The following is a 131736-nucleotide window of genomic DNA, read 5'->3' as shown; positions in this document are numbered from 1 at the left end:
AACTGTTTGGCCATAATGACCATCGTTATGTTTGGAGGAAAAGGTGTGATGCTTGCAAGCTGAAGAACACCATCCCAACCATGAAGCACGGGGGGTGGCAACATCATGTTGTGAGGGTGCTTTGCTGCAGGAGGGACTGGTGCACTTCACGAAATAGATGACATCATTTATGTGTCATTGTCATTTATGTGTTAAAATTATGTGGATATATTGAAGCAACATCTCAAGACATCAGTCAGGAAGTTAAAGCTTGGTCGCAAATGGGTCTTGCAAATGGACAATGACCCCAAGCATACTTCCAAAGTTGTGGCAAAATGGCTTAAGGACAACAAAGTCAAGGTATTGGAGTGGCCATCACAAAGCCCTGACCTCAATTCTATAGAAAATGTGTGGGCAGAACAGAAAAAGTATGTGTGAGCAAGGAGGCCTACAAACGTGACTCAGTTACACCAGCTCTGTCAGGAGGAATGGGCCAAACTTCACCCAATTTATTGTGGGAAGCTTGTGGAAGGCTACCCAACACGTTTGACCCAAGTTAAACAATCTAAAGGCAATACTACAAAATAATAATTGAGTGTACGTAAACTTCTGACCCACTGGAAATGTGACGAAAGAAATAAAAGCTGAATTAAATCATTCTCTCTACTATTATTCTGACATTTCACATTCTTCAAATAAAGTGGTGATCCTAACTGACCTAAGAGGGAACTTTTACTAGGATGAAATGTCAGGAATTGTGAAAAACTTTAAATGTATCTGGCTAAGGTATATGTAAACTTCCGACTTCAACTGTATATGTTTTGACCATGACAGTTTACAATCTAATGTAACTTCAAGTAATTTAGTCTCCTCAACTTGTTCAACCGCCACACCATTCATTACCAGATTCAGCTGAGGTCTAGCACTTAAGGAATGATTTGTACCAAATCCAATGCTCTTAGTTTTAGAGATGTTCAGGACCAGTTTATTACTGGCCACCCATTCCAAAACAGACTGTAACTCTTTGTTAAGGGTTTCAATGACTTCATTAGCTGTGGTTGCTGATGAGTATATGGTTGAATCATCAGCATACATTGACACACATGCTTTGTTTAATGTACAGCACCAAGGCATCTTGGGTATGACGCTACAAGTTTGGCACACCTGTATTTAAATCAAATCCAATTTTATTGGTCACATACACATTGTTAGCAGACATTTATGCGAGTGTAACGAATTTGGGGAGATTCTCCCATTCTTCTCTGCAGATCCTCCCAAGCTCTGTCAGTTTGGATGGGGAGCATTGCTGCACAACTATTTTCAGATGTCTCCAGAGATGTTCGATCTGTCTGGACCACTCAAGGACATTCAGAGACTTGTCCCGAAGCCACTCCTGTGTTGTCTTAGCTGTGTGCTTAGGGTCGTTGTCCTGTTGGAAGGTGAACCTTCGCCCCAGTTTGAGGTCCTGAGCACTCTGGAGCAGGTTTTCATCAAGGATCGCTCCGTACTTTGCTCAATTCATCTTTGAGATGGTTGTCCTACTAGAAGTTTCTCAGATCTCCACAGAGGAAATCTAGAGCTCTGTCAGAGTGACCATCGGGTTCTTGGTCACCTCCCTGACCAAGGCCCTTTTCCCCTGATTGCCCAGATTGGCCAGGCGGCCAACTCTAGAAAGAGTCTTGGTGGTTCCAAACTTATTCCATATAAGAATGATGGAGGCCACTGTGTTCTTGGGGACCTTCAGTGCTGCAGAAATGTTTTGGTTGAATTTACCACAGGTGGACTCCAATCAGGTTTCAGGTTGTAGAAACATCTCAAGGATGATCAATGGAAACATTGATGCACCTGAGCTCAATTTTGAGTCTCATAGCAAAGGGTCTGAATACTTATGTAAATAAGGTATTTCGGTTTAAAACTGTTTTTGCTTTGTCATTATGGGGTATTGTGTGTAGATTGATAAGGATTTTAAAAAAACATTTTTAAAATAAATACATGAACACTTTTCTAAAATGTGAAAAAATATGAATATTTTCCAAAGGCATTGTATGTGTGAGTCCTTAATTACCAGGCATATGTGATCTCGTGACTGATGCTCCCATCGCTCAGTCTCTCTACATCTCTTGCCGGGCCCATTCCCATGGTCATTAACAGTACTTCTGCTAGATCTCAAGAGGGGAAGAGATTAGAGCAGGTGATGAAGGGAGGAACACAAACTATCTGAGAGCGAGAGAGAATGGGGGAAGAGAGGAAGGGAAAGAGAGCAGCGGGCTACAGAGTGAGAGGGAAAGGGGGGCGGAAGGGTGAGAAAGCGAACAGGGAGAGAGAAAAAGAAAGACAGAGAGAGAAGAGAGTGCGAGAGGGCAGGGAGAGCAGACCAGAGAGAGAGAGAGAGAAAAGAGAGAGAGCTAGGGAGAGAGTGGTAGACAGAGAGTCATGTGATGTCTCACTGCAGACTATATTTGATTGTTAGACACAGCTTTCATTATTCCACGTTCTTCAAGAGTAATTACGTTAACCCTAGAAGCTAATCTTAGGTCAGTTTTGCTCACCCCCACCCTAATGGTTAGGAATTGGGGATTGTAAAATGATCCTAGATCTGTGCCAGCTGCCTAAGGGCTTTACCTAACCTCTGGAAAGTCCTCCACTGAGTGTCAGGCAGGGCAGCACGGCCAATAACATGTCTCGGCAATTACTTTTTAGTTACCAAAGTAATTACAGAGTAATTACAGTACCAGTAAAAGGTTTTGAAACACCTACTCATTTCAGGGTTTTTATTTATTTGTACTATTTTTTTACATTGTACAATAATAGTGAAGACATCAAAACTATGAAATAACACAAATGGAATCATGCAGTAAAATATTTGAGATTCTTCAAAGTATCAACCCTCTGCCTTGATGACAGCTTTGCACACTCTTGGCATTCTCTCAACCAGCTTCATGAAGCTGTCATCTAGAATGCATTTCAATTAACAAACAGATCATCAACCATTTCGAATCCCCCCTCTCCTTCTAGACTCACATTAAGCATCTCCAATCCAAAATTAAATCTAGAATCGTCTTCCTATTTTGCAACAAGCGTCTTTGCCTCATGCTGCCAAACATACCCTCGTAAAGCTGACTATCCTACCGATCCTTGACCTCGGCGATGTCATTTAGAAAATAACCTCCAAACACTATATTCAGCAAACTGGATGTAGTCTATCACAGTGCCATCCGTTTTGTCACCAAAGCCCCATATACTACCTACCACTGTGACCTGTATGCTCACATTGGCTGGCCCTCGCTACATATTCGTCTCCAAACCCACTGGCTCCAGGTCATCTATACGTCTTTGCTAGGTAAAGCCCCGCCTTATCTCAGCTCACTGGTCACCAGAACAACACCCACCCGTAGTACGCGCTCCAGCAGGTATTTTTCACTGGTCATCCCCAAAGCCAACACCTCTTTTGGCCGCCTTTCCTTCCAGTTCTCTGCTGCCAATGACTGGAACGAATTGCAAAAATCACTGAAGCTGGAGACCTATATCTCCCTTACTAACTTTAAGCATCAGTTGTCAGAGCAGCTTACCGATAACTGTACTTGTACACAGCCCATCTGTAAATAGCACACCGAACTACCTCATCCCCATATTGTTATTTGTGTTGTTGTTGCTCTTTTGCACCCCAGTACCTTTACTTGCACATCATCATCTGCACATCTATCACTCCCGTGTTTAATTGCTAAATTGTAATTACTTCGCCACTATGGCGTATTTATTGCCTTACCTCCCTAACCTTACTATATTTGCACACACTTTACATAGATGTTTCTATTGTGTTATTGACTGTACGTTTGTTTTATCTCATGTGTAACTCTGTGTTGTTGTTTTTGTCGCATTGCTTTGCTTTATCTTGGCCAGGTCGCAGTTGTAAAAACTGTCCTACCTGGTTAAATAAAGGTGAAATAAAAAAAAGAATGAACTTATCTTCTGCAGCAGAGGTAACTCTGGGTCTTCCTTTACTGTGGCGGTCCTCATGAGAGCCAGTTTCAGCACAGCACTTGATGTTTTTTACGACTGACAAAGATCTTGAAATTTACCGGATTGATTGACCTTCATGTCTCAAAGTAATGATGGACTGTCGTTTCTCTTTGCTTATTTGAGCTGTTGTTGCCATAATATGTACTTGGTATTTTACCAAACAGGGCTATCTTCTGTATACCAACCCTACCTTGTCACAACAAACCTGATTGGCTCAAACGCATTAAGAAAGAAAGAAATTCCACAAATAACTTTTAACAAGGGACACATGTTTAACTTGGCTTTCAAAGACTTTAGAAAGGCAGGGAAGGATGGATATAGGTCTATAACAGTTTGGGTCTAGAGTGTCTCCCCCTTTGAAGAAGGGGATGACCGTGGCAGCTTTCCAATCTTTAGGGATCTCAGACGATAAGAAGGAGAGGTTTAACAGGCTAGTCATAGGGGTTGCAACAATTTTGGCGGATCATTTTAGAAAGAGAGGGTACAGCGCAGCTGATTTGTAGGGATCCAGATTTTGCATCTCTGTCAGAACATCAGCTATCTGGATTTGGGTGAAGGAGAAGCGGGGGGTTGCTGCGGAGGGTGTAGAGCTGTTGGCCGGGGTAGAGGTAGCCAGGTGGAAAGCATGGCCAGTCGTAGAAAAATGCTTACTGAAATTCTCGATTATCGTAGAGTTATCGGTGGTGACAGTATTTCCTAGCCTCAGTGCAGTGGGCAGCTGGGAGGAGGAGCTCTTATTCCCCATGGACTTTACGGTGTCCCAAAACATTTTGGAATTAATGCGACAGGATGTACATTTCTGTTTGAAAAAGCTAGCCTTAGCTTTCCTAAATGACTGTGCATATTCCGGATTTCCCTGAAAATTTGCATATCGCGGGGGGCTATTCGATGCTAATGCAGTATGCCACAGGATGTTTTTGTGCTGGTCAAGGGCAGTCAAGTCTGGGGTGAACCAAGTGCTATATCTGTTCTACGTTTTTTGAATGGGGCATGCTTATTTAAGATGGTGAGGTAAGCAGTTTTAAATTCCAACCAGGCATCCTTTACTGATGGGATGAGGTCAATATCCTTCCAGGATACAATTAGAAAGGCATGCTCGCTGAAATGTTTTAGAGAGTGTTTGACAGTGATGAGGGGTGGTTGTTTGACCGCGGGCCCATTATGGACGCAGGGAATGAGGCAGTGATCACTGAGATCCTGGTTGAAGACAGCAGAGGTGTATTTAGAGGGCAAGTTGGTCAGGATGATATCTATGAGGGTGCCCATGTTAAGGGATTTAGGGTTGTATCTGGTAGGTTCCTTGATCATTTGTGTGAGATTGTGGGCATCTACCTTAGATTGTAGGACGGCTGGGGTACTGAACGTAACCCAGTTTAGGTCACCTAACAGTACGAACTCTGAAGATAGATGGGGGGCAATCAATTCACATATGGTGTCCAGGGCACAGCTGGGGGCTGAGGGGGGTCTATAACAAATGGCAACAGTGAGAGACTTATTTCTGGAAAGATGGATTTTTAAAGGTAGAAGCTTGAACTGTTTGGGCACAGACCTGGATAGTATGACAGAACTTTGCAGGCTATCTCTGCAGTAGATTGCAACTCCACCCTCTTTGGCAGTTCTATCTTGACGGAAAATGTTGTAGTTGGAGATATACATTTCAGAATTTTTGGTGGCCTTCCTAAGCCACGATTCAGACACGGCTAGGACATCAGGGTTGGCGGAGTGTGCTAAAGCAGTGAATATAACACATTTATGGAGGAGGCTTCTGATGTTAACATGCATGAAACCAAGGCTTTTACAGTTACAGAAGTCAACAAATGAGAGCGCCTGGCGAATAGGTGTGATCCTGGGGGATACAGGGCCTGGGTTGACCTCTACATCACCAGAGGAACAGAGGAGGAGTAGGATAAGGGTAGGGCTAAAGGATATAAGAACTGGTTGTCTAGTGCGTTGGGAACAGAGAATAAAAGGGGCAGATTTCTGGGCGTGGTAGAATAGATAGTTACCAACCTCAGAAATTGCAGTCCAAATAAATGCTTCACAGAGTTCAAGTAACAGACACATCTCAATATCAACTGTTCAGAGGAGACTGCGTGGATCAGGCCTTCATGGTAAACTTGCTGTAAAGAAAACACTACTAAAGGACACCAATAAGAAGAAGAGACTTGCTTTGGCCAAGAAACATGAGCAATGGACATTAGACTGATGGGAATCTGTCCTTTGGTCTGATGAGTCCAAAGTTGAGATTTTTGGTTCCAACCGCCGTGTCTTTCTGAGATGCAGAGTAGGTGAACGGGTGATCTCCGCATGTGTGGTTCCCACCGTGAAGCATGGAGCAGGAGGAGGAGGAGGTGTGATGTTGTGGTGGTGCTTTGCTGGTGACACTGTCAGTAATTTATTTAGAATTCAAGGCACACTTAACCAGCATGGCCACCACAGCATTCTGCAGCGATACACCATTCCATTTGGTTTGCGCTTAGTGGGACTATCATTTGTTTTTCAACAGGACAATGACCCAACAGACCTCCAGGCTGTGTAAGGGATATTTGACCAAGAAGGAGAGTGATGGAGTGCTGCATCAGATGACCTGGCCTCCACAATCACCCGACTTCAACCCAATTGAGATGGTTTGGGATAAGTTGGACCGCAGAGTGAAGGAAAAGCAGCCAATAAGTGCTCAGCATATGTGGGAACTCCTTCAAGACTGTTGGAAAAGCATTCCAGGTGAAGGTGGTTGAGAAGAGTGTGCAAAGTTTTCCTCAAGGCAAAGGTTGGTTACTTTGAAGAATCTCAAATATAAAATATATTTAGATTTGTTTAACACTTTTTTGGTTACAACATGATTCCATAGGTGTTATTTCATAGTTATTATTCTACAATGTAGAAAATAGTAAAAATAAAGAAAAACCCTTGAATGAGTAGGGGTGTCCAAACTTTTGTCTGGAACTGAACATGTGAGGGAAACTTGGTGTTAAGTGCTGCCTAAATCCCTTTGTCTTTGAGTCGAGACAACCGCATTAAAAACTGCCAGATCACCATTATTTTAGATTCGTGAATGAGGATGTGAAGGGGTTACAGGTCAGGGTTCAACCCATGGCTGGCTGATCTGGCTGATCCCTATGGTGGAAGGGAGACCTGTTGATGTTAATTACCTTCAGCTCCACATAGCTCAGGTCTCAGGATCAAAAGACAGAGACCAGTGTGTTTGGCAGACCTGGGTTCAAATTATGTTTGTTCTTTTTCAAATACAGTAGCTGAGTTTGATTGAGATTGCGTGATGCAATGGAGCCAATGAAATAGTCTCAAAAGTGCAAACCCACCCATATAGCATCTCGCACTCCAGGCATACTCAATCCAACGCTCAAAAGAGTACTTGACGGAAAACCAATACTGTTGGAACCCAGGTAGGTCTGGTGGATGGTGGCTAATCTGGTATAGAAAGTGTTAAACCCCGTCCGTCAGAGTATAAAGCTACGCTTTAAGACAAATCCTCAACTAATGAGTCAGGCATAAGCTCGTAACATAGCCAGCTTTTTTATCTTTTAATCCCTCCATACTGACACGTCACTACTGTTTATATCTCAATAACATCTTATAACAGGGTGGGAAGAGAATGGGATCTTTCTAGTGTTAGGTTCTAGTTTTCAGAGTACAAACTCAACAGACACTATGCAAGCTTTAAACCAAGTTTATTCTGCCCAGAGGGTCAATACAGCTGCATTAGACAAAGACATGGTTTCACCCGTGGTAGTATACACATACCCCACCTTGGCCGGAGTCTCCTCCTCACCCGTGGTAGTATTTACATACCCCACCTTGGACGGAGTCTCCTCCTCACCCGTGGTAGTATTTACATACCCCACCTTGGACGGAGTCTCCTCCTCACCCGTGGTAGTGTACACATACCCCACCTTGGGCGGAGTCTCCTCCTCACCCGTGGTAGTGTACACATACCCCACCTTGGGCGGAGTCTCCTCCTCACCCGTGGTACTGTATACATACCCCACTTTGGGCGGAGTCTCCTCCTCACCCGTGGTAGTGTGTACATACCCCACCTTGGGCGGAGTCTCCTCCTCACCCGTGGTAGTGTACACATACCCCACCTTGGGCGGAGTCTCCTCCTCACCCGTGGTAGTGTATACATACTCCACCTTGGGCGGAGTCTCCTCCTCACCCGTGGTAGTGTACACATACCCCACCTTGGGCGAAGTCTCCTCCTCACCCGTGGTAGTGTATACATACCCCACCTTGGGCGGAGTCTCCTCCTCACCCGTGGTAGTGTACACATACCCCACCTTGGGCGGAGTCTCCTCCTCACCCGTGGTAGTGTACACATACCCCACCTTGAGCGAAGTCTCCTCCTCACCCGTGGTAGTGTATACATACCCCACCTTGGGCGGAGTCTCCTCCTCACCCGTGGTAGTGTACACATACCCCACCTTGGGCGGAGTCTCCTCCTCACCCGTGGTAGTGTATACATACTCCACCTTGGGCGGAGTCTCCTCCTCACCCGTGGTAGTGTACACCTACCCCACCTTGGGCGGAGTCTCCTTCTCATCCCTACACATTGCATCCTTATTGCTAGGCAGGGAGCTAAGAGATATGGGCCTTAAACGGTTCCTCCCTTTATCAATACTGCCACGTGTGACCGTTTTCCCTGCACTCAGCCCCTCCCAAACTTCATTACGGCACCCCTCATGTCTCTTTTAGAACTAATGATTCATAATAGTTAAAGCTCAAAAACCAAAACTATCCCTAGTATGCTATGATGTTGCCAAAAATTAATTAATTTAACTAGGCAAGTCAGTTAAGAACAAATTCTTATTTACAATGATGACCTAACGGGGAACAGTGGGTTAACTGCCTTGTTCAGAGGCGGAACGATTAAAAAAAACTTCTCAGCTCGGGGATTCGATCCAGCAATCTTTCAGTTACTGGCCCAACACTCTAACAACTAGGCCACCTGCCACCCCTAATCAACTATGACTGTTAGCTTACCGGGAAGGCATAAATCAAATGAAATATTGAATGTAGCAGTAACCTTGAGGACGTACCTGAGAAGTTGAAAGGCATTTACATACTTCATGTTGACATAGTTATATGAAATAGATAATGATGAAGAAAATAAATGTAAGTCGAGGCAAAGAGACCACACATACAATTACCACAGCATTTAACGCATGTTATTCAGTATTCACATTACAACATCCACATTGTTCAGCTAGTGACAATTTCTAAGAATCTCAATATACTGTATATTTACTTTGTAATACATTATACCAAGAGGCACTTTCAGTAATTCTGGCCAAAAAGGAGCTACAGTATTGTGTCTAAATTACAAAAACAGTAAAAATAAATAAAGTTTATCTAAAAGACTTTGTTTGTTGTTGTTTTAATTTGTTATATCTGTACAGCATATATTTTGTACAAAGTGGAACAATAAACCAGTAATAAAACGAAATACTTCACAAATACTGGTGAATCACACGCCTGTTTTCCCCGTCCTATAGGTATTGCTACATGTGTTAAGTGCAAGATACAAGAGAGAAGAAACAGTAATAATTATTCCGTTTGTGAAGTGCCGCTAAAGATAAACACAGAAAACAAGTCTCATATGTCTCGTTCAAGAAGGTGTAAAGCTAGTTTGGTTTCTCGTTGTGGCTCATATGTGAGCCGATGACGATTGTGGTAAATCAGACATATGCCCACAAAGAGAGAGACATTTTGTTTATTCCCAATGGCACCCTATTCGCTATACTGTATAGTGCACTACTTTTGACCAAAGCCATACGGGCCCTGGTCAATAGGGAGCCGTTTAGGAGCAGACAGAATCTGGCAATAGCCTGAAAAAAAAAACATCACACGGGACATAGTTAAAACATGAAGCAAAGGCAAAGTCTGAGGAAGGATGTTGGGCTTCAAACCGTGCCTGCTGTTGTTTAAACCACGGGGGCTCAATGCTTTCAATGCCCAATTGCCCATGTTTGGTGCCTATTGTACAGTTGCTGCTGCCCACTGATAGGGTGGAATTATGGTAATAGTAGTACTCTGAAAGAAATGTCAACACGAGCATGTGACCACTATCACGTCCTTGTCAATTACTAAATGCCAAGATGTTATTCTTAATCCAAGGTTCTGTTCTGAATAGGATGTATTATGACACACTTTGGAATTAAATGCAAGTGAGCTTCCACTAGACAATTGCACATGACTTTGTAATTGCACGAGGCAGTCTACAGTTGGTGTGTGTGTGCTCATGTGTGTGTATGTGTGTATGAGCCCCCCCCCCCCCCCAGCTCAGACAGATGGAATCGGAGCAAACAGAGCTAACCTCTCATCTGATAGTTGGTTACATGAATAGCCGTGTTCTCACACACGTATAACCGCGACACATACTGTAAAATCTCCATCACATACCAGTTATATAGCTGACTTTTGCAAATTGGGAATAAACACAGCCCTTCGATTATACCGCAAAACAAAAAAATCCCCACACAACTAACCTTTACAGAAATGTGAAATCTGATCAAAACAACACAATGGAAACACAAGTTTAAAATGTAAATCCTGGGTGTGTTTTGAACAACATGCATGTAGAAATAGAGGGATAAAAAAAGAAGAGAGAGATGAAGAAGGAAGAGATGCTCTGGAGGACAAATATTTGGAGGGTTTTTGTCTTTAGGCGCTCAGAGGACTGTCAGACCGTGCTGTCTAGCTGGCAAACACACAAACATTTTGAGGGTTTTTGTCTTTAGGCGCTCAGAGGACTGTCAGACCGTGCTGTCTAGCTGGCAAACACACACACACATTTTGAGGGTTTTTGTCTTTAGGCGCTCAGAGGACTGTCAGACCGTGCTGTCTAGCTGGCAAACACACACACATTTGAAGGGTTTTTGTCTTTAGGCGCTCAGAGGACTGTCAGACCGTGCTGTCTAGCTGGCAAACACACAAACACATTTTGAGGGTTTTTGTCTTTAGGCGCTCAGAGGACTGTCAGACCGTGCTGTCTAGCTGGCAAACACACAAACATTTGAAGGGTTTTTGTCTTTAGGCGCTCAGAGGACTGTCAGACCGTGCTGTCTAGCTGGCAAACACACAAACATTTTGAGGGTTTTTGTCTTTAGGCGCTCAGAGGACTGTCAGACCGTGCTGTCTAGCTGGCAAACACACAAACATTTTGAGGGTTTTTGTCTTTAGGCGCTCAGAGGACTGTCAGACCGTGCTGTCTAGCTGGCAAACACACAAACATTTTGAGGGTTTTTGTCTTTAGGCGCTCAGAGGACTGTCAGACCGTGCTGTCTAGCTGGCAAACACACACACATAGGGTGCCATTTGAGACACAGCGAGTGTCACTTAAAGACAAACCAATTATCCGCTATGACACACAGCCCTCTCTCATCTCTCTCTCTCTCCTGCTGCTGTCCCTCCCTCCCCTCTCCCGCTGCCTCCCTACACTGTATCCATGTGTCAGGCACGCACAGTGCTGTTGCCAAGTGTCATATCAATCCTGTCCTTACCGAAACAGAGGGAAGCTAGCATGCAACAATAGATGAGAAGGAGGGAGGTGGAGGACAACGTGTAAAGGATGAATCATCGTTCCAAGACCCAGCATCTGAAAGGCCCCAACCCTATTTCCCAACACGTGGACTCCTTTTGTCCACAGCTCAATTAAGGAACAGCGTAGAATTCCCGACTCTTATCTCTCTCCATCTCCCATCCACCTCTGGTCTGCATGGAAACCAAACAGTGGAGGAACGGATGTTTCTAGAAATCCATGTTGAGACACATACCACTCCAAAAGCTATCTGAAATCACAGTTGGTGACGGAACTCATTGGCTAGGTGTTGTCAGACTTGAATAGGTACAGTGGAAGTGTGGTCACATCGAGGAATTAGCGATGGACTAGTCATACATATTAGGAAGAGCAATATATTGCTGTCCTCCCATAGTAGATTATTAACTTTGGCCACCAAATCACATTCACAATACCCCCCCAAATGATCCCGCAGAACAAGCACGCATCCACGCACGCACGCACACACACACACACACACACACACACAGGTCATCATAGGCTGTGAATATTGTTTTTGCATTCACTCCATTGGGTCTGTTACTGTTCAGTTCCCCCTAGGCCACGCTGAAATCGTGAAAGGCCTTATTCAGACGAGGCAGTGACTCAGCAGATGTATAGGTCAGGGGTCGACTAGCAATGTCTGATTCTTCTTCTCTGTATCGGGCCAATATGGGCCAATAACTATTTTAATGATTCCCTCAACCACCTGGCCCCTAGCCTATCACAAGATGTTATGTCAGCTACAACACTAAATGCCACTGTTAAATAATGACCCATAACAGATCACACAACAAAGAGGTTGGTGTTTGAGAGAGAGAGAGAGAGAGAGAGAGAGAGAGAGAGAGAGAGAGAGAGAGAGAGAGAGAGAGAGAGAGAGAGAGAGAGAGAGAGAGAGAGAGAGAGAGAGAGAGAGAGAGAGAGAGAGAGAGAGAGAGAGAGAGAGAGAGAGAGAGCGAGAGAGAGAGTGAGAGCGAGAGAGAGAGTGAGAGTGAGAGCGAGAGAGAGGTCACGGAGTGCAACTCAAATGCTCCAGATACAGATTAAGTGTCAGTATTGCTTTAAACATTGTCACCCCACAAATACTTTTTCCTGATAATATTACTGGCTACAACAATCTGTTAAGGGTAGAATCTTCAAGGAGAACCAGACAGACAGAAAGACGGAGGGACAGACAGACATTTTAATTGGCTCCTCATTCAAAGTGACGTTTTCACAGAGACCATCAGTGAACAGAAAAGAGATATCTGACCAACCTCAGAACCCCCCCCCCCAAACGCTTCTCTTCCGCCCCTCTTCATCTCCCTTTCTCTCTCATCCCCTTCCTTCTCTTATACCATTCTCTCTTATCCACTTCTCTCTCTCATATCCTCTTCACTTCCCTCTCTCCTCTCCTGTTTCCTCTACCTTTCCCTTTCATCCTTCTGTCACCACCAATTTGTCTCTCTCTCTCTCTCTCTAGACATCAAATGGGGCTATGGACAGCCACGGGGAGCCCAGCACTGGTCCATGTGCTGACTGCAGCATGCTGCCTGGCTCAGGCTGGCTGGCTAGTCCACCAGGGCTGTGTCCCAAATTGCACCCTTTTCCCTATATACTGCACTACTTCGACCAGGGCCCATAGGACGATGGTCAAAAGTAGTGCACTATGTAGGTAATAGGGTGCCTTTCCGGACACACACCTGCTTAGGCCTGATCTGCCTGGTCATGTCATGGGAGCTGCCCTGGGCTAGGAGCGGGATGGATAGGGAGAGATGGGATAGCTGCAGGTAGGTGTATCATGTGGTAGCTACAATGGGGTAGCTACAGTTCAACCATGTTAGACCTATGGCTGAAATGTTGAAACTATCAGGAAGTTAATAAATACATAACTTCTTTGTGGGAGTCCGCAAACACACACTAAGCAGACATCTGTCTTTCATGGTATGGATATTTTTACTGCATTCTCTTTCTTCACACTTTTGTTTGCTTTGCATTGAGCCCCATGCGTGATTCACCATGTTCTATGGAGCAGCACAGTCTCTCTGTGGGTTATGTGGAGTATATCTGTAACCATGTTCTCTTGGTTGAACCTCTGGGCTCCTCCACATCTCCTTCAAGGCTTTCCAAGGGCCACTCAGCAATTAGCTTTCTTTGATCACTTGACTAGCCAAAAGATTGTTGGAGCCCAGGGCCTGTTATCATTTCAGCCTGATGGAGAAATAGATGATTCCCCAAGAGTTCAATAATGCCTGGTTACGACTGTAAGCTTGGTTCTCTGAAGGAACTGAGTGAGACTGCTCACTCGATGGGGAAATCGCTGAAGATACTGAAAGAGAATCTGTGTACTTTCGACATTGGCTCTCTCGACTGAACTTCCGGTCAGGGTATTGGGTGGTAGATCCCATTGTGAGAGAGCACAGAAACACAGGCTAGAGGTCAGTGTACCATCAAAAGTGTTTTACGAGAGAGAGAGAGTTCTACAAAAAATGTTTATCAATGAAGACGGCTGTAGAGAACCTTTGAAAAAGGCAAATCTCTTTTTCAGTGTCATGGTCAGATTGACATCCAACAGATGAATCCAAATATGAATGCTTCTTCTCCACCCAGGTGGTACATGACCTCATCTACTGGGTCAAGGCTATGTGAAGAGAGAAAAGAATCTGCACTTATAAAACATCTTACATTGGAATACGTAACGGAGGCTTCCGAAATAAAAGAAAGATCTAACTCTATAAGAAACTGTGTGATTCAGATTCAAAGTGATTCCCTTTGTAGTGTGCAGACAATCAAAATACGAGGTACGTAAAATAAGAGAGGCAACCAAACAAAAAGTCCCCACGCCATGTTTAAAAAAACACAAACGCCACTGAGAGTGAATATCTTACGGCCAATGTTAAAAAAGAAAGAAAAGAAAGTGAAGCCCCAAACCAATAACACAAAGGAAAGAACAATCACTTGTGTTGGTTGAAGCAATAATGACAAAGGGCACAAGGACACTGTGATGAGGGGTCTGCGTCGGCTCCCATTGGGCAGACGTCAATTCAATACCAATTTCACTGTGGTTCAACGTAATTTCATTGAAACGAAGTGGAAACACGATTGATTCAACTAGTGTGTGCCCAGTGGGGTGTGTCAGTGTTCCTGGGTCCTGTGGAACTGCGTAGGAGCGAGAGGGGGGGGAGAGCCTGAATGACCGACACAAAAGTGGAGAGAGTGAAAGAAAGAAAGACAGAAAGAAAGAAAGAAAACATGGTCAAATTGGGAACAAGGAGAGAGATGAAGAATGTGAAGAAACACTGTGCTGTGGATTATTTTCCACGACTGAGTATAAAGCTTTTTTTCAGAGCTACAGGGTTCTATGTTAGACTTCCCATTCCCTCTTCCTGGGGTAGCTAGCAAATCTTCTGATGGGTTTGTGTGTGTGTGTGTGTGTGTGTGTGTGTGTGTGTGTGTGTGTGTGTGTGTGTGTGTGTGTGTGTGTGTGTGTGTGTGTGTGTGTGTGTGTGTGTGTGTGTGTGTGTGTGTGTGTGTGTGTGTGTGTGTGTGTGTGTGTGTGAGCACACTCTGTATCAACACTGGCCCTCCTCTCCCCAGTCCTCAGTCCTCTCCTGAGAACCAACACAGAGCGGACACAGCTTTTTCCCGCACTTTCATCCCATTGTCCTCAGGAGCTAGTGTTTGTACTGTCTATTCAGTACAGTCCACGTTGTACACCCTGGTTCTGTGAGGGCGGTCAGGTGGATGCGGACCACTTGTATGGCCGGCTGTGTCTTGAGGCTGGCAGTGGGGTCAGTGTTCTGTGGGCCCGTTATTGCGTTGCGGGCCCCTCGTCAGGGAGAGGGATTCTGAAATGGAAACCTGATCCAATATAGTAGTAAAACAAGAAATCCCACCTCATCCTCAGCTTCCCCTCCCTCCACCTTGTTTTCTTTAGGCACATGTTACTCCAAACTTCTACAGTGTTGTGTCTAAGTGATTTGCTGGCAACCAAATATCAGGGTCTGCGTCTCAAACAACACCCCAATCCCTGTATAGTGCACTATTTTTGGCCAGCTAGTGCACCAAATGAGGAATAGGGTATAATTTCTGACATGAGTCAGAAAGTCTATTTGGGAGAGGGTATGAGTTTGGATAAACTGATCTTAGGGTCAACTATAATCCTCTCACTCCAACTCCTCCTCCCTTTTCTCTGCAGTCTCCGATTGCTCGACCACTTCCTCTTCCTCTGCAAGCCCCGTCTCTTCCCCTTCTGTCTCCTCTACCTGGCCATCTATTGGCTCCTCCTTACTGGCTGGCTCATCCTCCTCCTCGTGGATGGCTGTGATTGGCTCGGCGGGGTTGCTGAGGCAGGTAGGCGCCTCTCTGTCCGGTGTGTCCCGGGTTTCCGAGGCGATGACTCTTGTCCACATTTCGTGGTTGTCCAGAAGGTGCTGAGTGATGGGACAGAACACTCTCCTCCTGCTCTTCTTAAGCTTCACCACGTGCTTCTCTGTAGGGGGGGGAAAAAATCCCTCAGAACAAAACCTACTACATCTCTATCCCCTTATACTGTACACGCAAACCCTTATCAATACAACCTCTACAGGGGTTACAAAGCAGGGTCTGATAACCTGGGAATACCAAATACACTTAAGGCAGACCAAGTAGCCTTGTGTATTTGAGGCTTCTGCATCTACTGCTAATTATAAACCGGGTCGTTTGGGTCCTGGATGCTTATTGGCTGACTTGGTTTATCTGTTTACTGTTCTATTAATGTTGGTAACCAGCTCACTGCAGTGTTTGTGTAATATGGCCAATATACCTTATTGCTTAAATCCACCACATGCATTATTGATGGGCACTATATCAACAACTCAATACTTGGGCCATTTCAAGCTGAGCTTTGATTTCAACAGGTTTCTGTTAACGGACTTCTTTCAACTCAAAGGAGCCCAAAATGAACGTCAACATGCTCTTACGGGAACTCTCAGAGCTAGTCGACGCATCCTCCTCTGCTGTATCCTCCTCTTCCTCCTCTGTCTCCCGTTCCCCCACCTCCTCTCCCTCCGTCCTCCGTGCGTCGGCGGGGTCGACCCAGTTCCCCGGCATGAGGGCGGCAGAGTCGTAAGAGGAACAGAGCGGCCCCACGATGTGCGTGATGAAGGACTCCTGGAGCTTGGCGAGCTGAGGCGCAGAGCGGTCCATGAAGGGGCTGATGGGAAGGCCTAGACTCGACTCCTCATCGCCCTGAGGAGTGGTGCATTATGGGTAAACGTGGCAGAATGTTAGAAATAAGCGTCTGATAAACCCACCTCTTCACAAAGTATTTTGATCCATCCCACAGCACCCTCCTCTCAACCCCCTCCCACAAAAAAAATGATTATAACCTTCATTTTATTAAACACTTGTACTTGTCTTTTCATACTAGCACAGACTTTTCTGATAGCTACTTTACTGGGAATAAATGTACTTACAATGACTGTGACATCTGGTTGTCTCACCTAGCTATCTCCAGATAAATGCAGTGCACTAAGTCGCTCTGGGTAAGCACTTCTGCCGAATGACTCATGTAAATATAATATGAATGACCTCATTGCGTCACCACTTGGCACTGAGGAAAGTGAGTCAATCAATCAATCAATCAACCAGCCAATGACATGAGGGAAATTAGAGTCAAATGCAGGGAGTCACAGAGAGAGAAAATGACCTTCAGAAATGATGTGAAAACTGCAATTCAACTGCATTCTAACTGATGGTCGAAAACACATCAACATTTGTAACTCTCTCATTTTGTTCACCAGCCCGTCTCAGTCTCTAAACTGGTAAACCAACAGCGCGCGCAGAGCCTGTGGGATTAGCAACTGAATAATCAAAGCTTCAAACTGGGTCAAGATCATATACAGCAAAAGGCACACGTCTATCTAGCTCGGGGAAGCCTACAGGTTCATCTATAGGTCCAGTATTGGCTGGCTGACGAGATCACGTATATATAGCAAAGTAATACATAGCAGGATACATATATATGTGTCTGTTGACGTCAGGGGCTTATACACTCGAAGTGGACCGCAGCAGGCAAGGGCTCCTGTTGCCATAGTAACCAGCGGAGCTTTCGTCAGTCAGTGCAGTGGACTGAAATGAGTGTCTGAAGTGAAGAGGGGGAGAGAGAGAGGGAAAAAGAGAAGGATGCGCTACTCTAGAGGGGCGTATTGAACCATTAAAACGTCTTCTAAAGACAGGTGTCAAGGAGAAGGTAAAGTTACAACTCAACCACGGATACAGGGTCAGATCTTTAAGATGCTTTCACTGTGTTAATGGTCAGCGTCAGGATTGTGGGTATGCTCCTACTGACCATAGTGTGTGTGTGTGTGTGTGTGTGTGTGTGTGTGTGTGTGTGTGTGTGTGTGTGTGTGTGTGTGTGTGTGTGTGTGTGTGTGTGTGTGTGTGTGTGTGTGTGTGTGTGTGTGTGTGTGTGTGTGTGTGTGTGTGTGTGTGTGTGTGTGTGTGTGTGTGTGTGTGTGTGTGATACCTGTGCATGCCTTGACGTATAGTGCAGTCAGTGCAGTTGAGTGCTCTGTGATCTGATGTGTTGCTGCTTCTCCGTCTATGTGAATGAGGGCTGTCACTGATGACACAAGTAGGTCAGCAAAACTGCAGAACAACAACACTTCCTCTCTCTCTCTCTCTCTCTCTCTCTCTCTCCCTATCCCTATCTTTTCCTCTCTCTCTCCCTCCCTATCTTTTCCTCTCTCTCTCTCTCTCCCTATCTTTTCCTCTCTCTCTCCTCCCAGTCTTTCCCCCTCTCCCTTTCACTTCCCTGTCTTTGTGTCTTTTCACCTCCCTCCCCCTTTACCTCTCTCTCTCTCTTCCTCCCTCCCTCTCCAAGGACACAAGCAGATCTGACATTTGAACGAGGGTTTGGGTTTTATCATTGAGTGAGCTCAGGCTTTGAAGAGACAGACAGACTGTGCTGTCAATCACAGTAGCACTGATGAGAACCTTACACCCCTTTGGTGCTCCGATCACTGTAGAGTGACATGTTGTGCATTTTGTTTGTCAACACATCAACAACCTAATTGTCTCTCCATCAATGCCAGGGTACCCATTTTGAATAGATGATGCATTATGCAGTACATTGCCTACATACAAGGACGGTATGTGTTACATCAACGTTAATGATGAAGACACAGAAGAACAAAAGTAGTTCAACATTTCACATTATTCCTCACAGTCAATGAATAAAACCTAATAATAATAATAATATATGCCATTTAGCAGACGCTTTTATCCAAAGCGACTTACAGTCATGTGTGCATACATTCTACGTCTCATTTGAGTTCACCCAACCAGTCCACGTCTTACATGGTCAACTAATCATCAAGCCACTCATTAGTTAAAAGTGTTAGTTCTGAAATATGTCAAATAAGTGGACTGACTTGGGGTACCCAAGGATAGATCTGGGAGACACGGGCATAGAATATTCCAGAACTGGTAGACCCAGTATGGCCACGACTCCACATCAGAGAACATTGATTTGAATGGGAGTATCCATTGGTTCTATCTATTCTGATGGGAATCGTATTAACGCCCATTGTTTACGTTGCCCATGCATCGTCAATGGGCCACGTGGTGCATTCTGGGCAATTCTGGGACAAGAAGAGCACTCCTTCAAGGAGTGGATGGGAGTCAATCGGGCGCTAGTTCAAAAACCCAACATAAGCATGAATTACGTGAACGATAAGTGCAACAATACAAATCTTTCCGAGATGTGAGATCATTTACTTTGTCCCTGCAATATCGTATAGCTTTGGAATCGTGACATTTCGTACTTTTGAGGAAAATAGGCAGGTTTGTCGACTCATACCCTGACCAAGAAGGGGTTGCATGACGATTAGCTTAGCAACCACGCCACACAGCATGACAACGTGAACGCGATTGGTCGACAGTCTGCCGGGTGGGGCGTTATATGCTCCTCCATTCATTGCCCAATACGATTCCTATCTCCTCCTTTCTCTAATATATCAGCCTACACGCTGATCGCTCTCTGACATCTTAGAGTCGCTCTTCCTGATCAGCGGTGTGGTTGCTAGGCACTCGTCCATCTCTGACCAATGAGCAGCATTGCTACTGGAGAGTGGGCTGTTTCCAGGCACCTGTACCTCTTCACACTGAGCAGTACTGTGATGGACTCATGAAGTGGCCTGCCTTCTATTTTATTCCCAAGTGGAACACATTTCAATGTAATTTGATGGAGAAATATAATTGACCCTCTACAACCTCTCAAGTCTGTCATAGCTATTTATGCAGAAGGTAGTGTAATGACCATTTTATGATCAGGCAGTTTCATGGCGGGGGGGTGCACATGGGTGCACAAGAAAGACAGCAACAACAAGGCAGCTGTATACATGTCGTCCCCCGCAAATGATGCAGTGCTCCCCTTGGACCAATCATTGTAATTATGCAAATGTCGGATCTGCATGGCAAGATGCATCATTCACCCAATTTCCCCTCTGGGGCTCAATGACGTTTATTTAATTCAATTCAGGTCACCCTAGCGGTGGCTAATGCTCGCTAGCATGAGGACGAAAAGTGCAGTTTTCCTGGAAAACTAACAGTATCTCAGGCTTCTCGATGGAGCAGTGTTGTGAGAGGTCAAATTTGGAGTACAGTGGCATATCCCATTCCTGCATTTGAGGTATGTTTTCTGATGCACATCTCGCGCCGGCTCCACGGTGTCTTACTGTAACCGTGATTGCATTCTGACCCCAGTGCAGCTCAGTGTAAACAAGCGGAACGGTAGGGTCGGTATCTTCTGGCAAAACCTAGACCTAATAGATGTACCTGTTCATAGAACTCATTGACGATGCCCTCGGTCCACTGTAGATGCAAGTCCTTGTGTTTCAGTGGGCCGTTGATGTCCGCCAGTTTGATGCACATCTGACACACCAGCAACCGGTCGTTCTCATTGGACCAGTCGATGCCCGAGCAGCCATCATCACCCACCTGGAGAGAAGCAAGGGTTAAATGAATCTCAAATGTCTTTCCTCGTGTCCTCACATCCTCTATCCCTACCTCCTTTCCACCTATCAGAGAGAAGCAAGGGTTAAATGAATCTCAAATGTCTTTCCTCGTGTCCTCACATCCTCTATCCCTACCTCCTTTCCACCTATCAGAGAGAAGCCAGGAGAGCGTAAGAGCAAACAAACCCCAGATCTTCTCCTACAGGCTTGTTACTGACATACTGTAAGTTGTCCATCGCCAGAGAAAAATGACACAGCGCCTCAGTCCATTCAGCTGTAGATGCGCTGCACATCAAAGAGATATGTATGGATTAGAAGCTCATGACCATCGGTTCTGTTTACCTTGGCGTTGAACTCTGCCAGGAAGTCAAAATGTTTCTTAAGGTCGGTGGCGAGGATGGCCTCGATGACCAGGAAGCGGAAGCGTTTGAACTCCACATGCTCCAGGTTGCCCAGGAAGTTGTACTCTGGCCGGGACATGAACAGGTTCCAGGCCGACGCAGCGTGGTGGTTCTCTAACACCGAGCGGTCGTTATATAGCACGGCCTACAGGGGGAGACAGAGAGCAACGCGTCACTCATTAGTTATCATTGGTGCATCTCAGTTGTCCCTTTGTCTTCCTCCATTTATCTCTTCAGTGATCTGAGAAGAACACAAGATAAGAAAGTATTATTGGTGGACATCTACCGGGGACTTTGCTTTCACCTTTCCAGTTCCTTTAGTTAGATCCATCCATCCATCCATCCTCTCCCTCTTCTTCCTCCCTCCTTCCCTCTCTCCCTTCCTACCTGAGGAGCGCTAGTCGCCACGAGGAAGGCGTTGGTCCGTCCAGGGTGGTCGTAGTCGTGCATTGCTGCAGCCACATACAGAGCCATGAGCTCCAGGGATGGGATGAGGCCAGACAGACATCCATAACCCTCCTCCATCACCGCAGACATCTTAGAGACCAGGAATCCTGTATGGCCTATATGGCTGGGGGTGAGGAGCCCACTGTCAGAGTCTGGGGACACACACACACACACACACACACACACACACACACACACACACACACACACACACACACACACACACACACACACACACACACACACACACACACACACACACACACACACACACACACACACACACACACACACACACAGGGATAGAAGGGTCAGAGAGATAAATGAGGTGATGGGTGACGGTCATTGTCGTAACAAATCAGAAACCTTAGCACAAAACACTTGGGTCAATGGGTGTTGTGTGTGCGCGTTAGCGTGCTAATGTGTGGGCAGATGTGTATATGACATGAGCATCAGAAAACAACAAGAGTGACAGAGAGACAGCCACCCTGCCCCTCAGCCATCAGAGGAGGCCATCTGCCAGCCCAGTCAGACAGGTTTTGTGAAGAACAAACAGATCAAGATCAGCGTGTTGACATTGGCGTCTGGAAGAGATAGGCTTCTATGGAAACAGCTCTACATAGAGAGCGAGAGGTAAAAGAACTGTCGATGACTATGAACTAACGGTCATCTGATCTCACTGGAAACCTTGTTCTGGGAACTTCCACAGCCTCCGGTCTGCAAACTGTGAGGCTGATTGATGTAATTATGCCATATTCACATAAGCTACTGATGTGGTTGCTGTGTATGAATTAATATACAGCAGCTAATTGAACCCCAGAAGGATGCCATCAGCAACAAGCATACAACAGTAGGCTTATAGACATAGGATATTAGCCTCCGTCAGAACACAAAGGAACGGAGAGTGGAGGAAAGGAGTGTGCGCGCACGCATCGTGTGTGGTTGTGTGTGTCCGTGCATGTGTGTGTGCTTGTATTTGCATATGCGCGTGTGTGTCCTCACCAGAGTCGGAGCTGTGGTCTGTGAGGAGGTTGGGCAAGCCTGGCACGGCCTGGGTGGTGAGGTACCACACGGCATGGAGCACGTCAGTGGCATGGATCCGGTTGTGGTCTGCATGGGGAGGGAGAGGAGATGCCAACTGTAGTACGAACTTAGTCCACTGGATGATAATGATGCCTCACAAACCATACAGAGACAGGTGGAGGTAGAGGGAACAGAACTAGCGCTGAGATTGCATTGAGAAAGCCAACCACTCCCCCTTGTGGATAGAATAGGCAGTGCTACCACCACAGCTGCACAGAGTTTGGATTTACGGTGGCTTCAATCAAATGTTTTTGATATTCTCGAGTACTTGATGTGAACTGTGTGTGTATTTTCAAAGCATATTCACATCGAGGATTGATGGTAACGTTTGCTCACATGGGATGTCCCTGTATCCGTTCTCCAGAGCATGGAAATAGTTCATGAACTCCTTGACAGGAATCTTGAACGTCTCAAACAGTCCCGTGTCCTCAAACAGGCGGTAGGAAACCTGGAACACACATAGAGCAGCCTTATCCCATCCACCTAGTTAGCCTCTTCACACCTGAAGCTGTGATCCTGCTCATGGTTCTTTCCCCCGAAATGAGTCCCCTTTGTGTCCCTTTGATATTTTAAGTAGAAATCGTGCACCAATATTGAATTAAAAGCCCGTTATATTAAATATAGACCAATTGAAACATTCGATACATCTGATTGGTTTATATGGTTTATATGATTAGCGACTTTCTGAAAAATTCTGCATTTTGACATGTCCCTCTGTGTGTAACCGTGTGAGAACTTTGGGTCGACAAGGGAGGGGTGGGTGGAGAAAGTTATATAAGGCCATATAGGTCCACTAATACAGGACTCGTAAAGGCCCAGTGCACAACCCCAGCACCCCTACTCCCTGCGGCTATGCCTATGTGCGCCGTCTGTGACTTCAAGCAAGATTTTAACTCACTTAATCCCAAAATGTTCACCATCATCGTAAAACCGCGGTAACTTTGGCGCGTCGATAAAGTCATTTCTCAAGCGTATTTAAAAACAAAAATGTGATTAAAGGTCAGCCCTGCTAAGTGAACCGAATTCTCGTTTTAATGTGGTGAAACTATTCCTTTTAAATATTTGTTTCAAAAGACAAATGTAACATTTAATAATCAAATCATAGTGTAAAAACAGTGAGCTGGTCCTACTCTTTCTGGCCATTTCTGGTGTTTTGTGGTAGGAAACTGAGTAACACGTCAACTCTGTTACCCACAGATAGACAGACAGGCTAGACGTGTTTTAAAATGACTTTCCAGTGAAATACTCACTTTTAAGTGTATAATCTGTTCCCTCATAACCAATTCATGTTGTCGACTCATCCTATACTCGTATTTGTGGCCAAAGCATAAATTGGAGAAGAAAAACACATCGTCAACCCTGTTACGGTCAACCCTGTTACGGTCAACCCCGTTACTTTATTTGGCACTTAATAGGCACTGTTATTATCTATGCATAGTCACTTAAATAACTCTACCTATTCGGCGCATGTGACAAATAAAATTTGATTTGATGTTATAGTCATTTTTTATGAACTTCTTGAGATGAGAACATGTTTTTTATTAAGTTGAACATGTGCTATTCATGACAGAATGTTACAATTAGGTGAAATAGAAAGTTGTTTTTCACCAAGATACACTTCAGAAATGGAACTCATTTCGTCGAAAGACCCTACTGCCGTCTTGGTGTACAGTACACTGCAAATCCAATTACTTGTAACTCCTGTTTCAACCAGTAGATGGCAGTGTAATCCCACCCATATATCACAGTGCTTTGTTCACAGGCATCCCTCGATGGCCAAATCTGTGAGCAGATTCCTCTGTCTATCAAAGCCCCTAAATTTTGGAATAGCTGTTCCTGTCAGGTAAGAGGGGCAGACACCATTGAGGCTTTTACATCACGTTTAAAACCCCACCTTTCTAGCTTGGCCTATAATCAGTGACTGTTTAAACATCATATGTGTTTTATGCTCTTTTTATTCATACTTTTTACTGCTTCCTGTTTGCTTGAACTATTTTTCATTGCATTGTCGTAATGTATTTTCTTAATTGTGTTGTGATTTTAAATGCATTTTAAATACACTTTGGTTTAAAGTCTGAGCCATTCTCTCTTGATTCACGATAGACTATTCTGACTTGTTTACCTATCCTTACCTGGATGGGTCTGGGTTTTTCTCAATTGGCTCTCCAGTAGCTAACCGTACCTGGCTGAGGATGCAGCCTAATCTCCACCCGGTTAAAAACTATCCTCACCTAGCTAAGTATCACCTGTTCTCACCTGACTAAGGCTGTATCTATCCTTACCTGGCTGAGGATGCAGCCAGACTGTCAGTGTCTTCTCCGCCAGGTTGAAGATGTGCTGTTCTCACCTGTCTGAGGCCTGTTCTCACCTGGCTGAGGCCTGTTCTCACCTGCCTGAGGCCTGTTCTCACCTGCCTGAGGCCTGTTCTCACCTGGCTGAGGCCTGTTCCCACCTGGCTGAGGCCTGTTCTCACCTGCCTGAGGCCTGTTCTCACCTGGCCGAGGCCTGTTCTCACCTGCCTGAGGCCTGTTCTCACCTGCCTGAGGCCTGTTCTCACCTGCCTGAGGCCTGTTCTCACCTGCCTGAGGCCTGTTCTCACCTGGCTGAGGCCTGTTCTCACCTGCCTGAGGCCTGTTCTCACATGGCTGAGGCCTGTTCTCACCTGCTTGAGGCCTGTTCTCACCTGCCTGAGGCCTGTTCTCACCTGGCTGTGAGGCCTGTTCTCACCTGGCTGAGGCCTGTTCTCACCTGGCTGAGGCCTGTTCTCACATGGCTGAGGCCTGTTCTCACCTGCTTGAGGCCTGTTCTCACCTGCCTGAGGCCTGTTCTCACCTGGCTGTGAGGCCTGTTCTCACCTGCCTGAGGCCTGTTCTCACCTGGCTGAGGATGCATCCTGAGCGGCCATGTGTTTTCTCCACCAGGTTGAAGATGGGGAAGTTCCAGCTGTTGAGTTGAGTCATCAGAGGATCCAGCTCTGACATCACCAGAGGCTCTGAGTCCAGGATAGGCTGTGTGTCCTAGAGGTCAGGGGTCAGGATCAAGGGTAATTTCAAGTAGCTTTGGGTAATAGTATGTTACAAGTAGGGTAGTGCACTTTATAGGGAAATAGCATGTTATTTGGTATTTTCTCTTCGAATCAAATAAATAATTTCATAATGTGTTGATTTATTGATATTGCAGCCATGAAATGTTTAGCATATTTGTAGACCCATTTTCATTCCACTCAATGCATTTCTATAGAGGAACCTACCTCTAGAGGTGGCATTAGGGGTTGCAGGACGATGCCCTCAGGCTGGTACGACCTGCATCCGTCCTGGGTGTCCGCGGGCTTCTTGGCCCCCTCCACGTCCTCCTCGTTCTGTGCAAAGTCACTGCTGTCACTGTGGTTGGTCTCGTAGGTGCTCTCACAGTCTGATGACGCCACTGCCGGGTCATCTTATAGGACAGAACAGATCAGGGGTCAGGGGTTAAGTCAGGTGGTTGGCACGCTCACGACGTGGCAAATAGAAATGTAACACTAAGAGAGAAGTCATATATGGAGAAGTAGATAAGTGTCCTTTTACTACTTACCAGGGTGGGGTATTCTGTCCCCTTTGTCCATAGATCCCTCCCCATGGCTCAGCCTGCTGTACGGTCTGCCACAGCTGAGAGAGGGACAAAGGACAGATAAACAAAGGATATTCAAAACATGTAAACAACTACGATATGAAAAAAGGCTCTACATTTATATCTAATGGGAGAGGAGAAAAGAGAACAAGAGGATAAGCGAAGAGTTAACCACATCAGTAGCGTTAGAGGAAACAAGGCCAGATAAAAGGCCAACGAGTCCAGGTCAGTGATCACTTCTCACATCATCAGACCAGCTGTTCTAGCTGAACCAGGATCAACGACATTCTTCCTCTCAACACAGCCAGAGCCAAGGGTGTATATTTGTATTTATTAAGGATCCCCATTTGCTGCTGCCAATGCAGCAGTAGTCCAAGTGTGACAAAACTAGGGCCTGTAGAACCTGCCTCGTTGATAGTATTGTTAAGAAGGCAGAGCGCTTTATTATGGACAGACTTCTCCCTATCTTAGCTACTGTTGCATTAACATGTTTTGTCAATTACAGTTTCCATTCCAGGGTTACTCCAAGCAGTTTAGTCACCTACATTTGCTCAATTTCCACATTTTTCATTACAAGATTTAGTTAAAGTTTAGGGTTTAGTGAATGATTTAATCCAAATACAATGCTTTTAATTTTTGAAATATTTAGGATTTATTTCTTGCCACCATTCTGAAACTGACTGCAGCTCTTTGTTAAGTGTTGTAGTAATTTTTCTCCCCATAGTAGCTGATGTGTATAGTGTTAAGTCATTTGCATACATAGACTTTGCCCAAAGCCAGTGGCATGACATTAGTAAAGATTGAAAAAGGTAAGGGGCCCAGACAGCTGCCCTGGGGAATTCCTGATTCAACCTGGATTATGTTGGAGAGGCTGTCATTAAAGAACACCCTCTGTCTTCTGTTAGACATCTATAACGTCAAAAGCCACTCTGAGGTCTAACAAAACAGCTCCCACAATCTTTTTATCATCAAGTTCTCTGTTTGTTTCCGTTTGGTTCCTAGTGAATACACCGCAGTACTCCCTTCCCATGTCAACAACACAGCCCTGGCCTCCATTACTTACTTTATCGTTTCCTTAATGTCCACCATCTCAACACTTATAACCCTCCCACATTCAGCCATTCATTATTGTCTTTATGTATTTCTTCTGTGGTAGACTTTTCTTCCTTAGATCACTCATCTTAATAACTGAACATCTTGTCGTCGCCATAAAGACAACCTATACTCCTTATCCACGTCCTCTTGTCTTAGAACATTGCAGCGGGACCTTCTCTGTGACTCTCTGGCGTGAGTCCATATGCCTCAGAGTCTCTTTCTATCTATTTCTCTCTCCTTTGACTGTCTCATCTCTCTCTCTGGTGTGAGTCCATGTACCTCGCTCCCCCCTCGCTCTCTCTCTTTGACTCTCTCTCTTTCTTTCTTTGACTGTCTCATCTCTCTCTCTGGCGTGAGTCCATGTGCCTCATAGGAAGTCTCTTCATCTCTCTCTTTGACTCTCTCCTCTCTCTCTCTCTCTCTCTCTCTCTCTCTCTCTCTCTCTCTCTCTCTCTCTCTCTCTCTCCCCTCCCTCTCTCTCCCCTTGACCCTCTCTTTCTTTGACACTCACCCCCCTCTCTCTCTCCCCTCCCTCTCTCTCCCCTTGACCCTCTCTTTCTTTGACACTCACCCCTCTCTCTCTCTCTCTCTCTCTCTCTCTCTCTCTCTCTCTCTCTCTCTCTCTCTCTCTCTCTCTCTCTCTCTCTCTCTCTCTCTCTCTCTCTCTCTCTCTCTCTCTCTCTCTCTCTCTCTCCCCTTCCCTCGCTCTGACTCTCTCCCCCTCCCTCGCTCTCTCTCTTTGACTGTCTCACTCATCTCTCTCTGGCGTGAGTCCATGTGCCTCAGAGGATCTCTCTCTCGAGACATGACTGGTGACTCATGTCTCACCCTTTGTAATACACATGCACACGGAACAGAAACACACACAGGGCGATGAAGCAGCATGAAGCCGTTAAACAACGTCTCTTCTCCGATTCAGCGAGGCTGAGCTTAAAGCTACATGCACGACTTCCTCAGTCTCTGCTTCAGTGTCTTCTAGACAGCGCTGCCAATGATCAGTGAAGTAAAGGGCAAGAATGCGACATTCAAGCTTTTCTCTGTGTGTATGTTCTGTACCTCTTTGTGACAGCAGAAAGGGCAGTATCTGTTTTGTGTATATCTGTAACTATGTGTATGCTACCTGATGCAGAGGGATGGTGGCCCCCAGTGCGGTGTGGTGGAGCTAGGTGCACTGATGCTGTGTGTTAATGCTCTGTGTGGGGCCTGGGGGTCCACAGGCCTCTCTCCCTGGCTGTCCACAGGGTCCGGTAGGTCCACAGAGCAGGACTTGGTGGTGGGGCTGGAGACAGGGGTCCCCTGGACCGGAGGGGAGTGGCAGGGAGAGGCCAGAGGAGATATATTGGAGGGGGGGTAACCTGGAGAAAGAACAGGGTTATTAGGAGGGAAGACGCGTTCAACGAAATGTAACAAATCAGATCACGATTTAAACAAAGACAAAATAGAAATTGCACATACTGCCCACACACATGCACCGACACAGGCACACACTGAATGGACAGAGAATGGGTTGACCCGTCTCTTACATGGCCCCATAACATTAGAATCATTCTAAATGACCCGTTCTCTTCTGATGGACTAACAATATCACTCTCTGTTTGTCACGCAGAGTGTCTACACACACACACTCACACACACCTGGTCTGGTCATGCGTCTGTTGTAGAGGTGGTTGGAGGTGGCTGAAGCGGAGTAGGAGGCGGACATGGAGCGACTCTTCGAGATGGTGAGCATTACAGAGCTGTTCCACGACTCACTGTTCCCCATGCTGGAAAACACACGGGATATCAACACCTCAGTAAGTCACAATCCTCTTAACACACAGGATGCCACAACCACAGTCTGTCTGCACTGTCTGTTGAATGCTGTTATGGCGAACCGGGTTGCTTTTTCGCAATTAAACAGAGCATCTATTCAACGTCCATTGTCCCTGAAGAGTGGCAGATCAGACACGACCATAACACCATCACCTCCACAACATGCACCCTCCACTCTTAGAAAAGAAAGTTGCTATCTAGGGTTCTTGCATTGTCCCCATAGGAGAACCATTTCCACAGAGGGTTCTACATTGAACCCAAACGGGTTCTACCTGGAACCAAGAAGGGTTCTCCTATGGGGACAGCCGAAGAACCCTTTTGGAACCCTTTTCCCTGAGAGTGTACTGGGTGGTGACCCCAGCAGTATTTTAATCCTGCTCTGACATACAGGATAAAAATCTCCCTGGGACATTTATTCTAGAATGTTTTGTCTCCAGGAAGCCGCCAAAGAGCCAGACTGAAGTCTGCAGATACCGATCTGACTTCAGGATTAACTGTTACACTCTGAGCTTCAACCAATATCTCAAAAAGAGGAACAATTTAGATGATAAATAATAGCAGCAAAAGGGATGTTGTTTTGGCCCGAACAACACAGATTGGTCCCCGGAGAGTACAGCCAGTTCTGAGCCTGACACAGAGTGGAAATGGAATGAATCACAAAACTGGTGTGCATTATCATCTGTATGTCTCAAACAATCCTATCATCTCAGGTTAGGTGGTTTATTCTGCATATTTCTTACCCATATCCAAACCTTTAGGATCTACAAAGTGCTATGAGGTAGGGGTTAGAGAGTATAGGGTAGGAGGTAGAGGACTAGGGTCAGTTTAGGATTGGGCGACAGACTACTGGATGAAGGCCAGCTGCCTTGGAGGAGCACTCCACAGGACTGGAGCCACAAACAGTCTCCTTCAAAGACAGGCATACACATAGAACATCCTACGTTCTCCAGTTCAAACTCCCACATGACCCGTCCATCATTCACCACTTAAGAAAATATATCAGTGTTGCACATGCATTATAGGTCTAATATTTCACTATTGTGACGGGCCATAAAGGAGGAGGGTTTACAGCTGGGGAGGGCCTTGTGCTGGCCTCAGGATGACCCCTACGGGAAGTTACTCGAGCAGCAGGAGGCAAGTCGGACGTCTGGATATGGAGAGAAATAAAGATGAACAGAGAGAGAGAGAGAGAGAGAGAGAGAGAGAGAGAGAGAGAGAGAGAGAGAGAGAGAGAGAGAGAGAGAGAGAGAGAGAGAGAGAGAGAGAGAGAGAAAGAGAGAGAAAGAGAGAGGGAGTCTATCGAGGAGGAGAGGGGCTGCTATCTGCATGGCGGTTGACTAAGAGTGAGTTAGGGAGAAAAAGAGGGAAAGACAAAGGAAATGTGTGAGAGAGAGAGGGAGAGAGATGGCGAGAGGGAGAGAGAGAGATGGAGAGAAAAGGGTAGTAGAGGATAGTGCATGATACCTGCATGGTGGACTGTCGTGGAGGGGTTTGATGCTGGCAGAGCGGTCCCTGCGTACAGGTCCTGGTTCTATGGTGGGAAGACCTGTAGCTGAGGTGGTGGTGGTCCATGTAGAGGAGATCCTTCTCAGCAGGCCTGGAGGCAGGCTCCGTCGCAGACGCTACAACACACACAACGTTGTGGGTTCAGTCCAGCTCTCTGAACAGCTAATCAAATCAAATGGTATTGGTCACATACACACATTTAGCAGATGTATTTTGCTACACCCGCAATAACATCTGCTTGTAAACATCTGATTCTCTACTCTGCACCGACAACATCCTGGACGGGAGGTCAGAGGTCAACCACTACAGTACAGACATTATGAAAGGACAAGAACATTTGAGGTAGGCAGATGATGATTTTCCGGTTGATAAGGGAACGTGACAGATGGAAGACCTGGAGGAATGTCCTCAGAATCATTTGGTCGGAAAAGTGTTACTTTTTAACCACCGTAAAAAATGTGGCAAAACAAATCTGTGCCAGGTCAAAACTTCCAATGACTGCATGATTCATTATTATCAGTTCAAATAACATAACACATGCTTGAGAGATTAGTTTGAATGAATTTTATTTTGTGATGATACAAAGCATACGGTATAGTATAGTATTAACTTAATCTTAATGAAACTAATTTTATGGTAGATGTGTTTTAAAGTAGTGGATAAAAGCACCATTGTTCATTGACTAAAGAGAGAGAGAACAGAACCAGAGAAAAGCCTTGCTGACAGGAACATTAATATTTCACTCTTGCCTGGGCTTGTGTGTGTGTGTGTGTGTGTGTGTGTGTGTGTGTGTGTGTGTGTGTGTGTGTGTGTGTGTGTGTGTGTGTGTGTGTGTGTGTGTGTGTGTGTGTCCCAGCATATTAATCCATCTGAAACACACACACACCCTGTGCACACCCTTATTTAGTCTCACCTCTGCACTAAGTGCCTGCATGCATTTTGAAGTGCTGGCCTTGTAAAACATTAAAAGCTTTCTGTAGGAATGTCTGTCAATGTTCACTACATTACAGGGTCTTTCCAGCATGGGGAGGTGAAATGGGGATGTATGTGTGTGGACGAGGTTGAGAGGAGTGTGCGCGTGTGCGTGTGTGCGTGTGTGTGTGTATGTATGCATGCATGTACAGTTGAAGTCATAAGTTTAAATACACTTATGTTGGAGTCATTAAAACTTGTTTTTCAACCACTCCACAAATGTCTTGTTTTTTGGCAAGTCAGTTAGGTAATCTACTTTCTGCATGACACGAGTCATTTTTCCAACAATTGTTTACAGACAGATTATTTCACTTATAATTCACTGTATCACTATTCAAGTTTACATACACTAAGTTGACTGTGCATTTAAACAGCTTGGAAAATTCCAGAAAATGATGGCATGGCTTTAGAAGCATTCTGATAGGCTAATTGACATAATTTGAGTCAATTGGAGGTGTACCTGTGGATGTATTTCAAGGTCTACCTTCAAACTCAGTGCATCTTTGCTTGACATCATTGGAAAAACAAAATAAATCAGCCAAGACTTCAGAAAAAAAATTGTAGACCTCCACAAGTCTGGCTCATCCTTGGGAGCAATTTCCAAATGCCTGAAGGTACCATGTTCATCTGTACAAACAATAGTACGCAAGTATAAACACCATGGGACCACGCAGCCATCATACCGCTCAGGAAGGAGACTCGCTCTGTCTCCTAGAGATTAATGTACTTTGGTGCGAAAAGCGCAAATCAATCCCAGAACAACAGCAAAGGACCTTGTGAAGATGCTGGAGGAAACAGGTACAAAGTATCTATATCCACAGTAAAACCAGTCCTATATCGACATATCCTGAAAGGCCGCTCAGCAAGGAAGAAGCCACTGCTCCAAAACCGCCATAAAAAAAAGCCAGACTATGGTTTGCAACTGTACATGGGGACAAAGATTGTACTTTTTGGAGAAATGTCCTCTGGTCTGATGAAACAAAAATAGAACTGTTAGGCCATAATGATCATTGTTATGTTTGGCGGGAAAAGGGGAGGCTTGCAAGCCGAAGAACACCATCCCAACCATGAAGCACGGGGGTGGCAGCATCATGTTGTGGGGGTGATTTGCTGCAGGAGGGACTGGTGCACTTCACAAAATAGATGGCATCATGAGGAGGAAATTATGTGGATATATTGAAGCAACATCTCAAGACATCAGTCAGGAAGTTAAAGCTTGGTCGCAAATGAGTCTTTCAAATGGACAATGACTCCAAGAATACTTCCAAAGTTGTCGCAAAATGGCTTAAGAACAATGGGGTGGCCATCACAAAGCCCTGACCTCAATCCTATAGAAAATGTGTGGGCAGAACTGAAAACGTGTGTGCGAGCAAGGAGGCCTACAACGTGACTCATTTACACCAGCTCTGTCAGTTAGCGATGGGCCAAAATTCACACAATTTATTGTGGGAAGCTTGTGGAAGGCTACCCGGAACATTTGACCCAAGTTAAACAATTTAAAGGCAATGCTACCAAATACTAATTGAGTGTATGTAAACTTCTGACCCACTGGGAATGTGATGAAAGAAATAAAAGCTGAAATAAATCCTTCTCTCCTATTATTCTGACATTTCACATTCTTAAAATAATGTGGTGATCCTAACTGACCTAAAGGGAATTTTTATTTGGATTAAATGTCAGGAATTGTGAAAAACTGTACAGTTGAAGTCGTAAGTTTACATACACCTTAGCCAAATACATTTAAACTCAGTTTTAAATCAGTTCTTCACGGCTGGGATGGTGTTCTTTGGCTTGCAAGCCTCCCCTTTTTCCTCCAAACATAACAATGGTCACTGGAATTGTGATACAGTGAATTATAAATGATATAATCTGTCTGTCAACAATTGTTGGAAAAAATAATTTGTGTCGTGCACAAAGTAGATGTCCTAACTGACTTGCCAAAACTATAGTTTGTTAACAAGAAATTTGTGGAGTGGTTGAAAAACGAGTTTTAATGACTCCAACCTACGGGTAACTTCCGACTTCAACTGTATGTATGTATGTGTGTGTGTGTGTGTGTGTGTGTGTGTGCCTCCCAGCATATTAATCCATCTGAAACACACACACCCTGTGCCTCCCGGGACAGTCTTGTCACCCTACTCTTTCTAAAGCCTCTGTCTGAGGACCATGAATTAGTATTTCCATTGGTTATAACATGAGTACAGTCATTGTCGTCCGTATGACATTTATATGACCTGATGGTGAGATGGACACAGTGTGATTGGCTCACAGACTCAGAGGCTTGGAGCAGGATTCAAAGGGTTGCAGAGGTCCAGATGTCTGATGCTATTGAGGTGAGCCATGTCTCTTCCAGTTACTCACAAAGACAGTCTGTGTCACAGCCAAGGGGGAGGGGTCAAGTCTCGTCCTATCAGGGTCAGGCCCACTTCCTCATATCAGCCCTGGTTTGTGTCTAATGGGCTCTAAACATTACCTCATTGAATCTATTCTGACATCTATCTGGGTCTAAAAGCATGTCAATACTACTTTGCTATGCATAAGGTTCTAGTAAATTAAACTATATTGAACAAAAATATAAATGCACAGTACAACAGTTTCAACTATTTTACTGAGGTACAGTTCATATTCGGAAATCAGTCAATTGAAATCAATTCATTAGGCCATAATCTATGGATGTCACATAAGTGGGCAGAGGCACAGCCATGGGTGGGCCTGGGAGGGCATAGGCCCATCCCCTTGGAAGCCAGGTCCACCCACTAGGGAGCCAGGCACAGCCAATTAGAATGATTATTCCCCACAAAAGGGCATTATTACAGACAGAACTACTCCTGAGTTTCATCAGCTGCACGAGTGGCTGGTCTCAGATGATCCCGCAGGTGAATCCGGATGTAGAGGTCCTGGGCTGGCATGGTTGTGAGGTCAGTTGGAGATACTGCCAAATTCTCTAAAACAATGTTGGAAGCGGCTTATGGTAGAGAAATTAACATTACACTCTCTGGCAACAGCTCTGGTGGACATTCCTGTAATCAACATGCCAATTGCATACTCCCTCAAAACTTGAGACATCTGTAGCATTGTATTGTGGGACAAAACTGCACATTTTAGAGTGGCCTTTTATTGTCCCCAGCACAAAGTGCAACCAACACTTTATATGTTGCGTTTATATTTTTGTTCAGTATATTTAATACAATTCATCCATTTGAGGCGAAATGTTCCATATTATTTCATTGTGATATACACCTGGGATGCAGTTTTTCACTACAGTCTAATACAAAACATTGGCTTGGCTGCATTTGTCAGAGGAAAAGGTTTTTGGGAGATTTCAAGCTTAAATAACTTCTCTAATCTAAAACCATTATCATCAGAGGTACACAGTGTGAGCAAAGCAGCTTTTCCTCTGGACTGCATTTAGCAAGTCTCTCTCTGTCCCAGGCCCTTAGACTGAGTTAACCCCCCCCTCCAATATTCCGGAGTAGCACATCTCTCCTCTGGAATTTCAGAAAGTGTTTTGTCTAGCAGACCGAGCTTCACGACGTCGAGACGGCTTTTATACAAGAAACAGAGATGGAACTGCACAACCAGACATCCCCTAAAACAAACCAGTTTTCTGATCCGAGGGGAGAAGGAAGGAAGTAAAGGGGCAGTGTGGACTGGGTAGCAGATGTAAGGGCCTCACCTCCTCACTACGACATTCTCTAAATTGTGTTGTGATTACTTTAAACCATCAGAGAGAGTAAGAGAGAGGGGGGGGGGGGGACTTATGTTGGACGGACACTGTTTTATTCAGATAGACTGTGTTGACACAGCTGTGGAGAATCCCAGATAAAACAGCAGCAGCTCAGGAACCAGATGCTCTCAGTGGTGTTTGTCTGTACTCAGACAGAATGTCACCTTTAATTCACAGAGTGAGTGGAGACCAGAAATGTGGTCAACAGTCTAGCTAGGAGCGTAGAGCGCTACAGTATCAGATACCGTAGATGGTGAGATGAGACAGAGGGGTTAAGGGGTAGTGGGGTCTAGACTGCTAAACACAGGTGTGGGTAGCAGTTATAGGGAGTAGGGTAAGGGTTTGGGGACCGATACACGTGATATAACGAGCTATTTGTCTGTAAAGACCTGGCTGTTATGATATAATGACCCCAGAGATGTAATATAATGGGTACACAGTAGAGCGATTAATTAGGGCCGATTTCAAGTTTTCGCAACAATCGATAATCGGCCTTTTTGGACACCGATTATGGCCGATTACATTGCAATCGGCGAGGAAACGGCGTGGCAGGCTGACCACCTGTTACGCGAGTGCAGCATCAAAAGGACCTTGTGGCTGCAAGTAGTCAAGTTAAGTTACTAGCTAGCATTAAACCTATTTCATTAAAAAATCTATCAATCTTCACATAATCACTAGTTAACTACACATGGTCCTGCTTTGCATGTAACCAATGCAGTGCCTGTTAATTTATCATCAAATGATGATTTGACAAAAGCGCATTTGCGAAAATAGTACCATCGTTGCACAAATGTACCTAACCATAAACATCAATTCCTTTCTTAGAATCAATACACAGAAGTATTTTTTGTTTTTTAAATCTCCATATTTAGTTAAAAGACATTCATGTTAGCAGGCATTATTAATTAGGGAAATTCTCTTCTCTTGCGTTCAATGCAAGCAGAGTCCCGGTATATGCAACAGTTTGGACCACCTAATTTGCCAGGATTTTACATAATTCTGACATAACATTGAAGGTTGTGCAATATAACAGAAATATTTAGACTTAGGGTTGCCACCCATTTGATAAAATACGGTTCCGTATTTCACTGAAAGAATAAACATTTAGTTTTTTCAAAATGATAGTTTCCAGATTTGACCATATTAATGACCAAAGGCTTGTATTTCTGTGTTTATTATGTTATTATTAAGTTTATGACATGATGTTTGATAGAGCAGTCTGATTGACCGGTGGTATGTAGCAGCAGGCTCGTAAGCATTCATACAAACAGTACTTTACTGCGTTTGCCAACAGCTCTTAGCAATGCTTCCAGCACAGCGATGTTTATGACTTCAAGCCTATCAACTCCCGAGATTAGGGTGGCAATACTAAAGTACCTATAAGAACATCCAATAGTCAAAAGTATATGAAATACAAATGGTATAGAGTGAAATATTTTACTCGTCATAATTCCTGTAATAACTACAACCTAAAACTTCTTAAAAGGGAATATTGAAGACTCATGTTAAAAGGAACCACCAGCTTTCATATGTTCTCATGTTCTGAGCAAGGAACTTAAACATTTATTTAACTTGGCACATACTGCACTTTTACTTTCTTCTCCAACACTGTGTTTTTGCATTATTTAAACCAAATTGAACATGTTTCATTATTTATTTGAGACTAAAGAGATTTTATTTATGTATTATATTAAGTTAAAATAAGTGTTTCTTCATTGTTCATTCAGTATTGTTGTAATTGTCAGTATTACAAATATATGCATAAATATCGACCGAGTAATCGGTATCTGCTTTTTTTTGGTCCTCCAATAACCGGTATCGGTGTTGAAAATTTCTAAACGGTCCACCTCTAATACACAGCATACACTGGTGCATTATAACGATGTTCATAGTTGACTAGCCACAATGACTAGTGCAATGTTTGGGTGACTATGAGTCATGCCACGAGCCCAATGTTTTTCCCTGACCTGAAAACGTCACCTGACAAGGAAAAACTGGGCCCTAGCTACAGCCTACATAACCCTAACTACATCAGTGGAATCCATAAAGAGTTCAATGAGGCTGTTTAAGCTTCTCTGGGTATCCTGCATAGCATCACACGCTTTATTTAGTCTCACCTCTGCACTAAGTGCCTGCATGCATTTTGAAGTGCTGGCCTTGTAAAACATTAAAAGCTTTCTGTGGGAATGTCTGTCAATGCTCACTACATTATAGGGTCTGTCCAGCATGGGGAGGTGAAATGGGGATGTATGTGTGTGTGAGAGAGAGAGAGAGAGAGAGAGAGAGAGAGAGAGAGAGAAGTGCTAACTAACAGAAAATATTAACATTCAAGGCATTCTCATTGAAAATGTAGTTAATTAAAAATCGGCAGAATAAACAATTTACAGATTTTTCATGCACGCACAAAACCTGTGTATATATGTGTGTATGCGTACATACGTACGCGTGTCTATAAAAGTACAGTAGCCTTTACCTTTGGGATGGCCAGTTTCTCTCTCTCTGGCCAGTCCTCGGAGTCGGAGCAGGTGTGTGTGTCGCTGAGTGCCTGCAGAGGGTTGATTCGCGGCCGGTGCAGCGGCTGCAAACTGATCTGGGTACTGAGCAGGTTACTGACAGCCCGCAGGGAACTGCAGGTGTTGGGGGGCAGAGAGGGGTCTGCCAGCAGGTCTGAGATCAATCCATGGGCTTCCCCCATCACCGCTATGTCCACCACCACACCGGTACCCGACGACTTGAGGAAGAGAGAAGGAGAGAGGGAGAGAGGGGGGTGGGGTGGGGGGGGGGGGAGAGAGAGAGGGGGAAGGAGAAGGGACAAGAAGCAAGGGAGTGTAGGGGAGAGAAAGATGGTGAAAGAGAGTCATTTGGCGCATCTCCTGTTCAGGAAAGCTGACGTGGTGCAAAGGTGACGCTATCACTATGCTAGGCAGACGTCACCGCATGCTGACGCACACCGATTCTGCCTCTGCCCTGATACGTACTGTACCTGTGTGTGTGGGGGGGGTTGCAGAGGAGGAGAGACAGAGAGGGCCAACAATGAGTTTAAGAGAGAGGGGGGGAGGGGAGAAATATGAAAGGGAGTAAGGGGAGAAGGGGGGGACATGATATCCTCCTTTAACTAATTGAATCTCTCAGAGTGTCAGAGAAAACACAACCAGTGGTTAAGGAGGAAGGCTGTCTGAATCTTTGTGATTCATCCTGCCATTCCTTGGAATCCACATTCATCCCATACATATCCCAGGACAGTGTGTGTGTGCGCGTGCGTGCGTCTGTGTCACTCCAGCTCCCATTGAAAACTGGGTATTGGCAAGGTCATGATAGAATAGACAAGACTAGTGGTTGCTGTGGCAACAGACTAGCTTCTGTGGGTCACACACACACACTAAACAAGCTGTTTGTGACAGGGGCCTCTATGTTTCGGCAGCCAGATGCATCCACTCTGATATCTGACATTAAAGCAGACAGGAAGCCATGTCGGGGAGACAGTTTCACAGCAGGACACTGCTCTTCAATGGGATGTCTTTGCGTCTGCAACACGTTATCCATTTTGGAGTCCGTGGAGGTGGGATCTTGCCAGTGTAAAGCCGGAACTAACAAAGACAGCTATAGCTCAATACAAAACTACTGCTCAACACACAGAGACACATATAAAGAAAAGGCATAGAACATTCAGACCAAAAGCCAGGCTACCATTCTAGTGCTAGCACTAGTAAAAAAAAAATATTTAGATACTGTAGATCTCGTATTAAGATGATGGAAGAGCAGCTGACATTGTTTAGTCTCTAAGGAATGGAAGCAGCTAATCTTATCCAAGACAACTCTTAACTCCATACGAATCCATACAGCTGTGTGTTCTGAGTCACACACACACGCACGCGCACACACACACACACACACACACACACACGCACGCACACACACACACACACACACACACACACACACACACACACACACACACACACACACACACACACACACACACACACACACACACACACACACACACACACACACCGTTTTTTTAATCGCTTTGGTGCAAGTTTGTGGTACATTTTCACAACTCTTAGCACAAAACTCAAAACAGATCAACAACCTTTTTTTTCCTTCTAAAAGTACAAAACAAAAAATTATACAGTCATCTTTTCGCCAGACTTAGTGTTTCATCTAGAAATACATGTTCATACAATGCTCACATTACTTTTATGACTCTTCTCTTTTGTTAAAATGCATTTTACTATTACTTATTAAGGGGCTTTCACACCAAATTGGTTTGATGTGTTTTAAACTTTAAACAAATATATATCTTAGTTTTGTTGGTTTGGACTGGTGTGAGAACTATCCACACTCGGGAGCGCACTAAACTACGCACCGTGGTCCACTCCAAAAGGGTTGTCTCGGTCCGATTCAATTCGTACGGTGGTGCGGTTCACTGTAGTTGACAACGCAGTCTGGACCAAACACAGGATAAGAACCAAAGTTCCGCATTATTATTGGTTGTTTGACTGCGAGCATTTGATGAAATACACACATCATAAATTGAGATCTCTGAAACATTCTGCTAATGGCAGGGCATTTGATGAAATACACACATCATAAATTGAGATCTCTGAAACATTCTGCTAATGGCAGGGCATTTGATGAAATACACACATCATAAATTGAGATCTCTGAAACATTCTGCTAATGGCAGGGCATTTGATGAAATACACACATCATAAATTGAGATCTCTGAAACATTCTGCTAATGGCAGGGCATTTGATGAAATACACACATCATAAATTGAGATCTCTGAAACATTCTGCTAATGGCAGGGCATTTGATGAAATACACACATCATAAATTGAGATCTCTGAAACATTCTGCTTATGGCAGGGCATTTGATGAAATACACACATCATAAATTGAGATCTCTGAAACATTCTGCTTATGGCAGGGCATTTGATGAAATACACACATCATAAATTGAGATCTCTGAAACATTCTGCTAATGGCAGGGCATTTGATGAAATACACACATCATAAATTGAGATCTCTGAAACATTCTGCTAATGGCAGGGCATTTGATGAAATACACACATCATAAATTGAGATCTCTGAAACATTCTGCTTATGGCAGGGCATTTGATGAAATACACACATCATAAATTGAGATCTCTGAAACATTCTGCTTATGGCAGGGCATTTGATGAAATACACACATCATAAATTGAGATCTCTGAAACATTCTGCTAATGGCAGGGCATTTGATGAAATACACACATCATAAATTGAGATCTCTGAAACATTCTGCTAATGGCAGGGCATTTGATGAAATACACACATCATAAATTGAGATCTCATTCTGCTAAAGGGCATTCTGATGAAATACTAAATTGAGATCTCTGAAACATTCTGCTAATGGCAGGGCATTTGATGAAATACACACATCATAAATTGAGATCTCTAAAACATTCTGCTAATGGCAGGGCATTTGATGAAATACACACATCATAAATTGAGATCTCTAAAACATTCTGCTAATGGCAGGGCATTTGATGAAATACACACATCATAAATTGAGATCTCTGAAACATTCTGCTTATGGCAGGGCATTTGATGAAATACACACATCATAAATTGAGATCTCTAAAACATTCTGCTTATGGCAGGGCATTTGATGAAATACACACATCATAAATTGAGATCTCTAAAACATTCTGCTTATGGCAGGGCATTTGATGAAATACACACATCATAAATTGAGATCTCTGAAACATTCTGCTTATGGCAGGGCATTTGATGAAATACACACATCATAAATTGAGATCTCTGAAACATTCTGCTTATGGCAGGGCATTTGATGAAATACACACATAAATTGAGATCATAAAGGGCATTTGATGAAATCTCATAAAAGATCTCTGAAACATTCTGCTTATGGCAGGGCATTTGATGAAATACACACATCATAAATTGAGATCTCTAAAACATTCTACTTATGGCAGGGCATTTGATGAAATACACACATCATAAATTGAGATCTCTGAAACATTCTGCTAATGGCAGGGCATTTGATGAAATACACACATCATAAATTGAGATCTCTGAAACATTCTGCTAATGGCAGGGCATTTGATGAAATACACACATCATAAATTGAGATCTCTAAAACATTCTGCTAATGGCAGGGCATTTGATGAAATACACACATCATAAATTGAGATCTCTGAAACATTCTGCTTATGGCAGGGCATTTGATGAAATACACACATCATAAATTGAGATCTCTAAAACATTCTGCTTATGGCAGGGCATTTGATGAAATACACACATCATAAATTGAGATCTCTGAAACATTCTGCTAATGGCAGGGCATTTGATGAAATACACATAAATTGAGATCAAACATCATAAATTGAGATCTCTGAAACATTCTGCTAATGGCAGGGCATTTGATGAAATACACACATCATAAATTGAGATCTCTAAAACATTCTGCTAATGGCAGGGCATTTGATGAAATACACACATCATAAATTGAGATTTGATGAAATACACACATCATAAATTGAGATCTCTGAAACATTCTGCTTATGGCAGGGCATTTGATGAAATACACACATCATAAATTGAGATCTCTGAAACATTCTGCTAATGGCAGGGCATTTGATGAAATACACACATCATAAATTGAGATCTCTGAAACATTCTGCTAATGGCATTTGGCATTTGAGATCTCTGAAATACACACATCATCATAAATTGAGATCTCTGAAACATTCTGCTTATGGCAGGGCATTTGATGAAATACACACATCATAAATTGAGATCTCTGAAACATTCTGCTAATGGCAGGGCATTTGATGAAATACACACATCATAAATTGAGATCTCTGAAACATTCTGCTTATGGCAGGGCATTTGATGAAATACACACATCATAAATTGAGATCTCTAAAACATTCTGCTTATGGCAGGGCATTTGATGAAATACACACATCATAAATTGAGATCTCTAAAACATTCTACTTATGGCAGGGCATTTGATGAAATACACACATCATAAATTGAGATCTCTGAAACATTCTGCTAATACACACATCATAAATTGAGATCTCTGAAACATTCTGCTAATGGCAGGGCATTTGATGAAATACACACATCATAAATTGAGATCTCTGAAACATTCTGCTAATGGCAGGGCATTTGATGAAATACACACATCATAAATTGAGATCTCTGAAACATTCTGCTTATGGCAGGGCATTTGATGAAATACACACATCATAAATTGAGATCTCTGAAACATTCTGCTAATGGCAGGGCATTTGATGAAATACACATATCATAAATTGAGATCTCTGAAACATTCTGCTAATGGCAGGGCATTTGATGAAATACACACATCATAAATTGAGATCTCTGAAACATTCTGCTTATGGCAGGGCATTTGTGAGCGCAGATTCTTACTACAGATTTTGAGAGCTACATAATGAAAATGTATGTTTAGGAGAAACAAGTATGATACATACTCAAATGTACTACTATGATGATGACTAGGATTTGACTTCAAAGTAAATACTAAAAAGATCAGCGATGTGCTGGATGTAACAAATCAAACCACAGTTTATTGGTCACATACACAGACTAGCAGATTGCAGTAGGTGCAGCGAAACGCTCGGTGTTTCCAGCTCCTACAGTGTAGTAATACAACATCAACCACAAGAAAATAGTTTTATCTCCTATACAGTAAACATGTATCCAAAGTATAGCATGCTTTAATAAAATTGCATTGGCTAATGCAGTACTGTAATATATACCATTTACGTAGAGCAGACAGTTCTACCCAAATTGACAACAGTCCACACATTTTGGTATGTGACGCCATTGGGAATCGAACGAACAATTATGGTGTTGTTAGTGAATGAACTGAGCAGGACCACTACCTGCCATCCTCATGAGTGTACCACCCTCCTTTATTTAACTAGGCAAATCAGTTAAGAACAAATTCCTAGTTACAATGATGGCCTATCAGGGAACAATGGGTTAACTGCCTTGTTCAGGGACAGAACGCTCTAACCACTAGGCTACCTGCCGCCCCATGAATGAGGAATGGAATGATATCAATTCAAACCTACAGTATGTCAGGCTTGGATTCGCCATGCCAAAAGGTTTTTGCCCAGGTGCATAAACAATGAGGATATTTACTGTGATTTCCATGAGAACCTATGGCCAAATGCTCAAGACGACTTGTTGCAAACTAACGCCTGCTAAATATGATGTTCCTTTCATCTGATAACATTGCGACATATAATGTCTTCAATGATCACACATGGGATATCCATTTTGGAGATGTGATGTTCAGTCAATAATGGGCAGTGCTAGTGTATTGCCTAATGTGAAAACAGTGTAATGTACTTTCATTTACAGTACTGTAACATACTACATTCAAAGGGTCATTTTTTTGCTATTGGATGAACTGGTTGTTAAAATAACTACATTGAGAAGATATCATTATGCTGTGTTTTGGTGATGAATCCTATGTGCTCGTTCATATTTCACAGAAAACAGAAACAAATATTTTGAATCAATGCTGGTGTGACGAAAGATGTCGACAATCAAAATGAACGCACAATGAGAGGGTTTGAATGTAAGACGGGCTGCGTTACAAGTGCTACCTCTTTGGAGTTTAGAACAATAACCACATATAGTACCAAAGCGATGGAAGAAACGATGATTGCCACGACATAGCACGGCCTCCCGTGTCTTTCCACGTTGACAACAAAACAACTGTAGTCAACGTAGCACTGTATTGTTCTTAAGGGGATAATACACTCCAGCTAGTTGTGATCACAGTAGATTAAAAATAAATCATAATAATGTATTTAACGGCGCAAACCCTTCCCTAACCCAGACTGCATTGGGCCAATTGTGCACCGCCCTATGAGGCTCATGATCACGGCCCAGTTGTGATACAGCCCGGGATCAAACCAGGGTCGGTAGCGATGCCTCTAGCACTGACATGCAGAGTGCCTTAGATGGCTGCGCCACTCAGGAGCCCCGGGAGTAAGAGAGTAGTGGAGTCACTGGAGACTGGACTAAACTGACACATCATAACAGTACACTGTTAAAAGAGTACTGATCATTGCTGTCTGGAACATCTCCCGCTTTGTGACCATGCCTCTGTTGCTGTGTGTGTGTGTGTGTGTGTGTGTGTGTGTGTGTGTGTGTGTGTGTGTGTGTGTGTGTGTGTGTGTGTGTGTGTGTGTGTGTGTGTGTGTGTGTGTGTGTGTGTGTGTGTGTGTGTGTGTGTGTGTGTGTGTGTGTGTGTGTGTGTGTGTGTGTGTGTGTGTGTGTGTGACTGCTCTAACTCCTACAGAGGTGATAATTGTATAAATAACCTAGGGAGTGATGGGAGATGCTGAGAGCAGCCTGGATAGCAGTGACCATCTCAATCACACAGGGACAGTAGAGGGAGTCACAATAACACAACATGACAACTCCACAGCAACCTGTGCACCGCCCAATGAGTGTTGGTGAGACATTCAGTGGAAGAATGGAAGAGCTGGTGTCTTATGTCGAAACCCCCTGTATCCGTCACTTGTGCAATCTGAGGGCCCACGAAGCAACATCTCATGCTTGGACCGAGGGTTGTGGAACTCTGTTCTATATATCACAAATAAGACAAGAGGGACAGATGGAGTTTTTTCTTGTTTCAGACGTTAGACAAATCCTTACAATAAATCCATGTTGAGTTTCCGATCAATAATCAATGGAGCAAAGACCCACATACCACTGTGTGTGTGTGTGTGTGTGTGTCCTCTCTGTGCGTGCCTGAGACCACCCGACAGCAGGTTAAAACAGAAACAACTCAAAGGGTAACAGTTTAGGCCGGGGGTATTCAACTCTTACCCTACGAGGTCCAGAGCCTGCTGGTTTTCTGTTCTACCTGATAATTCATTGCACACACCTGGTATCCCAGGTGGGTCTAAATCAGTCCCTGATTAGAGGGGAACAATAAAAAAAGGTCCAGAGTTGAGTTTGAGGTGTTTAGGCATTCATTCCGATTGGTTAAGGTTAGGGCTATGGTTTGGGGAAGACTTAAAACAAATCATTAAAAACAATGTGCTATTACCAGGAACACACGCACATGCACACAAACACAGTGGTATGTGGGTAGCATCTCTCTGCTCAATTGATTCGGGCTGCCGAGTGGTGCAGCGGTCTAAGGCACTTGCATCTCAGTGCTTGAGGAATTACTACAGACACCCTGGCCGTGATTGGGAGTCGCATTGGGCGGTGCAAAATTGACCCAGCGTCATCTGGGTTTAGCCGGTGTAGGCTGCCATTGTAAATAAGAATTTGTTCTTAACTGACTTACCTAGTCAAATAAAGGAAAAGAAATGTTAAGTATTCTCACGTCTTGCTAGAACATTGTGAACTGCAGTGGCACAGCAAGCTCCAGCATCATAAGTTTGCACCCAGTGCTGGGCAATCGCTTTTAATATTTTCTGTGAGTGTGGAGGAAGGCATATATCGACGTTTTCAAATGTCCGAAATGGAAGTTTATTTCTAGTGATCAGGCTGCTCTCCAATCTTCCTGCCCCCCCTACAGCTCTTTTCCTTTAAAAAAATAGTATTTACTATCTTGTCTCATCACTACAACTCCCGTACGTGCTCGGGAGAGACGAAGGTCGAAAGTCATGTGTCCTCCGATACACAACCCAACCAAGCCGCATTGCTTCTTAACACAGAACGCATCCAACCTGGAATCCAGCCGCACCAATGTGTCGGAGGAACACCGTGCGCCTAGCGACCTGGTCAGCGCGCACTGCGTCCGGCCCGCCACAGGAGTCGCTGGTAGGATATCCCTACCGGCAAAACCCTCCCAAACCCGGACGACGCTAGGCCAATTGTGCGTTGCCCCACGGACCTCCCAGTCGCGGCCGGCTGCGACAGAGCCCAGAGTCTCTGGGGGCACAGCTAGCGCTGCGATGCAGTGCCCTGGACCACTGCTCCACCTGGGAGGCCCTCGCTCTGTTCCTTTTACTTCTCTTTCTTTTCAGTCCCGTTCCTCTCCTCTCTACTCTCTGTTTCCGGTCTGTACCCGTACCGGCAGACGTGTTAAGTGTTAGGGGGGAAACGGTTTAGTTTAGGAAAGGCACGCCCACAGCAATAGGCTAAGCTCTTGGATGTCGATTAAGGCAGCCCCCCCCCCCCACACCTCTCTGATTCAGAGGGGTTGGGTTGAATGCAGACGTCACATTTCAGTTGAATGCATTCAGCTGTACAACTGACTAGGCTATCCCCCTTTCCTTTACTGTACAGAGCAAAGCTGGAATTACTGTAAGCAACATCATTAGAATCAGCTGCAAGCACCAATAATCACTCTCCGCAGACCTGGGCAATAACAGACACAAAAACACAGACACACACATTCACACACACTCCCCCTAACAGCCTTGGTAAATTACACAGTGCTCAAGTCAAGCGTCACAACATTGGTATTTGGTATTTCCATCCCTGAATTACTGCAAAAAACACAAACTGTAGAGTTTCTTTCTGACCACTGATTCTTCTGGAACTTTTTTTCACACCTTTGCAACTGAGAGGAGAGTTTTTTTACCATTCATATTTCATAGTAGAGCCATTTCAACCAGGGAATCTGGGAAAGTACATAGCCACAATAAACTGTGCTTCATAGGGTAAATCTCAATTGTCTAAAGTGGCATCTTTTCCATATCTACGTTCCTTCCTACAGAGGTTGGATTTTAATGTTACCTAATATTGTCACAGCAAAATAAATCCTGCAACAACCGGATTTTAACGTGTCGTCTATAAATGTTGCTTGATTGGTGGATAGGCTATGCCAAAAGTATGAAAAGGCCAATACTGTTAATATAACCGTTGTCACGATCGTCGTAGTGAGCGGACCAAGGCGCAGCGTGAGTATAGTTCCACATATTTTTAATCTCCGTGAAACAAACAAAACATTAAAAGACACAAGGAAACGTGACGTCACGACGTGCACACAGGCAACTAAACACAAACAATATCCTACCAAACACAGGTGGGGAAATGGCTACCTAAATAAGATCCCCAAATCAGAGGCAACGATAAACAGCTGCCTCTAATTGGGAACCATATTAGCACCAACATAGAAATAGACATACTAGAACACCCCCATAGTCACGCCCTGACCTACTACACCATAGGGCGTGACAACCGTGTCTTAGTGTGGGTTTTCATAGAATTTATGTAATTTATGTCTACGTGTGTCTGTGTGTTTCATCACAGGCTTCAGGGTTAGATGTGGCCAAACATAAGAGAGCTGACAGTGACTCTATATTGAGTGATTTATTTTGAGCGTGAGCGAGAGGAGAGAGGGTAAGTGGACGGGAGACCTTGCAACTCCTTTGTGTGGGAGGCTTCCGCTTGCTCCATCTCTCTCCCCTCTCATGTCTCTGTCGGCCTCCAATAATGCTCTCTCTTAGTACTCGGTAAACAGAGCAGCATCATAAACAACCGACCGCAGCAGAGCACAGGACGGACATTTCCCACATTCTCAGGTCAAACTGCTGTGTGATCAGATGAGATACCAGATAAATAAATACACAGACACACATGAACATGCATGGACACAGCCAGGGCAGTACACACACACACACACACACACACACACACACACACACACACACACACACACACACACACACACACACACACACACACACACACACACACACACACACACACACACACACACACACACACACACACACACACACACACACACACACACACACACACACACACACACACACACTCTTTCTCGCTCTCTTTAGCAGTGGCACACACACACACACACACACACTCTTTCTCGCTCTCTTTAGCAGTGGCACACACACAGATTCAGAAACCGCACTTTGGAGATGTGTTATAGCAGTTACAGAGAGTTTAAACAGGAATAGACACCAGTGTCCCACTCCTATACAGAAACTCTTATGTAATCAGTACAAATGATTCATCATGACCATCTTGTTTACTTAAACACCTCGTATTAACTCCTCAAACACTGGAACCCTGATGACTGACTCACCAAACAGATCTAACAGCAATGCAGAAAGAGAGAGCTAATAGATTCCTCAAAGTAGCCTGATGCTCTGATAGATGTGGACCAGCTAGGGTATGGGCCCCAATTGGCACCCTATTCCCACTGTAATGCACTACTTTCGACTAGAGCCTTATAGGCCCTGGTCAAAAGTAGTGCACTACATAGGGAATAGGGTACCATTTGAGACGCAGCCTCTCTCTATTGCTGTGCGAAATCAGCTCAACCTGAACAAAACCCATTAGAGTTCTCTTCACTCAGGTCTTTACGACATCCTGTGGTTGTGACATTCAACCATTACCTGGCAGTAATGGACTCTGTGTGGCTGGCTCATGTCCCTGGGAGAGAGAAGGGGGGGGGAAGATACTGTAGATAACAAGGTAGAGAGTGTGGGCCTGTGTGTATCTTCTTTACGTGAGTACCTGTGTATTTAGGCCAAGCAAGTGATAGTGGGAGCCGTTGTAGCGGAGACAGAGGTCAGGGAGTGGAGAAGTATTGATCTTGATGGGTTTAAAGACCGATCGCAAACAGACCAAGAACACAGAGAGGAGTCATTGAATGTTCGCACACACACACACACACACACACACACACACACACACACACACACACACACACACACACACACACACACACACACACACACACACACACACACACACACACACACACACACACACACACACACACACACACACACACACACACACACACACACACACACACACACACAGGAGAGACCCAAGGGAACAGGGTGTCAATATCTGTCATTGATGGAACAGCTTTAGGGTTGTAGAAGTAGTACTGTAAACCCGGACCCTTATTTCACAGTAACTACATGACCTATGTGATCTTGCATACAGGTTTAAAACTGCATATAGAGAGGGAAAAAAGCTATGCAAACTAGAGGAATCCATTTTCCAGTACACTACAGAGCAGTGTTTGTTCTTTCCATCGAAATGGGACGTGTTCTCTCTCTTCTTATTCTCATCCCTTCTTCTCCTCAGACACCGAAAGGCACATGAGACCAGTACAGGCGTAAGCACGGCTGTGTGTAATGTGTGAGTGGTTGTGTGTGTACATGCATGTATGTGTCTATGTGCACGCGTGCGTGCCTGTATGTGTGTGTGTACAGATGGTGAGTCCACAGGCAGAACTGAGTTAGCCAGGTGGGAAGTGAACAGCCCAACAGTTACAGACTGGCTGACATCCACTGCAGCACTCCACTATTACTACAGTCAACAATACACTAATACGGTATTACCCCAGTACACTACACTATTACTACAGTCAACAATACACTAATACAGTATTACCCCAGTACACTACACTATTACTACAGTCAACAATACACTAATACAGTATTACCCCAGTACACTCCACTATTACTACAGTCAACAATACACTAATACGGTATTACCCCAGTACACTACACTATTACTACAGTCAACAATACACTAATACGGTATTACCCCAGTACACTACACTATTACTACAGTCAACAATACACTAATACAGTATTACCCCAGTACACTACACTATTACTACAGTCAACAATACACTAATACAGTATTACCCCAGTACACTCCACTATTACTACAGTCAACAATACACTAATACGGTATTACCCCAGTACACTACACTATTACTACAGTCAACAATACACTAATACGGTATTACCCCAGTACTCTACTCTATTACTACAGTCAACAATACACTAATACGGTATTACCCCAGTACACTACACTATTACTACAGTCAACAATACACTAATACAGTATTACCCCAGTACTCTACTCTATTACTACAGTCAACAATACACTAATACGGTATTACCCCAGTACACTACACTATTACTACAGTCAACAATACACTAATACAGTATTACCCCAGTACTCTACTCTATTACTACAGTCAACAATACACTAATACAGTATTACCCCAGTACACTACACTATTACTACAGTCAACAATACACTAATACGGTATTACCCCAGTACACTACACTATTACTACAGTCAACAATACACTAATACAGTATTACCCCAGTACTCTACTCTATTACTACAGTCAACAATACACTAATACAGTATTACCCCAGTACACTACACTATTACTACAGTCAACAATACACTAATACGGTATTACCCCAGTACTCTACTCTATTACTACAGTCAACAATACACTAATACGGTATTACCCCAGTACACTACACTATTACTACAGTCAACAATACACTAATACGGTATTACCCCAGTACACTACACTATTACTACAGTCAACAATACACTAATACAGTATTACCCCAGTACACTACACTATTACTACAGTCAACAATACACTAATACGGTATTACCCCAGTACACTACACTATTGCTACAGTCAACAATACACTAATACGGTATTACCCCAGTACACTACACTATTGCTACAGTCAACAATACACTAATACGGTATTACCCCAGTACACTACACTATTACTACAGTCAACAATACACTAATACGGTATTACCCCAGTACACTACACTATTGCTACAGTCAACAATACACTAATACGGTATTACCCCAGTACACTACACTATTGCTACAGTCAACAATACACTAATACGGTATTACCCCAGTACACTACACTATTACTACAGTCAACAATACACTAATACGGTATTACCCCAGTACTCTACTCTATTACTACAGTCAACAATACACTAATACGGTATTACCCCAGTACACTACACTATTACTACAGTCAACAATACACTAATACGGTATTACCCCAGTACTCTACTCTATTGCTACAGTCAACAATACACTAATACGGTATTACCCCAGTACACTACACTATTACTACAGTCAACAATACACTAATACGGTATTACCCCAGTACACTACACTATTGCTACAGTCAACAATACACTAATACGGTATTACCCCAGTACACTACACTATTAGTACAGTCAACAATACACTAATACGGCATTACCCCAGTACACTACACTATTGCTACAGTCAACAATACACTAATACGGTATTACCCCAGTACACTATACTATTAGTACAGTCAACAATACACTAATACGGTATTACCCCAGTACTCTACTCTATTGCTACAGTCAACAATACACTAATACGGTATTACCCCAGTACACTACACTATTGCTACAGTCAACAATACACTAATACGGTATTACCCCAGTACACTACACTATTAGTACAGTCAACAATACACTAATACGGTATTACCCCAGTCCACTACACTATTACTACAGTCAACAATACACTAATACGGTATTACCCCAGTACACTACACTATTACTACAGTCAACAATACACTAATACGGTATTACCCCAGTACACTACACTATTAGTACAGTCAACAATACACTAATACGGTATTACCCCAGTACACTACACTATTACTACAGTCAACAATACACTAATACGGTATTACCCCAGTACATTACACTATTACTACAGTCAACAATACACTAATACGGTATTACCCCAGTACACTACACTATTAGTACAGTCAACAATACACTAATACGGTATTACCCCAGTACACTACACTATTAGTACAGTCAACAATACACTAATACGGTATTACCCCAGTACACTACACTATTAGTACAGTCAACAATACACTAATACGGTATTACCCCAGTACACTACACTATTACTACAGTCAACAATACACTAATACGGTATTACCCCAGTACATTACACTATTACTACAGTCAACAATACACTAATACGGTATTACCCCAGTACACTACACTATTACTACAGTCAACAATACACTAATACGGTATTACCCCAGTACACTACACTATTAGTACAGTCAACAATACACTAATACGGTATTACCCCAGTACACTACACTATTACTACAGTCAACAATACACTAATACGGTATTACCCCAGTACACTACACTATTACTACAGTCAACAATACACTAATACGGTATTACCCCAGTACTCTACCCTATTACTACAGTCAACAATACACTAATACGGTATTACCCCAGTACACTACACTATTACTACAGTCAACAATACACTAATACAGTATTACCCCAGTACTCTACTCTATTACTACAGTTAACAATACACTATTACGGTATTACCCCAGTACTCTACTCTATTACTACAGTTAACAATACATTAATACGGTATTACCCCACTACTCTACTCTATTACTACAGTTAACAATACACTAATACGGTATTACCCCAGTACTCTACTCTATTACTACAGTCAACAATACACTAATACGGTATTACCCCAGTACTCTACTCTATTACTACAGTTAACAATACACTAATACGGTATTACCCCAGTACTCTACTCTATTACTACAGTTAACAATACACTAATATGGTATTACCCCAGTACTCTACACTATTACTACAGTTAACAATACTCTAATACAGTATTACCACAGCACTCAAGTCTACACTATAACTACAGTAAATATTACTCTAATACAGTATTGCTACTGTCAACAATACACTAATACGGTATTACCCCAGTACTCTACACTATTGCTACAATCAACATTACTCTAATGCAGTATTACTACAGTCAACAATACTATAATACAGCATTACTACATTAATCTACCCTATTACTACAGCTAACAATACTCTAATACAGTATTACCACAGCACTCAAGTCTACACTATAGCTACAGTAAATATTACTCTAATACAGTATTACTACAGTCAACAATACTCTAAAACAGTATGATCACAGTACTCTACACCAGGGTTTTCCAACCCTGCTCCTGGAGAACTACCCTCCCTGTAGGTTTTCAATCCAACCCCAGCTGTAACGAACCCGATGCAGTTTATCAACCAGCGAAAACCTACAGGATGGTAAACAACACTCACCGTTACAGTAATACTACGGCACAACACTCACACATTCCGATAGCTACAGAACAATCGGAAGAAATGTGTCAAATAATAGAGCAATGATAAAGCTTTGTAGTAAAGTCATCCTCCGACGAAGGGTGGTTTAGCCTACTTTCAGAGGGAAGCGCATTTTATGGCTGGCGTTTTACAGGCTCCTCACCAATTGTATTATTTTGTGTTTTTTTCCCGCATTGTTTGTAACTTATTATGTACATAATGTTGATGCTACCATCTCTTATGACCGAAAAGGGCTTCTGGATATCAGAACAGCGGTTTTTCACCTCGAACTGGATGAAGATTTTTTTTTCTTTAGTGAGTCTGACGCAAAGGATATAAAGCTGCTCCCAGACAAGGCCCTGTTATTTGCATGAAGAAAAGAAGGAAATACAGGGGGTGGAGATCAGGGTGCCTTGAGAGAATTAGTTGGGGAGTGGGTAACCCGCCACTACCATCCGTTCTATTGGCCAACGTGCAGTCACCGGAGAATAAACTGGATGAGCTCCGTTCGAGACTATACTACCAACGGGACGTTAAAAACTGTAATATCTTATGTTTCACCGAGTCGTGGCTGAACGACGATATGGATAACATACAGTTGGGTTGGGTTTTCCATGCATCGGCAGGACAGAACAGCTACGTCCTGTAAGACGAGGGGTGGGGCTGTGTGTCTATTTGTCAATAACAGCTGGTGTGCGATGTCTAATATTAAGATAGTCTCGAGGTATCGCTCGCCTGAGGTAGATCACCTCATGATAAGCTGTAGACCACACTATCTACAAAGAGAGTTTTCATCTATATTTTTTGTAGCCGTCTATTTACCACCACAAACTGATACTGGCACTAAGACCCCACTCAACGAGCTGTATAAGGCCATAAGCAAACAAGACAATGCTTATCCAGAAGCGGCACTCCTAGTGGCCGGGGACTTAAATGCAGGCAAACTTAAATCTGTTTTAACTCATTTCTACCAGCATGTCACATGTGCAACCAGAGGGAAAAAAACACCAGAACACCTTTACTCCACACACAGAGACGCATACAAAGCTCTCCTTCGCCCTCCATTTTGCAAATCTGATCATAATTTTATCCTCCTGATTCCTGCTTACTAGCAAAAACTAAATCAAATCAAACTTTATTTGTCACATGCGATGAATACAAGTGTAGATTTTACCGTGAAATGCTTACTTACTAGCCCTTAACCAGCAGTGCAGTTCAAGATGAGTTAAGAAAATATTTACCAAATAAACTAAAGTAAAAAATAATAACAAGTAACACAATAAAATAACAATAACAAGGCTTTATACAGGGGGTACCAGTACAGAGTCAATGTGTGGGGGTACAGGTTAGTCCAGGTCATTTGTACATGTAGGTAGGGGTGAAGTGACTATGTATAGATAATAAACAGCAAGTAGCAGCAGTGTAAAAAACAAATGGGGGGGGTTTGTCAATGTAAATAATCTGGTGGCCATTTCATTAATTGTTCAGCAGTCTTATGGCTTAGGGATAGAAGCTATAAAAATATATATATATATTTTATTGAACCTTTATTTAAATAGGCAAGTCAGTTAAGAACAAATTCTTATTTACAATGCCGGCCTACACCGGCCAAACCAGGAAGACGCTGAGCGCCGCTCTATGGTACTCCCAATCACAGCCGGTTATGACACAGCCTGGATTTGAACCAGGGTGTCTGGAGTGATGCCTCTAGCACTGAGACACAGTGCCTTTAGACTGCTACGCCACTTGGAAGCCTTTTAAGGAGCCTCTGGTCTATGACTACGTATAGGAAGAGGAGGGCCGAACGGTCCCCAATTAACATCAACGGGGCTGAAGTGGAGCAGGTCAAGAGTTAAGTTCCTTGGTGTCCACATCACCAACAAACACACCAAGACAGTCGTGAAGAGGGCACGACAACATATTTTCCCCCTCAGGAGATCGAAAAGATTTGGCATGGTCCCCAGATGCTCAAAAGGTTCTACAGCTGCACCATCAAGAGCATCCTGACTGGTTGCATCACCGCCTGGTATGGCAACTGCTCGGCATCTGACCGTAAGGCGCTACAGAGGGTAGTGCGTAAGGCCCAGTACATCAGTACATCACTGCAAATAAGCATTTCAAATAAGCATTTCACACATGTGACAAATTAAATTTGACATTGTTCTATGTTCATTTAAACACTTTCTTTTACCGGAGATTTGAACTCACAATCCATAATCACTTTGATAAATAAAATAGTTTTTCTTGAGTTTACTTTTAACAAAGCTGAAATTCACTTTGAAATATAGAAATACAGGTGAAATCAGTTATTGACACAGACATGGTGGAGTAGCAGTAAGCTTGGAATGTTATGAACCAAGCAGCTGTGTGTTCAAATCCCAGGTGAGGATGTGTTGAATAATCATTTGTCTGTACATTAAAAGGCACAAGGTCGTGTGTCAAATATGTTGAAACCATTCTATGTTAAAAGCACCATTTTAATTGCGTGGGTGTCCATAACCTAAGTCCTCAAGTTGGAGCTAAATTTGGGCAAAACCGAAATGTTATGTTTAGGTAACACTTTGACCGAAAAGTTTAGTAAACTATAAAAGACTGTGGAACCAGTTACTAAATCAGAATTAGTTGAATCAACAACAACAACAAAAATGGTGTACACAGATGAAAACATACATGCTGCCTCACAACATCACACAGTGGTAAAGAGCCCACCTGTTTGGGAGGATGGCTGGTCTCCTGATAGCGTCTCATGGTACACGATGTGCACCCCTTGTTCATCACAGCCACAATGCACACACCCAACGACCAATGCTTAACATCAAACACCCGATACCCGACTCCTATCTCTTCCTCTCAGCCGCAGTCTTCCTATGGTGCCTGTCCTCCCTCTTCAGAAAGTAAACTGTCACTCCTCTCTGCTCTCCCTCTCTCTTTCCCTTCCTCTCTCACACCCTTCTCTCCTCTGCCCCAACTGTACCACATATGCAGTCAGTCCCAATAACCCTCTGGCCCTCGCCTGCTCCTGCCTCAGCCAATCCTGTGAGAGAATGCTCCTAGGTGCTCCTCCACTCGTCGCTCCGCCAAGGTGGACAGACAGACAGGAAGCATTTATATAGAAAATAGCCTGTTGCTAGGAGACGCAGGGGCAAAGAGCAAAGTGAGTCCTACACAATATAGTTGTTTGGGTTAAATTGGATGCAGCAACGCGTCATCCCGTCCTACGCGTTTCCCTTTTATGATTAAGATGTGAAAAGAGGAGAAAGAATAGAAGTGGGTTATTTGCATTAGTACAGTGCTACCCACACGCCACAGTAGACTCAGCAGCCTAAACTGGCTTCATCCTCCCCTCGTGTCCTCTCTCTTTCATCTGCAGTGACACTGAAGACACAGTTGAGAGCAATGGGACGAGGCTTTCACCAGGCATTTGCTTCCACCAGTACAACTCTTTCTTGCGAGTAAAAAATGAATAGGAAGGCGTGATGAAGGACAGGATATGAGCAGAAGAGATGAGGAGAGGAAGCCACGTTAGACTATTGAGAGCATGGCAGTGCATTCATCAATCAAATGTATTTTATAAAGCCCTTTTTCGAGCAGCAGCTGTCACAAAGGTCTATGCAGATAAGACTTCGGTATTCAACTTTTTTTCCAGGTTTAGGAATTCATTCCGAATGGGTACGGTAAGGGTTAAGGTTTGGGATAGGATTTTTTTTTTTTTAAGTAAAAAAAAAAAATAGTGCCTAGTACTGGGATTGAACACACAACCCTCAGAGCCAGAGCTCGTTGGTTATACGCCTATCCACTATCCCCATCCGCAATGCCCTAGCAAGCCGCAAGCCTACTTAAATGGTAATAGTGATTACTGTTGCTCCTAGTGGCCGGTTTTGAAGGCATCTCCCGACGCCCTGGGGATCTGGATGAAGGTCAAATATAGGCTTGGATCTCGAGTGACCTGGCTGGACACCCAACCTAAGACACCAAAGAGCAAGCAATGCAGATGTAGAAGCACAGTGGCTAAGAACAATTCTCTAGAAAGGCAGGAACCGGGCTCCGAGGGGTGGCCAGTCCTCTTCTGGCTGTGCCGGGTGGTGTTTATAAGAGTAGGTCATTTAGGCAAGATCGTTGCTTAAGATGTTCAAATGTTCATAGATGACCAGCAGCGTCAACAGTTTTTTTTACACCTCAGGACTAAATGTCAGTTGGCTTTTCATAGCCGAGCATTCATATCAGGGAATGAAGAGACACTGTGGGATGAGTGATACATTCTCTTCTTCCCCTGAGACCTACTCTTGCTGAACTAAAATAGACACATATACACACTCCCATTCTCAGATGGGACAAGAATGGAATAATGTCAATAACCTAATATTTACCTCTTTACACACGTTTCCATTGATAGGGATACGTTCCAAACAATGAGAGGTGCAGAACCAAGATGTTTCATGCACATGTTCCATGCACACACACACACACACACACACACACACACACACACACACACACACACACACACACACACACACACACACACACACACACACACACACACACACACACACACACACACACACACACACACACACACACACACACACACACTGTTCAGCCAGTGCTAGTGTCATTGTTCCTGCTATCAGTACCAAGCCTCCAGATTCTACAAGGGCTCAATACATTCTCTTCCTGCCAACACAATCTCTCACAGACACGACACATTGTGGAAGGTTGTGATTGACTGGTCGATCAGTGTGTCCATGTCTGACTGTCCGTGTGCGCGTACGTGTGTGTGTGTGTGTGTGTGTGTGTGTGTGTGTGTGTGTGTGTGTGTGTGTGTGTGTGTGTGTGTGTGTGTGTGTGTGTGTGTGTGTGTGTGTGTGTGTGTGTGTGTGTGTGTGTGTGTGTGTGTGTGTGTGTGTGTGTGTGTGTGTGTGTGTGTGTGTGTGTGTGTGTGTGTGTGTGTGTGTGTGTGTGTGTGTAAAGGCTTCACTTCTCCTACAAACTGTCATCAGTCTGAATGCATCATACAGTGCCAGCATGTCTGTACACTATAGAGACTTTAGAAAATTAAAACGTTTTGTGTGTGTGTGTGTGCGCGCACGTGACTGTGTAAGCCACTGTCATAGCAATCTTTCCAGAAATAAGATGATCTACAGTATTTTACCCACAATTCTGATCTGTCCTTTTCACAATCAATTATGGAAATCCCTCGACAATAATCTCCAGTTATTCACCATTTACTGCAGTCTAAAACGTTCCCTAATATCCTAGTGTATACCTATAGCATCACCATCATCTCTAATAATAACAAGGGAAAGGGGAGACCTAGTCAGTTGTACAACTGAATGCATCCAACCGAAATGTGTCTTCCACATTTAACCCAGTCCCCCTGAATCAGTGAGGTGTGTTTGGGCCTGCCTTAATCGACATCATCGGTGCCCAGGGAGCAGTTGTTGGGGGTTAACTGCCTTGCTCAATGGCAGATTTTTCCAATTTGCCAACTCGGGATTTGAACCACCAACTTTTTAGTTACTGAGGACACAAATCTAGAATGAGTTTATCCTCCCCTAACCCTAACCTTAACCACTAGGGGAGAAAACCACCAACCTTAGGTCATTGTTTAGGCATGGAATTTTATATTGCTCCGTAATTGCCTGGGTCTTAAAGGAAAACCAGCCACATAAAAGGAAGGTATTTAAGTATTTCCTATTCAGACAGACAGCAGTAGCCAAATCTGACCAGGGGAGAGGGGGAGGGAGAGAGGGGAAGAGGGGGAAAGCACACAAGCACTGGTCAGTCAGGTGGAGAAGTGAGAAGTAGCATTATTGATTTCTCGCTCCGTCAGTGTTCATTCAGTACGGTTAGAGAAAGAAGTAGCATCCCCCATCCTTTCTCCCCCTCCTCCTGCCCCCTCTCTGTACTGACCTGAAGTGTTCATTCAATAAAGGGTTAGAAAAAGAAGCATGTTCCCCCTTCCTCCCCTTCTCTGTCCTACCTGGGATCCCCGGGCACCCCTCTTGTGGTCCCATTCAGTCTGTGAGATCATCTGGGGACGAGAGGGAGACACCAATTTAGAGGACATTCACCTCCAGTCTACTACAAGTATCTTTAAGCTTTCTTCTCTATCATCCCCCACTATCTCCTCCTCCTCCCCCTCTCTGCCGAGGGATAGAAATACATGCGAGGCGGTGCTGAAGAATGAAAAGAGTGCATCATCTACGCTGGCGGGCTTCGTCTACACATCCCTCTATCCCCCCTCTCATACCATTCCTCCCATCTATTCCTCTATCCAACCCGTTCTATTTTGATCAACAAGGCTAGGCTGCAATGTAGGCTGTAATTTCACAGTGAGGCTGGGGCGTACTGAGCCTTTCAGCACAGCATAATGGCCTCTGCCAGGCTACAACTTTAATCACTCTAATTAGCAAATAAACAACGTACAGTACTAACACGCACGCAGACACACTAACCTCCGTCCCGAAGGCACGCCATGCTAAGTGCAGGCTCGTTTACACTCCCGTCGCCAGACAGGAAGCGACGCAGGATCAACATCAAGGCATTAAAGCATCGTTGCCATTTTGGACTCACATTGCAGAGACTAGTTTACCCTGGCATAATCGTCATGGTAAGGCAGGGGCAGGAGAAGTGGGACACCACAAATTGACTGAAGTGTACAGTAGCTTGAATATTCTCACGGCTTGAACCGATGTACAACAAAGTGAAAGAGTCCCTCTAAAATCAGTTACATTGTCTCTGATTTGAGTTTCTGCTTGCAGGGAGTAAAAAAAAAAAAGAGTGCCCTAGTATTACACAATAAGTGTCCAGTCTTTTACAATCTGATGGGGCGACTTAACTCAGCTGTTGAGAATGAGTCCTACATTGACTGGCTGACACTCTGTGGACGGCTGGCTGTATGTCACATACAGTAACATTACGTAACACTTCTTGGTGGGGTCCTCACCCAGATTCCCATTGAGCCACAAACTCAACCACGATTCTTTTCAACAGAAGCTTTTCAAAGAGGGCAAGAGAGGGAGTCAACGGAAACCCGATCTATCGATAAAAGGATCATTCAGATCCTTCTTCTCTGGGTGTTGTTGTTGCCTCTTCCACTCTCTCGTCCTCTAGCGCAGAGGATGGTACGGTAGTCGTCTCCCTCCCTCAATAACAGTGACCCCAATTTGTGTCTTTGTCCCGAGTCCCCCTTACCCTAACCCCTACAGCTCAACGACAGTCAAGCCCACTACCACCACTCAACATCCTGGTTAACGAGACAGGTGTTGTATCTACTCAATACAGCCGGAAGAAATGAATGTATATTCTGCTTCTAGTCCCCATATGCGTTCTCTCCCTCTGACCTCACTGTAGTTAGCTGCGTAGGTCATTGCAATATATGTACACGTAGGTTTTAATACCACGAAACATACAGAGAGGCTAATGATCAGAGAGAGAACCTCCTGATCTTCTCCATGGTCGGATGGTGAGTCGTGGCCAAGGGCCCATTAAGTTAACCAAGTCCACAATGTAGGCTATGTCCGACAGCTTTGAGCTTCTCTCATCTGTCAAAGACTTCTCTCGATCGTCAACATTGTTTATGGCTATTTTCCTGGGCTTCCATTACAAAAACCTACAGGTCTATATGTTATATTATGGTCTGGCTGGGCTGTTTTCCTAGAAGTACAGCAAGAGCAACTTTCAGTAAAAATAGAGGCCCGGGGCTGTACCTTTCATTTGATTGAGTTCTCTGGCAAAATCATCAGAGAAGTAGCATTTGAAACAGAGCAGTGTTCCTTTCCATGGTTCAGGATTTTATCCAGGGACAGCTTTAATGTATCATATAAATAACAGTCATTTAGGAGACACTTTTATCCAAAGTGACTTGTAGTTGACACATGATACGGTAGCCCACTAAGGAATAAAACCCACTGTACTCCAGTGATAGAGACTGTGTACTAGTCACTACACGCTAATCAACTGAGCCATCAGAACCATCCAGTTCTGAACAAGTTACCAGTAACAGAGTAACTGGGTCCCGTGTGGCTCAGTCGGAGTCCCATAATGGTAGAGCACGGCGCTTGCAAAGCCAGGGTTGTGGGTTCAATTCCCACGGGGGACCAGTATTGAAAATGTATGCATTGACTCGTCACTCTGGAGCGCGTCTGCTAAATGACTCAAATGTTAAAAATAAGTCCCTGGGCAGAAGAACAGGATGAATCGGACCACCACTGAACCAGAGGGGAGTGAGTAAGCGGTGAGTGTACAGCTCATGAAAATCTAATGAGCAAACGGAGAGCCTGATATGTCCTCCTACTAACTAACTAGCTCGCTCAGTGTTTTGTTCATTTAGATAGAAAGAGAAAAAGGATGACAAAGGTTGAAGGGAGCATGATAGAGGATGACAGAGAAGGAGGACAGATGACGGACGATGGGGAGGCAGGGCTGCAAACCAGAACTCTGTTTGTCTGTGTGTTATTAAATGACAGATGAGGAAATCTACCTAATAAGAGGATGATGATGCAGTGTGTTTAATTTACCATGAATGAAACACCGCCACTGGCAATGCCTCTCGCTTCTCTCTCCAGTCTCTCTCTCTCTCTCTCTCTGTGTGTATCTACAGCCTCGATCTCCATCTCTCTCTTTCAGTATCTCTTTCTTTGTTCGGAATCTCTCGGTCTCTCTCGCTGTCTTCAGTGTGTATATATATATATATACGTATATACATCTCTCAGTATATCTCTCTCATCTTGCCTTCTTCTCTCTGTGTCTTCCTTATCTATCTCCGCCCTGCTCATTGGTGTCATATACAATAGTGATGCGGGGTTAGACTCATAAAATATTGGGTCATGAAATATTGTGTGGACGAAGGGTGGGTGGCGGGTTGAATAAAGAGAAAACAATGCATTAAAAATCCATAAGTGTATAATTCTGCGCAATTAGGTTACATTTAGGGCGTAGCCGAAGCCTAATCTTTACGGCCTAACTTTACGCTCAACAAACACACGGCAATTGCTTTTGGGTACCTGGGCAGAAAGAATTTACGTCGATCCACTGAGGGACAAAAAGGACAATGTCGGAGTTGAGTTCAACAAGAGAAAAGCTGTGAAATGGAGAGTTGAAAAGAAATAGATGGAAGGCCAGAACAGTAGCCTAATGTTTGTGTCACGTTCTGACCATAGTTCTGTTATTTTATTCTTTGTTTTAGTATGGTCAGGGTGTGAGTTGGGGTGGGCAGTCTACGTTTGTTTTTCTATGTTGGTTTTTGTGTTCAGCCTAGTATGGTTGACAATCAGAGGCAGGTGTCGTTAGTTGTCTCTGATTGAGAATCATACTTAGGTAGCCTGGGTTTCACTGTTGGTTTGTGGGTGTCTGTTTCCATTATGGACACTTACCACACTGCATCTTGGTCCGATCCTTACTCCTCTTCAGATGAAGAGGAGATCTGCCGTTACAGAAACACCCACCAACCAAGGACCAACAGCGTGGTAACAGGCAGCAGCAGCAGCAGCAGGAGAGGCAGCGATACTTGGAGAAATGGACTTGGGAGGAGATTTTGGACGGCAAAGGACCCTGGAAAAAGCTAGTACGGCAGAGCGGCTGGAAGCCCAAAAGACAGGGGAGAGGGCACACGGGGAGTGTGGCGAAGCCAGGTAGGAGACCTGCGCCAACTTCCCGTGCTTACCGGAGAGCGAGAGAGACCGGGCAGGCACCGTGTTAAGCGGTGGGGCGCACAGTGTCCCCGATGCGTGTGCATAGCCCGGTGCGGTACATTCCAACTCCTCGTATCGGCCGGGCTAGAGTGGGCATAGAGCCAGGTGCCATGAAGCCGGCTCTAAGCATCTGGTCTCCAGTGCGTCTCCTTGGGCCGGCATACATGGCACCAGCCTTACGCATGGTGTCCCCGGTTCGCCAGCACAGCCCAGTGCGGGCTACTTCACCTCGCCGCACTGGCCTGGCTACCGGGAGCATTCAACCAGGTAAGGTTGGGCAGGCTCGGTGCTCAAGAGCTCCAGTGCGCCTTCACGGTCTGGTCTATCCAGTGCCACCTCCACGCAACATCCCTCCGGTGGCAGCCCCCCGCACCAGGCTGTCTCTCCGTCTTCTGCCTACAGGTGCTCCCGCCTGTCCAGCGCTGCCAGAGCCTTCCTCCTGTCTTGAGCCGCGAGAGTCACCCGTCTGTCCTGAGCCGCCAGAGTCTCCCATCTGTCCTGAGCCGCGAGAGTCTCCCGTCTGTCCTGAGCCGCTAGAGTCTCCCGTCTGTCCTGAGCCGCGAGAGTCTCCCGTCTGTCCTGAGCCGCTAGAGTCTCCCGTCTGTCCTGAGCCGCGAGAGTCTCCCGTCTGTCCTGAGCCGCTAGAGTCTCCCGTCTGTCCTGAGCCGCGAGAGTCTCCCGTCTGTCCTGAGCCGCCAGAGTCTCCCGTCTGTCCTGAGCCGCGAGAGTCTCCCGTCTGTCCTGAGCCGCGAGAGTCTCCCGTCTGTCCTGAGCCGCTAGAGTCTCCCGTCTGTCCTGAGCCGCGAGAGTCTCCCGTCTGTCCTGAGCCGCCAGAGTCTCCCGTCTGTCCTGAGCCGCTAGAGTCTCCCGTCTGTCCCGAGCCGCTAGAGTCTCCCGTCTGTCCGGCGCTGCCGGAGTCTCCCGTCCATTCGGGACCCGTGGCGTGGGTCCCCAGTTCAAGATCGGTGGCGAGGGTCGCCGCTCTAAAGAGGCCACGGAGGCGGGCTAAGAGGCACACTAAAACTATGGTGAAGTGGAGTCCACCTCCCGCGCCAGAGCCACCACCACGGACAGACGCCCACCCAGACCCTCCCCTATAGGTTCAGGTTTTGTGGCCGGAGTCCGCAGCTTTGGGGGGAGGTACTGTCACGTTCTGACCATAGTTCTGTTATTTTATTCTTTGTTTTAGTATGGTCAGGGTGTGAGTTGGGGTGGGCAGTCTACGTTTGTTTTTCTATGTTGGTTTTTGTGTTCAGCCTAGTATGGTTGACAATCAGGTGTCGTTAGTTGTCTCTGATTGAGAATCATACTTAGGTAGCCTGGGTTTCACTGTTGGGTTGTGGGTGTTTGTTTCCATGTGTGTGTTTGTCACCACACGGTACTGTTTCGGTTGTTGTAGATTTCACGTTAGCGTTTATTGTTTTTGTTCGAGTGTTCATTTGTCTGTATTAAAACCATTATGGACACTTACCATGCTGCATCTTGGTCCGATCCTTACTCCTCTTCAGACGAAGAAGAGATCTGCCGTTACAGTTTGGGAAAGATTTAATGAAGGGGTAAAAGAGCATTGTAGCAGTGCTGGCTATGTTATGTGTGATGATTATGAGGTGCTATACAAAACTCGACAGTCACAAGACGGGGACTTCACAATGACATGTCAAGGGAACTGTAGGCTACTGTTCAGATGGGTTAAATGGAATAGTAACTGAAATATAGACGCTGACTGTAGGTCTACAACCTCTCACATAGCCAAATATAATATTAACTCCTGCAGAATTAAGCATTTCTTGCAGTAAGATTCTAGACAAAATGTACATTTTGACTCGGGAACAAGAGTGGAGAAATATGATTGACTTATTTCAGCATCTTGAAAGAATACAGGTCTATTATAAAGGTGCTCTCTTCATCAGCATCATAAAAGCTGATAGTACTCTCAAATACATAAAATATGCATACAAGCCGAAATCATATCAGAAACATGTTGGGTAAGTTTTCACAGCGTTTAATGTCTCTAAAACGGGTCAAACTGATGTCATTTGGAAATTTTGAATGAAAAATGGTTACTTTTCTGAGGGTTATTGCATTTTATCCCTGGTCCCTAAACATCTTTGTAGCGTGAGACAAGCAGAGAAGAAAGGGAAACCTTTACCAGTGTCATCTAGATTGAATCATTCATTCTATCGATTTATGACATTATTCTGGTGAGCAAGGACTCATTTAGTATTCTAGGGCAACAAGTAATGACAGAAGAGAAGCGGCAATGCATCTAACTATAGACAAGTTGATTTTTTATAGACATAGTCAGATTTTCACTTGATCACATATAGTTGGGTGTTAGCAGATGGGTTATTAGCAATTGCAGTTGGGTGTGGGTGAACAAACAGCTGACCCACACATCACTAACACACACACACACATCTCCACCTGGTCAAACCTGTATGTGGTCCCTCCACCCACTGCTCCCTCAGATGGCCTTCATTACGGCTCTAATGCACTTCTAATAATGTAAAGACTATGGGAGGGTAGGAAACCACTGGGGCCTAAATGCAGTGCTATGCCAGATTACCATTCACAGCTCTATGATTCAGTCATAACCAGCATAATAGTTGTTTTATGGTGCCCGGGGCCACGGTAATATCATGCTCTATCGATAGCTTTATATCAATGTAGGCTCCTTGACTGTCGAAACTCATGGCGATTACATTTTCACTTCCGACCTAGTGCCAGCAGGGATAACTACCCCTTCGTGACTTTGTCTGCCACCCACTCACTCGCTCGTCTCGCTCTCTCGTCTCCCTCTGCCTCGGCGGTCATTTAAGCTCTGGTTTTCAATCAGTTCCATTCCAGGATTTGGGATGACTTTCTCTCTACTTTTTAAGTTTCTCCTCGTTGGGGGAGATTGCTAACGATGTGGGGTGCTGCTTTACACCTGCAGGTGGAGCTGTTATCCTGACCTGGGCCTGTATTCTAGGATCAGTTTTGCATTTTATGAATAACATTTAATCAGCTTACACTCTGAGATGGTTTATGAATACGTGCCCTGGGATATATTAGTGTAACAGTCAAACGCTCCTCTGACCCAGCTTGAAAACAACTCTTAAAGCAGGGAATTTGCTGCCTCTTTCCAGACTTCTCAGGGCGTTAGACACTGTAAACTACCCCTGTATTGCAGCGAAACTCTTCCCCGGATAGTTGAGCACTCCTCTCCTCTCTCTCTGGACTCTGGAAAAGACCAGTCACGGACTTGAGCCTTGGGCTGCATTTCATTCCAGATAGTTACTCCCTCCCCTTTCACCAAATCAGTCATTTTAGATCAACATAGGGATGTGAACGAGGGCAAAATCTACAATGCAACCCAGAGCTCACAGACTCCCTCCACTACCTGTTATTGTGGAGAAAGGCCAACTGGACACGGAATTGGACGACAGACGCTGCCAGTCAATCCCCAGGACCCTCGTCAGGCCTCCTTGCTCCAGTGAGAATTGGGCCTGAAGCCTGAAACCCTGACACTTTATAGGTGGGAGGAAGAGAAATGGGGTGGGGGGGGGGTCAGACAGCCAGGAGAGGAAAGGCAGGGCTGCTGGTGGTTTGCTTTTAACACTTTTGGATGCTATATCATCAGACTCACATTCAGACACACACAGATGTGCACACACACACACACACACCACACATACACACGTGCACCTGCGTTTGCATGGGCACACGCACAAACACACACACACAATCTGGAGGTGGTTTTAACAGTGTTGGCTACTAAACAGGATCTAGATGCCTTGCTAGTTACCCCCCCTGAGAGTTTCAAGGCCTTCCAAGCCCATTAAGTAATAATAGCACATTCGTGCTGCCCATAGAAAATACTTAGCGTGACAGTAATTGCAACCATGGGGTTGGTGTTTCTGTGATTCACACATATCGGTCTTGTCCAACACCTCCCTGTGTGAAAATGCAACACGTTCAACTGGTGAAGATGATGACAATGTTGCGGGTTCGATTCCTGCATGGGTCACACGTACTGAATATATATCAAGTTAATATGAGTCCCTTTGAATAAAACAGTCTGGTAAATGACAGTTATAATTGTCTCATTAATGACAGGTGAGGTTGATCCCAATATGTCTGCCATGGATGTTTTAGCAGCTCTCATACATGTTATGAATATTGACACATTCCACTGGTGTTTACTACAGTCTGCTTCCCCACACACACACACACACACACACACACACACACACACACACACACACACACACACACACACACACACACACACACACACACACACACACACACACACACACACACACACACACACACACACACACACACACACACACACACACACACACACACACACACACACACACCAGACCTGTGTGTTACATTCCCAGTGTAAATCTGTTACAGCACCAGCAGGTCTGACTGACTGCTAGTATATCCTGTATCGACCAAGACCTTTGAAACCAACCAGTGGTTCCGTACCATATATGTCCATGCAAAAACACTCAATGAAACGCAACTCTGAAAGGGACTCCATGTGTTTTCCTCAATTTCACCATTCAACAAAATCAGTGGCACCACAGCCACATTCACACACCACATGATTACATGTTGGAGCGATGGGTGAACAATGGGAGTCCTGAGGGAAGAGGGACCACATTTTTATTTATTTATTTTTTCACCTTTATTTAACCAGGTAGGCAAGTTGAGAACAAGTTCTCATTTACAATTGCGCCCTGGCCAAGATAAAGCAAAGCTGTTCGACACATACAACGACACACATGGAGTAAAACATACAGTCAATAATACAATAGAAACAAGTCTATATACGATGTGAGCAAATGAGGTGAGATAAGGGAGGTAAAGGCAAAAAAGGCCATGGTGGCAAAGTAAATACAATATAGCAAGTAAAACACTGGAATGGTAGATTTGCAGTGGAAGAATGTGCAAAGTAGAAATAAAAATAATGGGGTGCAAAGGAGCAAAATAAATAAATAAATAAAATAAATACATTAGTGAAAGAGGTAGTTGTTTGGGCTAAATTATAGGTGGGCTATGTACAGGTGCAGTAATCTGTGAGCTGCTCTGACAGCTGGTGCTTCAAAGCTAGTGAGGGAGATAAGTGTTTTCCAGTTTCAGAGATTTTTGTAGTTCGTTCCAGTCATTGGCGGCAGAGAACCGGAAGGAGAGGCGGCCAAAGAAAGAATTGGTTTTGGGGGTGACCAGAGAGATATACCTGCTGAGATATGAGACATACACGGACAGAGCTGTGAAACACTAGGAGACATACATGCTGCAACAGCACAACCCCACCCCTGCTACACCAGCCACTGGACAGGAAATCCCACAGACGACTGAAGAGAACAGATGGACTACAATACTCGGACCGTGGACACATCAATAAAACCTGCTTGCTGGAAGCACCAGAGTCAGAACTGGGGCTGAAGCAGGAGAAATAAACTGGGGTGTATGGGACTGGAGCTAGGGCTGCTGTGTAGGGGATGGGACGAAACAAGGGAACAGGTGTGTGCTTCACCCAAACAAACAAGTCATTGGTATGGAATAAAGGCCTTGGAGAAGAGGGTATATGTTGTGAATGGCCTGCCCCTGTAGGAGTGTCTCTAGACTGCTCCGAAAGGACCCCTGGCTGAATGACATGACGGACAGGCCTGCGTCACACCGCACCCGCACGTCACGACTACACCACTACACTATGGAAGAACGAGAGAGAGAGAGAGAGAGAGAGAGAGAGAGAGAGAGAGAGAGAGAGAGAGAGAGAGAGAGAGAGAGAGAGAGAGTGTGTGTGTGTGTTTGTGAGAGAGGGAGTGAGCGAGCGACAGAGGAAGCAGGAGAGAGAGACATAGACAGATAGAGCCCTTGGCTGAGTGACAGACAGATAGCCCTCGCTCCCTCCCCTCTGCCCTCCCTGCACGTCACGACTGGACCACTCTAGGCCTGAAGAGGGCCCAGGGCTCATCTGCATAACGAGGTGAGACAAAGCCGGCTGGCCAGCAGCTGCTACGAGTGGCCTCAGCTGTAAACCACAGACACAGGGCCAGGGAACATTTACATCATCATGTACATCAGACAGCTAGCTACATCTCACGAGCGCAGTTGTTAACCAAGAAACTATTTGTCTCAACTTCAAATTAACCTGTGTCTGTAATGTCTTTTTTCGTTATGTGTCGGCACCCAGTAAGACTAGGTTTCGCCATTGGCGTAGGCTGACGGGGATCCGAATAAATCTAAACCCGAATAAATATAAAACTTTGATTCACTGCCACATTGACTCTCTACCATTATACACCACAGGCCTCCTCCTTGATTTACCATCTGTCTAGGGCTCCTCCATCCTCGGTCTCCCTGCTCCATTCTTTAGTGCATTGCGTTCTTATCTAATCATGTGTGTGTGTGTGTGTGGTCTGTTGGTTTCATTTCAGGGTCAAGATTTTTCTTGACAGAGACTGAGGGGTCCCAAGAAAACATGGACCACTGGGAGCTTCCTTCCTAGAAGCTGGCATCACCATTGACCTCTTCTTCTGAAGAATACATCGTATATCTCAGCCACCCTTAGAGAGGGTGAGCGTGAACAGGGGACAAGACGGAGAGGGTGGGAGAGAGAAGAAGGGAGAGAGAGAGAGAGTCTGCAGAGAGACAGCACGCGGTGTCCCCGGTGGGATTATATAAAGCATTCTTCTCCCTGGAGGAAACACCTGATCCTGCACATCTGATCTGGGTTCAGTCATCATGCTGGAACACATACTCACTACATCACATCTCCTCTCCTCCCTCCATCTCCCTCTTACTCCCCCTGTCTCCCACACTCTCACTCAATCTATACTCCACTACCTCACTTTCACATAATTTATGTCACTCTCTCTATTCCTCCTCCCTCACTCTGCATCTATTCCTTCTCACCATCACTCTCTCACTCACAGTGGAAGTCATGTTGATGGGTTGAGTTGAAGGGACCCTTTGGACAGGCTGATGACTCACAGAGAGAGACCACTCATCTACGTCCCCATGGGCCATCAGCTGTGCTTACTGATGCTAATTGTGTCCGGCCGCCTGTCCGTCTGTCCGTCGATCAGCACGGAGCCTGTTCTGGGATTGCTTATTGATCACATTATCTTCCTGCGTCACTCAGTACCTCACAGACCTGCTGTGTACTGGGGGAGGGAGGGGAGAGGTGAGGGTGACGGTGACTGAGGGAAGGCGGAGAGGAGACGAAAGAGATGGAAAGGTTGGGGAGGAAGAAGGGGTGAGGGAGAGGGAAAGAGGATGTGAAGGGTGAGGTACAGGGGAGAGGTTGGTACGACGGCGGGAGAAGGAGGAGGAGAGGTTGTGGGAAGGAGGAAGAGTGGGTAGAACACACGTTAAGGAGCATGTGGATCTAGGTACAGCATCTGTTGGGTCAGAAGAGACATTGAACTCAGAGCCTGAGAACATCAGATCGTAGTCATCTGTCTGGGGGTATTTACAGTTTGAAAACTTACCAACCTACAGGCCCATTAAACTTGAATGATTCTCAATCAATGCTCTGAATTAGTGTAACAGGCTGCTAGAGGTGGAACATTGAAAGGCTATTGTACTACAGTATAAATCTAATTTACTCTACAGAATTAAAGAGACGTTTGCATTCAAAGTGCATCTGGTGTGATTCTCCTGGCCTTGCCCGCCAGTTAAAATGATTCAATTTCTTTGTTACATTGTCTCAGAGGTAGTGAACTGCAAAGTACGCAGTAGGCAGAAATTAGAGGGCAGCTTCCAATTGGCTCATTCATCCACCCCCCTCATCTCCCATGTAACTATTCCCCAGGTCAATGCTGTAAATGTGAATGTGTTCTCAGTCAACTTACCTGGTAAAATAAGGGTTAAAAAAAAAAATGAATTCATTTCAAAACATATCCAGGCAAAACGCACCAAAATTTGACAAATGGGCTCGTTCCCACATTAACGTTGTAAAGACGGAGGCCACCCTGAAACAGCATATTTGGGCAAGTGGGCACCTTTTTCCATCTGGGAAATGTTCACTTTTTATGACAGAGGGTATTACTCCACAGATGAATTTAACAGAACCAGACAAATCACTGGCTCTCAGTGCTCCATGAGAACCGTTACGAACCAGAGACAGAGGTCAGATCACTACACACGGACGGACGGACGGACGGACGGACGGACGGACGGACGGACGGACGGACGGACGGACGGACGGACGGACGGACGGACGGACGGACAGACAGACAGACAGACAGACAGACAGACAGACAGACAGACAGACAGACAGACAGACAGACAGACAGACAGACAGACAGACAGACAGACAGACAGACAGACAGACAGACAGACAGAGGCAGGTTAAAAGTCTGCTATTTGGCACTACTCCCATTGATGTCTGAATTGGAACCACCACGTTAGAAAAAGGCCTGGATTGACACGAATGTAGTGTACTCCCATGGACAGACAGGCAGAAACGTACACAGAGAATAGGACAAGCCCATTTTAAGCAAGGAACAACACGCCTAGACAAGACACAGGAACATTTGAAGTATAGTGTGCACTAAAACAGACATGTTAAAGAATCAAAGCTGGGTTGAACCAACGGAAGATGATGCACTGTATGTGCTTCACTCTCTGACACTGGCCTGACTCTCTATCCCCCTCTGGACCATGACTCATGTTGTTGCTTCCTGTGAGTGAGTGAGTGACATCAGTCTCGTGTGTGTGTGTGTGTGTGTGTGTGTGTGTGTGTGTGTGTGTGTGTGTGTGTGTGTGTGTGTGTGTGTGTGTGTGTGTGTGTGTGTGTGTGTGTGTGTGTGTGTGTGTGTGTGTGTGTGTGTGTGTGTGTCTGGAAGCCCTCTGTCCCTGTCCAGTCCCCTGGGGCAGGTACATTCCCTGTGGCAGGGCTACTGAGAGGGGCAGAGAGGGGCTCTGGATGACTGTGATTGGGTTAGGGCAGATCTAATGGTCTGGCTATTGAGGAGCTACATTAACCCTTCTTACCCCTTGCCTGGACACACCACTGATTACATTGTGAGCGGTAATAGGGACGTGTCTGGTGTCCTAAATCACTTCCATCAGGATGAGCAGACACCCAAGCAGCAGGAATCAGTGGTCTACAGGGACAAACACACTGACAAACAGTCATTATCTCAGTTCCAGATACGGATACATCGGGTCTAAACTTAGTCCAAAGATAGACTTTCTGCCCTCTGGTTCAAAAAAAGTGGTTTCTGTTTTCATCAGATTTGATTTGGATTCATTTCCATGACAATGCTGAAAAACACCTAAAGTAGACAGACTCACTCTGGTCCTATATATATATATATATATATATATATATATATCAACTACATATCCCATGGTTCCGCCCTCTCCCAAGCTGCCTGCGTCATCAACACCAGTCCCACTGTGCATCAGATGCAAACAATTACCCTCCCGACCTCAGAAAAACAAAGAAAGAGGTTGGATTGTGTAGTCGGCCCCATCTGCTGCGGTGCACCACATACATACGTCAATGGATCGTTTCTCACTTGTCACAGAACAGTCTGAATCACAGTTTAAGCATCTTTTGCCCCGACCAAATGAAAAACACACAAATCCCACAATGCAGCAAGGTGTTGAGAAACAGACCTGAGCATGAGGAAGGTAGAGAAAAGGCAGGTTATTGTTTTGCGTCATGTTCTGGAGGCAGCTCTGCAGACTGGTCAATAGCTGGCAGCGCCACAAACTCGGATTTTAAAAGTAACCCAGACGTCAACCCTAACCTTAACCATACTGCTAACCCTAATGCCCAACCCTAACATTTTTGTTTTCATGAATATTTAGAATATAGCCAATTGTGACTTTGCAGCTGGGCTATCTATGGGGAAATCGCTTAGTTCTGCCTCCAGGACAAGACTCATGACAGCAAACATAAACCTGCTAGAGAAAGAGCGGGAAATGGAGAGAGAGAAACAGAAAAAACAGACAGAAACAAACTGAGGAGAGAGAGAGAGTGTGAAAGAGAGAGAAAGAATGAGAGACGGAGGGAGAGAGAAAGAGAGAGAGTGAAAGAGAGAGAAAGAATGAGAGACAGAGAGAGAGAGAGAGAGAGAGAGAGAGAGAGAGCGATTGAGAGGCGGGAGAGGAGGGGGGGAGAGAAAGGTCACCTTCAGTAAACTAGGGAAACCTGGTTTGCCGACCATGATGACGTGTGTGTGTGTGGGCCGAGGTCACAGCCTCAGACACAACTCCGTGCGCGCTTACATGGTACATGATTATGTAATCTACCGTGCACCTTAGAGACTTCTGCCCTATGTACATAGTCATTGAACACTGGTCACTTTAATAATGTTAACATACTGTTTTACCCACTTTATATGTATATACTGTATACTAGTCATGGCGCATCCTATATAACTACTGGTGTATACACCTTTTCTACTCATATACTGTCCATACTGTGTCACGTGTGCTCCCTCTCCTGCCTCTAGTTACGCGCATAATGACACTTACCTGGACTCCATCACCTCCTTGATTACCTGCCCTAAATATGTCACTCCCCTTGGTTCCTTCCCCAGGCGTCATTGTTTCTGTTTCTGTGCGGCGTTCGTGTTTTGGATGATGTTTTATTTATTAAAACACAATCCCAGAGTCTCAGCGCACTCGTCGCATACTGTCTATACACCATTCACATACATACAGTACAAATCAAACGTTTGGACACAGCTACTCATTCAAGTGTTGATATTCTACATTGTAGAATAATAGTGAAGACATCAACTATGAAATAATACATTTGGAATCATGTTCTAGGGAGTTTTTCCTAGCCACCGTGCTTCTACACCTGCATTGCTTGCTGTTTGGGGTTTTAGGCTGGGTTTCTGTACAGCACTTTGAGATATCAGCTGATGTACGAAGGGCTTTATAAATAAATTTGATTTGATGTCATAATAAAAAGTGTTAAACAAATTAAAATATGAGATTCTTCAAAGTAGCCACCCTTTGCCTTGATGACAGCTTTGCACACTCTTGGCATTCTCTCAACCAGCTTCATGAGGTAGTCACCTGGAATGCATTTAAATTAATTAACAGGTGTGCCTTGTTAAATTAATTTGTGGAATTTCTTTCCTTAATGAGTTTGAGCCAATCAATTGTGTTGTGACAAGGTAGGGGTGGTATACAGAAGATAGCACTGTTTGCTCAGTTGTGCACCGGGGCCTCTCACTCCTCTTTCTATTCTGGTTAGTGCCAGTTGGTGCTGTTCTGTGAAGGGAGTAGTACACATCGTTGTACGAGATCTTCAGTTTCTTGGCAATTTCTCGATTGGAATAGCCTTCATTTCTCAGAACAAGAATAGATGGATGAGTTTCAGAAGAAAGTTATTTGTTTCTGCCCATTTTGAGCTTGTAATTGAACCGACAAATGCTGATGCTCCAGATACTCAACCAGTCTAAAGAAGGCCAGTTTTATTGCTTCTTTAATCAGAACAACAGTTTTCAGCTGTGCTAACATAATTGCGAAAGGGTTTTCTAATGATAAATTAGCCTTTTAAAATGATCAACTTGGATTAGCTAACACAACGTGCCATTGGAACACAGGAGTGATGGATGCTGATAATGGGCCTCTGTACGCATATTTCAAAAACAAGGACATTTCTAAGTGACTCAAAACTTTTTAACGGTTAGTGTATGTACACTGTGTATCACAGCTGGATGCCTGTATTTGTTATGTTGTGTGTCTCACTGCATGCATTCAATTGTATCTAGCGTGTAAAATGTATGTATGTGTTAGAATTTTGCCGTTTGGAAAAGGCCCTGCTCGTCCATCTAAGAGAAATGAAAGGTCTGTTAAACATTGGCCCTGAATCACTGTTATTTTCATAGAAAACGCCAGACTGGAGATAGAATCATGATGTGTGATTTCCGCAATGTGCACCCCTTCACTTCATTTGCCAAGCCGCATTAAGAGGCAATCCAATGGCTTCATGCATCCACTGGCTTTATGCGCACACACACACACACACACACACACACACACACACACACACACACACACACACACACACACACACACACACACACACACACACACACACACACACACACACACACACACACACACACACACACACACACACACACACACACACACACACACACACACACACAGTTCCTTCCCCTGGTTCCCTCTAAGTGGAGCGTTTCCCATGCTAATGGCAAGCCAGTCTCAGGATACTGGAGTCGCGTAGCTCTTTACTGCCATTACTGCCAGAGAGCATCACATCACGTGCGTCACGGCTCGCGAAAGCGGCATCCTCCTTGACGTTCGATCCCCTTTCACCGCCCAATGATTGATGTGGTATGTGACGTGAACGTTAGTTGAGCAATTGACTTTTCATGTAAAGTGAAGATTGAGACACAGGAACTCCATTTCCTTTATTATCCCTACTGTAGGCCTATGTGGTGCATGCTTCCATCTCTGCGAAGAATGGATTAAAATCTATTCCATAATGTAGGCCCTCATTTCCTTTTGCTGCAAAATATTATAGAATCATATAATATTATGAATGATCAAAATCCATCAGTAGATGAATAAAATATCTCCAAATCCATAGTCCAATATCATCCAGCATATTTACTATTGCAATTATAACGGTTTGTATTTAAGGGTTGTATGGGTGCTTTCTGACTGTACTTTCTGCTGTTTGTTCCTGTTTTCTAAAGAACACAGCGCCACTGAAGTCTGACAGCTGTTTTAGCCGACGTGGAGGGGAGGATATGTCCTTGATTATCTAAATAAACACAGAATGCGCTGTGTTCAGAGGAAGAATGGCTCTTGGACAATTTGTGCAGGATTGGAAGTGTCAACATTTTAACTGGGGGCGTGTGGGTCTCGGTGGAACAGCCAGAGTTTAGCCAGGCATTATACAAACACTCTGCCTCTGTTTTCTTAGATCGCTGGAGGAGAGGGGGAGAGGGATGGAGGGAGGGAGAAACAGAAGGGGAGAGAGAGAGAGAGAGAGAGAGAGAGAGAGAGAGAGAGAGAGAGAGAGAGAGAGAGAGAGAGAAGAGAAGAGAGCTGGAGTGAGAGAGCAAGAGAGAGAGAGAGAGAGAGAGAGAGAGAGAGAGAGAGAGAGAGAGAGAGAGAGAGAGAGAGAGAGAGAGAGAGAGAGAGAGAGAGAGAGAGAAGAGAGCTGGAGGGAGAGAGGGAGAGAGAGGAGGAGGGAGATGGAGAGAAAGAGAGATAATTCACCAAACCCTGAGTGAACTCATTCAGTTTTCTTACAGTCCTGAGAGAAGCTTAATAAGACACAGCTGGAAGCTACACAGACACACACACAAAACTAATATAAACATCATTTCTGCACAATCACTGTGCAGTGTTCATGGTCGTTTTAAAATCGTACTGTACACACATCGCATGCAGTGGCTGCATTGGAAAACTGTATTCAAAAGACAACGACCAACCCATGTTTCATATGATAGATTGACGTGCATACAATCAATCGGTGTCTTTAAACCCCGTTGTTAGAGAGTTGGGCCAATAACCGAAAGGTCGCTGGTTTGAATCCCTGAGCCGACAAGGTAAAAAATCTATGTGCCCTTGAGCAAGGCACTTAACCCTAATTGCTCCAGGGTCGCCGTTGATAATGGCTGACCCTGGCCATGACCCCTCTCCAAGGGTGTCTCAGGAAGAGTTGGGATATGCAAAAAAAAACATATTTCAAATTCCTACGTGAAATAGGACAAATATAATCACCGACCAAATTCTTATCATGATAGCAGCATACTGGTCGGAGAGATGGAGAATAGAATGATACACTAGCTTCGATGATTAGAACATTGTTACATGGATGAAACAACAGGCATATAATCATCTCTGCTAATATGCTTTCACTCAGACAGTGGGTCAAGCAGCCCAAGCCATTCATGGAAAGTGTTAAGGGGTCTTCTCGGATGCAAAAAGTTGGGAAATGTTACGAAATGTTACGAAATGGACCCGGTACTTTCCTCCACGGAACCTACCCAAATAAATACTTTAAAAGAATATGGAAACCCGGTCCAAACGGACCAGAGGACAACCAGACCCGGCCCCGTAAAGACTCCAGTTGGGTCCTATCCGAGTGAGGGAAGCAGCAGAAAAGCATTTTTTTTTGCTACCTTATTAACTGAAGCTGTTAATGCAAAAGCAGAGGGAGAGGGAACCAGAAGTTCTAGCAGAATGCGGGGTAGAGACGGCGTGGTGTGTGTGAGTGGCGCAACATGCAGGCATCAGAGAGGGGGGAGAGCAACAAGCTTTCACAGTCTCACTGCAGAATCAGACGCCCAAACCCTTATGCATAAAAGTCACATTTCGGCACTAATTCCAAATGATTGAGTTAAGGTTTGGGATAGGGTTAAAAAATATATACATATACAATGAGTGCCTAGCACTGGAATTGAACATGCAACCTTCGGCGCTCGCAGCTTTACACCCATCCACCATCCACAACACCTTAGCAAAAGCTCAAGCCTACCTGATGGTAATAGTACTCACTGTTGCCCCTAGTGGCTGGTTTTGATAGCATCTCCTGACCTCCTGCTAGGTTATTTATCATCCAATCTGATTACATAGTACATATATTGGCTGTAACAAACTGAAAAGAGAAAAGAGAGGGAGGCTAATTGAGGCTACATAAGCTGCACTTTCCCCCATCCTACACAATTACATCAACTCCATAGAGTATTATCAGCCTACCTGTTGGCTCTTGGTAGTTGAAACATCCTTCTCATTTAACTTTTAATTCCATCTTCCACTGATCTCCTAACTCGCTTGCCACGACACACACAGAGCCAGAGGATAGTGGCACTTTGATGACTTGTGATTGGCACACACAGAGCCAGAGGATAGTGGCACTTTGATGACTTGTGATTGGCCGACAACAACAAGGCTGTCCTGGACCTCTCCATGTAATAGTGCTCTCTCTCTCTCTCTCTCTCTCTCTCTCTCTCTCTCTCTCTCTCTCTCTCTCTCTCTCTCTCTCTCTCTCTCTCTCTCTCTCTCTCTCTCTCTCTCTCTCTCTCTCTCTCTCTCTCTCTCTCTCTCTCTCTCTCTCTCTCTCTCTCTCTCTCTCTCTTCTCTTCTCTCCATCCCTCTCACTGGGTCTACCCCTGCTATCTATCTGCCCCAACCCAAGAGGCTTTCTCCAGTCAACACAGTCCATCATCACCATCACTCTACTGGACTGTACTTATCTATCTCCCGATAGAGTCTAGACTGTGACTGTGTGTGTGTGTGTGTGTGTGTGTGTGTGTGTGTGTGTGTGTGTGTGTGTGTGTGTGTGTGTGTGTGTGTGTGTGTGTGTGTGTGTGTGTGTGTGTGTGTGTGTGTGTGTGTGTGTGTGTGTGTGTGTGTGTGTGTGTGTGTGTGTGTGTGTGTGTGTGTGTGTGTGTGTGTGTGTGTGACCCCTGCAGGGTTGGATCTAATGGCGCTAATGGGGTTTTGTGTTGTGGTGCTGAGACCATAGACGTTGCATGTCTTTGTCCTCCAGGGGCCTGTTTGTTGAGTGCTACAACTCAGGGTTTCGACTTCAGAGTCAGAGTGTTGTCCTCAGGGGGCACAAGAACAGCACAACCACAAGAGACATGTTGGTGAAAGGATTTGAGCAGACCTGCAAACATAAAACTGGGTAAAAGTGTAACCACATGAGCACATGAGCTCAAGTGGGGAAGAGGTTTCCTTTTCCGGTATCATTTGCATACATGAATGAATGAACATCCAGTTGTCTATTGTTTTCATTCAAATGATGGCTCACACAAAGACAAGTAATATCTACTCAACAAACAAAAGGTCTATGAAAAAGATTACATGACAAGCTGAAGCTTATCGAGAATAGCTGAAATAGGAATATTCTGAAAATCTAAGTTGAACCACGCTTCAAATAAGGTTTTTAGAAAACGTAGAAAATGTAATACAAAAAAAAAATATTCAGACCCTTTACTCAGTACTTTGTTGAAGTACCTTTGACAGTGATTACAGCCTCGAATCTTTTTGCGTTTGACACACCTGTATTTGGGGAGTTCGTCCTATCCTTCTCTGCATATCCTCTTAAGCTCTGTCAGGTTGGATGGGGAGCATCGCTGCACAGTTGTTTTCCGTTTTCTCCAGAGATGTTCGATCGGGTTCAAGTCCTGGCTCTGGCTGGGCCACTCAAGGACATTCAGAGAATCCTGCGTTGTCTTGGCTGTGTGTTTATAGTCGTTGTCCTGTTGGAAGGTGAACCTTCGACACAGTCTGAGGTACTGAGCACTCTAGAGCAGGTTTTCATCAAGGATCTTTCTGTACTTTGCTCCGTTCATCTTTTCCTCGATCTTGACTTGTCTCCCAGTTCCTGCAGCTGACAAACATCCCCAAAGTGTGATGCTACCACCCCCATGCTTCAGGTTTCCTTCAGATGTGACGCTTGGCATTCAGACAAGATAATCTTGTTTCTCATATAGTCTGCGAGTCCATTTGGTGCCTTTTGGCAAACTCCAAGCGGTCTGTCATGTGCCTTTTACTGAAGAGTGGCTTCCATCTGGCCACTCTACCATAAAGGCCTGATTGGTGGAGTGCTGCAGAGAAGGTTGTCCTTCTGGAAGGTTCTCCCATCTCCACAGAGGAACTCTGGAGCTCTGTCAGAGTGATCATCGGGTTCTTGGTCACCTCCCTGACCAAAGCCCTTCTCTCCTGATTGCTCAGTTTGGCTGGGCAGTCAGCTCTAAGAAGAGTCTTGCTGGTTCCAAACCACTGTGTTCTTGGGGACCTTCAATGCTGCAGACATTTTTTGGTACCCTTCCCCAGATTTGTGCCTCGATACAATCATGTCTCGGAGCTCTACGGACAAATATTTCGACCTCATGGCTTGGTTTTTGCTCTGACATGCACTGTCAACTGTGGGACCGTATATAGACAGGTTTGTGTCTTTCCAAATCATGTCCAATCAATTGAATTTACCACAGGTGGACTACAATCAAGTTGTAGAAACATCTCAAGGATGATCAATGGAAACAGGATGCACCTGAGCTTATTTACTTATGTAAATAAGGTATTTCTGTTTAAAAAATATATATGAATGTGCAAACATTTCTACAAACCTATTTTCACTTTGTCATTATGGGGTATTGTGTGTCAATTAATGAGGGGGAAAAAACAATTTAATCAATTCTAGAATAAGGCTGTAACGTATCAAATTGTGGGTAGATCGCTGTAGATCACTTTCCCGGTTCTGATTCTGTTCCTAGAAAAAATTACGTTATATTCCGGTTTTCGGTTCTGTTCCCTGAACCGGTTCCAACCCCTGATAAAAACAGCTTTTCTAGGAAAACTGAACTCCCCTAATCCTTTGCTTCTGAGTAATACCACCACTAGACGCCCCAACGCCCATCACAACAACATAATCCAATATAAGAAGGGCTTCTGCCCTGAATGAGACTGGAGAGAGAGGGGGGGGGGGGGGACAGAAAGAGAGAGGGGGGGATAAACAGAGAGGGGGATAGAGGGAGAGACAGAATAAGAGAGAAGGGAGAAATAAAGAGGGGGGGAGAAAGAGAAGGAGAGAGAGAGAGGAATTAGGAGTGACTGGATGGCTGGAGGAAACAGTGAATGGCTGGTGAATGAATGAGAGAGACATCATGCCTGGAGGACCACACTGACATAAACACAGACAGTAACAGGGCCCACAGTGCCAAACAGCATAGCTAACCACATGATCCTGACGATTGTGTGTGTGTTTGTGTGTGTTTGTGTGTTCTGTGTGTGTGTGAGAGAGGAAAGCGCATGGTGTGTGTGTTCTGTGTGTGTTCCCCTCCTAATGGCCCGTACAGACGTCAGAGCCATGGTCTGTCCCCTGGTCTGTTCCACGGATGAGCACTAACGATGACGCTCCTTGCCTCTCACAATGTCTTCCCACAGCCACAAAAACAGCAAAAGGGAGAAGAGAAGATGGAGAGACAAACGAGAAGACAAAGACGGAGAGAGAGACGGAGAGATGGCGAGAAGAGAGAGGGAGTTCAGTGAGAGGTAACTAAGGATAAAGAAAGTGTGAGAGGTGTCTCCTTTTAAGGGTATGAAAGTGCGAAGTCTGTTGCTTGTTGGACTGGGTGATTGGGTCTTGACGCTCGTCAATGTTCAGTGTTCGCAGAACGTAAACGCACACACCACAGACAACCATAACAACCATGAGTCAACCACAGTGGAACACCAACCCTGTGGGCCCAAGTGATCACTCTAAATATGATCAAACATCTCGGCACACGTCAAGCTAGGATTTGCTCCAGTATGATAGCACACCACAGAGGGCTGCGTTTTGAACCACCTTGTTGTGGTTCCCATAGGGATGCACACACTATGCTTGACATACAGAGTTAAAGGCAGAGGTTAACTACAGCTGGTTATCCAACCTGACATCCCCTGTGACCACTGTTTAACCCACGGAGGCAGGACAAAGCTCCTGGGTGCATATGTTCGATCATGACTCGAGCCATGAACATGAACACACACACACACACACACTGGGTGTGTGTGGCAGGTCTGGTAGGGATTACTGCTCCTGTGTTTATTTGACCAGGCCAGCCCTCCCGTTGGCTGCCCGCCTGTCTTGTTCGCTCTTCTGCACGTCTGTTTGAAATGTCAGATGGGCAGAAAACGAAGGAGGGACGAGAGCGGTGTGTGTGTGTGTGTGTTCTGCCTCGGAGCTGGACATGAAACATAAACCAACAGCTGCAAAGAGCAAATGTCCCTGCTTTTAGATGAAAAGAGCTTTCTCTTTGTTTATGAGAGAACGATGCTCTTTATGGCTCCTTCATTATTTAGATAGTTTGGCAACACCGTTATTACTGAGCAGTGGAGTCTAACAGCAGACCAGACCAGTGAACTTACTCAGCTAACGGACAAAGCTTGCATCAGTCAGACAGACAGACACAATAAGTATTAGAAAACAATTTCAACCAAACCAAATTGAGAGGCATTGAATGTTGTGGCTGAACATCCTACCTGTAGATGGGGCGATGGGGTCAAAGCCAACTCTCCAGTACATGCACTACGATGAGCCCTCCCAGGCCCGGGGACCTACTAAATGATTGGAATAGCCTAATGTTCTGACTAACGAGATGTATTGACAGTATATATTTATATCATCAAATCATCCTTTCTGATAAAATCAGAGCAGTAGTGGTAATAAAATAGACTACAGGATAAACTTTGTAGATAGGATTTATGGATAAATGCTTTTGAACATAGCTAAAGCACAGATGAAGAAGGTAGCTAAAGTGCGTAGCATGAAGCACAGGGCAGGTGGATGGATCTGCCGACTATGTGGGTCTCCTGTGGGGGTGGTAGGGAGGGACCGTGAACAAAGTTACGGGCCCAGGACCCGGGCCCTACATGATGGTCCACTCCAGCCCTACATGATGATCCACCCCAGCCCTACATGATGATCCACTCCAGCCCTACATGATGATCCACTCCAGCCCTACATGATGATCCACCCCAGCCCTACATGATGATCCATCCCAGCCCCACATAATGGTCCACTCCAGCCCTACATGATGATCCACCCCAGCCCTACATGATGATCCACTCCAGCCCTACATGATGGTCCACCCCAGCCCTACATGATGATCCACCCCAGCCCTACATGATGATCCACCCCAGCCCTACATAATGGTCCACCCCAGCCCTACATGATGATCCACCCCAGCCCCACATAATGGTCCACTCCAGCCCTACATGATGATCCACCCCAGCCCTACATGATGGTCCACCCCAGCCCTACATGATGTTCCAACACAGCCCTACATAATGGTCCACCCCAGCCCCACATAATGGTCCAGCCCTACATGATGGTCCACCCCAGCCCCACATGATGGTCCACCACAGCCCTACATGATGGTCCACCCCAGCCCTGCATGATGGTCCACCCCAGACCCACATGATGATCCACCCCAGCCCTACATGATGGTCCACCACAGCCCTACATGATGTTCCACCACAGCCATACATAATGGTCCACCCCAGCCCCACATGATGGTCCACCCCAGCCCCACATGATGGTCCACCCCAGCCCCACATAATGGTCCACCCCAGCCCTATATGGTGGTCCACCCCACCCCTACATGATGGTCCGCCCCAGCCCTATATTGTGGTCCACCCCACCCCTACATGATGGTCCACCACAGCCCTACATAATGGTCCACCCCAGCCCCACATAATGGTCCAGCCCCACATGATGGTCCACCACAGCCCTACATAATGGTCCACCCCAGCCCCACATAATGGTCCAGCCCTACATGATGGTCCACCCGAGCCCCACATGATGGTCCACCACAGCCCTACATGATGGTCCACCACAGACCTACATAATGGTCCATCCCAGCCCTACATGATGGTCCACCCCAGCCCCACATAATGGTCCTCCCCAGCCCCACATAATGGTCCACCCCAGCCCCACATGATGGTCCACCCCAGCCCTACATGATGGTCCACTACAGCCCTACATAATGGTCCATCCCAGCCCTACATAATGGTCCACCCCAGCCCCACATAATGGTCCACCCCAGCCCCACATAATGGTCCACCCCAGCCCCACATGATGGTCCACCCCAGCCCCACATGATGGTCCACCCCAGCCCCACATAATGGTCCACCCCAGCCCTACATGATGGTCCACCCCAGCCCTACATGATGGTCCACCCCAGCCCCACATAATGGTCCACCCCAGCCCCACATAATGGTCCACCACAGCCCCACATGATGGTCCACCCCAGCCCTACATGATGGTCCACCCCAGCCCCACATAATGGTCCACCCCAGCCCTACATGATGGTCCACCCCAGCCCTACATGATGGTCCACCCCAGCCCCACATGATGGTCCACCCCAGCCCTACATGATGGTCCACCCCAGCCCCACATAATGGTACACCAGAGCCCTACATGATGGTCCACCCCAGCCCCACATAATGGTCCACCCCAGCCCTACATGATGTTCCACCCCAGCCCTACATGATGGTCCACCCCAGCCCTACATGATGGTCCACCCCAGCCCTACATGATGGTCCACCCCAGCCCTACATGTTGGTCCACCCCAGCCCTACATGATGGTCCACCCCAGCCCTACATGATGTTCCACCCCAGCCCTACATGATGGTCCACCCCAGCCCTACATGATGGTCCACCCCAGCCCTACATGATGGTCCACCCCAGCCCTACATGATGGTCCACCCCAGCCCTACATGATGTTCCACCCCAGCCCTACATGATGGTCCACCCCAGCCCTACATGATGGTCCACCCCAGCCCTACATGATGGTCCACCCCAGCCCTACATGATGGTCCACTACAGCCCTACATGATGGTCCACTACAGCCCTACATGATGGTCCACCCCAGCCCCACATGATGGTCCACCCCAGCCCTACATGATGGTCCACCCCAGCCCTACATGATGGTCCACCCCAGCCCTACATGATGGTCCACCCCAGCCCTACATGATGGTCCACCCCAGCCCTACATGATGGTCCACCCCAGCCCCACATGATGGTCCACCCCAGCCCTACATGACGGTCCACTCCCGCCCTACATGATGGTCCGCCACAGCCCCACATGATGGTCCACCACAGCCCTACATGATGGTCCACCCCAGCCCCACATGATGGCCCGTTCCATCACAGACACATCGGGAAAATCAGGCCAAAATGAATCAGTGCGAGCACACACACACAGAGAGAGAGAGAGATCTGCCTTACATAACAGTGTGTGATTGCAGCTGAGGACACCACTCCCTCTCTAACTCCATCTTTCAGAGGACGCCACTACTCTGAAAGATAGACAGAGAGAGAGTTAGAGAGAGAGTGAGGTAGAGAATGAGAGAGAGAGTTAGAGAGAGACACAAATATACCGCTAAGCATGCAGGGTGAGATGTAGAGGGACAGGACATTGAGACTTATGTAATGACCAGTGCAGTTTATGTGGGTTGGTACAGGACCTTTCCTACTCTGGTTGAAGGCAAGGGAGAGAGATGGTTGGCTCTTAATTTCATATCAGTCCCAATCTCCCCGTGCCACTAGAGTTAACACTTTACCCTGTGTCATCATGTTGTGTTGTCCCAAGTTTGTGTTAAATTGCATTTATAAGCAAATTCTGCCCAGCGTCATCAGCCCAGCAGCTGTGAGGTAACGAGCCACCAGTCAGCCATCTCTCTCACTCACACACACACACACACACGCAATTGTTATTACAGAGCAATCATCTGGCCTGAGTTTTAAAGTGACTCTCCCTGCTCTGGAACACATTAGGCTTTCTGGAAGTAATTCATGGGGGATGGAGGTTTGTGTTTGTGTGTGCGCGTGTGGCAGCTGGGCCACAACTGAGGATGCAACGCACCCCCCATCCTCCACACCAAAACAACCGACACGATAGCTACTCCGGTTGAAAACCTGGCAAAAAAAAAAGAAATCTGGTTTCTCCCTATGGCCTCATAAAACGCGTCCAGTGTATGAAAAAGCTGAAAAATGCAGTGTGTCGGCAAATAAAAACAAACAAATAAAAAAGGCCAAATGTTCACCAGCCTGATGAGGTCATCTTCAAGCGCCTTCAGTCACTGTATTCAGTCCCTGCATACGTCTGTGCTCAGAATGCCTTGACTTGTGTACGCAAAATTACCACCCAAATACCAGGGAATAACTACTTCTCCAACAACACAGAACAGAGCAGGTCTGGCAGGCTGGCTGAAGGATAGGGTAGAGTGAACAGCCACTGTCTTAGTGCTTTCTCTATGCATTTCAGGCCTTGCATAGAACACATAGAGGGCCTTCAGAAAGTATTCACATCCTTACCTTTTTCCACATTTTGTTGTGTTACAGACTGAATTTAAAATGGATTGAGATTGTGTCACTGGCATACCCCAAAATGTAAAAATGGAATTATGCTTTTAGACATTTTCAAAAATTCATAAAAAATGAAAAGCTGAAATGTCTTGAGTCTATTAAGTATTCAACCCCTTTGTTATGGCAAGCCTAAATAAGTTCAGAAGTAAACATCTGCTTAACAAGTCACGTAAAAAGATGCATGGACTTCCTCTGTGTGCAATAATATGACTATGTCTACCTCATCTCAGTACCCCACACATATAAGTATCTGTTTTTAATTACACTTTGGATGGTGTATCACTACATCAATAAATAAATATGTGGTCCTTCTGTATAAATATGTGGTCCTTCTGTCCTTCTGTAGCTCAGTTGTAGCTCAGTTGGTAGAGCATGGCGCTTGTAACGCCAGGGTAGTGGGTTCGATCCCCGGGACCACCCATACGTAGAATGTATGCACACATGACTGTAAGTCGCTTTGGATAAAAGCGTCTGCTAAATGGCATATATATAAATACAGGCATCCTTCCCAACTCAGTTGCCAGAGAGGAAGGAAACCGCTCAGTGATTTCACCATGAGGCCAATGGTGACTTTTAAACAGTTACAGAGTTTAATGGCTGTGATATGGGGAATGGGTCAACAACATGAGAATTACACCACAATACTAACCTAAATGACAGAGTGAAAAGAAAGAAACCTGTATAGAATAAAAAAGTGGCCTAGTTACAGTTTTGACTTAAATTGTCTTGAAAATCTATGGAAAGACTTCAAAATGGCTGTCTGGCAATGATCAACAACCAACCTGACAGAGGTTGATGAATTTAAAAAATAAATAATGTGCAAATATTGTACAATCCAGGTGTGCAAAGCTCTTAGAGACTTACCCAGAAAGACGCACAGCTGTAATTACTGCCAAAGGTGATTCTAACATGTATTGACTGAGGGGGTGTGAATAATTATGTGAATTCAACATTTCTGTATTTCATTTTTAATACATTTGCTAAAATTTCAAAAAAGATGTTTCACTTTGTCATTATGGGGTATTGAGTGTAGATGGTTGAGAAAAAAAATGTTTTAATAAATGTTGAATTCAGGCTGTAACACGTCAAAGGGTATGAATATGAATACTTTCTGAAGGCACTGTACATGTACAGCGCATTCGGAAAGTATTCAGGCCCCTTCCCTTATTCCATATTTTGTTATGTTACAATTGTATTTTAAAATGGATTTCATTTTTACAAGTTAATTGTCATCCTTGAAATGTTTCTAAAACGTGATTGGAGTCCACCTGTGGTACATTCAATTTATTGGACATGATTTGGAAAAGCACACACCTGTCTAGATAAGGTCCCACAGTTGACCGTACATGTCAGAGCAAAAACCAAGCCATGAGGTAGAAGGAAATGTCCGTAGAGCTCCGAGACAGGATTGTATCGAGGCACAGATCTGGGAAAGGGTACCAAAAACGTTCTGCAGCATTGAAGGTCCCCAAGAACACAGTGGCCTCCATCATGATTAAATGGAAGAAGTTTGGAACCACCAAGACTCTTCCTAGAGCTGGCCGCCTATCCAAACTGAGCAATCAGGGGAGAAGGGCCTTTGTCGGGGAGGTGACCAAAAACCAGATGGTCACTCTGACAGAGTTCCTCTGTGGAGATAAGAGAACCTTCCAGAAGGACAACCATCTGTGGAGCTCTCCACTAATCAGGCCTTTATGGTAGAGTGGCCAGACGGAAGCCACTCCTCAGTAAAAGGCACATGACAGCCCACTTGGACGAAACCAAGATTGAACTCACGTCTGGAGGACATCTGGCACCATCAGTACGGTGAAGCATGGTGGTGGTGGCAGCATCATTCTGTGGGGATGTTTTTCAGAAGCAGGGAGTGGGAGACTAGTCAAGATTGAGGGAAAGATGAACGGAGTAAAGTATAGAGAAATCCTTGATGAAAACCTGCTCCAGAGCGGAGCAGGACCTCAGACTGGGATGAAGGTTCACCTTCTAACAGGACAACGAACCTAAGCGCACAGCCAAGACAACGCAGAAGTGGCTTTGGGACAAGTCTCTGAATGTCCTTGAGTGCGCCAGCCAGAGCCCAGACATGAACCCAGTTGAACATCTCTGGAGAGACCTGAAAATAGCTGTGCAGCTATCCAACCTGACAAAGCTTGAGAGGATCTGTAGAGAAGAATGGGAGAAACTCCCCAAATACAGGTGCCAAGCGTCATACCCAAGAAGACTCGAGGCTGTAATCGCTGCCAAAGGTGCTTCAACATAGTACTAAGTAAAGGGTCTGAATACTTATGTAAATGTGATATCAGTTTTGTATTTTTAATAAATTAGCAAACCTTTCTACAAACCAATTGTTGCTTTGTCATTATGGGGTATTGTGTATAGATTGATGAGGGAAAAATACATTTGAATCAATTTTAGAATAAGGCTGTAACGTAACAAAATATTCAAAAGGTCAAGGGGGTCTGAATATTTTCAGAACACACTGTATATCCTTTTGCGTCCACAGAAATAGTTAGAACCCATAACCTTAAAGATATCCGGGGTCAAAACAGCTTCCGTTAAGAATACAATCACAAAGTTTACCTATATACTATTCACTGTTTTTAAGATGATGCATCTGAGCAATATCCCTTCATCCATATGCTAAGCTACGTAAGCTAACGTATGACTCATTAATAGTTCCAAGACATCTGCATCCAATACTAGTACATTGTTGCCTTGCCAAAACAAGACAACAACTTCTTGGCTTAAGCAGAAACAGGCAAGTCGCCTACTGTCCCTATCTAATCCCAGAACCATTTCTCTGGATAAAGATCCGATCCAAACCTAGTGTAACCCAGCAGCAGGTTCTCTTTGGCTCCAGGAACAGACAGCTTTGTGCAATTCACTGCATTGCGCACGTCTCCATTGTGTTTTGCGTAAAAGCAGCATTACACAAGCAAGGAGAGTAATGGAAGTGGAAAAACACTACCAGCTGCATGTGATGCAATTACGCTGGCAATTACCTGATAGACAACCACAGCACCAGGCACTGTGGAGCCTTGGAGGAGGCAGGGGTCAGGCAGGGCAAACACTGCAGCCCAGCAGACTGATGACAGAGCAGAAGCACTGGGCAACTCAGAGGACTAGCCTGGAACCCTCTTGGTCCACAGAAAGCTCAATTCAGAAGTGTATGAGATTTTATTCTGAAGCATCAACAATCTGCAATGTCAATTTTTCAAACCTTTATTTGGCCAGGTAAGCCAATGAGAACTAATTATATTTTACAATAAAGACCTGGTTATACAGTAGGAACATTTAAAAAACACTCATCGCTCAAACACACACACACCGAACCCAATAACGCTGCATGTTCAACTGGGCCAGAGTAACGTGATCGGTGGACAGGAGCTATGGTTTATGAGGACTCCTCCGTGGTTTATGAGGACTCCTCCGAGGTTTATGAGGACTCCTCCGAGGTTTATGAGGACTCCTCCGAGGTTTATGAGGACTCCTCCGAGGTTTATGAGGACTCCTCCGAGGTTAATGAGGACTCCTCCGAGGTTTATGAGGACTCCTCCATGGTTTATGAGTACTCCTTCATGGTTTATGAGTACTCCTCCGAGGTTTAGGACTCCTCCGTCCGTGGTTTATGAGGACTCCTCCATGGTTTAGGTTTATGAGGACTCCTCCGAGGTTTATGAGGACTCCTCCGAGGTTTATGAGGACTCCTCCACGGTTTATGAGGACTCCTCCGAGGTTAATGAGGACTCCTCCACGGTTTATGAGTACTCCTCCGAGGTTAATGAGGACTCCTCCGAGGTTTATGAGGACTCCTCCACGGTTTATGAGGACTCCTCCGTGGTTTATGAGGACTCCTCCACGGTTTATGAGGACTCCTCCACGGTTTATGAGGACTCCTCCGTGGTTTATGAGGACTCCGCCGAGGTTTATGAGGACTCCTCCGAGGTTTATGAGGACTCCTCCGAGGTTTATGAGGACTCCTCCGAGGTTTATGAGGACTCCTCCGTGGTTTATGAGGACTCCTCCGTGGTTTATGAGGACTCCTCCGTGGTTTATGAGGACTCCTCCCGAGGTTAATGAGGACTCCTCCGAGGTTAATGAGGACTCCTCCGAGGTTTATGAGGACTCCTCCGTGGTTTATGAGGACTCCTCCGTGGTTTATGAGGACTCCTCCGTGGTTTATGAGGACTCCTCCGTGGTTTATGAGGACTCCTCCATGGTTTATGAGGACTCCTCCGAGGTTTATGAGGACTCCTCCGAGGTTTATGAGGACTCCTCCACGGTTTATGAGGACTCCACGGTTTATGAGGACTCCTCCATGGTTTATGAGGACTCCTCCATGGTTTATGAGGACTCCTCCATGGTTTATGAGGACTGTAGTCATCTGGAAGGCTTCTCAAGGACAGTTCTCCAATGCTGCTGATATAGGGGCTTGAGCCATTATAAGAGGACGCTATTATAGACATTTAGAGAAATCTATCATATTTTATCATTACACTTATGATTCATCGGAATTCACACAATTGATCACATTAGCTGTCTGTTCCCTCCAATGAACTGAGAAAAACACCCGTTGCATAATTATTTGAATAAACGCCTCCTCTCAACAACAAAAAATCTGACCACGCATCAGTCCACCTCCTCGTACGCTGACTGAGACTCCTCCATGCCTCTCCTCCTGAACATGGCATTGTGCTGTGCGGTGTTACACAGCAGCAGTTAGCCCACTTCTCTCTCTAATTAAAATAGACTCAGAGAAAACAAACCCTGCACCAAAATCCTTCAACTTTTTTTTTTCTAGCCTCTCCCTCGCTCTCCCTGGCTCTCACTCGTTTTCAGACGGACAAACAGATGTACAGACCTGGTTTCTGTTAAAGGCTGGCTTCCCCCTCCCCATCTGCCGGGCATATTTTCAAACTAAAACACACCATTGAGTGGGTAACAGTACGCTCCTTGTCTGGGGCCAGGGGCTCATATGGCTGGCCAGCAGGGTAGCAACTCTGTATATGGGGAGAGGGGAGCACATTGAGGGGAGAGGGGAGAGAGGAGAGGCTAGCCGGGAGCAGGGTGAGGGGAGTAGGAAGTTGGGAGCAGGGGAGAGAGGAGGAGGGGGTAGGGAGCAAGAAGCTGGGGAGATGGGATCTGGACAGCGGCCAGTCCAGGTTAAATAAACAAGCTGCCTCTCAGCCGTGGGCTTAGCAGCCCTACAGCTAGTCAGCTAGAGTTGGGGCTCGAGCGTTCTCTCTCTCTCGCTGGTACACTCATACACGCACACAGATGCACAGGCACACACATATCCACATGTGGGTACCCAATTATGCATACACATTTTGCACATGGTACACATGGTATGGTACTGACGCAAACATATGTGGACACACACATAAACACGCCATCACAATCATGCAAACATGGAGCATACGCTCGGCTTCCCAGGCAAGCATACAGACACATCCCATCCCTCCTGTTTCACATGTGAGTGATGTTGACGTGAGTCTGATAATGAACTCCTAATGAGGAGGATAAGTCAGGCTGTGACAACCGGAGGCAGAATTTCTCTTTGGGATGACTCTGGTCTCTAACTCCCGACACAAGAGACTATGCAGGCATCTGCTATGTTTCACTAGTGAATGGAAAGCGAAAACAACCCAAATCCTAATGTACCTTCAGGTACTGGATAGAAAAAAACAAGTACATGGAAAAGAAGCATTGTCTGTATGGGAGACACTGCCTTGGCAGCCGTGGCAGAAACTGTAGAAATGTTTAAGTGTTCGGAGTGAGTGTGTGTTAGTATTTGAGTGTGGTGTCTGTTAGTGTTTTAGTGAGCAGAGCGGCACTGTGGTGTGTTTATAGGAACAGTGGTGAGGTTTCACAGGGCAGCTAGGCTGCTGTCCTGTTACGACTGACATCTTTGGTAGACTTGGCAGGAAACTGTTCTCCCTCCTCCCTTTCTCTCCATCTCTCTCACATCTTTCACCACTCTCCATCACCCATACTTCTCTTCCCCACCTTCTCTCTGTCCTCCATTCCTCCCTCCTTCTCCACCAACCTCTGGCCTGAATGAGGGGGTCCATTCCTCCCTCCTTCTCCACCTACCTCTGGGCTGAATGAGGGGTCCATTCCTCCCTCCTTCTCCATCTACCTCTGGCCTGAATGAGGGGGTCCATTCCTCCCTCCTTCTCCACCTACCTCTGGCCTGAATGAGGGGTCCATTCCTCCCTCCTTCTCCACCTACCTCTGGCCTGAATGAGGGGGTCCATTCCTCCCTCCTTCTCCACCTACCTCTGGGCTGAATGAGGGGTCCATTCCTCCCTCCTTCTCCACCTACCTCTGGCCTGAATGAGGGGGTCCATTCCTCCCTCCTTCTCCACCAACCTCTGGCCTGAATGAGGGGGTCCATTCCTCCCTCCTTCTCCACCTACCTCTGGGCTGAATGAGGGGTCCATTCCTCCCTCCTTCTCCACCTACCTCTGGCCTGAATGAGGGGGTCCATTCCTCCCTCCTTCTCCACGTAGCTCTGGCCTGAATGAGGGGTCCATTCATTCTTTTTTTCTCTTCATAAGAGCTACAGCTGCACACCTGGTGACAAAAGGGCACGGCTCTCTCTTCTCTTGCTCGCTGTCTATCTTTCTCTACCTCTCCTATCCCTTACCCCTGCCTCTGTCGGGTATCAATCTAGATCTTCCTTTGTCGCTCCCTCTCTGCATCTCCCCTCTCTCTCGTTGCTTCTCCCTCCCACTCTCTTCTTCTCCTGCATCTCTCTATACCCCCCTACCTCAACCTCTCCGTCTCGCTTCCTCTCCAGGACCGTGTACCGGTGGTGCTGTTCTCTCTGAGACTCGGGTCGCTGTGCAGCGCTGGGTTTTTTAAATGAATGAGGTTTGGCAGCCGGCGGGCCCATCAAACAGCTGAAGCTGCACATTCCTCGGACGCTCTCTCACAGTCGCAGCTAGGCCCCTCTCACAGTCGCAGCTAGGCCCCTCTCACAGTCGCAGCTAGGCCCCTCTCACAGTCGCAGCTAGGCCCCTCTCACAGTCGCAGCTAGGCCCCTCTCACAGTCGCAGCTAGGTCCCTCTCACAGTCGCAGCTAGGCCCCTCTCACAGTCGCAGCTAGGCCCCTCTCACAGTCGCAGCTAGGCCCCTCTCACAGTCGCAGCTAGGCCCCTCTCACAGTCGCAGCTAGGCCCCTCTCACTCACAACCAAAATAAGGTTGGCCGTGCTGAGCTTGTGTGTGTGTGTGTGTGTGTGTGTGTGTGTGTGTGTGTGTGTGTGTGTGTGTGTGTGTGTGTGTGTGTGTGTGTGTGTGTGTGTGTGTGTGTGTGTGTGTGTGTGTGTGTGTGTGTGTGTGTGTGTGTGTGTGTGTGTGTGTGTGTGTGTAAAAGATCCCTCTGTCCATTCACACACAGACAAGCTCAATTAAACAGAGGGCTAGGCAGACTAATAAAGTCAACATTCAGCATGTCTAGTCATCAGGTAGAAAAGACACCCTCTCTGCTTCCGACAAGATGAAAACAGGTGAATGTACACTATGACAACATGTAGAGGAATATGCTCAACACACACACAAGTTCGGCACGGCCAAGCTTATTTTGTTGGTGAGTGAGCGGCCTAGCTGTGACACACACACAAGAAGCCACTACGTTAAGTACAAACCGGTTCTAAGTTGATCTGTTTTTGTACAGATGTAGGATCCTAATTTGAGCCAGTTTGCTACAGCATGAAAATAATCCTGCAGCAACAGGAAATGTGAATAATTATGTGGATTATAATTCATGTACATTTTTGTAGGGGTTGATACATTTTTCTTAAGGGAAAATCAAGTCGAATTTCAAATTGGGATTTACAAATGCCAGAAGCCTTTTTAAACCTCAAATACATTACAAGCTTTACGTTCTCCTGCAACAGGGGCATCAAAATAAGATCCTACATCTGTACACGATCCAGGCCCCTTTGGGGACTATAGTCTAAACCTATGAGGGCAGATAGAATAGTCCAGCCTACTAACCTTGTATCAGTGGCACAGAAATTCAGGAATCTATGGCACAGAGCGTAATGTGGCGGGTCTCTGTGGGAATGAATGTGCGTCATTGAGAGAATAGTGTTTCCCTCAAATAGATTCTAGCTGCACCCTTTTCTCCTTCAAATTTAACCGAATCACACCCTCTCTATCTGTCATTTTCTCTCTCTCTCTCTCTCTCTCTCTCTCTCTCTCTCTCTCTGTCATTCCCTCTCTCTCTCTGTCATTCCCTCTCTCTCTCTCTCTGTCATTCCCTCTCTCTCTCTCTCTGTCATTCCCTCTCTCTCTCTGTCATTCCCTCTCTCTCTCTCTCTCTGTCATTCCCTCTCTGTCTCTGTCATTCTCTGTCATTCTCTGTCATTCTCTCTCTCTCTCTCTCTCTCTCTCTCTCTCTCTCTCTCTCTCTCTCTCTCTCTCTCTCTCTCTCTCTCTCTCTCTCTCTCTCTCTCTCTCTCTCTCTCTCTCTCTCTCTCTCTCTCTCTCTCTCTCTCTCTCTCTCTCTCTCTCTCTCTCTCTCTCTCTCTCTCTGTGGCATAGAAATATTTAGACGTTTGATGATTAGGTAATATACAGTTAGAAAATTGAACAAAATCCAGAACTGTTTGGACTGTTGGAGCACCAACTCTTTTTCAAGCATTCAGCTATTTTAGCAGAAGCATTGTTATAATGTGTGGCATTGTATAATATACAGTCCTCTGTGTGTGTGGATAGGGAACATGAGAAGGAGAACCAAGGCAGAAACTAATCTCATAAAATGGCATTTTTAAAAGTCCTACTTACAACGTCTCTATTACTGAGCCAAAGTTTGGATTGAATCCGCCCGGGAACTTACTAGAAAAGGCTATTTCCTCTAATCATATCCCTCTAGAAGCCTCTGCTAAAACACAAACAACTTTTGCAGCTAGCTAGTCCACTGCAGCGCTACCACACAGCTACTCACACTGTCTCCGCATGCACTCAAGTCTAAAAGGAGATTTATATCATGATATGTCATTAGAAGTGCTCTAGCGTTCTAAGAAATCCCCCAGAATTCATTAGAAAGCTATTTATGAAGCAGTCACCTATCTGAAACGGTTTCATCTGACATTACAATGTCTTCCTCAAACTATACACGCTATATTATACAGATGGTAATGATTTACTAAGAACTGACTGTTCACAAAGCCTACCGTACACATCTATAAACGCATCGTAAGCGTGACATTATGGCAACATTGAGAAAAACAGTCCTTTGAAGTAGCAGTGGAGGACTTCTTGGAGCTGTTTGATGCTGCAATGTAAAGCAAGAACACATCCTGGCAGGCAGTCAGAGGAGGTGGGCTCATAAATACTGCAGGAGGACAGGTTTATGAAAATCTATGCTTCTCTGAGTTGAGCGAGGACTGCACCCAGAGGAGAGCTGCACACACACACACACACACACACACACACACACACACACACACACACACACACACACACACACACACACACACACACACACACACACACACACACACACACACACCTACTCTCTCTCTCACACACACACACCTACTCTCTCTCTCTCTCACACACACACAGCATTAGACAATCACTTGTCATCTGTGATGTACACACTCAAACACACACACACACACACACACACACACACACACACACACACACACACACACACACACACACACACACACACACACACACACACACACACACACACACAAAGATTAGTTTTTTTTAACCCTTGGGAAAAACATAAGGCTGCTTCTCAAATTATACCCTGAATCAATTTCCATTGCACTAAAACACCACTCACTACAGAGAATACAGAATAATATCCTACCATCATCAGTGACATCTGATCATTTCCTATACTGTACAGCACATACAGTGACCCTGGTGACCGGCGACCAGGCCCTGTTTTTCAGACAGACTTGTTTTGATCCAGCCAGTGAGCCTCTCCTGGAGTAGCTAGCCTTCTCTCTCTAGAGGCTTACGCAACTCACTTCAAGGAGACGCCCGTGGAGGACAGGACACGCTGCCTGGGCCTCTCGCTCCGCACAGCACTCACCCTGACCAATCGCAAGGCCTCTTGAGTATCAAAGCTCCCGACAACCAAGTCCTCTGAGAGAGGGGGGCCAATTTGTCAGGCCTCGTGTCGTGGTGTGTTGTTAGTGAGGTTGGTCAGCATCATTGAACACGATTTCGATCGGACGACCCCGTCGCTAACGCACTGTGTACAGTTCAGAAGGGATGTGCCCAAAGTCACTCAACAGTCGACACCAAAACACATGGCCTAAACACGTTGCAATAAACATCCGTATGAAGCTATGGGCCAGCTGGGGCCTCTTACTTAAAAAGAAGTCATTATATTTAAGACTTTGGACAGCGTGCTTATCCTGAGTACAAAGTACAATATCCCTGTGGATTTTATATGTTCAATGTTGTTGGTTTTTACGCTCCTTTGCTGCAAAACCAATTTCCCTCTGGGACGAATAAATGTGAAACCTTTCGGAGACCGTCCGGTATCTGGCCCTTAATGGATACCTTTTTATTTTGGTTTTATTCTAAACTATCACCAGAGGGCGTAACGTCAATGGGAGGCAACACAGCGGTGGCTGCTGAGAAGGTGTGGAGGAGGTAGAGCTGTTGTGAGAGTTTACGCGTGAAGATCAAGGGGCGGCAAATCTAACATCCATGAGACCGGTCGTCGTCGATTCACTTTGTTGTAGAAATGACAGTTGAGATGACGCATTATGAACACCACCCACGGGTCTGGTTGACATACTGGAGTACCTCAGCTTCATATGGATGTGTTCATTCACATCATACATGCTGAGGAGTATAAATAAAAAAAAACGTCGCCAGCCGTTACAGCATGTCTTCTCTGTTGTACAGCTCATACAGGCTGTATACTTGGGGAGCCCCATGCACAAAACGTGTACATCTGCATTTAAAATGTAGCAGCTGTACTAACTTTGGATTGCAATTCGATGACGAGAGAAGATTTCAGGCAGTATTTTTTTTAAAGTCCAGCATCGCACAAAATCTGTTCTTACAGACAGGAAACCCTTCTCAGGATACACAGTGTCCTTAGACATCAAATAAACAAAGCACGAGGTGGAATAAAACAGGCAAGGTCAGTAAATGCACTTGAATAAAAAATAAAAAGATACTCTAGAATGTGTACCTTCACATTTAATATTCATTCCTTGTTTATATAAACCACATTCAAGCCGGTCTGTAGAACGCATTTCCTGGTAACTACCGTATATAAAAAAAACGCATGAATTACAGTAAACCATGCGGAAATGTGTTTGATATCAGTCTCTAACTACTGATAACCTTTTACAATTGGTGTGAGCTGACGTGAAAGCCATTCCTCCGAGCCAGAACCACCCGGCCAGGTCAAACAAAAGGCCGGGTTTGAGGGCTGGTTATCAGCCCTGACTTTGTCTCAGGTGACCCACCCTGGTATGACTTACTACCTGAAGGGCAAAGCAATCCTTCACTAGATGGATGGACTGGACACACCGCGTATAGACTATACGGACCACTGGACAGGGGCATACAGTTGGTTTATCAAAAGCACAAACACATACTTGCCATTTGAACAGTGGCCAACTCTAAAAGAGAACAGAAAAAGGCAGCCAGGGTCGGGAACGTGCATGCAGAGAGTATTTCCCTTTAATAGCGTAGATAAAGTGCTCATGGTAGAATCGGCACAAGTAAACACACGTGTTCTATTTTCAGAGCAGCCTATAGGAATATTTGTCCGAGAAGAAGCTAAGCTTTGAGGCATCCCGCAAAGTAAGTCAAATGACCCTCTAATGTAATAATAATATGCCTAATAATAATAACAATACGAGTCATAATCCTAATAATAATACATTCGGGCACAATGCATAAATTGTGGGCACATTTTTTGCGTCATTCCCTTGCTCTAAACCAAACGGGAAAAAAAGCCAAACATTCAAATTATAGCTAAGTTTTTTACCTGTTCCCGTGGAATGCATGGGAGCGAGGTCCTTCGGTGGGACTTGCTGTTGCTGTGACTGTGCGCCATGTCTGAAGAGACCACTGAACTGGACCTTCGTCGCCTTTTAAACACGGGAATGATATTCTCTTCCTTCCCCGCTGTCACGTAGCTACAACCCGCCCCGAGTGGCACTGAGCCCGTCAGGAGCCGGTCAGCATACCTCGCTAGCAGGACCCCCAGCACTCCTACCAGGTACGCCAGGTAGGGTCTCCAGCTGGCCCGGATCTTGTTGAGGGAGATGAGAGACACAGTTCTGATGATACTGATGAAGACGATGACAGAAACCCCCTGTCCGAGTCTGACCACCATCAGCGCCCCGACGGCTAGACAGGATAGAACCACCACCGTGGCGGTGAAAGACAACAACTGGTCCTCCGCACCGTGCAGGAGAGACTGCGCGGCGGCTTCGCCGAAGTGACACACTGCCAACAGGAACACCGCGGTCCGGATCAGCACCCCGCAGCGGATCAGGTACAAGCCAACCCAAAAGAAGGCACATACGAGAGTGAAGACGGGGGACACGAGGTACCAAATGTTCAACAACAGTTCCACCACACAGGTCGCTACGAAATGAAGTAGAGAACCAGACTCGCCGTTATTCTTGCTGTTACTGCTGCAACTCTGCTGCTCCACGTCCCAGTCCACCAATCTGACCAGCAAAGCAAGAATAACCGAAACAGAGCCCACACACACCGCGGACGAAAGTCTTAGGGAACTCCATATATCTGCGAGTCTCAGCCACGACTGGCAGCCCGCGTCCTGATACAGAGGGGTGACACATGTTTTCACGTAGCCGTTGCGCTCCACCGCCCGCGGGCATTTATCATGAGCGCTCCTTGATATACCTCTGCCGCTGTCAGCTTCCACCTCCATCGTCATCACACAGGGGGGACGAAGGGAGCGGCGTGAACTATATATTCACAATGTGTACATGTGAAAGGTTCAGTGCATTTTCATACACCATGTTTGACAGAGAGAGCCATAACGCGCGGCAGTGTGTGGGACTGTGCGCTACTGCTTGCGCGCCTCGAAATTATTGACCCATTTCTCCCCAAAACACACATAAAGTAGGCCACATAAAAATACAGAACACGAATGAACGAAAACACGTGCTGGAAAAAGTTACGTTTCACTGTGTAGCCTTCAACAAACCACGTAAAACCTCATATTTTCTATAGTCCTCCCTGCGCGAGAACAGCCTCCATCCAGTGAACCAGAAAGAGCAACTCTTGGCGATTCGCACATCTAGGCCACTGCCTGCATCTCCCTCTATCTCGCCCTCCCGCACAACACTCTCCTCTCTCCTTTGTGCCGCTCGGTCTGTTCCTCTCTCTCCGTATTATTTATCCCTCACGTTTCTTCTGCTCATCATAGGCTAGGCTGCTCCTCTCCTCTTGAAGAAACAACAGCGGAATTTGCCGAAGCGTGGCATACTGCTGCCCGGACGTAAACCATGTTTACATAGAGATTTCCTGACGTTTATTTTAAATTTTTTAAAGGAGATGAAATAGAGCCCCGGCTTGGTCCGGTGGCTCGAGAGGCGTCACAAAACAAATCAATGATGATGGTGATGGAATTTATTATAATTATTATAATGAATGCAATAGAGGTAGGCCTATTTTCACAAAAATCAATTATAAAATTTTCTGTAGGCTATGCTGGAAATAAATACCACGATGTCATGATAGTCGAAAATGGCTCTAGAGATTCCCAGTGCCGCTGGCAGAAAAGCTCACGTTTTTTCTATGGAAGGTTGAATGCATATTAAACTCACTTGCATCATGGGCTACGTCATCCAATCCATATCCTGAAAATATGAGCTCATCTTACACCTCTTCTCTCATAGCGTATTTTATGAAAGCAATTGACTTCAGAGGGTAACCATTAGGCTATCTTTCACTTTTTATGATCTTATCAAAGTAATTGATTTTTAGGATATAAGCCAAATAAATATATTGTCATGAAAGAGGAGTCCAGGCAGGTGCAACTGAAGGACAATTCACGTGATGTAAGACTGGATCTGACGGTTTGTGATGTGGGAAGAATGGCACCCTATTCCCTATATAGTGACAAGTAGTGCTTTACATAGGGAATCTGTGGCATTTGGTTCCAAGTTCGATTTTGTATATTAACTCCTCACCTATTTTGGTAGAATAGAACAACTTTGGTAAACAGTGTATTCAGAGAGGAAGGTGTTTCAGATTGTGTTTACAGTATGTCACAGGTAGCAGTCACACATCCAACCACCCTCCCTACCACCTCTGTGTTGTCACATTGTACCTTGTTAATGTTTGACCTTACATGTACTTTTTTATTTAACCCTTATTTTAACAGGTAAATTGACTGAGAATACATTCTCATTTATAGCAACAACCTGGGGAATAGTTACAGGGGAGAGGAAGAGCGATGAATGAGCCGATTGGAAGCTGGGGATGATTAGGTGGCCATGATGGTCTGAGGGCCAGATTGGGAATTTATCCAGGGCACCAGGGTTAACACCCCCTAAGTGCCAGGTCATCTGGTCCAAATACACCAAGACAGTCGTGAAGAGGGCACGACAAAACCTATTCCCCCTCAGGAGACGATTTGGCATGAGTCCCCAGATCCCCAAAAAGTTCTACAGCTGCACCAACGAGAGCATCCTGACAGGTTGCATCACCTGGTATGGCAACTGCTCGGCATCTGACCGTAAGGCACTACAGAGGGTAGAGCGTACGGCCCAGTGCATCACTGGTGCCAAGCTTCCTGCCATCCAGGATGTATATAAATAGGCGGTGTCAGAGGAAAGCCCATAAAATTGTCAGAGACTCCAGTCACCCAAGTCATAGACTGTTTTCTCTGCTACCACACGGCAAGCGGTACTGGAGCGCCAAGTCTAGGACCAAAAGGCTCCTTACATTTACATTACATTTAAGTCATTTAGCAGACGCTCTTATCCAGAGCGACTTACAAATTGGTGCATTCACCTTATGACATCCAGTGGAACAGTCACTTTACAATAGTGCATCTAAATCTTAAAGGGGGGGGGGGGGGGGGGGGAATACTTATCCTATCCTAGTTATTCCTTAAAGAGGTGGGGTTTCAGGTGTCTCCGGAAGGTGGTGATTGACTCCGCTGTCCTGGCGTCGTGAGGGAGTTTGTTCCACCATTGGGGGGGCCAGAGCAGCTTCTACCCCCAAGCCATAAGACTGCTGAACAATCAATCAAATGGCCACCGGACTATTTACATCGACACCCACCCCTTCCCCTCCATTTGTTTTGCACGCTACTGCTTCTCACTGTTTATTATCTTTGCATAGTCACTTCACCCCTACCTACATGTACAAATTACCTCAACTAACCTGTACCTCCGCACACTGATTCGGTACCGGTGCTCCCTGTATATAGCCTTGTTATTGTTATTTTATTGTGTTACTTTTAGTATTTTTTACTTCCGTTTATTTGGTAAATATTTTCTTAACTCATCTTGAACTGCACTGTTGGTTAAGGGCTTGTAAGTAAGCATTTCACAGAAAGGTCTACACTTGTATTCGGCACATGTGACAAATAAAGTTTGATTTGATCTGGAGTGACCACTGAGAGTCGAGTCAACAGTTTAACGCCCCATTCGAAAGACGGCACCCTACACAGGGCAATGTTCCCAATTCTTGCACTGGGTCATTGGAATATCTTTCTAGACCAGAGGAAAGAGTGCCTCTTACTGGTCCTCCAACACCACTTCCAGCAGCATATGGTCTCCCATCCAGGGCCCGACCAGGACCAACCCTGCTTAGCTTCAGAGGCAACATTGTACTTCGGCACTCAGGTGTTATACAAAAACACTAAAATACGAACGGCAAAGCCCTGCTCTCCAACTTAACCATAACATGTTTATTGGACAAAAGAACGTAATAGGCCTAAGCTGATGGATCTCACATGGCAAGGACCCTTTCTCAAAGCAAACAGCTCCGAGCAGTCCAAGATGAAGAGAGTGTGATGTGTCAAACAGAGACCACTGCTAATATACCCAAGCTAAAAATAAACATGTGACTGACTCGAGATCAGAACATACAAAGAGGTGTGCACACACAGACAGACCTCTGTACATTTTGTGATTAACCTGATTGTTTCGGTCGCCTAGTTTTAGGAGTGTTACACCGGAGCCCTACCACAAAGGCTGAAATCATCGGTGTTCTGGACCTGTTAGTTGTTTAGCACCCCCCTAGTGGCAGTTTAAGTTCAGCAGTCTAGAATTGACCTGTTTGTGTCATGTGGCAGGAAGCAGTTTCAGAAGTGAAGCAATGTGTAAGATGTGCAACTGTGACAGAGTAGTTACAATCCTTCAACATCCTTCTTTATAAGCTTTGTATGGCGTAATGTCTGTAAGTACAATTTTTATTAACATAAGAAAAATGTTTATCACATAGAATTTTCATGTTTCTGTAAAACCCATAAGAGAGGAACCTCCACGTGGAGCAACAAGGATTAAAGAGTCAGCGGGCTGTCATCTCGGTGCAGAGCAAGCCATCACGACATCGCCAGTTTAAATCTTCTCCCTATGTGCCACACTTACCTCACATCATCATGGCAGAAAGTAGTAAGGAAAATGCTACGCAGCAAGACGAAAACATTAAAGAGAAACATGGAGCATTTGATGCACAGTCTAAGTTTTCGCTCGTACAAATCAGTCAGTCAGTTCGAGGTCGTCAGCCAGTTCAAGGGCTTGTTTAGTCATCGCCAAAGCAGAAGCAGCCCAAGCCAGAGCAGCTTATGCGAAGAGAGAGATAGACATTAAGTTTGAGAAGGCACTCCATCCCGGCCCAGCTCGATGGAAGTTAAGCTCATCCTCTTCCTCTTCAGAGTATGGCGGGGAGGAAGAAGAACCGGCCAATCAGGAGGTAACATTAAGTGTACGGAGGTATGTGGAGAAGGAATGAGCGCGAGAGCACGCTCCAAGATATGCCTCGTTAATTTGTTCCCCAAAGAACGTTGTGAAAAATCCAAAAGGATGTACACTATACTGGATGAACAAAGCAATCGGTCTCTAGCAAGATCAGAGTACTTCGACATCTTCAAGGTCAAAGGTAGTTCTTCACCATGTATGGTGTGTATGAGTGTGTACACTCAAGACGTGTGCGGGACTCACAGAGACAGCTGGCAGGAGGGCCCGTGGTTACGTTGTGGAGTCAGTCGATGAGAAGATGAGTCTCTGCCTTTCCCACACTCATCGAATGCAACCAAGTCCCTAACAACTGCTCAGAAATTCCCACTCCAACTGCAGCTCACCACCACAGTCACCTGAAACACATCGCAGACAAGATCCCACCTCTGGATCCTGATGCATACATACTTCTCCTCTTAGGCAGAGATGTCTTGAGAGTACATAAAGTCAGGAACCAAATAAACGGTCCAGACAACGCTCCATTCGCCCAGAAGTGAGATCTAGGTTGGGTTGTCGTCGGGGACGTGTGTCTCAGAGGTGCCCACAAACCATCTCAGGTGAACTCGTTCAAGACATCCATCTTGGAAAATGGTCATACAACCTACCTCAGCCCATGCAATAGTCAGGTTAGGGTGAAAGAGAAGCTCAGTTACGGAGCACAGCAGCAGATCCTCGACTAGCCAAACCTGCAAGACAATTCACTGACACTTACCGGAGAGAACTTGGGTCGGTCAATCTTCTGTCGCACCACTAGCGATCACAAACTTGCACCTTCGATCCACCTTCGAAATTCCTTCAGATCATGGACAACGAGGTCTGCCAAGACAGCTCCAACAGCTGGGTCGCACCCTTGCCATTCCAGACACCCAGACGACGGCTTCTTAACAATAGGGAGTACGCTTACAGTCGTCTCACCTCACTCCTTCGTATTATAGCAAAGAGGCCTCAGATGAAGGAGAACTTCCTAGAGTTCATGCAGAAATTGCTCATCAACGATCATGCAGAGGTAGCGCCACCACTTCAGGAAGGTCAAGAATGCTGGTACCTCCCTTCGTTTGGAGTCTATCACCCTAAACAGCCAGACCAGATCCGTGTGGTGTTCAACTCAAGTGCACCATTCGATGGAGGGAGACTCCATCGAATGGTGCACTTGAGTTGAACACCACACCACAACATCAATGATGTACTCCTCACAGGCCCTGATTTCAACAGCAGCCTGCTGGGGGTACTCATGAGGTTCAGGAAAGAACCAGTGACCATCACTGCTGATATCCAGCTGCTTCATGGTGAGAGAGGATCACATAGATTTCCTCCACTTCCTGTGGTATCGCAACAATGACCCCAGCAGGGACATTGTGGACTACAGAATGCGTGTTCATGTCTTCGGCAATAGCCCGTCTCCTGCTGTCGCCATATATGGCCTAAGGAGGGCTGCCAAGGAAGAAGAGGATTACTTTGGCCGCGATGTGAGAAGGTTCCGCGATGTAAGAAGCACTAAAGTCATTCACTACTGAAACAGAGGCCATCAGTGTCCTCAGTCGAGCATTGCTTGTGCTATCCAACCTCAGGCTACACAAAATTGTCTCTAGCAGTCCTGTGGTGATTGATGCGTTTCCCCCTGACGACCAGTTCAAGGACATTAAAGATCTAAACCTCTTCACTGATGATCTCCCCCTACAGCGCAGTCTAAGAGTGTCTTGGAACATTACGGCAGACACATTCACATTCCAAGCCGTAGACGGCAAGAAGCCATTCACACGCAGGGGAGTGCTCTCTATGGTCAATAGCCTATATGATCCACTTGGCTTCCTAGCCCCTGTCACCATACAAGGCAGGCTACTCCTCAGGGAGCTCTCTATGGGAGCGGAAGATTGGGATTCACCCCTTTGTGAAGATTGGGATTCCCACAGACATGGAAGAAAAGTGGAACAAAAGGAAGGAAATTCACTTCAAGACTAACAGGTGCTCCAAATACCTCGCACCTACCCGTTTTCCTCTACCTCTACTGCTCAGCTCAAGAAACTTTGTGTCTTCGCAGATGCATGGGTGAAAGCTATCTTACTCAAAATGGAAAAAGTGAAGTTGGCTTTATTTTTGGAAGAGCCAAGCTGGCTCCCCAGCCAGAATTCACTATCCCCAGACTGGTACTATGCACAGCCGTGCTGGCAGTCGAGATCGCAGAGTTGATAGTTGAGGAGATGGATCTGAAGTTTGACAGCATCACATACTATTCGGACAGCAAAGTGGTGCTTGGGTACATCCACAACCAAACAAGGCGGTTCTACGTCTACATGAGCAACAGAGTTCAGCATATCCAGTAATCCACGTCCCCAGTCCAATGGAGGTATGTGCCCACAGATCTCAACCCGGCTGACCATGGGTCAAGATCCGTAACAGTAGCCCTCCTCAGCAACATGACATGGCTGTTTGGACCAGCCTTTCTTCAGAATCCAGCCCTACACTCCTCCAAATCTCTAGAGTTGTGTGACTCTGTTGTTATCAACTCTGCTTGCAACTGAGATATGGCCACAAGTGACGACTAATATAACTCAAGTCTCCAAGAACCTGCTGAGCTCCAAACACTTTGAGCATTTTTCCAAGTGGAACAGTCTCACAAGGACAGTAGCACGCTTAATCCAGATAGCTCGGACCTTCTCTCAGCCTGCACAAGAGAGGAGCTGCCATGGATGGCACATCTGTCTGAAGAACCCCACTGAAGAAGAGCTGGAAAGAGCCAAAGTCCTTCTGATAAAGAGTCTCCAAGATGAGTGTTATGCAGAGGAATTTAGGAACGTAGTATTCCTACCGACGGCAGTCTACGAAGTCTGCATCCTATCGTTGACAGTGACGGACTGCTCAGAGTTGGAGGCCAAATCGAACAATCTAAATTAGGAACGAATGATGTCAACCCCATCATCATTCCAGGTTGTCACCACCTGGCAAACTTGCTTGTGCGTCACCACCATGAGGCTGTCAATCATCAAGGGAGACATTTCACAGAAGGTGCCATCCGAGCAGATGGACTCTGGTTTGTTGGAGCTAAGAGATGTATCAGCGGTGCGCTCTTCAAATGTGTCACGTGCAAGAAGCTCCGCGGGAAGACAGAACACCAACAGTTGGAAGAACTGCCAGATGACTGGCTACAGGTAGCACCAACTTTCACCTACGTAGGCGCAGACGTTTTTGCGGACGCACCAGAGGAGGGCGCGCCAATAGCAAATGGTGGGCGGTGATGTTCTCGTGCACGTACACACAGAAGTAATTGAATCACTAAGTGCTTCAAGCCTCATTAACTCCCTGAGAAGATTCTTCTCAATCAGAGGCATAGAAAAGTAGATAAGTTCCGATAGTGGTACAAACTTTGTTGGGGCTTGCCGAGACCTGAGGATGGATAGATCAAGCTCCAGTTCAGAGAGCGTGGAGAGGTATCTCCAAGAACAAAAATGTACTTGGGTGTTCAACCCACCTCACTCATCCCATATGGGTGGTGCATGGGAGCGAATGACTGGCATTGCACATCGTATCATCGACTGCATGTTCCTCCAAGGTAGATCTTCACGCCTTACACATGAAGTCCTGACAACACTGATGGCCGAGGTCACTGCTGTGATGAATGCCAGGCCTCTCATCCCCGTATCTTCAGAACCGGAATCAACCTTCATCCTCACTCCAGCTATGCTCTTGACCCAGGAGACTGGTATCCCCCCTCCTCCACCAGGCAAGTTTGGGGAAGTAGAACTCAACAAGCAAGAGTGGAAGCAGGTACAAAGTCTAACGGACAACTTTTGGAACAAGTGGCGGAAGGAGTATCTCTGCACGCTGCAGAGCCGACGCAAGTGGCAGGACAAGAGGCCAGATCTTAAAGAAGGGGATGTTGTCTTAATGAAAGACAGTCAGGCTAAAAGAAATGAATGGCCTATGGCCATCGTTGTGAAGACCCCCAGCCGGGATGGGATGGTTGAGGAAAGTCAATGTGAGAATTGTCAAGGAGGGAACTATGAAGATCTTCTCTCTGCCCATTTCAGAAGTGGTTCTCCTTCTTTCTTCGGAAGACCCCAGTGGTCAGAGTTAGGTTTATGTTGGATCGTTAAAGACCCCAGGCGGGTAGTGTTCTGGACCTGTTAGTTGTTTACCACACCCTAGTGGCAGTTTAAGTTCAGCAGTCTAGAATTGACCTGTTTGTGTCAAGCGGTTTCAGAAGTGAAGCAATGTGTAAGATGTGCAGGTGTGACAGAGTCATCTCAATCCTTCAATATCCTTCATAAGCTTTGTATGATGCAATGTCTGAAAGTACAAGTTGTTTATTAACCCAAGATAAATGTTAATCACATATCATTTTCATGTTTCTGTAAAAGATGAATAATTGAGTCAGCTACTTTGCATTAGCTTCAATGCTATTTCTCCCTAGGGATACCTAGTTGAGTAATATCAAGCATACAGTTGCATTCTAGTGACTTTATTTTATATTTGGCTCTAGATTGAGTACTCTTATTCCTTATTTCATACATTTAGTGCAGTTATTGTGGAAGACAGTCTATGCTCTATACTACTGTAACTGAAAACATGTACTTTTGTGTTTGTTGCAGTTTCACACTGTGATTCAAGTAAACTTCCAAAATGGCACCCTGCTTCCCAGTTATTTGAATGAGTGTTTAGCTAACTGGATAGCTGGATAAGGGCTACTGTATATTTAGCGAGTCCAGTGTAATCTGTTTATGGTTCATAGAGAGTCTTGTTATGTATACCTACACTGTAAACACATAGGTATTACAACGTTACAATAAAGATGGCTGGTTGGAGTGCAGTACCTCTGTGTCTAGCCGTGCTTTGCTCAGTGGTGCAGAGGGCAGAGCCCTTTTTAAAGGGTGCAGCATTCCTGTTAACGAGACACAATAGTTAGCAATCAACACAAATAGGACCAATTCCATTTCACAGTAGGACCAAATCCATTTCAAACCGACCCAAAGAGTTGCCTAGATGGTAACACCACATTACATTATTACAATGTTATTACTACACAAAGTCAATGTATTGCATTGTAGGACCAGTCTCTATAACCTTAGCAGGACGGCCCTGTCTGCCTCTGCTGGACCATGTAACCTGTAAACAGCTGTATGGTGTTTCCTCTGACATATTGGTGCGGCTGACTTCCGGGTTAAGCGAGCAGTATGTCAAAAAGCAGTGAGGCTTGACGGGATCATGTTTCGGAGGACGCATGGCTCTCGACCTTGGCCTCTCGCAAATCCGTACGGGAGTTGCAGCGATGGGACAAGACTAACTGCTGCTTTTCCTTCACTCTGTCCAACTCATCCCAAACCATCTCAACTGGGTTGAGGCCAGGTTATCTGATGCAGCACTCCATCACTCTCCTTCTTGGTCAAATAGTCCGTATACAGCCTGGGAGGTGTGTTGGGTCAATGTCCTGTTGAAATACAAATGATAATCCCACTAAACGCGAACCAGATGGGATGGTGTATTTCTGCAGGATGCTGTGGTAGACATGCTGGTTAAGTGTGCCTTGAATTCTAAATAAATCACCAACAGTGTCACCAGCAAAGCACCATCACACCTGCTCCTCCATGCTTCACGGTGGGAACCAAACATGTGGGGATCATCCATTCAACTACACTGCGTCTCACAAAGGCACAGTGGTTGGAACCAAAAATCTAAATTTTGGACTCATTAGATCAAAGGACAGATTTTCTCCGGTCTAATGTGCATTGCTCGTGTATCTTGGCATGTCTCTTCTTATTGGTGTACTTTAGTAGTGGTTTCTTTGCAGCAATTCGACCATGAAGGTCTGATTCACGCAGTCTCCTTTGAACATTTGAAGTTTCAGATGTCTGTTACTTGAACTCTATGAAGCATTTATTTGGGCTGAAATTTCCGAGTCTTAACTCAAATGAACTTATCCTCTGCAGAAGAGGTAACTGCAGCAGAGGTAACTCTGGGTCTTCCTTTTCCTCATGAGAGACAGTTTCATCATAGTGCTTGATGGTTTTTGAGACTGCATTTGAAGAAACTTTCAAAGTTTTTGACATTTTCCATATTGACTGACCTTCATGTCTTAAAGTAATGGACTGTCATTCCTCTTTGCTTATTTGAGCTGTTCTTGCCATAATATGTGACCCCAATCAGGAAACTAGATGTATGTCACGACTTCACAGGAGAGCTGTTTGAACGTAAAAAATGAAAATGCATTTTTTTGGGCAGAAATGCCTTCTCGAACATGTGAACTTTCATGTGTCTTAATATCAAACTTCAATGCCATCTGAAAATAGGAATAAAATTTGTTAAATTACGAGCCTAGTTGATTTAGCCACAGAAAAAGTGAGCAATCTTCCCGCTAGACATGATTGGCTGAGATAATGAGTGGGCTGGACATGCCGAGAGATGAGTTTGGATTGGTCTACCATATAGCACGCATCAGTCTATTGGAGCGAGTCAGAATGTTTAGGTAATCGCAATGTAAAACTGCATAAACCTAATATCAAGTTAAAGTGTACTGTTAGCTAGCTAACGTTAGCTGGCTGGCTCGCTAGCTAACTTTATGTGTATGTTCTCCACTTTCTGGAGGACCGAGTTTTGAAATCAGTGGAATTCGAGTATGATAGCTAAGGAGATGGAAAAAACACCAGTCTGGATTACATTCATGAAACTAAGGACAACCGTGCATGGCATCAGACAGGAGACAATTTGAAAAAAGCCTAACCAGCTCTGCTAGAGCGGGTAAAATGGTCAGTGGGGTGTTCTCTCATTATGTGTCTGGAAATAGCTAGCAAATGTTAGCCAGTTAGCTTGGGTGTTTGACTGTAGTTGTGAGGTCAGAGCTTTTGGAACAACCCTACTTATCGGCCAGTGTGCGCTCTGAACGCAAAACCACAGGCGAGTAATGTTCAGTGAGCTATTCTCTCTTAGATGTCTGGAAGTAGCTGGCTAGTTAGTACAGAATGGTCAGATCATCCCTTAAAGAGATGGGTGGAGCTAAGGCTTAAGTGGGTGTGAACAATGCTGAATGGGTGTAGACTAAGAATGTCTCTCCAATAGTAGTACTAAATCATTGAAAGATGGTTTTCTCAAAAGTGAGTTTACAAGTTGATCAACTTTCAAAGCAGAATAACTTTCTCATTGTTTCCTCAAATGCAGTGTATAATATACCATTTTGTAGCTCTGGGTCTCTAAAAAACAGATATTCAAATGTTGCTACATAAGACCGAATCCAGGTGGTGAGTCACATATGGACTTGGTCTTTTACCAAAATAGGGCTATCGTCTGTTTACCACCCCTACCTTGTCACAACACAACTGATTGGCTTAAACACATTAAGGCAAGAAATTCCACAAATGAAATTTTAACAAGGTACACCTTTTAATTGAAATGCATTCCAGGTGACTACCTCATGAAGCTGGTTGAGAGAATGCCAAGAGTGTGCAAAGCTGCCATCAAGGCAAAGGATGGCTACTTTGAAGAATCTCAAATATAAAATAGATAGTTTAACACTTTTTTGGTTACTACATGATTCCATATGTGTTACTTCATAGTTCTGATGTCTTCACTATTATCCTACAATGTAGAAAATAGTAAAAATAAAGAAAAACCCTGGAATGAGTAGGTGTGTCCAAACTTTTGACTGGTACTGTATATATATATATATATATATATATATATATATACACGCACCTTTGTCCTGTTTCTCTAAAAAAAATACTATTGGGAGAGGAGAGGAGGATGGAGGGGGCATTGAAGGAGCCCTGTCAGGAAAACAAAGGAGAGGAGAGAGGAGACGATCAGAGGGAAAGAGAAGAACAGGGAGGAGAGAAAGAGAAAGGAGAAGAGAATAAGAAATTAGAAGAGTGGTGGAGAGACATGAAAAGGCAGGGGAGGAGAGATTAGAGGAAAGGGGAGAAGAGGACAAGGGAGGAGAGGAGGGACTGTACAACTGTACTACGAAACCGTATGAGTCATGTGTTATGATGCACATAGTAGCCCACTTTTGAACCTAATTAACCCCTACTAATCAGCCAGAGCTCAAGGTTCAAACTCCTCTCCAACTGGATCAACAAATCAAACATCCCATTTCTGGGAACAGTGTAGCATTTGGAGGGGATACAGATTCCTCCATCCATGCAGCAAAAAGCTACTAAAAACATCCCATATTTTTCCAAACACAGCCGGTGAATTTTTAACCTTCCCAAACGACAGTGATTCATAACCATAACAGGGTTTAATTAAGGGTCAATAATGAGTTCATATCACGGTTGAGTTAGACCGTGGTTCCTGACAGCGAGGCTGACCTGTGTTTGAACCCTGGGAGCAGTCAGGCAGAGAGGCTGCTGAACTGAGGCCTGAGGCGATGTACCTATATCTCCGTGTGGGCTTTGTTGTGTAGAGTTGTGGAGCCTCGATGCCACTTCTTTATCCATGTGTTGGCTTTAGTCACTTGGCTCTCGAGTGGTGCAGCGGTCTAAGGCACTACATCTCAGTGAAAGAGGCGTCACTACAGTCTCTGGTTCGAATCCAGGTTATATCACATCCGGCCGTGATTGGGAGTTCAATAGGGTGGCACACAATTGCATCATCCGGGATTGGCCGGGGTAGGCCATCAATGTAAGTTAGAATTGGTTCTTAACTGACTTGCCTCGTTAAATAAAGGTTAAATAAATAAAAAAGAAACATTCAGGAAACCAGGCTAGTTGTGTGGATCGCTGAACTGGAGGTCACACAGGGTCATTTAACACATTATGAGGTGAGGAAGGCCTGGTTACTCTGGTTCCAGTCAACCCTTGCTCTGTGTAGCCTACAGTCTATGAATGTGAACATTTTAGTTCATCTGATGACTCATCAACCAGACAAAAGATCCACTTTCAGAAAGCACTAATGTTTCACAATGGAGTTTAGCACTCAATCAACCCCATGGGCAGATCAGTATGTTGATGGCAGATATCCAGGTGGATGATTCCCAGGTACACATGACCAGGGTCCCTTTGATGTCCATGGGTCTCCTCCCCCTTCCCCTCATTATAGTTGACACACACACACACAGTGAGTGTTCACACATATTGCCTGATCCAGAGTTACTGGTGGCGTGAGCTGTGAGCTTGCTGAATGAGCAGCAGCAGCATCAGCCCCTGTGTGTCTACAGAACTGAGACACTGCCCCCAGCCTCAGCCTGCTACTGCAAAGAAAGTAGAGGCCATTTTGAATCTCCATACTCCGAATGGATCAACCCAGCTGTGTCAGTTCCTAAGAAGCTGTCGTAATTAAGATGAAATGTTCTTAATATGAAAAATAACATTTTGGTTACACTTACTCAACATGAATTCAACTTATGCCTGTGTAGAAACATTGTAATTACACTAGTAAAAATATTCTATAAACATGCTGGAAGCAGGATTACTATTGCAACAACACATCATCAGTAGGGTAAAACTAACCTGTCTCACGACGGTCTAATCCCAGCTCACGTTCCCTATTAGTGGGTGAACAATCCAACGCTTGGTGAATTCTGCTTCACAATGATAGGAAGAGCCGACATCGAAGGATCAAATTACTAGTGATCTATACATTTTTAGTTTCTAAATGGACAATTGGAGATTTTTGTTTCAGGCTGAAACCCACCAGAATGCCTGGGAGGGGCTAGTCTGCTGTAGTGGAGTACCGCCTGTTTGCCTCGCGGTCACAAGTCACTTATTCTATAACAAGATTTACACTTTCCCTGTGTGTACATGGAATACTGCTTCTCAGGTCAATTCAGAATGCACTGCTATTGCCACAACCTTTTGAATAATAATAATAATAATAATACCACATAAAACTATTTGTTATGTTCTGACACTCTGGCCAGTGCGACGTCATAGGACGGGTGTTTGCTCAATGGCTGCCAGGACAAACAGCCAGCATCCCCCTCCTCTTGAGGAGAGGGCACGACACACTGGGTTAGTGTGTTTGTGTGTGTCTTTGTGTTGGCACATGTCTGTCTGTGTGTGTGTGTGTGTGTGTGCGTGCGTGCGTTTCTGTGTGAGGAGGGGCCTCCAGGGGCCCAGAGAGATGACTTCATTCTCAGCTCAGTTCCTGCCGGGGTGATTAGATGTTTTCCTAAACTCGAGGAATGTCGTTAGAAGGTGCTGCTCTGATGCTCTCACTCGGTGGTCCAAGGGGCCACACTTAAAGGTGCTTCAGAAACCTCCAAGAACACCTTTACTCTCTGAGCCATGTCACCCACAAACAGCCTCTGTGGACTTTTCTGTAATGTAGATTTTCCAACCTGATTCTAGAACGTAGATTTTCCAACCTGATTTCCTCAAATCAGCAGTTGAGCTATGTTGCGGCATTTTGTTGTGTTAATCGTTAGCCTGGTAAATGGAACACATGTAATTGTGTGACATTTTCAGTAGGGTTGTCCCTATTACTAAGGTGGAAGGGGAGATTGTTCTTGTGCATTCATTATTATGAGTATTTATGGAGTATTTATATCGTGATCTACCTTTATGCTACAGTATCCCTACAATTATCCATGAAGTATTGTTATAAATGGAGAGGATAAACATGAATGGGTTCTGATGATAGCGGGTGATAACAAATTCCATCGGAGGGTTTCAAATGCTGCAGTCTGTTGAGAGGAACATGATCCAGTAACAGCATGGTTATTATATTACTGTAATCAATGACTCATACTAATGGACAGAGCAATTATAGAGGGCAGACATACCAGCTGGAGGCTCATCTGCCTCAATTCACAAACATAGTGTGTGTGTGTGTGTGTGTGTGTGTGTGTGTGTGTGTGTGTGTGTGTGTGTGTGTGTGTGTGTGTGTGTGTGTGTGTGTGTGTGTGTGTGTGTGTGTGTGTGTGTGTGTGTGTGTGTGTGTGTGTGTGTGTGTGTGTGTGTGTGTGTGTGTGTGTGTGTGTGTGTATCCTCAACATCTTACTGCTAGAGCTTCAGCTGACCAATGTAACAGAGGGCTTCAACAAACACTTTTTACCATTTACATATCGCCAACCTTTTGCTTGACCTCTTGTGGTTTTATCACACATGCAAACATATCCCTAGAAAACTAAAACGGTCACAAATCACTGTCTATCCAGCCTAGGTCTGTGGATAGATGACACGATATTGCATTTGCGCATAGGCCACTCAAACGACTGGAGGAAGTGGACCCTCTCTGTTTATTTTCGAGATGCTAAGAATTCAGTGTTTTTACTGCTAGAGGAAGTTGGTCCTAACCAGAGATCTAGGATGTCTGTCTTTCCCTACATTATGATTTCATATTTTTTATATACTGATGTATTTTTCATCACTTTGCTGACAGGCAGAGATTATTAAACCTCTACAAAGACTCCCTGGTTCCTCAGCCTGAAGATGAATGGAGGGAACTGATTTTAACATCAAAGCATTAAAGTTGCTTTCTCACTTTTTTTTTATGTGAGACAATTTTGGGGTGCGTATTTTTGTACAACGGTTTAGAAATTGCATTCCATTCCTCTGCAATTAACTTCTCACACTCCTGTTTAGGGTTTCAAAAATACGATTTCCAGAATCAGGATTTTTGGAAAAACAGAATTAAAAATTATTATTTAATACATACAAAAGGGATCTGCTTGCAGAAACAGTATTTTGTTAACAGAAGGTAAACAAATCCCCTTTGTTGTTGCAGTTTTACAGCTAATTTCCTGCAATTCTACACATGTTGCAATGACTCGTGTCTTAAGCCATGTTAACATGATGTCTGAGTTAGAGTGACAAAAATCAATGGGGGCCCCCAGGAAGTCTGGGCTGGTAATTCGGCCGTGATTAGTACAAGTTTAGATAACTGGCTAGACTAATTTACCAATCTAAAAATATTTAACTGACATGGGCTAACTGAGTGACTGTCAATGAGTGGCATACTGTATAACAAGAGGAAAACTGCTGATGCACAACCAACTTCAGAAATTGCACCTTGTGTATTCTACTATTCTCACTCTCAACAGTTGAGACTCGTTTGAGTTCCTAAAATCTCGACATATATTTATTTGTTTAATTTTTTTTAAAAATGACCCGTGTGCTCATATCTATACTGAACAAAAATATAAACTCAACATGTAAAGTGTTGGTCCCATGTTTCATGAGCTGAAAAAGAAAGATCCCAGAAATCTTCCGTACGCACAAAAAGCTTATTTCTCAGAAATGTTGTGCACATATTTGTTTACATCCCTGTTAGTGAGCATTTCTCATTCGCCAAGACAATCCAGCCACCTTACAGGTGTGGCATATCAAGAAGCGGATTAAATGGCATGATCATTACATAGGTGCAGCTTGTGCTGGGGACAATAAAAGGTCACTTTAAAATGTGCAGTTGTCACACAACACAATGTCACAGATATCTCAAGTTTTGAGGGAGCCTGCAATTGACATGCTGACTGCAGGATTGTCCACCAGAGCTGTTGACAGAGAATTGAATGTCCATTTCTCTACCATAAGCCACCTCTGTCGTTTTAGAGAATTTGGCAGCACATCCAACTGGCCTCACAATCCCAGACCACGTGTAACCACGCCAGCCCAGAACCTCCACATCCGGCTTCTTCACCCGGACAGCTGATGAAACTCAGGAGTATTTCTGTCTAATAAAGCCCATTTGTGGGGGAAAGTTCATTATGATTGGCTTGGGCCAGCTCCACCGTGGGTGGGCCTGGCTCCCAAGTAGTTGGGACTATGCCCTCCCAGGCCCACCCATGGCTGCGCCCCTGCCCAGTCATGTGAAATCCATAGATTAGGGCCTAATGAATTTATTTCAATTGACCGATATCCTTATAGGAACTGTAACTCAGTAAAATCATTGAAATTGTTGCATGTTGCATAGATATTTGTTGTTCAGTACAGCTTTGGCCCTGACAGCTTTGTCCTGTGTTTCAATCCAACAAATCCAACCAATAAGAACGACAAACTATTCACACAAAAATATCAAACCTATCACAGAGCAATTCCACATGGCTATAGATTTTAAATCTATACACTTGAAAAAGATTACCACCAGTAATTCCTGCTTCAAGGCTTACTCTGTTCCCCAGGAGAGGGTAGAGATTTACATTTAAACTGGATTACTCTTTTATTATCTTCCTTACTGCTCTGCTCTTCTCCTCTGCTAATTGTTTCCTTACGATAGAGGGCTTTGTTTATGCTTTGGTGGAGCAGGAAATTCTCAATTTCCCATTTTCTCTCCTGTACTGCAGTGTAAATTACACAGATAGGCCTGTTCACACCAACAGTATGGTTAACATTGTAATGTGCAAGACAGTCCTCCATGGATTGCTGAAATACCTGTATCTCTTGATCCATGAGGTATGTCTCTTTGTGCGCACTAGGGGCTTGTTAGAAAGGGAATGATTTTAGAATACTTTGGACTATTGAGATACTACCCACGCTCATAATGATTTTGACCTCCAACCTCTAAATTATTACAGCTGGTAACAGGTCATTTCCTGCCCCACGTGCTCCATGTACTGGCTCAGTTGCGTTCTAGACTTCTGCTCCTTTCCTTAGAGAGATGTCCAAACTCCCTAGTCCCTAGGCGCTGATCTTAGGTCAGTTTAGTAGCCTACCCTAATGGTTAAATTAGGCTTTGGGTAGGCCAAGCTGATCCTAGATCTGTGTATGCATATCAGCAACCCCGACTACCCATAGTGAGATAGGAGACTTCCAACCCACTCAGTCAGTGACGTCCAGCTCCCCTCTCAGCCCAGACGTTTCAATCACTCTGTGATCTAATCTGCACAGCTGCAGGGAATCCAAGGAAAACCTATTATTCTCACTAGCTGGTCTAAATAGAAGAAAAAAAAACAGCATTTCCTCCAGGCGGCCCAGTCCTTTCCTCCAGGCGGCCCAGTGCGTTGCAGTGCGGACCTCTCTTGCGTCAACAGGAGATAAGCCAGGGCTGCTAATCCTTTAGGAATCCAGGGATAAAAGGCTGGTTATCAGCAGCTGATTGTGGCTGCTCGCCCCACCCTCCATCCCTGTCTGTGTCCCTGCTCAGAGACCACTACGTATAGGTCAGGTGAGAGAGAGAGAGTCTGGAGTCTGGGAACATGACGGTGTGTGTGTGTGTCTATGTGTTTGCAGATACAAACGTCCTTGTCCATGTTTCTTTGTGACACACACATGAATTTATCTGAGAGGTGAGAGAGAGCGAGAACAGGGTGGATCCTTTGTGGACCTCATCTTCCATCTCCTCCACATCAATTTTCTGTTCACTCGCTCTCTTTATAGAGCAGATTTTCACCTGACCTTCATCACGACTATAGCGATCACCTAAGTAGCCAGGGATGGGTTCCTACCGCCGGCAAACACGCAGAGGAAAGAAGCAGAATGCTACCCAAGAACTCTATACCAGGCGGTGTCAGAGGAAGACCCTAAAATTGTTCAACGACTCCAGCCACCCAAGTCATAGACTGTTCTCTCTGCTACCGCACGGTCTGGAACCAACAGGACTCTGAACAGCTTATATCCCCAAGTCATAGACTGTTCTCTCTGCTACCGCACGGTCTGGAACCAACAGGACTCTGAACAGCTTATATCCCCAAGTCATAGACTGTTCTCTCTGCTACCGCACGGTCTGGAACCAACAGGACTCTGAACAACTTATATCCCCAAACCATAAGACTGCTAAATTGTTAACCAAATAGCTACCTGGTCTATTTGCATTGGCCCTTTTTAACTCATCACATACGCTGCGGCTACTGTTTACTATTGTTCACTTTATTCGTAGTTATATGTACATATTTACTTCATATCTGCACATCGTCTCGGTACTGGTACCTCTTGTATATAGCCACGTTATCGTTACTCATTGTGTTATTAATACTTTTATTAATCTATTAATACTTCTGTTATTATGTGTTTTACTTTTCTATTATTTCTCTACTTTCTTTCTCTCTGCATTGCTAGGAATTGCCCGTAAGATTTTCACTGTTAGTACACACCTGTTGTTATCGAAGCATGTAGTTTATAAACTTCTATTGGATAGGTCACTTAGGTTTGCCATTTAAACTGGGTAAATATTGAAGAGTTGTGTTTGTTGTTTTTGTGAATTAAAAAAAATCATGGCCTTAGCTGCTCTTGTATCCTTTCCCAAATTCCAGTGAAATTGTGACGCAATGAATGAACATGACATATTGTCAATGGAAGAAATAACTATGCACAAAACCAAGACGTCCGATTTTGATTATGGAGGACATTGGCCAATAATGCCAGCAGTTGCACATGGGATGGCGGGTGGACACCTGTGAGCTGTGGCGGATTTAGGTATCGGCGACATGGGCAGCCTTTACCTAAAGGGGGGGTTCGCCCAGGGAGCCATACAAGCTAGAACCGCCACTGCCTGTGAGTGAGTCTGCACTGAGGAAACCTGAAACTGAGAGTCAACTGCATGCTTTCAATGATTTCATATGATGAACTGGAACATTTCAGATCTGGAGAGAACAAACTTGTTATTTGAAGCTCAACGTTAGAGAAGCCTGAGCTGGAAAACGGTCTATTCAAATCGCCGGTGTGTGTTCATAACCCCAAATGATCTGATTTTCATCACTCTGTGTTTCCAGCCAGAGGCTATTGCCAAGGGAGTGACGACCCAATCAGTTTTCCCATCAACCCATGAAATAAAGTCCCTAATAAGGGCAGGAGCCATCCACGCAGCAGGCTTGCCGACTGATGAATAAAACACACACACACGTGTGCACATACATAACACACTCATGCACACGCACAAACAGACGCACACAACCGCAATATCCATCCATGCCATTCATCAATATGTAAATCAAAACTTTTTCATAACTGGCGAAAACAAAAACCTTTGAATATGGTTAGATTGGGGTCAACTTGGTGGTATTAGAGTTGTGGATTAGGAGATAGGGGAGGTAGTAGAAAATGAGGGTAGATCCCGGCTTAAAGACTGATCAGCATTTACACATACATGCTCATGTGCACACACACACACACACACACACACACACACACACACACACACACACACACACACACACACACACACACACACACACACACACACACACACACACACACACACACACACACACACACAAAACCAGACTGTACTTGAGAAGGGGGAGGGTGATATCAAGACTCATCAGCATTGTGTGTTTGACTAAAAGCCCTTATAGTCATCCTGGCATAGAGCCGCAGCATCATTCGACTCTCTGGTTGCTTTGAACATTATGCTAATTGCAATACCTGATTGGTATTCAGTATCATCTGTTGTTTATCCCATAACAACAAGAATATATTACCTGCTCTACAGTCAGGAGAACTTACCTTGCCACAAAGAAAATATGTGACCTGCACTTTTATTCAATAGATTTATTTAATGTATTCACCTATATTCTTCCTCGACATTTCCCACTGGGCACACACTGGTTTAATCAATGTTGTTTCCACGTAATTTAAATGAAATGATGTTGAACTAAAGTGGAATAGACGTTGAATTAACATCTATGCCCAGTGGGATGGCTCTTCTGAAAAGGAGATTCCTATCTCAATGGGACTCACCTGGTTAAATAAACGATGGATATAAAGTATCAAATGGAAATATATGTGTACTCGTTCTTATCAAAAAGCATTCTAGAGATTTACATTATAGAAAAGGATGTAGCAATCACAGGAACATACTATTGGGGATATATATATATATATATATATACACTGCTCAAAAACATAAAGGGAACACTTAAACAACACAATGTAACTCCAAGTCAATCACACTTCTGGGAAATCAAACTGTCCACTTAATCAAACTGTCCACTGATTGACAATACATTTCACATGCTGTTGTGCAAATGGAATAGACAACAGGTGGAAATTATAGGCAATTAGCAAGACACCCCCAATAGCAGAGTGGTTCTGCAGGTGGTGACCACAGACCACTTCTCAGTTCCTATGCTTCCTGGCTGATGTTTTGGTCACTTTTGAATGCTGGCGGTGCTTTCACTCTAGTGGCAGCATGAGACAGAGTCAACCAGGATGGCACATCAATGCGAGCTGTGGCAAGAAGGCTTGCTGAGTCTGTCAGCGTAGTGTCCAGAGCATGGAGGCGCTACCAGGAGACAGGCCAGCACATCAGGAGACGTGGAGGCCGTAGGAGGGCAACAACCCAGCAGCAGGACCGCTACCTCCGCCTTTGTGCAAGGAGGAGCAGGAGGAACAGGAGGAGCACTGCCAGAGCCCTGCAAAATGACCTCCAGCAGGCCACAAATGTGCATGTGTCTGCTCAAACGGTCAGAAACAGACTCCATGGGGGTGGTATGAGTGGCCGACATCCACAGGTGGGGGTTGTGCTTACAGCCCAACACCGTGCAGGACGTTTGGCATTTGCCAGAGAACACCAAGATTGGCAAATTTGCCACTGGTGCCCTGTGCTCTTCACAGATGAAAGCAGGTTCACACTGAGCACATGTGTCAGACGTGACAGAGTCTGGAGACGCCGTGGAGAATGTTCTGCTGCCTGCAACATCCTCCAGCATGACCGGTTTGGCGGTGGGTCAGTCATGGTGTGGGGTGGCATTTCTTTGCATGTGCTCGCCAGAGGTAGCCTGACTGCCATTAGGTACCGAGATGAGATCCTCAGACCCCTTGTGAGACCATATGCTGGTGCGGTTGTCCCTGTGTTCCTCCTAAAGCAAGACAATGCTAGACCTCATGTGGCTGGAGTGTGTCAGCAGTTCCTGCAAGAGGAAGGCATTGATGCTATGGACTGGCCCACCTGTTCCCCATACCTGAATCCAATTGAGCACATCTGGGACATCATGTCTCGCTCCATCCACCAACGCCACGTTGCACCACAGACTGTCCAAGAGTTGGCGGATGCTTTAGTCCAGGTCTGGGAGGAGGTCCCTCAGGAGACCATCCGCCACCTCATCAGGAGCATGCCCAGGCATTGTAGGGAGGCCATACAGGCATGTGGAGGCCACACACGCTACTGAGCCTCATTTTGACTTGTTTTAAGGACATTACATCAAAGTTGGATCAGCCTGTAGTGTGGCTTTCCACTTTAATTTTGAGTGTGACTCCAAATCCAGACCTCCATGGGTTGATAAATTTGATTTCCATTGATAATTTTTGTGTGATTTTGTAAAGAACTATGTAAAGAAAAAAGTATTTAATAAGAATATTTCATTCATTCAGATCTAGGATGGGTTATTTTAGTGTTCCCTTAATTTTTTGAGCAGTGTATATATACAATATATATATATATATATATTCAGTAGCAGTCAAAAGTTTAGACACACCTACTTATTCCAGGGTTTTTCTTTATTTGTACTATTTTCTACATTGTAGGATAGTAGTGAAGACATCAAAACTATGAAATAACACATATGGAAACATGTAAAAACCAAAAAAGTGTTAAACAAATCAAAATACATTTTGTATATGGAGATTCTTCAAAAGTAGCCACCCTTTGCTTTGATGGCCGCTCTGCACACTCTTGGCATTCTCTCAACCAGCTTCATGAGGTAGTCACCTGGAATGAATTCCAATTAACAGGTGCACCTTGATAAAAGTTCATTTGTGGAATTTCTTTCCTTCTTAATGCATTTGAGCCAATCAGTTGTGTTGTGACAAGGTAGGGGTGGTATACAGAAGATGGTCTTTTACCAAATAAGGCTAAGTCCATATTTTGACAAGAACAGCTCAAATAAGCAAAGAGAAACGACCGTTCATCATTACTTTAAGACATGAAGGTCAGTCAACAGTGAACACTTCAAGAACTTTGAAAGTCTCTTCAAGTGCAGTCGCAAAAACCATCAAGCGCTATGATGAAACTGGCTCTCATGAGGACCACCACAGGAAAGGAAGACCCAGAGTTACCTCTGCTGCAGAGGATAAGTTCATTAGAGTTACCAGCCTCAGAAATTGCAGCCCAAATAAATGCTTCACAGAGTTCAAGCAACAGACACATCTCAACATCAACTGTTCGGAGGAGACTGTGTGAATCAGGCCTTCATGGTCGAATTGTTGTAAAGAAACCACTACTAAAGGACAATAATAAGGAAGAGACTTGCTTGGACCAAGAAACACAAGAAATGGACATTAGACCAGTGGAAATGTGTCCTTTGGTTTGATGAGTCCAAATTTGAGATTTTTGGTTCCAACCGCCATGTCTTTGTGAGACGCAGAGTAGGTGAACGGATGATCTCCACGTGTGGTTCCTACCATGAAGCATGGAGGAGGTGGTGTGATGGTGCTTTGCTAGTGACACTGTCTGTGATTCATTAAGAATTCAAGACACACTTAACCATCATGGCTACCACAGCATTCTGCAGTGATTCTCCATCCCATCTGGTTTGCTCTTAGTAGGACTATCATTGTTTTTCAACAGGACAATGACCCAACACACCTCCAGGCTGTGTGTAAGGGCTACTTGACCAAGAAGGAGAGTGATGGAGTGCTGCATCAGATGACCTACTTTGAAGAATCTCAAATATAAAATATATTTTGATTTGTTTAACACCTTTTTAGTTACTACATGATTCCATATGTGTTATTTCATAGTTGTGAAGTCTTCACTATTATTCTACAATGTAGAAAATAGTAAAAATAAAGAAAAACCCTTGAATGAGTAGGTGTCCAAACTTTTGACTGGTACTGTATTTATATATATAAAATCTGTTTTACGCCCAAAAGGCTAAATGCTAAGGTTACTGACACAGAATGAGTTGGATTTATTTTGTTTGAAAACCTTATCCCAGAATGCTTTGGGAGATATAAAGCAGAGGTCCAAGGACATGTAAGGATATTTATCTATTGTTATGTCCTTATTCTTTAGCTAAGAGGATTTATGAAGATTATCACTCTCTCTAATGGCAGTTTAGGAACCACTGCATGTTGACTATCAACATCATGAGTTCAGAGGGCACTAGATAGATTTGCATTCCTCTCAAAGTTGCCACTTCTGTGGAGGGATTATGTCAAGTCCAGGTCCAAGTTACATAACAAAACAGCATATGACAAAAGTGCAACACAGCAAAATATCCCCAGATCGGATGTATGGGTCTTTCATCCATGCAATATCAAACAGAACATGACAAGGAATAGTAATATTTGATTGAATGAAGAAGATATTGTCGTGTCAATGCTCAGTATTGCCATTTCACCCGTTAGGAAAGTATAATCTTGTGTTGTTTTTTAAAACTTTGTGAATAGAAGCGTGAATACCTGAGCAATCGTAACCTCCTAGTGTGGGAAACACAGGAAACAGCCCAGATAGATGCACTGTATGTTGTCAAAATAAGTAGCAAATTGTAGTTATAAAGGAGTTTCAGTCCAGGACGATTGTCTCAATGTGTCTTGAGAAAGTTTGATCCGGTCCCCTTTCTGTTCAACAGAGGGCATGTTCAACGTTTCCGTTCCTTTCCCATCTACAGCCAAGCCCAGGGCGGAATTCCCAGTCTTCCCACCGTCAGTCCCAGCCCCAGCCAGAATCAGTAAGAGAAGGTCCAGAAATGTCAACGTTGTCTAGCACTGGTGATGTCATTATCAGTTGACATGGACGTTGATGGTTTGAGACAGATAAAAACACTACCCTTTCCCTCAGGACGTTAATGGTCTAGTCCACGTTTGCACCCACTGTATATAGACTTTTCTCTATTGTGTCGATGACTGTATGTTTGTTTATTCCATGTGTAACTCTGTGGTGTTGTTTGTGTCGCACTTGCTTTACTTTATCTTGGCCAGGTCGCAGTTGTAAATGAGAACTTGTTCTCAACTATCCTACCTAGTTAAATTAAGGTGAAATAAAAACTTTTTTTGATAATAAATGGGACTGGGACAGAGATTTCAGCTGCTAAATGGCTTGATCCAAACAGATGGCTTGATCAGAACGAAAATGTATACACTCACTACTATAAGTTGCTCTGGATAAGAGTGTCTGCTACATGACTAAAATGTAAAAACATTCCTGTGGAGTTCTATCTATTGTCAATTCAGGAAATTAAGTGAAAATTCAATAATTAAAGAGTGTCGAATTCCATGTATTGTATTGGAATGTCAACATGTCCCTGAGCCTAAACAGACAAACATTCTATAACGTCAAAACAATCCCATATCATCTCAGCTGAGGTGCCACTTGTGGATACCTACCATAAGGGTTTGGAGGGACATTTGTCATGCAATGTTTTGACAAAGCATCTTGATGGCTTCTTATGACAATAACCAAACATGGACACCTCACATATACTGTATACTGTAATTTGATTTCTGGGGTGTGGATATACTCTATATTTCACAATTTTGGGCAGATTCAGTTTCCATGGAGCTGAGAGATCCCCGATTAATTAGGTGATGTCCTCATTAATCAATGTTTGAGCTAATGAGAAGTGATCACAGTTGTGATTGGCTGACCCTATAGAGCTGGCTAATTTAAATAGCTAGTTCATATTGATGTGGCTCTTGAGTCAAAACCACTCAAAATCAGGGCCCATATTTAGGAGTGCTGATCTTGGATGTTTTTTTCATTTTAGATCGTAATTAATAAGATCATATGGAGTGGGGTGATCTGATCCTAAATCAGCAAACTTACTCTGAGATGCTTTTTGAATACCAGTGAACTATTGTGTCCCTTAGCACTTTAAACTTTGACCATTTTTTGGTGCAACCTGGTCTCACAGCATTTCATATTATTCTGTACATAAATCCATGACGCTCCATTTAGTATGACACGTTAGGTTAAAAGGTTAAGATTATGGTTAGGGTTAGGATTAGGGGAAGGGTTAGCTAAAAAGGTTAAGGTTAGGGTTAGTGTTAGCTAACATGCTAAGTAGTTGTAAAGTAGATAAAAAGTAGTATGTAGTTTAAATATTGCTAATTAACAAAAATGCTATAGTCGTCCATGATGAGATTTGAAATCACAGCCTTTGGGTTGCTATACGATAACATTATATGCCCACCCATCCACCCTGATCAACCACACACTTTTGATTTTGTCTTAGTAACCCTACCAAACGTAACATATCATACTAATTAGTGTCCCAAATGTACTTTTACTATGTTACGGCTAGTATATTGAACCAGGCTATTTTGTGACACATATACAACACACTCGAAATCAGCTTTTCACCTGCCTTTTCCAAAAGCAAAAGCCTCATTTACTATCTCAGTCATCTTCAAATAGGATGTCTGAAATGTCATCCTATAACCTACAGATGTCAGAGCTTAACTTGAGCCAGTTTGCTAAAGCAGGAAAATAATCCTGCAGCAACAGGAAATGTGAATTATTTTTCTTGGATATTATTAATTATAATTAAATGGACATGTTTGTAGGGGATGATAAAATCAAATCAAAATGTAAGTGGAAATGACAAACTTTAGAATACTTTTTAAGCTTAGAATACACTACAAGTTTGCATTTCCGCGCTGTGCTGGCTGAGAATTTTCCACAAAAGTGTGATTAAATTAAGATCCTTCATCTCTATATAATGTACTACTGGCCAAAAGTAATGCACTGTAAAGTAAATAGGTTGCCATTTCAGCCACAACCAAACACTGTGAGAAAGTCCAGTCTCTGGCCTGGATGGCAGTAGTAATGAGTTGATAAAAAACAGCCCCCAGGACATTTACAGGCTGCTATGAAGCTGTAAAGACTTCATACCTAGTGGACAGCCTGTCCACCCAGGGTACTCATTAACCTCTAGACATACACACCACTCTACAGGGCTAGGATTGGCTCGGAGGCTAAGAGTTTGATTATAGAAAAGACATGCACAATATTCACCTGGAACTAGGTTCATGAACTGGCAAAACGCAGAGTCCTTGTATGAATCAACTCAGAGAGGAGTTTATACCTGAGAGAGACAAGAGACAAGGAGAGAGCGAGAAAGAGGGAGACAACAAGAGAGAGTGCGAGAGAGAGAGAGTGCGAGAGAGAGAGAGAGAGAGAGTGCGAGAGAGAGAGAGAGAGAAAGCGAGAAGAGAGAGAGATGGAAAAGGCAAACGAGTCAATATAACTGTGCCAGATTTGATAAACATCAAAACCAGCTCACCGCCGCCAGTCATACAGCAAGTCATAAAGCTCTCAGTCTCCAGACAGTGTTCATTTGGTTCCCACATAGGACCTCTCTCTCTGCACCTGCCATCCATCACCTCTCTGTGTACAGTGATCACTCTGAGAACCATATAAAACACAAAAGCCCCAATGAACCATGGCACTAATCAAATCTGCTAACGACACAAAGTCATCCAGTACCGGTACTCCCAGCTTCACTAGAATAGAACCGGAAAGCTTTGGGCCGAACCGTGACAGTGGAGGGAGGGTGAGCAACAATATTACAAGCTAATTAATTAGCGATAGATTTGGACTTGGTTTAAACCTGGTCTTTCACTCCAATGACGATAAATTGCTTTAACAACTGATTGAGTAAAACCTATCAGTTGGCTGTGATTCACCATTCATGCTTAAAACAAGGTTGTTCTAGCATTTGTAGAACACCCAGAGCATGCATCATGCGCACACACACACAGCATAACAAAAAGGAATGCAGAATCCTCCTGGCTCTTGTTATTAGGTCAGTGTAGCCCCCAGGCAGTAGCTCCCGTATGTGGATGGGAGGAGAGGGGAAAAGAGGCAGGCAGAGCAGAGGACAGTAAACGGCTGTCTTTGACACTCATCGTTATTGAAGGGGAGCATGTTCCCCAGACATCACAGCTCCGCTGACAGCTGCTCCCTCACCTCCCCTCTCTCCTCCTGTCCCTGACTGACCTTACCCAGCTCTAATGTATGCATGGACACGGACATTTATTCCATTGCAGCCATTACAATGAGCCCATCCTCCTATAGTTCATTCCACCAGCCTCCTCTGGTTGACACACTTCTCTCCCTCCCTCCCCCTTCCCCTATTTCCCTGGGTGCACAGCAGGGCGAGTCCTAACAGTAGGTCCTACAGCACACACAGTCCTATACGCTGTTGTAAGGGTCCTTAGTATCGCTCTGTCTTTGGTGTGGGCTCTCTGGGCTAAATCAGTCCTGGGTGACTGCTCTTAACACAAGGTAAACAACACTGTGAACCGTCCGGCCTCGGTTCCCGAGCCAAATGAATCTGTGACGCAGCCAAAAGTGGAAATGAAGTATGAAAGCTCCGGTCCCACGGGGGAACATATTGACTCTAACACCGGATTGTTTTTAATGCGAATTGAATTTCCTAATCAATGGCGGTAATCAGGGGTTAGTGTTGGGAGCCCTGGGACACAGACAGGCATGTAAGGTCTGCGGTTTGCCTGGTGTCATCTTAACCTGCGAGGGCTACAAGACGCGACGCAATGGTCAAATGCTCCCCTGCAAATCAGAATATTATCACAACGGGAATCTCCTGATTAGACGAAGGACGGATAATAAATAAACAGAAAATACATTCTCCGTTCAGTTGGAGTCAGTATCTGGACACAAAGCAAACAACCTAAGATCAAAGAGTGCCAGGCCTGGTTTCCTCACTCTCCTCCCAGGATAGAAATGGCATCTGACTAAGAGGAGATAAGGTCAGGCCTCTCCTCTTCAGTCCAGAGACAATAATAATCCTGACTCATTATTTATTACGTAACTAAAAGAGATAGACTGATCGATAGAGATGGGAGAGAGGGGGAGTGAGAGAAAGAGAGAGGAGAGTGATATAGAGGGGGGACTAGTTTTCATCTCAGCTCTTAGCACTGCCCTGTGTGTGTGTGTGTGTGTGTGTGTGTGTGTGAGAGAGAGAGCCTTGGAGCACTTTTCTACCTGAGTGGTCCTGACATAGACCTCTCCAGCATCACTCTAAACCGCCCCCTACCTCCTCAACCTCCTCATACATAATTATAGCCATAAACGTACACTTAACATAGTTATCTCCTCTACAACAGCAGGACATACCTACACGTATGTCAGTTGGTGGTTGAAGATATCCCTCTAGTGGTGTGGGGCTGTGCTTTGGCAAAGTGGGTGGGGTTATATCCTTCCTGTTTGGCCCTCTCCGGGGGTGTCCTCGGATGGGGCCACAGTGTCTCCTGTCCCCTCCTGTCTCAGCCTCCAGTATTTATGCTGCAGTAGTTTGTGTCGGGGGGCTAGGGTCAGTTTGTTATATCTGGAGTACTTCGCATGTCCTATTCGGTGTCCTGTGTGAATCTAAGTGTGCGTTCTCTAATTCTCTCCTTCTTTCTTTCTCTCTCTCGGAGGACCTGAGCCCTAGGACCATGCCCCAGGACTACCTGACATGATGACTCCTTGCTGTCCCCAGTCCACCTGGCCATGCTGCTGCTCCAGTTGCAACTGACCTGAGCCCTAGGACCATGCCCCAGGACTACCTGACATGATGACTCCTTGCTGTCCCCAGTCCACCTGGCCATGCTGCTGCTCCAGTTTCAACTGTTCTGCCTTACTATTATTCGACCATGCTGGTCATTTATGAACATTTGAACATCTTGGCCATGTTCTGTTATAATCTCCACCCAGCACAGCCAGAAGAGGACGGGCCACCCCACATATGCTCTCTCTAATTCTCTCTTTCTTTCTCTCTCTCGGAGGACCTGAGCCCTAGGACCGTGCCCCAGGACTACCTGACATGATGACTCCTTGCTGTCCCCGGTCCACCTGACTGTGCTGCTGCTCCAGTTTCAACTGTTCTGCCTTATTATTCGACCATGCTGGTCATTTATGAACATTTGAACATCTTGGCCATGTTCTGTTATAATCTCCACCCGGCACAGCCAGAAGAGGACTGGCCACCCCACATAGCCTGGTTCCTCTCTAGGTTTCTTCCTAGGTTTTGGCCTTTCTAGGGAGTTTTTCCTAGCCACCGTGCTTCTACACCTGCATTGCTTGCTGTTTGGGGTTTTAGGCTGGGTTTCTGTACAGCACTTTGAGATATCAGCTGATGTACGAAGGGCTATATAAATACATTTGATTTGATTTGACAACCTTAAATGAACTGTTCTCTGACGTAAAAATGCAATTATCTAAACTTAAATTATTCCCACTTACAGTACAACGAGCCATACCACTCTTCCTTCATTATCAACACACCATTATAGACTTAAAGGTCTATCTGTATGTTATTCACAATGTCTTCTAAATATAAGTACTCGGTCTCTATGTCACATGTACACTGGTTGCATGAGGATTAGACTGGCTCTCTTCTCTGTCAGCAGAACTCGTTCTCACTGGAGGGATCTTCTTCTCACTGGAGCGATCTTCTTCTCACTGGAGGGATCTTCTTCTCACTGGAGGGATCTTCTTCTCACTGGAGGGATTTTCGGGGATCACAATCACACAAGTAAACAGTTTCCACACCCGTCTCATGAGTTGAGCCCTCCACAAATCTTTGATGGACCTGAAGCATTTACATAACTCATGAGAGTGAAGGAGGACGAAGATGAAGAGAAGGAGGAAGAGGAAGGAGAAATATTAGGTGTTTTTTTTCACTGTGGGTAGCAATTATTTTTGTTGCCCGTGCTACAGATGGCTGTATCGGTCTGCTAACACAGGACTAGTAAAGCTTTATTTATTTATTAATATACACAACACCTTCGGAAAGTATTCAGACCCCTTGACTTTTTCCACATTTTATTATTTTACAGCCTTATTCTAAAATTCACTGTAATTTTTGCAAATTCATTACAAATAAAAATATAATATTTACATAAGTTTTCAGACCATTTAGTACTTTGTTGAAGCACCTTTGGCAGCGATTATTGCATCAAGAATTCTTGGGTATGACGCTACAAGCTTGGTACACCTGTATTTGGGAAGTTTCTCTCATTCTTCTCTGCAGATCATCTCAAGCTCTGTCAGGTTGGATGGGGAGTGTTACTTCACAGCTATTTTCAGGTCTCTCCAGACATGTTCGATCAGGTTCATGTCCGGGCTCTGGTTGGGCCACTCAAGGTCATTCAGAGATGTCCCGAAGCCACTCCTGTGTTGTCTTGGTGTGTGCTTAGGGTCGTTGTTCTGTTGGAAGGTGAACCTTCACCCCAGTCTGAGGTCCTAAGCACTCTGGAGCAGGTTTTCATCAAGTATCTCTGTACTTAGCTCCGTTCATCTTTCCCTCAATCCTGACTAGTCTCCCAGTCCCTGCCTCTGAATAATATCCCCACACCATTATGCTACCACCACCATGTTTCACCGTAGGGATGGTGCCAGATTTCCTCCAGATGTGACACTTGGCATTCAGGTCAAAGAGTTCAAACTTAGTTTCATCAGACCAGAGCATCTTGTTTCTCATGTTCTGAGAATAGAGTTTGCCAAAAAGCACCTAAACAAACGGGCAGTCATGTGTCTTTTACTGAGAAGTGGCTTCCATCTGGCCACTCTACCATAAAGGCCTGATTGGTGTAGTGCTGCAGAGATGGTAGCACTGTCAACTGTGGGACCTTATATAGACAGGTGCATGCCTTTCCAAATCATGTCCAATCAATTGAATCAATGACAGGTGGAATCCAATCAAGTTGTAGAAACATCTCAAGAATTATTAATGGAAACAGAAAACACCTGAGCTCAATTTTGAGTGTCGTAGCAAAGGACCTGAATACTTATGTAAATAAGGTATTACTGTTCATTACGTTTAATATATCTGAAAAAATGTCCTGCATTCCACCTTATGAAGCTGGTTGAGAGAATGCCAAGTGTGTTATTTCAAAGTTTTGATGTCTTCACTATTATTTTACAATGTAGAAAATAGTACACAATGTATATATATTTTTTAGGAGTGAACTCTTAGCCCCCTTACTTCCCGTGGCTATGGAGAGGTGCAGGTGTGAGTAGAAGGAGAAGTCAGGGATGGTGAAGGAGATGGAAATCAAGGGGAAGGTGGATGAGGTTCTTTTGGAGTACCATAAATACTACAAGGACAAAGCTGGAAGAGAGACACCATACCCTGTTACAAAATACCACCCCACTCTGACACACACGCACACACACACGGCACAGCGGGCAGGAGGATAGGAAAAGCCTGGTCCATTTAGTAATCATCCTTATCGAGCGAATCTGTGGCACAGCCATTACTGCCCCACTCCACCCAGAACACGGTCTCTCGCTGCCACCAAAATGCCACCCTATTCCCTATATAGCACACGTCTTTAAAAATAGTGCACTATGTGGGGAATAGGGTGCCATTTGGGACACAGCCCCTGCCAGAAACAGGTGAAACCGATCAAATGGCCGTGATTCGTAATGGATGGACCCAGCAGTGTTCACCATGTCCTGGATAAAAGCCTCGGGGCTTTTCACCGAACTAAGTCCCCAGCAATTCTAGGGATTATTCTGGATCTGTAAGAGCTCATTTAACGGGACAGGGTGTGTGGACAGGATTCATACAGGGTAGCATTATATTGAGAATATCCAAATATGAGGCTCTAAGTAGTTCTATCCATAGGTAATAGGGTTGTCAATGAGCCTCTAATATAATCCTGATGGATGCAGGTGGTTTTTGTATGTTATGTTACATCAGAGTTGCATTATGTGATGGGACAATGAGCGTATTGTCAGTCAGTCAGTCAATCCAACATGATCAGTATGTCTCTTTTGCTTGATAAGTGCAGCTGCATCCCACATGAAAGAAGACTATATTACACTATGGTATAAACCTATAGTATTCAATGTAGTGTTTTTGCAGACTTTACTGTAGTAGTTTTGCAGACTGTAGTATTTACAGTAGAGTTTTTGCAGACTTTACAGTAGTAGTTTTGCAGACTGTAGTATTTACAGTAGAGTTTTTGCAGACATTACTGTAGTGTTTCTCTTTTATTATCTTTGGCATAGAAGTGGGGGATTTCTCCTTCAGGAAATCTACTGGAGAAATACTAAAAGAACACATTTTCCATAACCTGTAGGTATGACTTGGGTCTGAACAGATAACTCAGAGCTTTGATTTGATTTGGATCTCTTTTAGTCCCCATTTGGACTAATCTTCCAAGAGTCCTTAAACATTCAAATACTATTTATAATACAAACACACTTTCACATATAACACACTATTACAAACATACATAATACACTAGCA

General features: G+C 44.8%; 1 protein-coding gene across 2 annotated transcripts; it reads right to left on the bottom strand.

Moving 5' to 3' along the window:
* Positions 1 to 12919: 12919 nt before the first annotated feature.
* Positions 12920 to 99195, bottom strand: LOC124014373 (cGMP-inhibited 3',5'-cyclic phosphodiesterase A-like). 2 transcript variants are annotated; one of them, XM_046329276.1, is made up of 16 exons: positions 97772 to 99195; positions 59184 to 59234; positions 37673 to 37930; positions 30459 to 30616; positions 28818 to 28945; positions 28303 to 28537; positions 26052 to 26125; positions 25732 to 25916; positions 25358 to 25498; positions 22818 to 22929; positions 22401 to 22508; positions 21339 to 21550; positions 20893 to 21096; positions 20372 to 20533; positions 16513 to 16780; positions 12920 to 16043 (listed from the first exon to the last, which is right to left on the bottom strand). In XM_046329276.1, exons 1-16 carry the CDS (start codon positions 98690 to 98692, stop codon positions 15718 to 15720), a joined length of 3543 nt encoding a protein of 1180 aa, XP_046185232.1. In that variant the 5' UTR covers positions 98693 to 99195; the 3' UTR covers positions 12920 to 15717. The 2 variants fall into 2 exon arrangements, with proteins under 2 accessions (XP_046185232.1, XP_046185233.1); XM_046329277.1 differs by lacking the exon at positions 59184 to 59234 and having other exon boundaries at positions 97772 to 99194.
* Between the last annotated feature and the right edge of the window lie 32541 nt (positions 99196 to 131736).

This window comes from Oncorhynchus gorbuscha, linkage group LG25 (genome assembly GCF_021184085.1).
Source record: "Oncorhynchus gorbuscha isolate QuinsamMale2020 ecotype Even-year linkage group LG25, OgorEven_v1.0, whole genome shotgun sequence".
NCBI lineage: Eukaryota > Metazoa > Chordata > Actinopteri > Salmoniformes > Salmonidae > Oncorhynchus > Oncorhynchus gorbuscha.
This window is presented reverse-complemented; position numbering and strand designations above follow the sequence as displayed.

Bases quoted from the DNA above. Each gene is read 5' to 3' on its own strand.
- LOC124014373 (XM_046329276.1), bottom strand. From the start codon at position 98,692: ATGACGATGGAGGTGGAAGCTGACAGCGGCAGAGGTATATCAAGGAGC. The intron at 22,930-25,357 runs GTGAGAACAGGC...TGTGTGTTCCAG, and splicing joins CAGGATGCATCCTCAGCCAG to GTTTCCTACCGCCTGTTTGA. The intron at 20,534-20,892 runs GTAAACAGAACC...GCTTCTCTCCAG, and splicing joins TGGCAGAGTTCAACGCCAAG to GTGGGTGATGATGGCTGCTC.